Below are 135,880 nucleotides of genomic sequence, written 5' to 3'. Positions count from 1 at the left end.
TTGCAACAATAGGCGAAACTAGAAACCTAAATTATTCTGCTCTGCAACCATTATCAAATCATGTCAAGTTCAAGAGGAAAAATTTGATGAAAGATGCTTTTTATCTGATTGCTTTCCACTGGAGTTATTTTTTTAGGGTATGTGCAGTTTAAGGATTTGCAGACATTTATGCATCAAAAATTTCTCTTAGCAGGAAAAATGCTGCTTAACCCTTTCCCGACCTCCGCCGTACTATTAATGCGGAGGTTGGGTCTTCTGCTTTGATGTGGGCTCCGGCGCTGAGCCTACCTCAAAGCCGGGACATCTCAGCTGTTTTGAACAGCTGACATGTGCCCGCAATAGCGGCGGGTGAAATCGCGATTCACCCGCCGCTATTATTAACCAGTTAAATGCCGCTGACAGCGGCGCTTTCGGCCACGCGGCCAGAAATGATTGCATCGCCGACCCCCGTCACATGATCGGGGGTTGGCGATGCGTCAGGATGATGGTAACCATAGAGGTCCTTAAGACCTCTATGGTTACTGATGCCGGCCTGCTGTGAGCGCCACCCTGTGGTCGGCGCTCATAGCAAGCCTGCAATTCAGCTACATAGCAGCGATCTGATGATCGCTGCTATGTAGCGGAGGCGATCGAGTTGTGCCAGCTTCTAGCCTCCCATTAAGACTATTGAAGCATGGCAAAAGTTAAAAAAAAAAAAAAAAAGTTTTCAAAAATATGAAAAAAATATAAAAAAAAAATAGAAGTTTAAATCACCCCCCTTTCGCCCCATTCAAAGTAAAACAATAAAAAAAATCAAACCTACACATATTTGGTATCGTCGCGTTCAGAATCGCCCGATCTATCAATGAAAAAAAAAGGATTAACCTGATCGCTAAACGGCGTAGCGAGAAAAAAATTTGAAACGCCAGAATTACGTTTTTTTTGGTCGCTGCGACATTGCATTTAAATGTAATAACGGGCGATCAAAAGAACGTATCTGCACCAAAGTGGTATCTTTAAAAACGCCAGCTCGGCACGCAAAAAATGAGCCCTCACCCGACCCCAGATCACGAAAAATGGAGACGCTACAGGTAACGGAAAATGGCACATTTTTTTTATTTATTTTTTTAGCAAAGTTTTGAATTTTTTTTTACTACTTAGATAAAACGTAACCTAGACATGTTTGGTGTCTATGAACTCGTAATGACCTGGAGAATCATAATGGCAGGTTAGTTTTAGCATTTAGTGAACCTAGCAAAAAAGCCAAACAAAAAACAAGTGTGTGGGATTGCACTTTTTTGTGCAATTTCACTGCACTTGGATTTTTTTTCCCGCTTTCTAGTACACAACATGCTAAAACCAATGATGTCGTTGAAAAGTGCTACTTGTCCCGCAAAAAACAAGCCCTCACATGGCCATATTGACGGAAAAATAAAAAAAGTTATGGCTCTGGGAAGGAGGGGAGCGAAAAACGAGAACGCAAAAACAGAAAAGGGCAAGGTCGTGAAGGGGTTAAAAAATATATGCTTTTTTGATGCGTTTTGTTTTTGAATTGACATGCTGCAGATTTGAAACTGCTTTAAATGTGCAACAAAAATTAAGCAACATGTGCATGATATTTCAGAAATCTTTCATTTTTCTGGGATAGTAAAGTGCTGCATATTTTGTGGGAAAAACTCAACATGCACATATTTTTAGTACAGTTTATAGCATAAAAGGTGTTTTCAGTTAAGGGAGCTATTGCCTGTATAGCACTTTTAATTTCCCTTTAAATTGTGGCTGGCAGGTTCTTTATATCCTGACTGATTCCATTTGAAACATGAGTATTGTGTCTGCAGTCACTTGGTGCCTAGAAGGGCAGGTGCAGACAACCGTGTATTTTCCCATCCGAGAGGATTGGGTGAATTATGCAAATCCTACTGTGAACGCAGTGTGATCAGATTCTCTCAGATGAGAAGTTTGAGGAAAGCATTTCTCCATCTGTGTCAGTCTGGTAAATCGGGCTGCACTCATATGTCATCCTAGTGCAGTCTGACTCATTGATTTGCACGACCGGGTGGCAGCACTTTCTTGCCCACCTTCTCATTTTGTACCAAATCCTTCCCTATACTTTGGATGATTATAAGCCATGTACAATGACTGCATTTAAAGCTGAGGGAGGAAGAAATGTGTGAAATTTAAAATGCAAAAACAAAATGGAAGCGTTTTAATCAGCACTATAGTGGCACCCATACGTGACGCATATATAAGATGGTAATGAGGAGAATTCCTTCCTTTGATTAATGTTTAGGCCAGAATGAATCCACAGACTGAAGCCGGACATGAACATTTAGCCCCTTTTGCACGTTCCTGTTTCTGATCATTTTTCCCTATCCTCGGATGCCAGGATACAAGTAATTGATATGAACTCTCAGACTAGATAGTGGGGTGTTTCCCAAACAATAAATACATTTGGGGCAGATTAAAAATTAAAATGTACAGTTTGCTCTGAACATCATGGCCCAAAACTCTGCTGATCGTGAAAAGTTTTATGTATGTGCTAAAGGAATTAGTGGCGTGTGTCTGTTCTCCCTCCACAGGGCTGAAATGATATTGGGCGGACAGTCATTGCACATATAATTAGGTTGGCGTAACTGCAAGGGTTAAACAGTGCGCTTTAGCTTCCCGGCACATCCATGCATTGTTTCATGTCATCAGTCAGTCGGAGCACAACACATGGTGGAATACTCAGACCCCGTTCATTGGGTGCACAGCATTAGCCCATCTGGCTTCCATAATGTTTCTCCAGCTCTCTCCACGGTATTAGCCCAAAATCAGAATACTGTGTGTGAGCCCACAGTAGGGAGCGTATACGGCTCCTCGTCATTGTTCTGATCATTTACATATGAAAGTGTCGCCGGCACTAAGCTGTAGAGGGGAAAAGGTGAACGTTCGCGCTCCTATTGGCTGGCTTTCACTTTGGTTGTTAGGACAACAGCCAATAGTGATGTGGATGTGCTTGTTGTCCCTGGTAACAAGATATCACTGCAAAAATGACTGTATGCATTAGCATGTTATGGTCTGTCCTAGTTGTTATAGAGCACATAATGCCAGTGAGTGAGTGCCGGCCTCCGTTCCCCAAATGTCACACTATTCCCTTTCCGTCACTTCTTCTATATTACTTTCTTTTCATTGTATGTCATGTAGAAATACGCGCAGCTTGGAATCTATATTTCTATTTTAACCTTTTTTTAATGAATTGGCTGCTTCAGTCAACTTCCTTCCGTATCCCGCATATTGTATGAGCACACCAAGAGGCGGTTTGTAGTTTTTTGTTTGTTTTTTTAGCAGTTGTTAGAGCAGAAACTGAGCAGAAACTTTCTAAAACCTCCTCAAAAGCTTCGTTTCCATAATAAAAAAAAAAAGAAAGAAAACTCCGCGTGTGTGCACACAACCTTACAAAGGGCAACTCTCTGTGCCCTGTGTGTCACGGAAGGATGCCAGCCGGTCACACACTGCAGCCATTAGTCACTGGGCATTTCAAGAGCCATTAACAGAGGGAAGGCTGGATGTTGTTTTTCCTTAGAAGGGCATATGTTCATTCATTAGATTGTTTTCTTGGGGCATTATTAGCTATAGATGTTGTGGACATAGACCCTCACACTTCACTAAGTTCTCTTCAGACTGCCAGTGACCGAAGACCCTACATTAGGCTAAGCTGTTGTTTCTAGGCGATCATTAATTAACCCCTTAGCGCATATGCTGTTATCCACAGATACTCGTTGGTTACCCTCTTAGCACATAGGGGTGTAATAGTAGGTCAGTGCTGTGGTCTGCAAGTATAGAGGACTCAGGTGCTGAGCTCCCACCATCTGCTGTGCATGCCCTGTGTGTTACATAGTCGCCTTCTGTCTCCAACAGGAGCAAACAGAACTAGGCTCCGATCGCTACTGTTAACCATTTAGATCTGACAGTGGCATTTAAATTGACCACCGTCTTGCGTGCACATTGGCTCACACGATTCCCCTGCAGTATTGTCGTGTGATACTGTGGGGTTACCTTGGCAGCCAGGGCCTGATGAAGCTTCCCATGGTTGCCGCCTTTGGCAATCCTGTGAAGCCCAGTCACAGGCTGAACTTCATGAGAGACCGTGATTTACTCTACAGTATACAGTGGGTATGGAAAGTATTCAAACCCCTTTACATTTTTCACTGTTTCATTGCAGCCATTTGGTAAATTCAAAAAAAAAGTTCATTTTTTCACAATAATGTACACTCTGCACCCCATCTTGACTTGGAAAAAACAGAAGTGTAGAAATTTTTGCAAATTTAATAAAGAAAAACTGAAATCACATGGTCATAAGTATTCAGACCCTCTGCTCAGACACTCGTATTTTTCACATGCTGACCATTTCCTTGTGATCTTGCATGAGATGGTTCTACTCCTTCATTGGAGGCCAGCTGTGTTTAATTAAACTGATAGGACTTGATTTGGAAAGGCACACGCCTGTCTATATAAGACCTCACAGCGCATGTCCGACCAAATGAGGATCAAGAGGTCAAAGGAACTGGCCAAGGAGCTCCGAGACAGATTTGTGGCAAGGCACAGATCAGGCCAAGGTTACAAAATAATTTCTGCAGTACTCAAGGTTCCTAAGAGCACAGTGGCCTCTAAAATCCTTAAATGAAAGAAGTTTGGGACCACCAGAAGTCTTCCTAGACCTGGCCATCCAGCCAAACTGAGCAATCATGGGAGAAGAGCTTTGGTGAGAGAGTTAAAGAAGAACCCCAAGATCACTGTGGCTGAGCTCCAGAAATGCAGTAGGGAGATGGGAGAAAGTTCCACAAAGTCAACAATCACTGCAGCCCTCCATCAGTCAAGTCTTTATGGCAGAGTGGCTGGACGGAAGCCTCTCCTCAGTGCAAGACATATCAAAGCCCGCATAGCGTTTGCTAAAAAGAAAAAATACATGAAGGGCTCCCAGACTATGAGAAATAAGTTTCTCTGGTCTGATGAGACGAAGATAGACCTTTTTTGGTGATAATTCTAAGTGGTATGTGTGGAGAAAACTAGGCACTGCTCATCACCTGCCCAATACAATCCCAACAGTGAAACGTGGTGGCAGCATCATGCTGTGGGGGTGTTTTTCAGCTGCAGGGACAGGACGACTGGTTGTCATTGAAGGATACATGAATGCGGCCAATTACAGAGATATCCTGGATGAAAACCTCTTCCAGAGTGCTCTGGACCTCAGACGTGGCCGAAGGTTCACCTTCCAACAAGACAATCACCCTAAGCACACAGCTAAAATAACAAAGAAGTAACTTCAGAACAACTCTGTGACCATTCTTGACTGACCCAGCCAGAGCCCTGACCTACACCAAATTGAGCATCTCTGGAGAAACCTGAAAATGGCTGTCCACCAACGTTCACCATCCAACCTGACGGAACTGGAGAGGATCTGCAAGGAAGAATGGCAGAGGATCCCCAAATCCAGGTGTGAAAACTTGTTTCATCAATCCCAAGAAGACTCAAAAGGGTGCTTCTACTCAATACAGAGCAAAGGGTCTGAATACTTATGAGCATGTGATTTTTTTTTTATTTTTTTACTTTTTTTCTTAAGAAATTTGCAAAAATTTCTAAATTTGTTTTTTTCCAGTCAAGATAGGGTGCAGAGTGTACATTAATGAGAAAAAAATGAGCTTTTTTGAATTTATCAAATGGCTGCAATGAAAGTGAAAAATTTAAAGGGAACCTGTCACCTTAAATTGGCGAGATATTAAAATGAGTTTTTACCGGTCCGATGGGCAGTGTTTCCTCTTCATTTATCCACCCCGTCCGTCCCTGTTTTCTGCAATATTTTAGTGAATTAGAGTATGTGTGCGCCATAGTTGGCGCGTGCGCAATGCAATCTTCGGTGGCGCACACGCAGTATGCTTTGCCCAACTGCGGGCAAAGCCAAAAAGCATTACTGCGCATGCGCCCGCGCACTATGTCCCGGAAGTATTTTGCTGTGTTCCAGGACATAGTGCACGGGAGCATGCGCAGTAATGCTTTTCGGCTTTGCCCGCAGGTGGGCAAAGCATACTGTGCGTGCGCCACCGAAGATGGCATTGTGCACGCGCCAACTATGGCGCACACATACTCATACTCTAATTCACTAAAATATTGTGGAAAACAGGGACAGAGGGGGTGGATAAATGAAGAGGAAACACCGCCCATCGGACCGGTAAAAACTCATTTTAATATCCCGCCAATTTGAGGTGACAGTTTCCTTTAAAGGGGTGTGAATACTTTTGTACCCACTGTATACTGCAACATTGTGTTATTGCAGTATATACAACACCGGATCAAATTCTTTAAGGAGATTAAAAACTATAGCAGAAAATAAAAAGGTTTTAAAAAGTATATAATATAAAAATTTTAACCGCCTTCACTAATGGCAAGGAAATAATAAACATATTTACTATTGCCGCATCCGTAAGGGTAGATTCACACTAGGTGTTTTTTTTTCTGCAGCAAAACCTGATCTCTTGGCAGGAAAGAAACTGCAGAAGAAAAGCCTGATTTTCTTGCTTTTTGTGCGGCGGTTTTGGCGTACTAGATTTGTCTCTTGTGCATGTTGATAAAGTTTAGTGTTGGAAAAAAAAAGTCCTATTCCATAGAATCAGGTTTTGGCACAAAAAAATGCAGCAAAACATGATACCTGCATTTTTTTCAACATTTTGTCACCACCCATTCAAGTCAATGGGTATAAAACGCAGAAAGAAGTGACATGCTCTATGTCCAAAAAAAACTTGCAAAGCACAAAATACTGATGATGAAAAAACCAATGTGTGTGCATGAGATTTCTGAAATCTCAGTCTTTGCTGTAAAACGCAGCTGTAAATTGGCATTTAAAAAAAGCAGCAAAAACACAGTGTGAACTTGGCCTAAACGTTTGATCTATAAAATGAACCCATACGGTAAACACGTTTATTCTTCCATGTATCCAAGGAAATCCAAAACCCTTTCATGATTTCATTAGAATGAACCAGTGCATTCTCTGGCGGGTTGCTGCAATGCATCTGTATTGCACCATATTGTGTAGAAGATGTCAGGTACGCAGTGATTCTCGGGGAATCTCTAATATATGGCCACAATGTTATATTTGTCCGCTTCGTTTTTCTTTATATTGGAGGTATATGGAATATGTAAGGGCACATAGCAGCAGTAATATGGCAGTGTGTATGAGGCTTTACCCCAAATATCTACATACAGGTGGCCAAAGCTCCCAGAAGCTGAGATTTCAGCGTTGTTGGATGGGTGTCATCATATTATGACGCTACTTCAATTCTTTGTCCTTTAAAGGGAACCTGTCACCTGAATTTGGCGGGACCGGTTTTGGGTCATATGGGCGGGGTTTTCGGGTGTTTGATTCACCCTTTCCTTACCCGCTGGCTGCATGCTGGCCGCAATATTGGATTGAAGTTCATTCTCTGTCCTCCGGAATACAATATTGCCTTGCGCAGGCGTGTACTCCGGAGGACAGAGAATGAACTTCAATCCAATATTGCGGCCAGCTTGCAGCCAGCGGGTAAGGAAAGGGTGAATCAAACACCCGAAAACCCCGCCCATATGACCCAAAACCGGTCCCGCCAAATTCAGGTGACAGGTTCCCTTTAAGGAAGCATTTTGGTCACTGTTGGATCAAAACTGTTAACCGAATTTACGGTTTCTAGACTCCAGGAAAAGCAATCTCCAGTGATGTTCACACAATGCATTGTAGTACAGAAAAAAAAATTAAAACTGATGTGCACGTACAAATGTCTGAATCCAAGGCTTAGAAGTGATTGATAACTGGATGCGCTGCCATGGATTCTGCCAAGAAAGCCACAATGGATGGGGATTCATATATTTCCTTTTTGAAATGTGTGCAGATATTTTTCTTTAGTGTGTACATTGAAGTTTTTGACCTCCAGCTTTTCAGTTTAATGAGGACTTGCCATCAGAACAATAGTGGCCAGTTTAATTATTGTATTCCCACTGCTCCCTTGAGTATTCAGGGTTGACATTGTGTTTTTTTTTGTTTTTGTTTTTTTTTTTTAAATCCACATATAGTTCCAGAATTATGGGTCTTTTTAGTTAGTCCTAACTTTTATGGTCTTTACCAAGACAGGGTAAAAACTCAGAGCAACTTTCAGACCCACCCCAGAGAACCCTGTGTGCAATGCCCACCCAACATGGAACTGTGGGAATAGAGAGCACAAAGTTACTACATTTGACCTGTGGACAGGTCTTTAGGGGGTTGAAATCAAAACTGATTGCACAATATTTTTCCACTGCATCAAGAGATTACATTGTTTAAATCAGGGTCTTGTGGGTTTTTTATATTTTAATTTTTGGCATTGATTATATTTCAATATCACAATATTTATTAAAACTACAAATTAGAAATCTTGCAATTTTCACACTGGCAACTCTGGCTTTTTTAGACTTTCTTGTTGTTTCAGGAAGTTCACTTGTACATTAGCAGCAATAAACACCCTGATCCTAGCCTTTGAATTGAAGCAACTAATGTGCAAGTGCAAAGGTCAATGTGAAATTGGGAGGACTGTGACATCATCTATTGGAATTGGTGGATCATGTATTAGCTAGGTATATATGTGTCACCGGTCATTGTAACCCTGCCTGGAATGAGAAGGAGACTGCTGTTATCTCTCCCCTAAATGACATGAATCTTAAAAAGCCTCATCATACTGTTACACGCACCAATCCTTAATATTTGGATACATTGTGGAACTGGAACAAGCACCGTAAACCGAATAATTCCACCTTTTCTCGTGCAGGAAATGTGCGCATCAAGTGCTTCTACAAGTGAATAGTGAAATCTGCAGTTTGTGCGCGCTCATATGCCGGGCTTTATGTATAGGGTGGGCAGATTGAATGTTTTCCAGATCATATCCATGCAACTGTGAATTCCGCTGCTTCTGGTGGTCTTTCTTAAATATGCCGTGTTGCGTATACTGGGGATTATGTTTATCCCTCTATTATAAGAAGAGCTTTTAAATATTTTACAAATATTTTTCAACTGATGGAGCCAGATGACTTACATTATGTAATAAAGACTAGTGTTCTCAGTGAGCCAGTGTGTGCAGCTTTATTTCACTGAACGAACAATATCCAGCAGATGGTGACAAAATGGCTGGGTCCTTGTTATGTGGTCAACCTGTTTGTATTAAAATGAATGGCTAAGGCCACGTTCACACGTTCGGTATGTGTAAGCCAAAACCAGGAGTGGGACAATCACACATCACCACTTCTGCATTTATCACCCACTCCTGGTTTTGACTTACAAATACTGAGGTAAAAAAACTCACCAAATACGGATAGTGTGTCCATGGCCTAATAAAGTGTAATAAACAGATTTATTATTCATGTATTTACCATTGGTTATCTAATGCTGATGTAATCTGTTGTGCTGGGTCATAATCACTATTCACATCAATCCCTGTACCCAATGGGGATCACAGTTTACTTTCCCTGTTTTAGAAACACACGCGAGGGTCAATTTCATGGGACTAATAAATTCTTAGTATGTGTTTTTTATGAAAACTACGGAAAAAAGTTAAAGGGAACCTGTCACCAGGGATAGCACTGTTAATCTGCAGGTACGCGGTTACTCTGCAGGTTAAGGCTATGTTCACACGATGCGGTTTTCGCTGCGGATCCGCAGCGGATTTGCAGCTGCGGATCCGCAGATGTTTTCCATGCAGGGTACAGTACAATGTTACCCTATGGAAAACGAAATCCGCTGTGCCCACTATCCTTTTTTCGGCTTGAAAATCAGCGCGGATTTTCAGCGGAAAAAAAAGAAGTAGCATGTCAATTCTTTCTGTGGATTCCGCAGCGGGTTTCCACCTGCACCAATAGGAAAATGCATCTGGAAACCCGCAGTGGAATCCGCAGTAGAAAAAGGACTGAAAACCGCAGTGAAAACCACCGCAGGTTTTGCACTGCGGGTTTCACAAATCGGGACCTGAAAAATCCGCAGCGAAAAAAGGATCGTGTGAACAAGCCCTAACAGCGTTATGATTCTCTCTGGCGCCTGCACGCAGCCAAATGCAGTGAGGAGAAAATTATCTTTATTCCCCAAAGAGTAATATATTCAGTCACAGGACTTGGGTACCGCCTATTCAGTCACCATTCTGAGAGTACAGAGCGGCCGCTGTAACCGCACCCCTGGCGCTGACTGACTTTGGCTCTACATTGGGGCCCTCCTTCTCCGGGACCATCTTCCCCTAAGAAAAGACTCCAAATTGAGGACTCTGACTCAGTTTCTAAAGACTCTTATGGCTCAGCTTCAGAAAAATGGGAAGAATCCTCATCCCATAAAATATCGGAGGCTAAAAAATAACTTTTCTCTACAGAATTAATGGAGGAGTTAATTAGTGCAGTCTGTAACACTATGGGCTTGGAGGAGGAACAGGTTCCCCAAACAATCCAAGATGAAATGTTTGGAGGGTTGAAGGCAGGGAGGCAGATTGGGTTCCCGGTCCATGAAAACACCATGAGCATGATCTCTCGAGTGGGAGTCCCTGAAGACGCGGCTGAGTACTCCCTCGGAACTTAAGCATAGGTTTCCTCTGGAGGGAGAATCAGCTGGGATGTTCCTAAAGTGGATGTGCAGGTGGCAAGAGTAGCCAAGAAAACTGCACACCCCTTTGAGGGCTCATCCCAACCTAAGGACCAAATGGATAGGAAGGTGGAGAGCCTGCTGAAAAAATCCTGGGAGACCTCCACCTCCTCACTTAAGACCAACATAGCTTCCACCTGTGTTGCCAGATCCCTCTCCCGGTGGATGGATCAATTAGAGCAGGGGTGGGGAACCTGCGGCCCTTGGTGACTTTTCATGCGGCCCATGGGCAGGTCCCCAGACTGCAATGCTCAGGCGGCAGCCGTATCCTGCCAGCCCTTTAACACAAAAGTGCATGGCACGCAGCGTTCATTACAGAATGCTGCCTGCCTGCACTTGAATGATGATGTCATCTGGGTGGGCGGGGTTAGCGCCCAATGCGCTTCTGTCCTGGAAGAGGAGCTGCTGCGCTGCTAGAGACTCCAGAGCGATCTCTGTGCATGCAGCTCTGTGTCTTCCCAAGGATCTCTGTGTGTTGGCAGCTCTGTCTTCCCAGGGATCTCTGTGCTGGCAGCTCTGTGCTGGTCTGCTGGTGATCTGTGCCCCCTGTGATCTGTTCCCTCCAGCTATGTGCCCCATGTTATCTCTGTGACCCCCCCAACTATATGCCCCCTGTGATCTCTGTGCCTCCCAGGTATGTGCCCCACTGTGATCTCTGTGGCCCCAGCTATGTGCCCCCTGTGATCTTTGTGGCCCCAGCTATGTGCCCCCCGTGATCTGTGCCCCATGGCTATATGCCCCCTGTGATCTAGGTGCCCTCCAGCTTTGTAGCCCCTGTGATCTGTGCCCCCCAGCTATGTTTCCCCATGTGATCTCTATGCCCCCGTGATCTGTGCCCCCAGCTATTTGCCCCCTGTGATCTGTGCCCCCCAACTATGTGCCTCCCATGTATGTGATCTCTGTGCCCCCCTGTGAACTTTAGCCCCAGCGCTGTGCCCCCCGTGATCTCTGGCCCATAGCTATATGTCCCCCTGTGATCTGTGCCCCCTGTGATCTGCCCCCCAGCTATATGCCCCCCCCCCCATTATTTCTCTGCCTTCCAGCTATATGCCCCCTGTGATCTAGGTGCCCTCCAGCTATGTACCCCCTGTGATCTCAGCACACCAGCTATGTTTCCCCATGTGATCTCTCTGCCCTCTCTGGGATCTGTGTCCCCCTAGCTATATACCCCCTGTGATCTCTCTGACCCCCAGCTATGTGCCCCCTTGTTATCTCTCTGTCATCCAGCTATTGGCACCCCTGTGATCTGTGGCTCCCAGATATATATATATATATATATATATATATATATATGTATACATGTACACACACAGCTGTCTCAGCGTCCTCTGTGATGTATATACAGCTGTTCCAGTGTCTCCCATGTGGTGTATATACAGCAGTCCCATCGTCTCCTATGTGGTGTATATACAGCTGTCTCAGCGTCTCCTATGTGGTGTATATAAAGTAGTCCCAGTGTCTGATGTATATGATTTACAAAACTTATGACAAAGTTGGCTGCTCTCCTGGCTGACATAATACTCAAATATCTCCCTGTAGTTATTAGGATAAATCCTTATGTACAATCCTCCAGAATTTATACAGAGTAGTGGCTAGGAGAGGCTGCACACTGGGAAATATATTGTCTCCCAGTATGGTGTGTCAAGATAAAACTCCCACATCACGGCTATCAATAAAAGGCTTTTACAAATGCTCTGGTAACAGATGTAATGTCTGCCAATTTGCAGACAATAAGAGAAATGTCTTTTATTCCAATCACAACACCATTTATAAAATAAAATGCATTAATTGTGATTCTGATCATGTTATATATTTTATAGAGTGCCAGGCATGCAACATTCGTTACTTAGGTTATATCACAAGGAAAACTAAGAAAATAATTTCAGAACATATAGCGAACATAAATAGCAATAATTCAGGTTATTCTGGAGCCACTAAACATTTTATTTCTGTGCACAAGTGAGGTATATCAAATTTCTCATTTTTCGGCATAGAAAGGGTTGATCAGTCACCAAGCGGTGGTGATTGGAAGAAACAATTAGCACTGCTGGAAGCCTTTTGGATTTTGACCTTAGATACCAAATACCCACACGGCATGAATTATAGAAATGACCTTTTTTATATCTAATATAGATCACAAATTTATGTAATTTTATGCTTTGAAATGAGAGATTTATGCTATGTGTGTCCAGCTGTTGTTTTTCCACTGTCATTACTTGCTATGATTGTGATTGGTTCCTTGCTATATATATACCTGTTATATACCTGTTAATTTATGTTGCATTAGATCCTATGACCGTGATGCGCCAGAAACGCATCAGGCAGAGAGTCTCTCTCTTTTTAAAATTGTTTTTTAAAATGTTCAAATAAAAAAGAAATTTTATTTAAACTGGATGGACATGCTGGAAACTCCCCTCCTCCTTCTTCACTTCGGCTGAAATCACCAGTAGGTACGGCACCCACCAGCTATATTCAATTGCAACAGTTTATGATATATGTCTCAGCGTGTCAAGCTCCAACTTTTCCCTCTCCCCCCCCCCCCCTTACATAGACTATAACTTTTAATAGTACAATTAAAAAGGGAAATAATTCTAAAAATTACACGTGTCAATGTGTATCAATAAGACAATCATATACAGTTTCAAAGCCGAATGTCTTTATGGATAATTCCCAGTCCTATTTCCATTAAATAACAGTATTCAGGGGTATGGAGTATGGTGCAGCCGCTATCTATATCACCTTAATTCCCCCTACACAATCTGGCAAGTGCTATTAAAACTTGCTCCTAAACCTCCCCAACATGTTTCGCCAGCTAGACTGGCTTCGTCAGGGGGGTGAGGCTGCAAAAGCCAGTCAAGCTGGCAAAACATGTTGGTAAAGTCTTGGAGATGGGAGTGGGAGGTTCTGGTTATTGAGCATGTTAACCTCAGGTCATTAGCAGAACGTAGGGCACAGGTAGGGTGCTAGACTGAGACCAGGGAGGAGATGTAGGGTGGTGCTGAGCCATGGAGCGCTTTGTGGGTGAGGGTAATGGATTCTGGAGTGGATGGGTAACCAGTGTAATGACTGGCACAGGGTAGAGGCATCGGTGTAACGGTTGGTGAGAAATATGATCCTGGCTGCAGCATTCAGGACAGATTGGAGCGGGGAGAGTTTGGTAAGAGGGAGGCCGATTAGTAGAGAGTTACAATAGTCCAGACGAGAATGAGTAAGAGAAACTGAAAGTTTTTGCAGAGTCGAAAGTAAGAAAAGGGCGAATTCTAGAAATGTTTTTGAGGTGCAGATAACAAGAGCGAGCCAGTGATCAGATGTAGGCGGTGAATGAAAGCTTGGAATCAGGTATGACCCTAAGGCAGCGGACGTGTTGCTGAGGAGTAAATAAAAATTGAAACCTGAACAGCTCAAGACACAACAAAAGGAACGATTCATAGCGTATCCCCATAGCGTTGAGTTTAACGCTTTCACTCCTGGACTGAGAACTTTTCTCTCTAGGATTCCTAGCTTCTAGTTTTGGGTAACTTTAGAGTAAACAGAAAGCCACTATCTTCTTTCTGCTTGACATTATAAGCTGCCAAGTGTTTTTCACGTTCTTATGATGTTCTTTGGCACAGAACCAGAATTGGAGGTGAACGGAGTTAATAACTTTTGGATTAAAAAAAATAACGGTAAAAGAAACAGTAGAGTTATTCTCCATGGTCTGTGTACATTGGTGAAGATTTGCTATACTCTCTTATATAAGAGTAGGCTGCAGTACCAGATACAGCCATGGAAAAAGAGTGGCGCTGTTTGGGAAGTATCATTATATATAATATTACAATTAGAGCAAAAAAAAAAAGGAACAGCACAATATACTTATCTTCGGGTGCAAGGCCCCCAAACAATCTGTCCACCGATCGTCCAGGCTTCATAGAATTCAAAAAGAGGCAGCATTCCTCTCCTATATTACAATTATATTTTTTTTTACTTCTTTGCAGCTACTGTAAAACTGTGTAATGACGTAATGACAGTGTTGTAGGCACTGGTGGCATTATTTAGGGCATTGGTGAAGGAATTATATCATTTACACAAGAACAGACTTTCACTGTGTGACAGGAGCCCATGGTAGAGAGAAGTGGCTGATTATCTCTTGCTTTATGTATCGATTTTATAAAACACATACTTCAAATATGTTCTATTATTTCCGCATCGCTGCTGCACCAGGGTACAAGACCCTGCGTTCTGTCCACTAAACCCGGGTGCCAGACCCCCAGGAATGCAGTTCTTGTACCAAAGCACTCAGATTATTATACTACTACAGTGGCATAATCACTGGGGCATCATAGCCGCTGTTAGGTTGCAGGGACATTACCATCCCACTGTGAGAACCACGGACAGCATCAGTCAGGATCTGGTTGTGTAATTGCCACCTCGCATGTTCTCTCTGAAACAGATAGTCCCCGGCTGTGGTTCAAAGTATTTCTCTGAAATGTGGTGACATTTAAAAAAAAACCAACAAAAAAAAACCAACAACATACTTGCTGCAATTGTAGTTCAGGGAACATGAAACAGAAGATATGTTTCCTTTAAGAGCAAGATGATAATTGTATCTTATTTTAAATAACACATCAATTTATCTTATTTTTTTTATTGCGTACAACCTTACAATAGGGGAAGAGGTCATTTTCTGTTTCCACCGTTTTATTTTTTATAAACTTATGCAGAATTATTTCAATATATCTCGAATGACTGCTCAAATTAAACCATTTATAGGGTACTTATCCTCTATAAAATCATACACACCTGTGATACAAATTTGTTATTTTGCTTTATGTAAAACTGTCTACCTTCAGCTCGGCTTGGTTGGTGTTCAGGATACCAACTACATCAGCACAGCGCATGCGCTGTTGCTGATAGAAGGATGTGTATGTAATGGTGATGGGGCTGGAGAATCCTAGCGCAGGCGCAGATTGATGTTTACACATCCAGCTGGGATCTCACATGGTGACCGGCTGGATTGACAAGTGCAGACACTGGGGCGGGCTTCCTGTGTGCAGTGTCTGCGGTCATTGGAGTAGCACATGAACGGATGTTGTTCTGGATAGGAGGTACAGGTACCTGTTGATTACATGTTGGCTTAGTGAGAACCGTGGCACTGGATTAGGGCTGTTGCTCATTTGATCATGTTGATCTGACTTGACCCTGACGGACTGTTCCACAGGCTGATGACTGCCGGACACAGGTGCCGGCAACCATCAGCTAAAGAAGTAAGTGCACTTATACTATATATACCCAACATGACTTTTGGTTTAATACTTCCCCTGACGAAGCTACCAGGAGTAGCGATACGCGTTGGGAGCAGCGGGCTCCACCTCTCCTAGTGAGTATCACAGCTTCTTTATTTAACTATGTGTCATGGGCAGTGCATGTTGTAGGTATTCCGGTGGGGGACCCCTCATTAGCTATACACAGGAACATGGGCTTAACTTTAGCTGACAGAAATTTCAACATTATCTTTGTACATCAATTGCTATGAGATATATTGCTTATAATTTTATTCTGTCCCATAGGGTAACTGTGATGGCTTATGTGTCTATCCAGCATTGTTTTTGTCAGACTATATTAATTTAACCTATTGCTGTATATGATAACAGCTTTATCACTGTCTACTTGTGAAATCATATCTAAATATCTGGGACCTATGAGAGGGAAAATATGACACCGGAGCCTAAAACAGATGCGCGTGCGTGTTTTATTATTGCTATTTAAATAATTGTGTATCACTCACTGGGGAACTTCAGGGACTATCTTTCCCTTGGGAGCCTGCTATTTTCATATCCCCATATTAAGAGGATATTGAACATGTATGTTTTACATGCTTTTTAAATGTTTTTATGTTTAGAAGCACTTTTGACTTGGTCTCAATAAAGTATTGTTTACACTCACTATAAAGGCTGTGTGTGCACCACTATTGCGCTTCTTTTTTCTTCTCTTTTCCATATATGCAGTATTAGCGCATTGGTAGCACCTGGCTTGTATGATAAATGACACTGCAGTGGTGCCCGCTCGACTTTCTAGTTCTATCGTGGCTTTATGTAAAACCTAATTTCTTAGATCTGTAAATCAGGCTTGGGTGCACCCTTGGAGTGGTCAGTGCACTGTTCTGCCTTCTGCTCCTCCCCTTGTGGTGATTGACAGCTCTCCAACTAGCACTGCCTGTATAGAATCCTCAGCCCTATACACATTGACGTAACAGGAGTTCTGTCTGCAGCGGCTCCACATGATCCCACAGCAGCAGGTGGCCAATGCTGACGGGAGACGGAGATGAGAGCGTGCTCTAACCCTACAGGAGCCCAGCGCTCAGTGTCAGTGGGGACACGCTCTCTCCTCCCCGGCTGTGTACTACTGCATATAGTGAGCAGCTGCTGCAGACACTGTGAGCACTCGGATCCAGCAATGTCCGTGTGCATCCCCGAGGCAGCGATGCTGGGAGGTCTGTCAGTCATCACAAGGGATGGAGGATAGGGGACAGAACAGTGCACTGAGCAGTTGGCCATGCTGAGGGTGAACTGAAGCCCCCCTACTTACATAACTAATAGAACAAAATAATTAACACTTGTACCACAAGTATGATTTTTTTTTATAGGAGCCAAGTCCCTTTGATATATAAATGGTTTGGTGACAGACTCCTTTTAGGTTTATCTTCTATATTATTAATAGATGTATCCCTTTTAGCAAACTGGTTGCATACCTAGATAAATGCAGAGGGCTCGATATGCAGAAAATATCCCATCTGCCATTGAAGAACGCACCCGCTATTAGAGAATGCTGTTCCTGTTGGAATAGAGGCCGGGCACATTTGCCAAAGTTCTGGCTTTCAGATATGTAGCTCCGATATGTCTAATATAAAATGCGTTGTTATTCATTGATTTTCTAGCTTTAACTGTTCAATGTCCCTCGACCTCTACATCTGAGCTTTCCAATGGTGTGATAAGCCATCTCCAGTGGGAAATCATTGGTATCGCCAAAATAGACAGCCAGAACTGGCAAAGCTGTCTTATCCCGTAAGAAGCCATCATCTGTCCTCCATATATTGTCATTGCTGTCGCAGTTACAGAGCTTATCAGGGGAAGAGCAGGTACCTAAGGAAACACAAAGCAATATATTCTGGTTATTCTGAAAGAGGCAGCCATGAAATCTGTATTTTGTAGTTCATACTGTACCTGTTGTTCCACATGCACAACCTCCGATTGACGGATCAGCACCGCCCCAGTAATCCATCCTCTTTCCATCCCAAGAAACCCACCAGCCCCATCCAGACTGGATAAAACGCAAATGGCGGCAATCAAGCTGGAAGGAAAGAGGTTTTACTAGAAAATGAAAACCTGCAGTATAGAGAGGCGGACATATCATTGGTGCAAACAGTGCGGCCGCACAGGGGCCCAAGAGATAAGGGACCCATTTCTACCTCCAAAGCAGGTGCATTTTTGCATTTTTATGAGCTCTTGGACTGCCACGGGCCCATAAGTTGTTCTTATTTATACTAAAGAAGTCTAGTGAATGCAACTAATAACATCTTCATCCTGTCCTTAGCAAAGATTACAATGACAGTTTATTTTTGTTTTGTGTATTTTTTGCAAGACTATACAGGTGAATAGACTTACATACGCATTAATGAAGTAGAGCGTATTGAACGTCTAGGGCCGACTACGGCAAGCTGGCGGTGAGCGGACGCGCCAAAACTTGCGTGCTTTATTAGGTAGGGGCATTAATGGGGAATAATTACGAGGTCTACTTCCTTACCCCACCTGCCATAAGCCCTGGGTATTTACGTGGCACACTTTCTGTATGTAGGCCTATTTAGAAATTGATGACCATATTCTGTGACTTTTGGTTCTGACCAGGAACACTTATTAGTCTCAGTAGTAGCAATATTTCCATCATATTTCTTTCTCCATTGTGACCACTAGGTGGTGCCAAGACTCCTAATAGAAAAAGGTGTGAGGGTGGAGGTGTTAAGGGATTTGCTTGGGTGGGGACGCTGGGTAATTTGCTTTTCCATTAATGTTAGTATTTGTGAACATTACCGGGCACTAGACAGAAGACAAATGTCTCAATGTTTTAAAGACGACAACTATCATACAAAATATATGGAAAAAAGGCTGTAATTTCACTTGCTGAAAAGAATAAAGATTATTTTTTATTTCTTTACAATTTAAAACAAGTGGAATATTGTTTTGGTTATTTAGATTGCCAGCTCTTTAACCCTTTAATCATTGGGGAATTTTTACATTGTTGAGCTTTTGTTTTATATTCCCCTTATATACAGTTGTGGCCAAAAGTATTGACACCCCTGCAATTCGGTCAGAGAAAACTCAGTTTCTTCCTGAAAATGATTGCAAACACATTCTTTGGTATTATCTTCATTTAATTTGTCTTAAATGAAAAAACACAAAAAGAATTGTCCTAAAGCCAAATTGGATATAATTCCACACCAAACGTAAAAAAGGGGGTGGACAAAAGTATTGGCACTGTTCGAAAAATCATGTGATGCTTCTCTAATTAGTGTAATTAACAGCACCTGTAACTTACCTGTGGCACCTAACAGGTGTTGGAAATAACTGAATCACACTTGCAGCCAGTTGACATGGATTAAAGTTGACTCAACCTCTGTCCTGTGTCCTTGTGTGTACCACATTGAGCATGGAGAAAAGAAAGAAGACCAAAGAACTGTCTGAGGACTTGAGGAACCAAATTGTGAGGAAGCATGAGCAATCTCAAGGCTACAAGTCCATCTCCAAATACCTGAATGTTCCTGTGTCTACCGTGCGCAGTGTCATCAAGAAGTTTAAAGCCCATGGCACTGTGGCTAACCTCCCTAGATGTGGACGGAAAAGAAAAATTGACAAGAGATTTCAATGCAAGATTGTGCGGATGTTGGATAAAGAACCTCGACTAACATCCAAACAAGTTCAAGCTGCCCTGCAGTCCGAGGGTACAACAGTGTCAACCCGTACTATCCATCAGCGTCTGAATGAAAAGGGACTATGGTAGGAGACCCAGGAAGACCCCATTTCTTACCCCGAGACATAAAAAAGCCAGGCTGGAGTTTGCCAAAACTTACCTGAAAAAGCCTAAAACGTTTTGGAAGAATGTTCTCTTGTCAGATCAGACAAAAGTAGAGCTTTTTGGGCAAAGGCATCAACATAGAGTTTACAGGAGAAAAAAAGGCATTCAAAGAAAAGAACACGGTCCCTACAGTCAAACATGGTGGAGGTTCCCTGATGTTTTGGGGTTGCTTTGCTGCCTCTGGCACTGGACTGCTTGACCGTGTGCATGGCAACAAATTTTGCAGCATAATGTAGGGCCCAGTGTGAGAAAGCTGGGTCTCCCTCAGAGGTCATGGGTCTTCCAGCAGGATAATGACCCAAAACACACTTCAAAAAGCACTAGAAAATGGTTTGAGAGAAAGCACTGGAGACTTCTAAGGTGGCCAGCAATGAGTTCAGACCTGAATCCCATAGAACACCTGTGGAGAGATCTAAAAATGGCAGTTTGGAGAAGGCACCCTTCAAATATCAGGGACCTGGAGCAGTTTGCCAAAGAAGAATGGTCTAAAATTCCAGCAGAGCATTGTAAGAAACTCATTGATGGTTACCGGAAGCAGTTGGTCGCAGTTATTTTGGCTAAAGGTTGTGCAACCAAGTATTAGGCTGAGGGTGCCAATACTTTTGTCTGGCCCATTTTTGGAGTTTTGTGTGAAATGATCAATGTTTTGCTTTTTGCTTCATTCTGTTTTGTGTTTTTTCATTTAAGACAAATTAAATGAAGATAATAATACCAAAGAATTTGTGATTGCAATCATTTTCAGGAAGAAACTGAGTATTATCTGACAGAATGGCAGGGGTGTCAATACTTTTGGCCACAACTGTATATATTATATATGATCTATCTTTTTTGTTTTTCCGTCAAAAAAGCCACATGAGGATTTTGTTGTAGATTTGATTGACAAAACATCTTTTACCATTCAATCTACTTTTAAACTGGATACAAATTCCATTCCGATATCTTTGGGGTTTTACTTTCACAGAACTAATTTTGTGGTGTTACTTACCTTTGGGCATGATTTTCAGGTCAGTCTGATTACAGCCATACCAAACGTCTTACGTTTTTTCTATTACTTTGGTGAAAAAACATTCTGAATTTTGTAAAAAAATAAATTGTCAATATTTTATGAGACCCTCACTTTTTATTTGTCCATAGATGGAGCTGTGTGAGGGCTTTTTTGTGGTCTGAGCAGACATTATTACTGATAACATTTTGGGGTACATATGTAATTTTTAGTGCTTTTTATTGCAGTTTTAGAGGAAAGTGCGGTGACTAAAAAATGGCAGTTTTCAACATACTGTTTCTTTTGTGCCTAGCATATGACATTTTGATAGACTTTTTAAGGCACTTTGTTAGATACCTAATATATTATTATTTATTTATTTTTCCATTTTTGAAAACGAAGTAACTTAGCTTTCATATTTTCATTTTTTATATTTTTCAGACTTTTTTTTAAATGTTCTAGTCCCTTTAGGGGATTTGAAGCTGCGATCATTTGATTGCTTATATTATATACTGCAATACCACAGTATTGCAAAATAGAGCAAAATCGTGGTTCTCCTATGAGGACCAGCCTGTGCCTGAGATTTGTATGAGGACCTAACATGGCAGTTACATGGGGCTTCATCAGATCACCACCTGCGGGGGGTAACTCATCTGTTCCCTGGACTTTTTGATGTGTCTATACAAAACAATATTACACAATTTGGCTTTTATTCCCCAAAGTACTTACCCTGACAAATTGTTCACAGCTTTGTGATACAGTAGTCAGAGCATTGATCTGCGAAATAGCTGCAGAATAGATAAGTTCTCGTTTGTAGCATCCTGCCTCTTCACATGGACTCACAGGTATCCGTCTTTCACTGTTATGGCCAATCACTGTTATACCTGCATCAAAGAACAGTTAATAGATAAGAAACAAACTACAAGAAAACAACATTTTTCTCTCACTGCTCCGAACCGCAGACCACTTGTCCTTCATTCTTGAAGTGCATGGAGCCTGCTAGCAAGCCTGGAATTCAGCATCAGCACCTCTTAACCAACATAGTCATGCAATCCAAAGGGATTGTCTACATTTGGCAAGAAAGTCTGCAGTCACTCCATCTATCAACAGACTAGTAAATCCTCACAGTGCGCACAGCACATGCTGTCAGGATTCTTCAGTGCCGGCAGTGAGCCAAAGCGGTAATGTCTTGGCCACATTACAACTAGACATGCGCAGCCTCGCTTATGCATGATATTAAATAAATCAAGATGTTTTCAACATTATATTTCTATTTTATTTTTTGCATATCATTACTATGTCTAACAATCCAGTGATTTCATAATTCCAAGACTTTCCCTTCTTCTTGCTGCAAGGTCAATGATGTGGTGAGTATAATGATTAATTGGTGGCTTAATATATTTGACAGTTTGGAAAGAATTCAGATTGCCCCGCCGAAGGTGAGATGTCTCTTTATTGTCAGGTTTTGTACTGTGCCCTCAAAATATTGCCTACCTGAAAATTGGTACAGGACTTACCACATTTCACATATTAGGGAATATATTGATTATCATTTCAGAGTATTTAGAGAAGGATTACCTGAAAATGATGACATGTCACAGAAAACTTCAAACTGTGGAACACCTTTGTCAACTCCATCTGGGTCAATTATATACCGTCCTGAGTCAGTAATTCCAGCTTCTTTTAGAGCAGCACATGACTCTAGCACTGGAGGGACTGAAACTTTCATGCAAAAATTAGACATTTTAAGGCTAAAGATACTGTAGTACACTGCTCAAAAAAAATAAAAGGAACACTTAAACAACATAATATAACTCCAAGTAAATCAAACTTCTGTGAAATCAAACTGTCCACTTGGGAAGCAACACTGTTTGACAATCAATTTTACATGCTGTTGTGCAAATGGAATAGACAACAGATGGAAATTATTGGTAATTATCAAGACACACTCAATAAAGTAGTGATTCTGCAGGTGGGGACCACAGACCACATCAGTACCAAAGCTTTCTGGTGTCATGATCCGTTCCAGGGTTTTATCCTGTCTGCCCTTTTTCCGGGCAGATCAAGTCAGGGGGGTTAACTTTGCTCTGCCTCGTTCTGGGTTCAGGTTTGCTATTTAGCTCCTATGCATCCTGCTGGTGGTGTCAGCTATAGTTCTGATTTCGGCGTGTGAACCTGACTGGTTGCTCTTGATTTGTCCTGCTGTGATCCCTGACTTGCCCTGTGTCTGTTGACTCCCTCTGTCTGCCCTTTTCCCAGCGTTTCCCTGTTAGTCAGTTTTGATTCTCTGGTTTCTGACTTGGCTTATATTTGGACTCGCTTCTGCCTTCTGACTTTATCTGCTTCTGACCATTGCTGAACCTCATGGCTTGTTCCTGACCACGTTTACTGCTGATCCCTTTTGGCTCTTCTGCCTCTGATTGTATTTTGACTTGACTTGTCTGACCACTCTCTTGCCGCCACTTGGTGGCGCCTGTGCTAATGCTCTGTGGTGCTTCTCTGTGTACGCAGTCTCACTTCCCTCTCAAACTCTCTGTTGGTGGTTCCATTATACTGCACTGCAGCAGCATGACATCTGGCTGATGTTTTGGTCACTTTTGAATGTTGGTTGTGCTTTCACACTCGTGGTAGCATGAGACGAACTCTACAACCCACACAAGTGGTTCAGGTAGTGCAGCTCATCCAGGATGGCACATCAATGCGAGCTGTGGCAAGAAGGTTTGCGGTGTCTGTCATCGTAGTGTCCAGAGGCTGGAGGTGCTACCAGGAGACAGGCCAGTATACCAGGAGATGTGGAGGGGGCTGTAGGAGGGTAACAACCCAGCAACAGGAATGCTACCACAGCCTTTGTGCAAGGAAGAACAGGAGGAGCACTGCCAGAGCCCTGTAAAATGACCTCCAGCAGGCCACAAATGTGCATGTGTCTGCACAAATGGTTAGAAACAGACTCCATGAGGATGGTCTGAGTGCCCGATGTCCACAGATGGGGGTTGTGCTCACAGTCCAACACCGTGCAGGATGGTTGGCATTTGCCACAGAACACCAGGATTGGCAATTTCACCACTAGCACCCTGTGCTCTTTACAGATGAAAGCAGGTTCACACTGAGCACATGTGACAGACGTGACAGAGTCTGGAGACGCTGTGGACAGCGATCTGCTGCCTACAACATCCTTCAGCATGACCGGTTTGGCAGTGGTTCAGTAATGGTGTGGGTGGCATTTCTTTGGAGGGCCGCACAGCCCTCCATGTGTTCACCAGAGGTAGCCTGACTGCCATTAGGTACCGAGATGAGATCCTCAGACCCCTTGGGAGACCATATGCTGGCGCGGTTGGCCCTGGGTTCCATCTAATGCAGGATAATGCCAGACCTCATGTGGCTGGAGTGTCAGCAGTTCCTGCAAGATGAAGGCATTGAAGATATGTACTGGCCCACCTGTTCCCCAGACCTGAATCCGATTGAACACATCTGGGACATCATGTCTCGCACCATCCACCAATGTCACGTTGCACGACAGACTGCCCAGGAGTTGGCAGATACTTTAGTCCAGGTCTGGGAGGAGATCCCTCAGGAGACCATCCGCCGCCTCATCAGGAGCATGTTCAGGCATTGTAGGGAGGTCATACAGGCACATGGAAGCCACACACACTACTGAGCATCATTTCCTTGTCTTGAGGCATTTCCACTAAAGTAGGATCAGCCTGTAACTTCATTTTCCACTTTTGATTTTGAGCATCATTCCAACTCCAGACCTCCATGGGATATTAGTTGTGATTTATGTTGATCATTTTTAGGTTTTATTGTTCTCAACACATTCCACTATGTAATGAATAAAGATTTACAACTGGAATATTTCATTCAGTGATATGTAGGATGTGGGATTTTAGTGTTCCATTAATTTTTTTGAGCAATGTATTTTAGAGGAATTTAAAAAAAAACAATGGCATTGAACAAACTCAGTTGACTTTACTGATGACAATGACTGATACATCAACACCATCATTGTTCAAGGGGAAGGACGTGTTGGAGTTAGACGCTCCTGATTCTTTAAGAGGTGTCACAAACTTTTTCAAGCGATTTAAGCCAAAATTATGGCATTACTGCTTTGATGAATTGGGGTTGATGTCTGTAATCTAGTCGATGAGGAGCATTCTGAACATTGAGAAATTCAGACTGTTTAGCCATACAGGAAGATAAATGTACAATCATGTAAATATGGCATATATATTCATAGCTTTTAATGGGGAATAGGGAATATGTCATTGGATTTCAACTTGTCCTATAGATATGAGCAAATTAAATTTGTGTTGAAGTTTTGGAATTTGCTGAACCTGGCAAATTCAAACAATTGCGACCATTATTTTACACACTGCAGAAGATTGCATGAGTCAGAGATGGTTCACATGTCCTCAGGTGATTGCCAGGAAGGCTTCCCCTTAATGCCTTGGAGCTATCAAGTCACATGGTATAGTAGAGCCAATAAGCCAATCATAGCCAGTGTAAAATCAGTATCAGGAAATGCAGAAGCTATTTTGTAGTGACTTCTCTTTGACAGATCAGGACTTACTGTAGTTTTTATTTTATACATGTCTAAATATTAAACGCTAACAAATAAGAAAGTTCTGTAGTATCAGTTAATGCTAACTTACTTGTTCCCCAACATTTGAGCTTTCCTAGGCGGTGGAATGCCATAGCCATTGGTATATCACTTGTGCCTCCAAACCGGAACTCCAGAATTGGCAGAGAAGACTTATCCGATATAGCTCCTTCATCCATTCTCCACATATCATCATTTATGTCACAGTTACAAGAAGTGATTCCAAAGGCACATTTACCTAAGCAATACATACAGGACCAGTCACTTTATACCATGAGTGCTTACGTGAGGTATGTTGTCAGTCTAAACACTCTTAGACCTATATGAGACTGTCTAATGACACTGCATGTTGTTAAGCATAGTCTTCCTATACTTAAAGGTAACCTGCCATTAGATTCATGCTGGCCGAGCCATGGTCCGCATGGACCAGAGCCTAGATGAACAATTGCATTCAAGTGTGTTTTACTCTGAAATGCTGCAATGTTAAAGAGAAAACATAGCTTGAAGAGCCAAGTGAGGACTATAGGGAGAGACTTAACTAGTCTGATGCTATCCTTAGACAGATCCTTCCCGTCCCTCTCCATTTGATTAGCAGTTTTCTCACTGCATACTCATGGGAGAGACCTGTCAATCAACTGGATGGGGTGGGTGGAAGATGGCCAGGGACAGCATCAGACTAGGAAGGTCTCTCCCATAGTCCATGGCCAGATTTCAATCAATATCTTATCTAAAACACTGGAGCGTTTTACAGTAAACTATTCCTGGCTACAATCCGGGAAACAAGGTCTGATTTATGCTGCGCTATCTAATGACCAGTTTCCTTTACGATGTGCAGAAATATTAAAGGGGCAATCTCATGATATTAAACTGCATTAGTTAGATAGACCGCATTAAAATAAGTTTTGCAGTTGTGGTCCAAACGTTATTTAAAATGTTCCCAATAAAAACTTCAACTCAATCCACAAAAAAAGCAAGTCCCCATTCAGGCCCATCACATAAATATAGGGGGCTTCCACATTACTGGTAGTATAAAGGCCCTGTAAAAGCGATAGGGCTCCTCGACCCCCAAAATAAATCCAGCGAATTCTGCTCTCCTAAATCCAAATGCCCCCCTCCCTTCTGAGGCCCACAGCGTGCCTAAATCACATTTAGTGTCCACATGTTTGCCAGGGGTATAATTTGCAAAATGGGGTCACTTGAGGATGGTATTCTGCTCTTCTAGCACTTAAGAGCTCTGTATATGGAGAGCAAATGGCACTCCATCCCTCCCGAGTCTCGCCATGAGTCTAAGCAGTACTGTACAGCCACATATGGGGTATTTCCATGTTCTAGAGAAACTGTGTGACAAATTTTGGTGCCATTTTTACCCATTTTCCTCTGTGAAAATGTAAAATCTGTGACTAAAACAATTTTTTTGTGGGAAAAATTTAATTATTTTTTATTCATTGCCCAATGGTATAAAGTTCTTTTACACACCTGTGGTGTCAATATGATCACTGCACCCTTAGATGAATTCATTGAGAGGTGTAGTTTGTAAAATATAGTCACTTATGGGGGTTCTGCTGTTCTTGCACCTCAGGGGCTCTTCCAGTGCGTCATGGCACCCGCAAACCATACCAGCAATATCTGCACTCTATAATGCACTCCTTCCCTCCTGAGCTTTCCACTGTGCCTCAAATGTAGGTCCCGATTACATGTAGGGTATTGATGCAATCAGGAGAAACTGCACAACAAAGTGAGAGGTCCATTTTTTCCTATTAGCCCTTGCAAAAATAAAAAAAATTGGGCTAAAACAACATTTAAAGGGAACCTGTCACCCCCAAAATCGAAGTTGAGCTAAGCCCCCAGGCATCAAGGGCTTATCTACAGCATTCTGGAATGCTGTAGATAAGCCCCTGATGTATTCTGAAAGATGAGAAAAGAGGTTAGATTATACTCACCCAGGGGCGGTCCCGCTGCGGTCCGGTCCGATGGGTGTCGCGGTCCGGTCCGGGGCCTCCTATCTTCATAGGATGACATCCTCTTCTTGTCTTCACGCTGTGGCTCTGGTGCAGGCGTGCTTTGTCTGCCCTGTTCAGGGCAGAGCAAAGTACTGCAGTGCGCAGGCGCCGGGCCTCTCTGACCTTTCCCAGCACCTGTGCACTGCGGTACTTTGCTCTGCCCTCAACAGGGCAGACAAAGTACGCCTGCGCCAGAGCCACGGCATGAAGACAAGAAGAGGACGTCATCGTAAGAAGATGGGGGGCCCCGGACCGTGACGCCCATCGGATCGGTCCGCCCTCCCCAGGTGAGTATAATCTAACCTCTTTTTCTCATCTTTCAGGTTACATCGGGGGCTTATCTACAGCATACATCATTATATGTGAATAACATAACACTGTAGGATCAGAACAAACACTGGTAGACTGTTAATGTGAAGTAGCAGACTTAAGCTACTCACCAGAACTGTCACTCAAGCAGGAGAAACCCAACCCACAAGCAACCAGGAAGTAAGAAGAATACAGAGCTATGTCCTGCACCAGACACAACTTGAGAATACCTCTTTAAGATTATGACATAGTTTGTTATGAGTTTTATATGAGTTTTGTGTAGAATAGAATGTCTTACCATTTTCTCCACAAGCACATCTTCCACTGTTTGTGGCTGCTCCACCCCATGAAATTATCTGCTGTCCATCTCTAGATACCCACCATCCCCAATTTCCATCCAAAAAGCGTACATGCCGGCAGTCTAACTGATAAAAAAAAGAAATATTTTCCCAGAATTGATATTGTAGAATAAATTATCACAATCTTCCCCACTCATATTTTCTATGACTATGGCAGTAATGATGCTTTTAAGTGGTTCAACATTGAGTTGTCAAAATCTTATATAAGTGGGAGAGCATCACAACAGCAGAGCGTTGCGACATAAGCTGGTTTCATTGGCTCGTCTATGGGTATAGCTTGTAAAAATTTGGAGCGTCCATCTGCAGATGCTGTGCTGTAAATTCATATACATTCATGGTCAACTACAAAAACCAGCAAGAAAGATGCCCAGAGAAGAATGTCCTTTACCAGTATTTGCTGCAAGTTGTAGTTGTCATCCAGAGCCACCTAGCCACAGGAAAGGCTTTATATCATTTGCCTAACCTGTCCCATATGCCCAGGTAAGCACAACCACAACACTATGAACATAGGGCATCATTCAAGCAAATAACACAGTTCAATACATAAGCACTTATTGATTGTTAAGCCTAAGGCTACTTTCACACTAGTCCGTCGGAACGGGCCATCGCAAACCGTCGGCCCGATGTACCGACGGACAGTGTGTGAATGTAGCACAACGTGGGCAGCAGATGCAGTTTTACAACGCATCCGCTGCCCATTGTGAGTTCCGGGGAGGGGGGGGTCGGAGTTTCAGCCGCGCATGCGTGGTCGAAAATGGCGGACTCGACGCACAAAAAAAGTTACATGGAACTTTTTTTGTGCCGAAGGTCTGCCAAAACACGACGCATCCGTCGCATGACGGATGCGACATGTGGCCATACGTCGCAATGCGTCGCTAATGTAAGTCTATGGGGAAAAAACGCATCCTGCAGACAACTTTGGAAGATGTGTTTTTTCTCCAAAACGAGGCATTGCAACGTGCGTCATAGGTGGTCATGATTCAACTACAGACAAAAATATTTACTTTTTAACATACAAATATTTTTAGCGGCAAGCAAGTGACTAAAAAGTGGCTGCACAAGTTAGTCCCTTGTTGCCACTTTTTTTTGGCTAGTTACACAGCTTTTGGCTGCCTTATTTACATTTTGGCATAATTGGTTTTGAATAGGATTGAGTGGAAGAAAAAAAAGCTATTACATGTTGATGAGATTTTTTTTTTTTTTAAATTTGGGTTTGTATTATTCAGTTGATAGAGCTATTGTGGCACTTCAGAGGTGGAGTAAATCTGTAGATCTTCCACTGGACCATATTTTTAAATCCAAGAGAGGGCTCTAAATGATTAAATCTGGTCAATGTATGAAGCAGACTCATCGGTCAGTGTCCACCACTGGTATGAAGTACTTAAGGATTAGGACGTCACCTAAAGTAAATGAATTTAATTCAGTCAAATGCAGATCCATTGTCTCATTTGAGAAGGAAATTGAATATCTGCTGTCAATGGCAGTAGAGTTACCTTTACTAAGATGTCACCACTACCATCATTTCTATGTGTAATAGGGCTTAGAAGTAAAAGTTTTGCTCAAGCCCCTCCATCTCTAGCATGTCCCAGGTGAACCCTGGCCTTCCTTCTTTAACCCCTATACAGGGATCTGGACTTACACAGGGCTCCCTGATTTGTGTCCTCAGATTAGCTGCTGGATGATGAAGTGGGCTGGTAGAGAACAATCAGAATCAAGAGATCAAGGTAAAGAACAAAATTAAGAGGCAGTCAGTTAGTCAAAACACGAGCAGAGGTCAATGACGGGAAGAAATAGGCTTAGATGAGAATCACACTTGTGAACCAGAGTAAAGGCCCCGTCTCACATAGCGAGATCGCTGCTGAGTCACAAGTTTTGTGACGCAACAGCGACCTCAGTAGCGATCTCGCTATGTGTGACACGTACCAGCGATCAGGCCCCTGCTGCGAGATCGCTGGTCGTGTCAGAATGGCCTGGACCTTTTTTTGGTCGTTGAGGTCCCGCTGACATCGCTGAATCGGTGTGTGTGACACCGATCCAGCGATGTCTTCACTGGTAACCAGGGTAAACATCGGGTTACTAAGCGCAGGGCCGCGCTTAGTAACCCGATGTTTACCCTGGTTACCAGCGTAAATGTAAAAAAAAAAAAACAGTACATACTCACCATCTGTTGCCCGTCAGGTCCCTTGGCGTCTGCTTCCTGCTCTGACTGAGCCGCCGTAAAGTGAGAGCACAGCAGTGACGTCACCGCTGCGCTCTGCTCTCACTGTACGGCGGCTCAGTCAGAGCAGGAAGCAGACGCCAAGGGACCTGACGGGCAACAGATGGTGAGTATGTAGTGTTTTTTTTTTTTTACATTTACGCTGGTAACCAGGGTAAACATCGGGTTACTAAGCGCGGCCCTGCGCTTAGTAACCCGATGTTTACCCTGGTTACCCGGGTGCTGCAGGGGGACTTCGGCATCGTTGAAGACAGTTTCAACAATGCCGAAGTCGTTCCCCTGATCGTTGGTCGCTGGAGAGAGCTGTCTGTGTGACAGCTCCCCAGCGACCACACAGCGACCACACAGCGACGCTGCAGCGATCAGCATCGTTGTCTGTATCGCTGCAGCGTCGCTGTGTGAGACGGGGCCTTAAGTGTAACCTATGACTGGCAGTCATAGACTGACTCCCGGGGGTTTTAATAGAGAGAAGCCTTGTCTGTGACACCCAGCAAAGAGATAATTATATTGATAAATCGCCCTCTGCTACAAAACACAACTGAAGGAAATATTTACTGCAGGGTATTTTCTCATTTTGTTTTTTATCTTAAGTTTTGTCTGTTTAGTGGCCAGTGTGAACATGCATGTACACACGCTGCACGCACACCAACTTATATTCCAGTTCATTCCTTTTGGTTTTAGTCAGCCAAGATGTATAGCAGAAGACCAGCTTTTTAAATGCCACACCATTTAAGAGGAAAACATACTTGGCTGAAATGACTCAGGACGGTTTTTAATTGATGCTGCCCAGGGTTCAGGAAGCATGAATCTGATGACAGCAGGTGAATGTGTAGGAGCAAAACCACAACAATATCATTTAGTACAACATAAAGATTTTACCAACATCATGAAAAGTCTCTCCAGAAGGATGAAACCAAAATTGGGAAAATTCGCCAATGACCACAGTATGTGACAACTGAGTAATAACGTTATTTGGCTGTAGCTGCAGGACATTGTTTAGAGCAGGGGTCGGGAACCTTTTTTCTGCCAAGGGCTATTCGGAATTTGATAATAGCATTCCGGGCCATATAAAATTAGTAACTTAAACATTAGCCGCCTATATTTATTCAAACATTTAAATATCTGCTACCTAATATGATGACTGGAATGACTTCTCTTTGGTGAGGCATGCGATATTGGGAGGTATTGAAGATGTTGCTACTCGCAACTGGTTTTCTAAGTTTGCATCAGTCAGTCTTGAGTGAAGTCGACACATTGCGATGGAAAGTTTTGAAAAGAACTGCTCACAGCAATAAGTTGTTCCGAACACAGATGCATATTTCAATGCAAGTCTCGTCACAGTGGGAAAATCATCATTGTGCACATAACGTTTATAAAACTCAAGCAATGGGAGGTTATTGTACCTAGCTTTCAGCTCATCATTGTTTTGCAGCTGAATGATTTCGTGTTGAAGGTCATCAGGCACATCAGCTGGTTCCACATTGAATGGTGTAGCAAAGATGTTTAATTCCATTTGTTTACTTTTGACATCCTTGAGTCTTTCATCAAATGCTTCAATTAGTTTTGCACATTCACCAGCATATTCAAGTGTCATGGAAGGCTTCTGTCTTTCCAGAGTGGGGAAATCAACTGTGTTATTCCTTTCAAGTTGCACTTTCCACAGCCTTAGTTTAGCTTCAAATGATTTCACGTTTGAAAGCAGAGATCCAAGAAGCTGATTGGGGCCTTCCAGTTTAACGTTCAGCTCTGAGAGGTACTTGGTAATGTCTACCATGAACACTAGATCACACTGCCACTTACTATCATTGAGTTCACTGGTAGGTTTCCCCTTCATCTCCATGAACTGCTTGACTTCTTCCCACAATTCGTAAAACCTCACGCGCATGTTCCCGTGACTCAACCACGGCACTTCACAGTGATAAACAAGATCACCATACTCAGATTTAAGACCATTCAGTAACTCCTTAAACTGGCGACTGTTTAGTGCTCTACTTTTGATAAAGTTTATCCATGACATAACTGTTGACATCGCAATGGCTGTGCACAGAGAATTCCTTGGTGTATAATGCAGTGGTATATAATTAAATCACTTGGATCAAGACTAAGACGATTCATTTCGTCCTTGACAAAGGCAATTAACCCCTTTTGCGAGCCAAACATAGCTGGAGCTCCATCTGAAGTAAGGCCAGTTAACTTTTCAAATGATAGTTGAAGTTTTTGCATTGCTGAAACAAGTCTCTCAAACAAGTCTTCACCTTTAGTACAGCCATGCATGGCTTCCGGTGACAGCAGCTCTTATCATGTGTCAAACTCTGCAGTGATTCCACAAATGAAAATGGCCAGTTGGGCAGTATTTGCTATGTCTGTTGTCTCATCACAAGCCAGAGAGAAAAATTGAAATCTCCTGCTGAATCTTTGAGTGTTTTTTCAAGTTCTTGTGCTAAATCAGTATCCGATCTGAGACAAACTAACATTCTGAAACAATTTTACTTTGGTGCTAACAACTCTGCAGCAGCCACCATGCACTCTTTCACAAACTCTCCCTCTACATGAGGTCTCAGCTTCTTTGCAGCGATCTCCCTCACTACTTAGCTTGTCTGAATAACATTGCCTCTGTCACAACACGACCTAGTAAAAGCAGACTGTTGCATTTCCAAACTCCGTCGAAGAGCATTGATTTTATCTAGACGCAGTTGGCCTTCCAATTTATTGAGCTTTGCATGCTTTGTGCTGTAATGACGCTCCAGGTTGGCTTTTTTCATTACTGCTAATGCATCACCACAAACAAGGCACACAGGTTTGCCCTTGACTTCAACAAAAAAATAATCATTTTTTCACGGTATAAAGTGCATGGCAGTTATACAATGGCAGTTGGACAGGGCAGGAGACAGGTAAGGTGCATAAGTTTAACAAACAATCAGTCTTGGTCAGTCATAATACATTATGCATTGATCATATCAATCTGCTTCTTATTTGTTTTTACTTCTGCCTACTCACAACTCGCCCGCCCTTTAACACATTCTGGGCACTCACTCTATATCCACCCCTCCCTTCTCCCCTCACCCATGTATAACTCTGAGGCTCTACTGACATTTGTTACCCACTCCAAACCAGCCACTACCGCCATGCAGCACTCAAAACGTTCATACAAATCATCCCACCACCTGCTCTTTCTGTTTTCTCTCCTTCTACTAGTTGCAGGTGACATCTCGCCGAACCCTGGCCCCCCCTCCACCAGCATACATTACTCTCCTCCAGCTGCATATAGAAACCCTGCTAATCTCATTAACATTCAGTGCATGCCTTCTCCTATAGCTTTCCAATGTGCACTCTGGAATGCTCGGTCTGTGTGTAACAAACTAACTTACATTCACGATCTTTTCCTCTCTAATTCCCTTAACCTTCTGGCTATTACAGAAACCTGGATCCAGCATTCAGACACCACCGCTGCTGCTGCTCTCTCGTTTGGTGACCTGAAATTTTCACATACCACCAGACCTGAAAACAGACAGGGTGCTTTCCAGGTCATCCCCCGGTTCCCTCACTTACATTTCCTTCCTTTGAAGTCCACACCGTCAGACTCTTTAAGCCCTTCTCCTTGCGGGTGGCGGTTGTTTACCGCCCTCCAAGCTCCTCCCGCCTGTTTCTAGACCACTTTGCCACCTGGCTTACTCACTTTCTATCTTGTGACATCCCCACCCTCATCATGGGAGACTTTAACATCCCCATCAATGATCCCCTCTCCCAATCTGCCTCTCATCTTCTTTCTCTAACTTCTTCATTCGGCCTCTCACAGTTAACTAATTCTCCTACGCATGAGGACGGGAATACTCTGGACCTGGTTTTCTCCCGTCCCGGATCGCTGCACGACTTTACTAACTCCCCTCTCCCGCTTTCGGACCACAACCTTCTTTCCTTCTCTGTCAAGAATTGTCTCCTCACTCGGGACACCCCCACTTACCACACTTATCGGAATACACGTTCCATTAATACCCAGCAGCTTATGGACAATCTCCACACATCTTTAGCCCCCATCTCCTCCCTCTCCTGTCCAGACTTAGCATTGTCACACTTCAATAATACACTGAAGAATGCCCTAGATGAAGCAGCACCTTCTACATGCAGAAAGACCCGACAGAGACAACGGCAGCCCTGGCACACTATGCAAACACGCTTTCTTCAGCGTTGTTCAAGGTGTGCAGAGCGGCAGTGGAGACAGTCTCTCTTAGCAGAAGACTTCATCCACTATAAGTTCATACTCAAAACTCATAACTCTGCCCTTTATGTGGCCAAACAATCCTACTTCACCACCCTCATCACCTCACTATCCAACAACCCAAAACTACTTTTTGAAACCTTAAACTCCCTCCTGAAACCTAAAGTACAGGCCCCCATTACCAATCTCAGTGGTGAGGATCTGGCCACTTACTTCCTAGAAAAAATCAACCACATCCATCAGGATATCTCAGCGCAATCTCCTCAGTGCCTGGATCCCCTTCCCTGCCGCACCTCAAGCTCACTAGACATCTTTGAGCCTGTTTCAGAAGAAGAAGTTTCCAAGCTCCTCACTTCTGCTCGGCCTACAACCTGCAACAGTGACCCCATTCCTTCACCTCTCCTGCAGTCTCTCTCACCAGTGGTCACCACTCACCTGACTAAAATATTTAACCTCTCTCTTTCTTCAGGTATCTTTCCCTCCTCATTTAAACATGCCATCATAACCCCTTTCCTTAAAAAGCCATCCCTGGACCAGAACTGCACTGCTAACTACAGACCTGTATCTAACCTTTCCTTCATCTCTAAACTCCTGGAACGCTTGGTCCACTCCCGTCTAATCCGCTATCTCTCCGAAAACTCTCTTCTCAACCCCTTACAATCTGGTTTCCGCTCTTTACACTCCACTGAAACTGCCCTCACTAAAGTCTCTAATGACCTACTAACAGCTAAATCCAAAGGTCATTGCTCTCTGCTGATTCTCCTGGATCTCTCTGCCGCATTTGACACTGTGGGTCACCAGCTCCTTCTCACTATGCTCCGCTCCATAGGCCTCAAGGACACAGCCCTCTCCTGGTTCTCCTACCTCTCTGACCGCTCCTTCACTGTATCTTTTGCCGGCTCCTCTTCCTCTCCTCGTCCCCTTACTATCGGGGTTCCGCAGGGCTCAGTCCTAGGCCCCCTCCTCTTCTCTCTATACACGGCCCCTATTGGACAAACAATCAGCAGATTTGGGTTCCAGTATCATCTCTATGCTGATGACAACCAATTATACACTTCTTCCCCTGACATCACCCCTACCCTAATTCAAAATACCAAGGATTGTCTGTCTGCTGTCTCTAACATCATGTCCTCCCTCTATCTGAAACTAAATCTCTCCAAAACGGAACTTCTTGTGTTTCTCCCTTCTACTAACCTCTCTCTACCCAACATCGAAATTACCCTGGAGGGTTCAACCATAACTCCAAAGCAGCATACCCGCTGTCTTGGGGTCATATTCGACACCGAACTTTCCTTTACTCCCTATATCCGATCACTCACTCGCTCTTGTCACCTGCATCTTAAAAACATCTCCAGAATCCGACCTTTTCTCACCTTTGAAACTGCTAAGAGTCTTACTGTAGCTCTTATTCATTCTCGTCTGGACTACTGCAACTCTCTTCTGATCGGTCTCCCTCTTACCAAACTTTCTCCTCTCCAATCAATCTTGAATGCGGCAGCCAGGGTCATATTTCTGTCTAACCGCTTCACCGATGCCTCCATCTTGTGCCAGTCATTACACTGGCTACCCATTCGCTAGAGGGTCCAGTATAAACTCATCTCTCTCACCCACAAAGCCCTCCACAGTTCTGCACCACCTTATATCTCCTCTCTCATCTCTATCGCCCTACACGTGCCCTCCGTTCTACAAACGACCTAAGGCTAACATCCCCCGTAATCCGAACCTCGCACCTCCGTCTACAAGACTTCTCCCGTGCTGCGCCAGCTCTCTGGAATGCACTTCCCCAGACGATCAGACTGATACCTAGCCCCGACCTATTCAAGCATGCTCTAAAAACCCATCTCTTCAAACAAGCCTACCACATCAACTACTCAGTAAACTAACTTTGCCCTGTTCCCTCCTTCCAAATATTATTCTAAATCTGCACCCTACTATTCATCTGTCTCCACACCCTCCATGCACACGATAACTGCACTTGATACTTGACTATTGCACTTAAACACACGGGCTGATGACCGAATCATGCAGCTTTGTATGAAAATCCCTATGTATTATAATTGCCAGACCTGAAATAACAAGCACTTTTCACCTATTGTGTCCCCCCATTTCCTTGTAGATTGTAAGCTCGCGAGCAGGGACCTCACTCCTAATGTCACTGTTTAAATTGTCTTAACTTGTATTGAATTTGTCTGTATATGTCCCCGCTTAATTGTAAAGTGCTGCGGAATATGTTGGCGCTATATAAATAAAGATGATTATTTATTATTATTATCATTTGTCCATTTTATCTTGAAAACCTCGACACTCTGCATCAACCTTTCTTTTCTTTGAAGTGGCCATTATTATGATGTCTCACCATTATCTGAATACCGTGTCTGCGAATTGAGATACTGATTTGGCTTTTATCTTAAGTCATATTGCACGACTCGTTGAAGGGTTGATTGTGACTTGTAGGATCGCTACTTCCAACAGGTGGCGCTATAGAGTTCATATCCTCTTTTTCTCAGAAGAGGCAATTTGCATATTTAATTTCGCAGAGGAGCATTGTACGGCAAATAAGCCTCCTTACCTTGACAAGCCAGCTGGTATGTCACTCTCCATAAGGAGAAATGTTACCCCTTAGACCCCAGTCCAGAGCCTCTCACCTAGCCAAATTAGTTCTCATGCTTCTCACTGACGAGGGCCAACAGCCCGAAACACCGTGTCTGCGAATTGAGATACTGATTTGGCTTTTATCCTAAATCATATTGCACAACTCGTTAAAGGGTTGATTGTGACTTGTAGGATTGCTACTTCCAACAGGTGGCGCTATAGAGTTTAAGCCCTCTTTTTCTCAGAAGAGGCAATTTGCATACACTATCTGAATAAACATATTTGAAAAATAAAAAGTTTGACTAAGCAAAATAATTTCAAGGGAAATTCTCACCTGTAAAAATGCTATTAACCTGCAGATATGGGGTTAATCTGCAGGTTAATAGCGTTTGAATCCTGCCCGGTGCCTGCACATTGAACCCCGCTGAACGTTAATTCACCCAGCAGCGTCATGGTTTCCATCATGGAGGTGGCGCCGGTGTGGGTTCAGTCACCGCTCTGTGTATGGAGAGCAGCGGCTCTAACTGGAACGCCCGCCAGGGCCGTGGAGTACTCCATACCAGGTACTTAAAGGGATGTGTCACCATGGCGTTGTCCCGGTCCGTGACCCTGGGCGCCCATGTTAAAGGAAATGTCTTTAAAGGGATTTGTGAAATAATACAAATTTGTGACGCCACCTGTGGTACTTGGTCAGGGGTGACCGACGCTGCTTAAAGGGGTCCTCTGGGGTGATGTTATGGCAGCAGGGATGGTATGGCTTACCACAGGTGAAGCTGGGTCCCCAGTGCTCCCGATTTGGTTTATTGATGGTAGACAGTCACAGTCCAGGGTACCAGATCAGAGGTACTGGTATGGTCCGGCCAGCCTGGAAGTGAATCTGGAATCCCCCTAACCAGGTGGGGTTGGAAGCCTTCCCTCTAGCGCTGTGTTGTAGTCCCTTGCTGCCTTAGGCCTCACGCAAGGTCCTCATGTTCTCTCTGTCCCCCTTTAGGTAGGACACTAACCCGCATGACAGGTAACTCGAGCCTTTTTACACGATCTCTATCACGACCCGGGCTCTATCTGCTACTGTGTCTTTGGGTGTTAATGGTGGACAGGTGACTTGAAATCCAGCTGTCCGCCGGTTTCTGCCATGGGGCATAGAGTTACCCTCACAACCTCGGTCTTCCGGCTGCCGGTATTCTGCACTTCATGGAGAAAGCTCAGTCGCAGCTTCCCTCCAGCTCTTAACTCTTCTTTGCTCCTTTTCCTCTTTCACGCTCTCTACAACTTAGTCCATCCTTTTCTGTCTCCTTTCCAGGAGCTGCAGCACCTCATGTGGCTGCACAGCCCCCTCTTTCTTTTCAGACCCTCTCTGTCTGCTTCCTCTCTCTCTACTCTCCTCAGACAGACTGACTGACACTCTTTCCCTCCAGCTGGAATATATATAGGGGAGCCACCCACAAACTGGATCAGAGCTCCCCCTTCTGGTCTGGAGTAAGAACATGTTGCATGTTTGTGAATACCTGCTAAAGGGATCCTTCCTCGCTTCAAAGCATGACATCACTCTCCCCGTGAGGAAAGCAATGCCACTGTAACGACCAGGAACCTGGGGTGTTACATAACCGCAAGCTCCCACACTGACTGACAAGCTGTTCTGCATTGGAAACCGTGTGGGGGGTGCAGTTACTGAACACTGCCGGGAGGATTAGAGTTAATTTCCTCCCAGCAGTGGGGTTTTATATGCAGGAGCCAGGCAAGTTCAGAACGCTACCAACCTGCAGATGAACCCCATTTCTGGGGTCTGAGGTATACAGCACATGGGTGGTACATGGTGCCTGAGGTATACATCACATGAGGAGCACATGGAATCTGAGGTATACAGCACATGAGGAGTACACGGAACCTGAGGTATGCAGCACATGGGGAGTACACTGGGCCTGAGGTATGCAGCACATGGGGAGTAAACGGGGCCTGAGGTATATAGCACATCGGTGGTACATGGAATCTGAGGTATACAGCACATGGGGAGTACACGGGACCTGAGGTATGCAGCACATGGGGAGTTCACGGGGCCTGAGGTATGCAGCACATGGGGAGTACATGGGGCCTGAGGTATATAGCACATTAGTGGTACATGGAATCTGAGGTATACAGCACATGGGGAGTACACGGGACCTGACGTATGCAGCACATGGGGAGTACACGGGGCCTGAGGTATATAGCACATCTGTGGTACATGGAATCTGAGGTATACAGCACACAGGGCGTACACGGGACCTGAGATATACAGCACATGGGTGGTACACGGGGCCTAAGGTATAGAGCACATGGGTGGTACATGGGGCCTAAGGTATACAGCACATAGGGAGTACACAGGACCTGAGGTATACAGCACATGGGGAGTACAAGGGACCTGAGATATACAGCATATGGGGACAGTGGCGTATCTAGGGGGGGGGCAGCCGGGGCATGTGCCCCGGGCGCAGCCGGCAGGGGGGCGGAGTCGGGCTGCCTAATTCGGCGGTCCGCAGTGTCTCCCCCGGCGGCTGCATTCTGCCGCCCCCGGTCTGGGAGTCAGCTGTTCTGTGTGCCGACTGTCAAGCTGACAGCCGGCACAGAGAAGCTGCTGAGTGCCGGCTCCCCACATACAGCGGGTGAAATAAGTATTGGATACATCTAAGTAAATATATTTCTAAAGGTGCTGTTGACATGAAATTCTCACCAGATGTCGATAACAACCTGTCACGGGTGTGTCAGAGGCTGCAGACCGTCGCTCTGCATCTGACTGCAGAAGGTCTCAGCAGTTTGCTATGCTGACTTCTTCCTGGGCCTTCTGACTTTAGAACCCAGTGGCAACCTCCCCCAGCTCTAGTTGACACACCTGGACCGGGGTGTATATAACTGCATAGATATCATAATAATACAGAATAGCAACTATCATTTTGGCAGATAGACCTACTTTAACAAACTGTTCACAGTTTTCAGAAATAGAAGTCAGGGTTCTAAGTTGAGCCAAGGAAGCAGCTTTATATGTGATAACTCTGGAATAACATCCTGGAGTTTGACAAGGAGTTACTCTCTCTTTGCCTTCTGAATCATGTCCAACAATTGTTATACCTAGAAAAGAAGTGATACACCTTATTTACATGTGGTGTAAAAATGGATACATAAAAAGCAATGTATGAACAGTTTCCAATTTTGCATATGACAGATTATAACACCATTTTTTAAAAACAATAGTACTTGCTTGGCTACGACCTTCTATCAAGATTTCACATAAAAAGGTTACCTTTTATATTAACTGTACCCAAAAAGGAAAGCGTAACACAATGCAAATAGTATGCACTGTCTCTTCTGATCCTTTCAAATTGGTCAAAGTGTAAGACCATCATTGTTACCAAAGTATGAGAGCTCAGCTTTCATTTCTTAAACAGCTGTGAAAAAAACAGCTTTTGATTGATTGGTATTTTACAGTAACAAAAGTTAAGAACCAGATTTTGTGGGGAAAATGGCATTGTCCTTAGTGACCGATATGTCTTTTTACTGACCTGTTATATAAGAGAATAGCACTCCCTGATGGGGGAAAATGCCCATCTATGTACACTATAGCTGACACCCTGCTACATCAGCCACAGTTGGCACCGATAATGGCCATTTAACCCCTTACATGCTGCTGTCAATAGCGAAAATGGCAATTAAATGGTTAACAGAGTGTGGGGGCTCCCTCTTTAACCCCATGAGCACACTGAGATCATAATTGTATGGTCCTGAGGGTTTCCATAACTATTCACGGCCAAATAATGGCCTTTTGTCTGTTGGCTATAGTGGCCTGTTGAGGTTAGCAACATTTACGGTAGATGGCAAAAATAAAATTTTTATTTCCTGTTATGCCACTTTACATGATCTCCTCAAAAGCACCCGAAGGGTTAATAAACTATCTGACAGAAGATTTGAATATGTTGTGGGGTGTGTTTTTTTTTTTTTTAAATTGTATCACTTTGGGGGGTTCCAATATATTGGTCCCCCACAATCACTTTAAAACTGAATAGGTCCCTTGAAAAAAATTTTGGGTAAATTTCCTTGAAAAAAATGAAAAATTGCTGCTACATTTTTAAACATTCTGACATTCTAGCAAAAAAATAACATTTTACAGATGGTGTTGATGTAAGGTAGACATAAGGTCAATGTTATTTATTAACTTTTTGTGTGGTATGACTATCTGGATTAAAGGGATAATCATTCATAGATTGAAAATTGCCAATTTTTCAACTTTCTGATATTTTTATAAATATACGCAAAACATATCAACCTAAATTAAACATTATCATAAATTACCATATGTCATGCAAAAAAAACACAGTCTCAAAATCACTGGAAGCATTCTAAAAGTATTGCCACATAAAGTGACACATATTAGATTTTACAAATTTGGCCTAGTCGTTGAGGGGTTGGGATTTCTTCCTCAGAACTTCTTCGTTTTGATTTTTTTCTTTTGTGAATAGAGGATGGTGCTGGGTTATCACAATACTGCATATTTTTTATATTTTAATTCAGTAAAAAAAAAGGACGTCAAACAAAAAGACGTGATTTTTTTTTTACACTGGTTATTAAAGGGACACTGTCACCCCCTCTAGCCATTATAAACTAAAAGAGCCACCTTGTGCAGCAATAATGCTGCATTCTAACAAGGTGGCTCTTTTAGTTTTTGTTGCTGTTATTCTCAAAATAAAGCGTTTTATAATTTTGCCCAAATACCTATCTTTATACCTGGAGGCAGGTCTTTGAAGCGCCCAACTGTCGTTAGTCATATCTTCTGGGGCGCTGGTCGCCGCCCCCTCAGCGATGTTTTCCTCTGACATCCGGCGCCTGCGCTGTGCTCTTCTGCCTGGGGCAGGCGCATTGAGCATTGGCCGTCATAGCTCAGATGCTGGGTTCCGGACTGCGCCTGTGCGGGCAGTGCGGCCACCCTGCTACTGAATCCCGCCCCGCAGTGTGTTATGCATTATGCACAGTGCGGGGCTGGGATTCCTAGGCACGGCACAGGCACAGTCCGGAACCCAGCATCTGAGCTATGACGGCCAATGCTCAATGTGCCTGCCCCAGGCAGAAGAGCACAGCGCAGGCGCCGGATTTCAGAGGAAAACATCGCTGAGGGGGCGGCGACCAGTGCCGCAGAAGAGATGACTGACGGCAGTTGGGCGCTTCAAAGACCTGCCTCCAGGTATAAAGACAGGTATTTGGGCAAAATTATAAAACGCTTTATTTTGAGAATAACAGCAACAAAAACTAAAAGAGCCACCTTGTTAGAATGCAGCATTACTGCTGCACAAAGTGGCTCTTTTAGTTTATAACGGCTGGAGGGGGGTGACAGTGGCCCTTTAAGGAATGAACGTTTCCAGGAACTTTCGTCTCAGCCTTGTCTAAACTAGCCACCAACCATCTGAAAAATGTGAAAAATGCTTGTTCCCTATGTGAAATGATTTTTAATTGATCATTCTCAGCATGTACTGCCAAAACTAATGGTAAACAATTGTACAGTAAATGCAGCCTTAGGAAATCGGGATATACAGTATGCATATATTTACCTGTCGTACTGTCTGATGCCATATCACACTCCACACGGAAGTGACTTTCTCCTTGATCAGCACCATCTGGATCTATGGTGTAGGAACCAGATTCCATAACTCCAGCATTCTTCAAATTAGCACAGGACTCATACACTATGTAGAAAGCAATAAAAAGAGTCTGGATGAATCGCTGTTTTCAGTAAGAAATACAAAATAATAATCTTGTAGATATTATACCTTTAATAGCTAACAAAAATAAATGTTAAAGTGCTTTGAGAAAGACAGAAGGGCCTGTGGATACAATTTTTAACAGTCTTTGATACTCTTGTTTTGTTTTTCAAATAAACTCATGGATGGTATTGTGTCTCAGGGCTCAATGGATCACTCAAATCAATCTTAAACACATGTGATAATTAGTTTTCCAGGATTCTAATTAAAGGAAAACTACTTAAAAATGATGTTCCACATTATTAAGCAGGTCACAGTTTTCAAGTAACATGGGAAAGAAAAAGGATCTCTCTGCTGCTGAAAAGCATCAAATAGTGCAATGCCTTGGTGAAGGGATGAAAACATTAGATATTTCCCGAAAACTTAACCGTGATCATCGTACTGTTAAGGCTGGGTTCACATTGCGTTATGGCAGTCCATTAGACGGACTGCGTTACACCGTGGCATAATGCGGTGTTACGCAGTCCGTTAACACTGCCATTAACCCCTATTATCTGGGGCATCGCCAACGCATACCATAATGGGCATGCGCTAGCGATGTGCCGTCATTCTGTGACGGACCCTCGGATGTGGGCTGCAGCGTTTCCGGGTCCGTCACCCCGATAGAGCATCTGCGCTAGCGCGATCGCATAACGCTATCTTTTTCAGCAAGGTTCCTGAAGGTGTGAAAATTACCTCTGCAAAGTATATAGAATTTCTGACTGACAACTTTCTTCCATGGTATAAAAAGCAGAAATGTGCCTTCAGGAGCAAAATCATCTTCATGCATGACAAACTCATGGTGTGGCCACCATCTTCCCCTGACCTCAACCCTATAGAGAACCTTTGGAGTATCATCAAGCAAAAGATCTATGAGGGTGGGAGGCAGTTTGCATCAAAACAGCAGCTCTGGGAGGCTATTCTGACTTCATGCAAAGAAATACAAGCAGAAACTCTCCAAAAACTCACAAGTTCAATGGATGCAAGAATTGTGAAGGTGATATCAAAGAAGGGTTCCTATGTTAACATGTACAGTGCCTACAAGTAGTATTCAACCCCCTGCAGATTTAGCAGGTTTAATAAGATGCAAATAAGTTAGAGCCTTCAAACTTCAATCAAGAGCAGGATTTATTAACAGATGCATAAATCTTACAAACCAAAAAGTTTTGTTGCTCAGTTAAATTTTTATAAATTTTAAACATAAAAGTGTGGGTCAATTATTATTCAACCCCTAGGTTTAATATTTTGTGGAATAACCTTTGTTTGCAATTACAGCTAATAATCGTCTTTTCTAAGACCTGATCAGGCCGGCACAGGTCTCTGGAGTTATCTTGGCCCACTCCTCCATGCAGATCTTCTCCAAGTTATCTAGGTTCTTTGGGTGTCTCATGTGGACTTTAATCTTGAGCTCCTTCCACAAGTTTTCAATTGGGTTAAGGTCAGGAGACTGACTAGGCCACTGCAACACCTTGATTTTTTGCCTCTTTAACCAGGCCTTGGTTTTCTTGGCTGTGTGCTTTGGGTCGTTGTCTTGTTGGAAGATGAAATGACAACCCATCTTAAGATCCTTGATGGAGGAGCGGAGGTTCTTGGCCAAAATCTCCAGGTAGGCCATGCTATCCATCTTCCCATGGATGCGGACCAGATGGCCAGGCTCCTTGGCTGAGAAACAGCCCCACAGCATGGTGCTGCCACCACCATGCTTGACTGTAGGGATGGTATTCTTGGGGTCGTATGCAGTGCCATCCAGTCTCCAAACGTCACGTGTGTGGTTGGCACCAAAGATCTCGATCTTGGTCTCATCAGACCAGAGAACCTTGAACCAATCAGTCTCAGAGTCCTCCAAGTGATCATGAGCAAACTGTAGACGAGCCTTGACATGACGCTTTGAAAGTAAAGGTACCTTACGGGCTCGTCTGGAACGGAGACCATTGCGGTGGAGTACGTTACTTATGGTATTGACTGAAACCAATGTCCCCACTGCCATGAGATCTTCCCGGAGCTCCTTCCTTGTTGTCCTTGGGTTAGCCTTGACTCTTCGGACAAGCCTGGCCTCGGCACGGGAGGAAACTTTCAAAGGCTGTCCAGGCCGTGGAAGGCTAACAGTAGTTCCATAAGCCTTCCACTTCCGGATGATGCTCCCAACAGTGGAGACAGGTAGGCCCAACTCCTTGGAAAGGGTTTTGTACCCCTTGCCAGCCTTGTGACCCTCCACGATCTTGTCTCTGATGGCCTTGGAATGCTCCTTTGTCTTTCCCATGTTGACCATGTATGAGTGCTGTTCACAAGTTTGGGGAGGGTCTTAAATAGTCAGAAAAGGCTGGAAAAAGAGATAATTAATCCAAACATGTGAAGCTCATTGTTCTTTGTGCCTGAACTACTTCTTAATACTTTAGGGGAACCAAACAGAATTCTGGTGGGTTGAGGGGTTGAATACTAAATGACCCTCTGAAAAGACTTTTCCTAATTTAAAAAAAAAATAAACAAAGAAATAACATTCTTTTTTGCTGCAGTGCATTTAACACTTCCAGGCTGATCTACAGTCCAAATGTCACAATGCCAAGTTAATTCCAAATGTGTAAACCTGCTAAATCTGCAGGGGGTTGAATACTACTTGTAGGCACTGTAACTTGGCCTGTTGGGATGTTTTGGAGTTAAATAGCTTTTTTGTTCAGTGAATGTGACCTCCTAATGCTGCAAATTCCACAAATGAGCATTTTCAGTTCTTTAAAACATATCAAATGTTTAGAAATTCTACTGTGCCTAATAATTTGGAACAGTGCATTTTGAGTTTTTATTCATTTTGGAGATTATACTGTTATCATTGGGAGGTTTCTTAAAAAAAAATCTATGTATACTCTAATGGGTGATGACTTTTATTAGACTAACTGTCATTTTCACTGACCATTTAGGAAAATCCGAGAAAAATATCATTTGCATAATAATTTGGAACATGGTGTAGCATTCAAGATGCATTCACACTGTACGATTATCAGAACAACTGTTCTTAGGAACCCTCATTTTCCAACAAAAAGGTAGAGTAAACAGGCTGCCAGTCATGCAATGCTTGTTCGTCAGGTGAAATGATCTTTTAGCTAGAATAAAAATCATCATTCTCCTTATCATGTGAGATCTATTAACGATTGTTCTGTGCACATTGGAATCGCAGTAGGCTTGACTAAATGGGCTTTTAAATGACCACCGATCAGCAAAAATGTAGCAGCCATTTTTGGCAGTAGGTTGCGCAATGCAAACAAGCTTTTAATGACCAAGCTCATTGTGTGTTTTCTCTTTTTAAAAGCCATTTATTATACAATGAGTATGCATATATATCTGTACATGGTACTGTGCAAAGTATCAGTCAGAGGTGGAAAAATAGTGCAAAGTAAGAATGCGTTAAATAAAGAGCAGCGTTAAAGGGGTTGTCCGGTATAAAATGAAAGCACTGTGCGCTGCAAGGATCTAGTCTCAGTCTCAGTCACACAGAGTGACTGCAGACTTTTCATTTTAGACCGGAGTACCCCTTTAATTACTCCGGTGAAGAGTCAGGTGCGTACATAGTTACGCCCCTCCAGGCTCTCCCCGGACTGTGGCGCAGTGGTTCCACAACCACGTGCACAGCAAACCTCCACCATGTTTCACTATTACCTGCTGGCACTAATTATTGTACCGCTCTCTAGCTCTTCGGCAAACAAATTGCCTTCTAAGCGCTGCGGAATATGTTGGCGCTATATAAATAAAATTATCATTATTATTATTCTGTTACAGCTAATGATGGGTGAACCCCTGGATGTTCGGGTCTGGCGGGTTAAAAAAAGGTTGGTTTGAGTACCAGTACCCTAACCCAGACCTGATTCACTTGAATGGGGGGCCCATATATTCAGTGTTTGCCACGCTGTCATGTGTGCATAACAGCGTAGCAAACACTGCTTCTGATCATAAAAATAAAATCGTAAAATGATTACTGCTGGTCAGAGAGCTGTGGCTCCCACGCTGTCATATGACTGCGTGAGCCCACAGTTGTTACTGGAGGTAAAACGTTTACCTATGGTCACTGGCGTCAGCTGATGGGACAACTACTCCTGTCAGACTACGCCTGCTGCACTAATAACAGCGAATGAGAGCAGGCAGCGGTTGATGGGAGTATTTATCAGCCGGCACCTGCACTCTAAATAGAAAAAAACAAAACAGCATATGTTCCTTTGTATTTTTAATAACCAGCCAGGCAAAACTGATAGCTGTGGGCTGCAACCCTCAGCTGTCAGCTTTAGCAAGGTTGGTTATCAAGAAATTTCTTCTCACAGTGAACTCAGCACTGCATCGTGAAGCTTTTTCTCACTGTGCTAGCAGTGATCTCACCAAGGTCACTGCAGTTTAGGGGCCCGGCTAGGAATGCAGCCTCAGTGACCTGCGGTAACCTCAATGACGTCAGCACGAGTCACTGAGGCTCCGCTCACAGCAGCTCTTTCCCCAGTGGTTCTCAGCCTCAACAGTCGCATCTTGGCACCATCCAGGTTGAAAACTGTTTATCCACAGACATGGAATACGGCATGGGACAGAACAACGGACAGGTGAGGGATATGGAACCTGTGGTGTTTCCTGATGAAGGAGTCTTGAACTCTGAAACGCGTAGAATAAGACTAGTTTCACATTTGTGTTTAAATCCGCAGCATTTAAAACGCATCCGCAAGTGGTGGAAAAAACACATATAAACGCATACAAACGCGGCATTTTTTAGACGCATGCGGTATCGCATGCGGTTAAAAAAAACGCCGCGTTTGTACGCGTTTATATGCGTTTTTTCCTGCGTCTGTGTTTTTGGTGCGCATGATGTGAAATTTCACAAGAGAAAAATCTAGACAACCAGACACCGCCAATGGGACTACAGAGGGCGTGTATTATGGAATCTCTATATATAGACCCTTGAACAGCTGAAATGTTCAGATTTTGCTCCTGTATGCTGTGTCATAATGGATCTTCGCATGGAGAGCTTTTATTTCAACCTGGATTTAAGCATCAAGCTGTTTCTTGCCTGGGTGTTTGCTTGGGAGCAAGGCAGAAATTGCGAAAGATGGAGAAGGAGACAACGTAGGCGTTTTTTGGAGACACCCCATTATCGAACTAGGTGAGAGCCGTGGAGCCTATCACACGCTGTATGCCGAGCTTAATGCCAACCCGGAGAAATTCCATGAATATACAAGGATGTCGCAAGACTTGTTCCGGGATTTGCTTGCTCGTGTCCAAGGAGCCATACGGAGACAGGACACCCAGCTCCGTAGAGCGATTCCACCAGAGGAACGTCTGCTGGTTACATTAATGTACGTTCCAAATCTAAAACAATGACAGTCCAAATTTTGTGTTTTCTGACATGTATGTTTTGGGTATTTTCCTTTCTTTCTTTAGCGTAACCACACCATAAATAGAATAGTTTGTAATTTATGGGGGGTTTCTTTTTCTTACAGATTTCTGGCAACCGGAGAGAGTTTATCATCCCTCCACTTCCAATACCGGCTTGGAATATCCACCCTGTCCGGAATAGTTGCGGACACCTGCCGGGCTTTGTCGAATGTACTCCGGGATGAGTTTATACCCCTACCCACCTTGGACACGTGGCTTGAAATTGCGGAAAAATTCTGGAGTGTGTGTGATTTCTCCAACTGTTTAGGAGCGGTGGATGGAAAGCACATCCGCATTATCAAACCTGCCAGAACAGGATCGGAGTATTTCAACTACAAAAAATATTTTTCTGTTGTGCTAATGGCAATAGCCGATGCAAACTGTCGCTTCATCGCCGTGGACATTGGAGCTTTTAGCAAAAATTTCAATTTTCCACCACCAAAACCTCTCCCCAACACTCAAGGTCCACCGATGCCATTTGTTATGGTTGGGGATGAGGCCTTTCAGATGTGTGAAAACCTACTGAAGCCCTATTCCAGTCGGGACTTAAACCACACTAGAAGGATCTTTAACTACAGACTGACCAGGGCCCGAAGAACTGTAGAGTGTACCTTTGGCATTCTGGTCTCTAAATGGCGCATTCTTGCATCAGCCATAAATCTAAAAGTGGAAACAGTCGACGAGGTGGTCAAAGCCTGTGTGGTTCTACACAATTATATAATGGCTAAGGAGCAACCCAACATTGAACTGGATGAACCAGATGCACACCCACTGCCCGATTTCCAGCATCACCCGCTGCGGTCAACTGCAGCAGTTGGTCACATGCGGGACCAATTTGCTGCCTTTTTTGATTCAGATATTGGACGTATGTCATGGCAGGACAATGTTGTGTAAATGTCCTGTTGTAATTCGATCTGTACCAGTAATTTTCTGCAATGATAATAATATTTCTCATTAATAAACTTTATTTTTGGTTGTGTTGACTGTGTCTCCTATGTATTTCCTCTACAACCCAAGGCTGTCCTAAAACTAGCAGTATTTGGTCTGTATTTAATATCAGTATTTGTAATCCAAAACCAGGAGTGGGTGATAGAGGCAGAGGTGATAGTTATTATATTAATATCAGAATTTACTTCTAATTGTTCCACTCCTTGTTTTGGCTTACAAATACTGATATAAAACACTGGCCACATACTGCTAGTGTTATGGCAGCCATGTTGCTTTATTGGTAAGCTTGTTGACGTCATTGCGTCCTGATTCTGTTCTGCTTTATCCATTGGACACAGACTGAAGAGACAATGACTGTCACACTAAAGAGATCTATACTCATCAAGTCAGGTGTCAGAAATAATGAATTCATGATGCACATATAACAGCTTCATGAATTCACTACTTCTGACACCTGTGCAGGTGAGCATAGATATGCCGTGTGTGACCACCATCGTCCCTTCAATTTGTGTGTAATAGATTATGTACACAGAAGAGAAAATGGAGGTTATACAAGGCAGTTCTATACTCACCAGGTCAGGTGTCCCAACTAATGAGTTTTTGGACACCTGACCTGTTAAGTATAGTTCTGCATTGTATTTCCACCATTTTCTCTTCAGACTGCCACACTAGTCACAGACTAAGCAGAAAGAAGAGATTATGGAGATAATACATCTAATATTTTTTGGCCCACCTCATATCTGTATACTAAAGACACACAAAACTGCAGTCTTTTTTTTTTATAACTACTGGAGATATGATGTGGCCCAAAAAGTAAGTGTGTGGCGAAGTTTCTTAGTTGGCGCACGGTGTGTGTTGCCGGCGGCGATAGATACAATAAACCAAACCTAATTAGGGCAAATCAAATTGTATTTATTTTTTTACAACCAAAAAACTTTATTTAACTGCGCTGGCTTGGGGTAGAGTGATGTAAACGTGGAGTGTGAAGCACTGAGGCCTGGCTAACCGTGGACGACGCACAGGTGGCAGGAGAAGGGGCAATGAAACTGCTGGGGTCTGGTAGTTTGGGGATGGGGCTTGACACATGAGAGGCTTGAGACGCACTGAAAGGGTGAGACAAACCTAACATTACAGACACATTGGGAGATGAAGGGGGAGGAATGCTAAGAGTCCTCTGTTTTTTTTTGTGTGTTTTTTTTTGTTTGCCTGGTTGTGGGAGGTCTTGGTGGGCTCATATGGCATGGCGTGGTGGTGGGTGACCTTTCAGGGTCCGGCTGCACTGTGTCAGAGTCCATTGTGCTCGTAGATCGTGCAGCCATGCCAGAGTCCATAGTGTTCGTAGAGCATGCAGCCATGCCAGAGTCCATAGTGCTCGTAGAGCGTGCAGCCATGCCAGAGTCCATAGTGCTCGTAGAGCGTGCAGCCATGCCAGAGTCCATAGCGCTCATAGAGCGGGCAGCCATGCCAGAGTCCATAGTGCTCATAGAGTGTGCAGCCATGCCAGAGTCCATAGCGCTCGTAGAGCGGAAGGCCATGCCAGAGTCCATAGCGCTTGTAGAGCGGAAGGCCATGCCAGGGTCCTGCTGCATCGTGGAGGTGGCGGTACGGAAGGCCATGCCAGGGTCCTGCTGCATCGTGGTTGTGGCGTCAAGGAAGGCCATGCCAGGGTCCTGCTGCATCGTGGTGGTGGCAGTACGGAAGGCCATGCCAGGGTCCTGCTGCATCGTGGTGGTGGCGGTACGGAAGGCCATGCCAGGGTCCTGCTGCATCGTGGTGGTGGCGGTACGGAAGGCCATGCCAGGGTCCTGCTGCCTCATGGTGTCAGTGGAGGAGGTCCAAGCAGGAGCAGCGGTTGTCATGGTGGTGGCGGTGGGATGCCCAACTGCACTCGGCATGGTGGTGGTGCTGTAGTGGTGACGCCGTGTTTTGACTTTGGCCACTGTTAAAAAAAAAATTGTGGTCAGAAAAAGGACTTTTGGCCGTGCTCACACATCTCCTGAGAGTTTCTTTCATCGCACACAGTCGAGTGAGCACGGCCAAGGTCTCTGCTGCTTCACACTGCAGTGCAATACTTACCAAATGCATTTTGGACCCGTGTCGGGGCGTTGTCCCAGCCATCCCACATCTCTTTGGCCACCTCATTCCATAAGCGCCGGATCGTGACGTTGTTTGAGTGCAGTGGATCCCGGGTGTCCCACAACGGGACTCGCTCCTGGACCAGCGAGATGAGGAGGTCATTCTCAATAAGATCATCCTCCCATTGTGAAACCTAAAAACTAAATAAAGTCATTAAAGTTTGCTCAATTAACATAAGAAAAAGAAAGAAAAAAGATGCTGAGAAATGGCATGAATAGGAAAGTCAACATACAAAAGGATTCCAGAAGAAAAAAGTTAAGAAATACGAATGGAAAGAAAGGAAGATTCAAGATAACAGTCAGCCTTGTATACGTACCCGCTGCTGTCTTTCCACCGGAACTTGACTCCGCTGCTCCCGCCCTGTCTCTGCCGCAGTAGAAGAAGAGCTCTAAAAAAAAAGAAAAATTCAAATTGTCACATGTGTAGATGTGACAGTGAATACTTACCAATCTGACGAGGCAAGTACTCACCTCACTGACATGCTCGACTTCAGACGGCCCAGGAAGAAACTCCTCATGGGAAGAATCCGAAGAAGACATTCTGATGCATGTAGAAAGAAAGAAATGGCAGAAATTAGGACATGTAGAGAAAGAAAATAGAAAATAAAGGCATTGGCTAGGATATACTCACATTGTTCAGAGGCTTGTTTTCTCCAAGGTGCTGTGGTCTGTCTGCTCTGCTTGGCTGTCTGCTGAGAAGTGACCTGCAACTGTCCACACCCTCCCGTTATCACCTTGTATGTGGTGGGTGGCTTATCAGTGTCTAGACATGTTTTTCTCTTGTGGAACGCATGCGTTCATGAACGCAACCAAACGCATGTGCTTGTAAACGCATGTGTTCATATAGACAGCAATGCATTTTTTTGTCGCAATCCTTGCGCAATCGACCGCATGTGTTTCCAGGCGGCAAATTGATGCCTCTAAAAATTACTACATGTTGCATTTCCACGCCAAGCCGCAAACGACGCATGCGTCGCCAAACGCGGCAAAATGCGAAAAAGCAAAAACGCATGCGTCCCTAATGTTAAATATAGGAATACAAAACGCATGCGGATATATGCGGTACAAACGCTGCGGACACAGCCGCAAATGTGAAACCAGCCTAATAAAGCCACATATACTAATAATTCTGGAATTCTAGTGATTCAGCAGCGCAGAAATTTACCACAATTTTCCCAATATGTATCTTAATCTCTGTCACCTCTCTGCTGTCCAGAATCCCGAAGTGTCTGTCAGCCATATCATCCTTCTTCACCTCTCGCTTCCTAAAACTCAAAACCGAACTCATCATCTTTCCTCCATCTCACGTATCCCCCCCTACCTGATCTATCTATTATGGTAAACGGCATCACGCTCTCTCCCGCACCTGAAATCCGCTGCCTCGGGGTAACTCTCAACTCTGCCCTGTCCTTCAAACTGCACCGCCAAACTCTTGCCACCTCCTGTCGCCTCCAACTCAAAAATATTGCCAGAATCCGTTCCTTCCTCAGCCCCCAATCTACCAAAACTCTTGTGCATGCCCTCATCATCTCCCATCTCGACTACTGCAACACCCTCCTCTGTGGCCTCCCCGCTAACTCTCTTGCACCACTCCAGTCTGTCCTCAACTCTGCTGCCCGGCAAATCCACCTCTCTCCTCGCTACTCCCCTGCTTCTCCCCTCTGCAAATCCCTCCACTGGCTCCCAATTCCCCAACGAATCCAGTTCAAACTACTAACACTGATCTACAAAGCCATCCACAACCTGTCCCCTCCCTATATCTCTGAACTAATCTCCAGATATCTTCCCTCACGTAATCTCCGATCCTCCCAAGACCTCCTACTCTCCTCCACACTTATTCGTTCCTCACACAACTGCCTCCAAGCTTCATCCCCAATATCTCCCATCCTCTGGAATTCCATGCCTCAACACGTCCGGTTATCCACCACCCTCGGATCCTTCAGATGGAACCTGAAAACCCATCTCTTCAAGAAAGTCTACAGCCTGCAATAACCATTCTGCCGCCTCGCCATCGCCAGAACCACCGCCTCGCCATCGCCAGAGCCGCCGCCTCGCCAGAGCCGCTGCCTCGCCATCGCCAGAGCCGCCGCCTCGCCCCCTACCTTCTGCCTCTTCCCCTCTATCCCATAGAATGTAAGTCCGCAAGGACAGGGTCCTATCCCCTCTGTACCAGTCTGTCACTGTAAACTTGTTTACTGTAACGATATCTATAACTCTGTATGTAACCCCTTTCTGATGTACAGCACCATGGAATTAATGGTGCTATATAAATGAATAAGAATAATAATTAATAATAATAATAATAATAATAATAATCTACTCTGCTATACCATGCCCGATGAACAGACCTAACTAAGTATGTAAACATGCTTTGGAACATAATTTAATTTATTTTTGTTAGGCATTTAACAGCATCATATCAACAAAATTATTATCTTGTTTATCTTACTGAAAACAATAAAACTTCAACTGGCTATCTTAGCACCAAAACTTTTTTTTTCCTTTTCATGAATTTGTGAAAATATATTTAATCCACAGCATGCTCATTATTGCACTGAATGCCACATAGAATACCTGGCACTGCCTTCGGCGGTTTGGACCGGAGCGTTAAGCTGCATAGAAATACATGCAGCCGCACACTCCGATGCCAAGTGGCGGTGGCAGTGTCAGGTATTGAGGCAAGAGACTTGTGCAAGTTTCTCACATTGCAGTTGCAAGCGTGACACTGGCCTTAAGGTACCTTCACACTAAGCGACTTTGCAGCGAGAACGACAACGATCCGTGACGTTGCAGCGTCCTGTATAGCGATCTCGTTGTGTTTGACACCCAGCAGCGATCTGGATCCCGCTGTGATATGGCTGGTCGGAGCTGGAAGTCCAGAACTTTATTTCGTCGCTGATCACCCGCTGTCATCGCTGGATCGGTGTGTGTGACACCGATCCAGCGATGTGTTCACTTGTAACCAGGGTAAATATCGGGTTACTAAGCGCAGGGCCGCGCTTAGTAACCCGATATTTACCCTGGTTACCATTGTAAAAGTAAAAAAAAAACACTACATACTCAGCTTCTGATGTCTGTCACGCCCCCCGCCGGCTGCTTCCCTGCACTGACTGTGTCAGCGCCGGCCGGCCGTAAAGCAGAGCACAGCGGTGACGTCACCGCTGCTGCCGGCGCTGACACATTCAGTCAGTGCAGGAAGCTCTCGGCAGCAGCGCGTAACCCTGTGGACGCCGGCGGGGGACGTGACAGACATCAGAATGTGAGTATGTAGTGTTTTTTTTTTTTTACTTTTACAATGGTAACCAGGGTAAATATCGGGTTACTATGCGCGGCCCTGCACTTAGTAACCCGATGTTTACCCTGGTTACCCGGGTGCTGCAGGGGGACTTCGGCATCGTTGAAGACCGTTTCAACGATGCCGAAGTCGTTCCCCTGATCGTTGGTCGCTGGAGAGAGCTGTCTGTGTGACAGCTCCCCAGCGACCACACAACGACTTACCAACGATCGCATCGCTGGTCGTGATCGTTGGTAAGTCGTTTAGTGTAACGGTACCTTTAGTCAGAGATAGGCTGCTAGAGGTTGTTCTGATAAGCACAAAACTCAGAAGAGGAGACTGGTGTTGACCCTTTCACTGCTATCATCTGCACACCATATGATTAGCCTTTGCAAGCAGCGTGGGGAAAAGCAGGAGTTTGGAAGCTACTGGCATGCTATTTTTTTACAGGAGTGAAAACAAGTCTAATAAAGTGATTCCCAAGGTTTTAAAACTTTCCATGCTGGACTAAAGAAAATTAGAATTTAGAAAATTAAATTAAAGTTTAATTACTCTTTATAAAAAAAATTAAACATTATCCAATATATTTAACAAACACAAAATAACATATCTTTAGAAATGTAATGTAAGGTGAGTGACATTACTGAAACTTCCAAAAAAGACGTCACACAGAGCTAATACATTCTGGCCAATGTTCTTTGGACCTGGGCTACATGGTGTCATTTTGTCACACTACCAATTGATTTTAACAAGTGACAATTGCAGTTTACAAGACTGCCTACATAACCGAATGTATTTCTCTGAACTACAGGTTTAGCTCAATAGTTACAATTTGCAGCATTACAAAAAGTCTCTGTGTAGATCTAGGATTGAGAAAACTGTTTTAAAGAAGCATTCCCTTAAAAGTTTTTATCCTCTTAATTCATATTATATAGCACTGTGTACTTACAATTGCTAATTTTGCATTTCTGCCCAGCTAATTCTTCTCTTTTTTTTCTCTGCTCTATGTAGAAGCAGGAAGTCTCTTGTCCCTGCATTTATCATTCCCATCTTGAACTCCTGACCCAGCTGCTCTGCTCCCCCTACCAGGGACTTTTGCTGTGACATATGACTCATGCAGGGAAAATTGACCTCCTGTTTCTATACAGAGTTTAGAAGGATTGAGCTAGTCCGTTTATAATCACGTTATGTCATAGACTGAATGAAAGGAAGAAGAATTAGCTGGTTAGAAGGGCAAAATGAGCAATTTTAAGTACACAGTGCTATATAATATGATGACTGCAATATATTAAGAGAATACAAACTTTGATCGGAGTGCTTCTTTTAGCTGCTATAAATGAAAAAAAAAACACTTTTTAAAATATTTTCTTTATTTCTCTAAATGTATTGCTCCTCATACTGCAATAATACAGCTGCCCAAATATATATATATATATATATATATATATATATATATATAAACAAAATATTATGCTTGTTCACAGTAAAGAGCTATTTACAAGTGGGCAAGTGTATTTATTGGAAGTACTCCTGTAACATCAAACCAGATTCCCAGGTAATATAGAGCAGGCATTAAGCTATAGCAATTAAAGAACAATGCAGACAATTCATCAAAGTGTTTCCACCAGTTTTCTAGGGTAACACTTTGAAAAGTTGTAAAATATTTGCACAACACAGAGTTACTCAAAATTGTTATTACTTTTGCCATTTTCACGCCAGATGTGGTCGGCGCCCTCATAATGGGCAGAGCTTAGGAGGAGACAGGGCAGGACAAGGTGTGGCTATGCCCACCCATCAAATTAATCTAAACTTACAGCGTTTCTTACGCCAGAAATGTTACGTTAGTTCCCGACGAGTAGAATTCCTGGAGGGGGACATGGAGGCGCACACCACAGCGAGGATGTGCCATATTCATTAAATGGTGTACACCTCTTAATGAATTTGGCGCCTTGCACTCAATTGAGCCCTTCAGTAAGTCTTGTTCAATGCCATTCTAAATGAATTGGCCTCAATGTCCCTTTAAGGAAAGATTAGAAAAATCCTCCTCCAAGTTTTAATAAATGCAATATACGATCAGTACAACTATGAAGTATTATAATATTTCTACTTTACCTTGGCAAATAACACCTGCTCTTTCCTGTGTGTCACACAAGCCTGTAGTTTTCAAACTGCAGTTCTCCAAGGCAGACTCGCTTCCATTGCAGCTGACATAGGATATGGCCCATTGGACACTCTCATCCTTTCTAAATCTAAAAAGGTAAAAAAAAATCAAATGCTAATTGACTAAGAACTGGATGGTATAAGAGTTGGCCACAGCTCAATAAATTTCTTGCACAGGAAATACTCTCCACTTTATGAGCAGCTGGATATATGGTTTAAAATATTTCAGCATCTTCAGAAATGGTGGTCTTTTATCACTAGCATCAGTCACCAAACAATTCCAAAATAGATGATCAATCAATTTATACTTTGTAAATTATAGTGAACATGGGGATGTAATATGCTATGGTAATATACAGTATATTTGGTGGCTAATATATCTATAGTATATGTGGTATCCCAGTATCCGGTCTTCTGCGGCTGAGTGAAGTAATTGCTGTGTGGCAATGGATTTGTTCCAGTACTACTTTGGGCACTGAGAGTTAGGAAATATAATACCTTATACATGTGCGCATACTGAGGAGTTGTAAATGTACATTGCTGTTGGAGCGCCCGCCAGGGCCTAGGGGTACTCGGTACCCAGTCTGGTGGTCAATAAATCACGGTGGCAGCAACCCGGTCCATAGCCCTGAAAGTCCAAATTAAAGGGAATGTCTTTATAGGGGTTTTTAGAATGAGAAATGTTTGTGACGCCACCTGTGGTATTTGGTCAGGGTTGACCGACGCTGCTTAAAGGGGTCCTCTGGGGAGTGATGGCGCTGCAGCAAGGATGGTATGGCTTCCCACAGGTGAAGCTGGGCCCCTAGGGCTCCCAGTGTATTTGGCAAAGATGGTTTGGTGCCAGAAGAAATCAGAGGACACAAAGTTGCAGTCTCTTTACCTGGTTTACTGATGGTAGACAGCCACAGTCCAGAGTACCAGCAACAGGTGACTATGGAGTCCAGGCAGCCTGAGGACGAGTAGAATTCCCTTTGCCAGGTCAGATTAGGAGCCTTCCACTATGCGCTGAATAATAGTCCCTTGCTGCCTATGGCTTTCTTCAAGGTCCTCTCTCACTCTCTGTCCTGGAACAGTACCTGCATGGTAGGCAACGTAAGCCATTTTATAGGGGTCTCTATCCACGGTGACTCCGGGCTCTGGATGTTGCTTTACCTCAGGGTGGATATGTGGGCAAGTCACTTTCAATTTCCTTCCCTCTGGTTCTGCTGTTCGGACATGCAGTTCCACACAGTCTCGGGCTCTCGATGCCTGGTTTCTGTGCTTCAGCTTGGAGGGAGCCCAATCGCAGCTCCCCTCCAGCGCCTCACCTCTCCCGTGCTCCTTCCTCTCTCACTGTCTCTACAGACTCCCTAACTCCTCCTCCAAGCCAGAATATATATATATATATATATATATATATATATATATATATATATATATATAGGGAAGCTCCCCTGAAACCAGGTTCAGAGCTCCCCCTTCTGGCCTGGAGTCAGAACATGCTGCATGTACAGGTTACCTGTCAAAGGGATCCTCCTCGTCTCCAGGCATGGCATCACCCTCCCCGAGATGAAGGCAATACCACTGTGGTACCTGAACTCCTGGGGTGCCACATTGTCATCTATTGGTCAATGAAAAACACAACTCCAGAGATATTACTGTAGGTCTCTGTGCATAAAGGCACACAAAGTCAAAAGTATTTTATCAAATAGTAAAAAATTTATTTATAATAGCAATATCAAAAATATTTTCAAAAAATAAGCATGACATGTATCATTATAAGCAGCCTGGGAGAGACAATGAGTAATACCAAGGTATAATATTAATAGTTCAACGGTTATATACAGTGGGAAAATAAGTATTTAGTCAGCCACCAATTGTGCAAGTTCTCCCACTAAAAAAAAATGAGAGAGGCCTGTAATTGACATCATAGGTAGACCACAACTATGAGAGTCAAAAAGAGGAAACAAATCCAGAAAATCACCTTGTCTGATTTGGCAAGATTTATTTTGAAAATTATGGTGGAAAATAAGTATTTGGTCACCTAAAAACATGCAAGATTTCTGGCTCACAGACCTTTAACTTCTTCTTTAAGAGGCTCCTCTGTCCTCCATTCATTACCTGTAGTAATGGTACCTGTTTGAACTTGTTATCAGTATAAAAGACACCTGTCCATAACCTCAAACAGTCGCACTCCAAACTCCACTATGGTGAAGACTAAATAGTTGTCAAAGGACAACAGAAACAAAATTGTAGTCCTGCACCAGGCTGGGAAGACTGAATCTGCAATAGACAAGCAGCTTGGTGTGAAGAAATCAACTGTGGGAGCAATAATAAGAAAATGGAAGACATACAAGATCACTGATAATCTCCCTCAATCTGGTTGCTCCACACAAGATCTCACCCCGTGGAGTCAAAATGATCACAAGAACGTTGAGCAAAAATTCCAGAACCACAAGGGGGGACCTAGTGAATGACCTGCATAGATCTGGGACAACCGTAACAAAGGCTACCATCAGTAGCACACTACGCCGCCAGGGACTCAGATCCTGCAGTGCCAGACGTGTCCTCCTGATTAAGACAGTACATGTCCAGGCCCATATGAAGTTTGCTAGAGAGCATTTGGACTATCCAGAAGAGTATTGGGAGAATGTCATATGGTCTGATGAAACCAAAGTAGCACTGTTTGGTAGAAACAAAACTCGTCGTGTTTGGAGGAGACAAAGAACACCATACCTACTGTGAATCATGGGGGTGGCAACATCATGCTTTGGGGATGTTTCTCTGCAAAGGGACCAGTGCTGGAAGAAGTTTGTTTTTGCTTTTTATTTCTTTTATATTGCTATGATAAATAAATTTTATACTATTTGATAAAGTACTTGATAAAATACTTTCGACTTTGTGTGCCTTCATGTAGAGATCTAATATCTCTGGAGGTGTATTTTTCATGTTATTTTGAAGGTGTTGTTCACCTATATATGATTATATATGAATCAGCCATCATGTGACTCTAATAGTTGAGAGTGAAATGAAGCTTTTACAAATTCAACACACTTGGAATTTTTTTACATTTTCCAGTACACTATGTGGTGGAATAAATTGTGTAATGTAAAAGTTCAACTCACCCTGTATAGAACAAGTGCTCAAACGGCTATATTAAAGGAAAAATAAAAAGGTATGGCTCTTGGAAGAAGGGGAGGAAAAAACGAAACAAAAAAAAAAAGGAAAATTGCAATGCCATGATGGGCTTAATAGTATTTTACCAAAAGCGGACCACATTTAATGATGTACACTGATCAATTAGATCCCTCAGTGCGCATAGGCTGCCATTGTACTTGGCTATGTGAGTCATTTTTTACACAGACCAGTGTGCTGCATTCTGTAATGCTGTAGATAAGCCCCTGCTGTAACCTGAAAGATAAGAAAAACAAGTTAGATTATACTGACCCAGAGGTGGTCCGGTGCGGTCCGGGTCCGGCGCTTCCCTTCTTCATATGATATCGTTATCCTCCTTGCTTCGTGTAGTGGCTCATGCGCAGGCGTACTGATTTGCCCTGTTGAGGGCAGTGTAAAGTACTGCAATGCGCAGGCGCTGGGCCTCTCCGAGCTTTCCCGGCGCCTGCCATTGCAGTACTTCGATCTGCCCTCAACAGGGCAAATCAGTACGCCTGCACATGAGCCGCGACATGAAGCAAGGAGAATGATGACATCGCATGAAGATGGGAGGCGCCGGACCCGGACCGCACCGGACCACCTCTGGGTCAGTATAATCTAACTTGTTTTTCTTATCTCTCAGATTACATCAGGGGCTTATCTACAGCATTACAGAATGCTGTAGATAAGCCCCTAATGACGGTGGCCGCAGCTTATATGCGAAAAATGAGGTGACAGATTCCCTTTAAGAATGCCCGTTGCCAAAATCTTTCATTGTAAATGCAGCTTTAGTCTGAACACAGTGATTTCCACAAATATCAGCATAGTCCTTTAGCTGTGAGAGCTAGCATGGTTAAAAAAACTGAAGATCTAATTTGTGATCCTGTAAAGAAACATTCACAATACCTGGTAGCAATTGCAGGGCCTGAGAAACCCAGTTGCTGGCACACCACTTGAGCATGATTTTTGGTCCACTGCTTGGCACATATGTTTCCTCGTACTCCTTGGTACTCTATTTCAACCACACCTTCTAGTGAATTTTTGCCCTCAGTTAGTGAAACACCTTGTAAAAAAAGTTATATAGTTATATATTATATTATGTTATATTATGTGTAGTGAGATATGAAGATAACTGATGGCACATAAAACCTTATTATTAACTCAGTTTTTGTACTCTATGTTTTTTGTAGGCAATTTTGCAAAATGTGAACTAGGCCTAAAGTTGCCATAATAATGATTTGTCATCCTCACACAACTTAAGCCCTATTCATGTCACATTTTCTTTTTCTTTAGCAAGTACACAAAGAAAGCTTCAGGTGCTAAACTTGTCCATAAGGCACCATTGTAAGATGCAGGCAAAAAGAGTATCTTTTTGGTTTGTGTCTGGTTTATAAATGTTAGTATACTTAAAAGGGTTGGCCACTACTTCTTAATTGATGGCTTAGCCTTAAAAAGTTCTCAGATGCTGCTGGGACACAGCACTCTGTCATTTCTATACTGGCCACAGCAAGGTACCAAAGATCTACCCCTATTCAAATGAACAGGTAACACTGATTATCCTCTCTATAGTCTCCTAAATAAGCTAAGTCACCATAGGTCAGAGAGGAAGAACTGTCATCTTTTACATTATAACTGTAGCTGTCTAGTTATCATCAGTAACTGTGATAGGAGTTTCTGTCTTCTCTTTGGAGAACTTCAATGGTAAAGTCCATGCAATTTCATCATAGAAGAAATTCTGGTTAATGAGACGATGACACTTTTCGGAGATTACACAACTATGACATTTCCAGGGTGTCACCATGAGATCACATAAACCAACAAAGGAGAAACAATATATGAATTTTCAGATTCAAAATAACAACTTAATAAGGTAAATACTAGCTAAATTAGATATATTGAAGGACTAGACTAGTTCCTTAAACTACCGGGGTACTTAAAAAGACCTGTAGATTTTAACCCCTATAAAAATCATACCTGCAGTACAGTATAGGTTTAATTTCTTTGTGCAGAAATTCTGTTTTATCTCATATAATTTCAAATTAGGTCTCCGTATTGCACCAAATACATGGCCAAGGGCTTAGTGTACCACTCAGCCACCTCATTCAGCATACTGTGCACTTCATCAGTGCTTGCTTTCACAGGGTGAGCATATGTTGATTTTCAGTCCAGCACTACACTGACATTGCAGGTGCCCAACGAACATGCATTTTTAAGTGCAGACCCTCATTCTTTTCTCCTATCTGCAGTGTCACTCGCTACATTTCCATTTATCTGTGTAGCGAGTGACAGCTAAATACAGAGGCGAGGGATAAGAGAGTGCATTTGCGGGGCTCCTGCAGGGTTAATGTGGGGATAATCCTCAGTCAGTGTTTAATCTAAGCAACAGAGCGCTGTCAATCACGGTAAAGGGAGGTGTGCAGCATGTTAATGGAGAATGCAGTGCACTGAGGCCTTGGCCATGCCAACGATGCACAGAGAAGCCCTCATGTTCATATTAAATGAAAAGTGTTTTTTTGTTGTTTGTTTCTTTGTACAACTAGTAAAGTGAAATCTATACTGCAAGTATTATTTTTATAGAGGCTAGATTACTAGAATTGTTACTTATTCCTTTCCAATTACCTGATAAAGTCTGTGTCGCTCTGAACTGCACAGAAATTCCATCCAGCTCTACTGATGAATCTGATCTCATGATCACTGTCATCACATTGGATGAAGAACGGATTTGGGAAGGGAGTCGTAAACCACAAAACCTGATGAATGGACAAATTACAGAATTACAAGCTACACTGCTGTGACTATAAAGAAAGAAGATAGCAGCCACTGATAACAAGTAACTCACCAACTGTGGTAGAGGTGGATGATGTACAATACGTGCGGCCACCATTATTTTTTTTTAAACTTTTCTATCTAGATAACATAACTGGCCTGAAATATGGAAATATAATTTTCAACATAGACAATGATTTGCTCCTGAGGGAGGTGTCTGCCACCCTATTCCCTTCTCCATAATGAAAACATGTATGCTCTGCAGCATGTCCATGTGTATGGGGAAGACAGAAGTGATAACTGTTGGAAGACCAAGTGGTTGACAGCTACCTAAAGTCATGGGTAACTTTAACCCCTTCATGACCTTGGGATTTTCCATTTTTCATTGTACGTTTTTCGCTCCCCTCTTTCCCAGAGCCATAACTTTTTTATTTTTCCGTCAATTTGGCCATGTGAGGGCTTACTTTTTGCGGGACAAGTTGTACTTTTGAACTACATCATTGGCTTTTCCATGTCTTGTACTAGAAAACAGGAAAAAAATTCCAAGTGCGGTGAAATTGCAAAAAAAGTGCAATCCCACACTTGTTTTTTGCTTGGCTTTTTTGCTAGGTTCACTAAATGCTAAAACTGACCTGCCATTATGATTCTCCAGGTCAGTACGAGTTCATAGACACCTAACATGACTAGGTTATTTTTTATTTAAGTGGTTAAAAAAATTCCAAACTTTGCTAAAAAATAAAAATAAATTGTGCGTTTTTCCGATACTCGTAGCGTCTCCATTTTTCATGATCTGGGGTCGGTTGAGGGCTTATTTTTTGCGTGCCAAGCTGGCGTTTTTAATGATACCATTTCAGTGCAGATACGATCTTTTGATCGCCCGTTATTGCATTTTAATGCAATGTCGCGGCGACCAAAAAAACGTAATTCTGGCGTTTCAAATTTTTTTCTCGTTACGCCGTTTAGCGATCAGGTTATTGCTTTATTTTATTGATAGATCGGGCGATTCTGAACACGGCGATACCAAATATGTGTAGGTTTGATTATTTTTTTATTGATTTATTTTGAATGGGGCGAAAGGGGGGTGATTTAAACTTTTATATTTTTTTTATTTTTTTCACATTTTTTTTTACTTTTTTTTTTTTTTTTTTACTTTTGCCATGCTTCAATAGCCTCCATGGGAGGCTAGAAGCTGGCACAACACGATCGGCTCTGCTACATAGCAGCGATCTGATGTTCGCTGCTATGTAGCAGAAATGCAGGTGTGCTATGAGCGCCGACCACAGGGTGGCGCTCACAGCTGCCGGGGATCAGTAACCATAGAGGTCTCAAGGACCTCTATGGTTACTATTCATAGGCATCGCCGACCTCTGATCATGTGACGGGGGTCGGCGATGCGCTCATTTCCGGCCGCCCGGCCGGAAGCGCCGGTTAAATGCCGCTGTCTGCGTTTGACAGCGGCATTTAACTAGTTAATAGCGGCGGGTGAATCGCGATTTCACCCGCTGCTATTGCAGGCACATGTCAGCTGTTCAAAACAGCTGACATGTCCCGGCTTTGATGCGGGCTCACCGCGGAGCCCTGCATCAAAGAGGGGGATCTGACCTCGGACGTAGTATCCCAGCCGAGGTCAGAAAGGGGTTAAGGGTCTGGAATTGACTTTTATAAATTGAAAAGTATATTAAAAGGGATTGAAAGAGTACACAGAATAATGGTGAATTAGTCTAGACTCTTATTCAAGTTTTATTTCTCGATACGTGTTCTGTTACAAGGGTTATCCAGGACATTGATGTTCATGGCCCATCCTTAGGACAGGTAATCAAAATCAGTTTGTTGGGGGCCTGACATACAGCACCCCCACTGATCAGCTGTCAGCAGGTCCTTTGGTGGCTGAAAATAAAAATAATAATAATTTCAGTGGAAGCTGATCAACAATAGACGAAAATCTCTACGACATAGTATACAAAAATGTGGCATTTCAGCTCTTTACACTATGTACTTCCGCTTATAGTTTATTGGTGGGGTGCTGATTATCAGGCGCCTAGCCAGGTACTGAGGGCTGAAATTCAGCCCTGGCATTTGAAATCACACAGGCCAATGCTGCCCCATCCCCAAGCACCATATGGGATATATTACTAATATTACCCTGCATGGAGGAAAGCAAGATTTACTACAAAAGACCAATATTTCTAATGATACCTCCGTCACAACTCTTAAAGGGAATCTGTCACCTCATTTTGCCGCTATAAACTGCGGCCACTGCCATTAGGGGCTTATCTATAGAATTCTGTAATGCTGTAGATAAGCCCCTGATGTATCCTGAAAGATAAGAAAACCAAGTTAGGGTACTGTCACACTCTGCAACTTTCCAACAATCACGACCAGCGATACGACCTGGCCGTGATCGTTGGAAAGTCGTTGTGTGGTCGCTGGAGAGCTGTCACACAGACTGCTCTCCAGCGACCAACAATGCCGAGGTCCCGGGTAACCAGGGTAAACATCGGGTTACTAAGCGCAGGGCCGTGCTTAGTAACCCGATATTTACCCTGGTTACCATCGTAAAAGTAAAAAAAAAAAAACAGTACATACTCACATTCCAGTGTCCGTCAGGTCCCTTGCTGTCTGCTTCCCGCTCTGACTGAGTGCCGCCGTAAAGTGAAAGCACAGCACAGCGGTGACATCACCGCTGTGCTCTGCTCTTACTTTCCGGCCGGCAGTCAGTCAGAGCGGGAAGCAGACAGCAAGGGACCTGACGGACACCGGAATGTGAGTATGTACTGTTTGCTTTTTTTTACTTTTACGATGGTAACCAGGGCAAACTTCGGGTTACTAAGCGCGGCCCTGCGCTTAGTAACCCGATGTTTACCCTGGTTACAAGCGAACGCATCGTTGGATCGGTGTCACACACACCGATCCAACGATGACAGCGGGAGATCCAGCGACGAAAGAAAGTTCCAAACTGTCTGCTACGACGTACGATTCTCAGCAGGGTCCCTGATCGCTGCTGCGTGTCAGACACAGCGATATCGTATGGATATCGCTGGAACATCACAGATTGTGCCGTCGTAGCGACCAAAGTGCCACTGTGAGACAGTACCCTTAGATTATACTCACCCAGGGGCATTCCCGGTTCGGTTCAGATGGCCGTTGCAGGTCTGGGTCCGGCGCCTCCCATCTTCATTTGATGTCGTCCTCTTCCTTGCTTCTGTTGTGGCTCCGGCGCAGGCGTACTGATTTGCCCTGTTGAGGGCAACGTAAAGTACTGCAGTACGCAGATGCTGGGCTTCTCGGACCTTTCCCGGCGCCTGTGCACTGCAGTACTTTGCTCTGCCCTCAACAGGACAGATAAAGTACGCCTGCGCCGGAGCCACGACAAGAAGCAAAGAAGAGGCCGTCATTGCATGAAGAAGGGAGGTGCTGGACCGGGACCTGCGACGCCCATTGAACTCGAACCAAACCGGGACCGCCCCTGGGTGAGTATAATCTAACTTGTTTTTCTTATCTTTCAGGTTACATGGGGGGCTTATCTACAGTATTACAGAATGCTGTAGATAAGCCCCTAATGGCGGTGGCCGCAGTTTATAGCGGCAAAATGAGGTGACAGATTCCCTTTAACAGTATGGGTGTCAAGAGAACACTGATTCTGTTAACAATGTAGCAGACAAGGTGGCCCAGGACCAAACAGGCCCTTCTGGCATTTGCCAGAATTGCCAGATGGCCAGCCCGGCCCTGCGCCTAGCTATATAATATTGATGAGTATGACCTATCCCAATGATAGGTTATCGGTATCAAGCACTGGACCACCTCTTCAAGTCTTGTATTTGCTCCCCTACACTAAGTAATGTACAGTATTGCTTAATATATTTCTATATTATATATAGTTACAAAAAACAATGCTGATATATAAACACCAGAAGTTTGATTTGCAGAACATACCTGCCTAACACATGCTGGTCACTCTTCATCCCATCATAAATCATTACATAATCATATTCACAATATCTGTGCTCTTCTATAACAAGTGACACAAAATCCAGTATGACATAATAGTCGAGTGGCACTTCAATAACCCACATACAATTCATATTTTTTTCATATGATTGCGGAAATCCTGGACTGATAAACTGGCCAGAAAGTGCTTTAAGCCGACCACCACAGGAATCTAAAAAGAAAAAATATTTACTGAGATTAAAAAAGAAGAAAAAACCTGGCTAGTTTTATACAATTGTAATACAGTCAGTTTTGTGCCCATATTTCAGAGGTAATTAGTAAAGCACTCCCCCGCAGAGCTCTGCTGAGCATACTCAGGTGCCCATTGGTTTAAACAGTGATCAAACTGTGTTTACTAGAATTGTGGGAATCCTGGGAACTACATCTGTAATATAGATGCAAAGTGAGTCAGTATTACTGATGTCTGAATGACCCACACAAGTATACATTTGTATGTTTTGTTTTCCTCTCCCTTTTATTTTCATTTGAGAAATCAGTTTCTATAATAATTGATAAAAATGTTGGCATTGTTATTTTTATTGTAAAGGAGCTTTTCAATTCAACAAAGTGGACCCCAGTCATGTAAAAAATGAGAAAGTACTCACCCTCCCTGGGTCCAGTTCTCCACTGCGTCTCTGATATTTGTGTTTTGGCTTCAGCAATTATATAATATTAGCAGCAAGCATCACTGCTGCAGCCAATCACTGAGCTCAGCGGCTCTGCCATCTAAATCAGCAGAGCTTAGTGATTGGTTGCAGCATTGATACATGTAATCCCCTTTCTGATGTACAGCACTATGGAATTAATGGTGCTATATAAATAATATTACTAGTAATAATATTATATGATGTCAATGTGCCAAAACACAACGATCAAAGCACCAGCACAGAATAATAGCTGGACTTGGTTAGGGTGAGCATTATATGATTTTGTTACTTTACATTATTATACAAGCATTTGGGGTCCAATATGTTGACATATGTGTCACATGGGATATAATTTTGTGGCCCCTTCTAATATATCAGCCTTACAGGCATTTCAAGTATATCAGTAGCATAACTATCAAACGGGAAGAGGGGTCGTTCGCACCAGGCTTCATGCTCTGAGGGGCCCATCGGGAATTATGCCACTGTTCACAATATGGGTGTGCGCAGCGCACCCACGCAGTTTGTCATGCCCTCAGCTGCAGACCTGGTCTCTGATGGACAGGGTGACCAGCGCCTATCATGCAGCTCCACTGGTACTGCTCACCCTGTCCGTGGCTCCAGACAATCAGCGGCTCCTTTCTCTGCTAGGAACCTGCATCCCCTTGGCAGGTCTCCTGGAAATGTTCTTAGAAGGCGCACCACTCTTCCAGCTCATGCTTAAAGCAGCAGGGCACCTGTTCTCTATTAGGGCTGTCTGTGCTGTGATGCTCTGTGCATAAAAGGCATCCTCCTCTTAAGGGAGGTGCCTGGGCAACGTGTTCATTCTTAGGATTGTTGCCTCCTGTTTAGGCCACACTCTAATAATATCTCTGTCTCCACAGAATCCACTGCTGGCAGTTCCCTATCCTGGATTCCTCTGGGATCTATCCAGATACCACTAACGGCTGGATCAGTCTTTCCAGGATTACACGAACTCCCGGCATTCTCTCCACTGACAGAGCCAGTATTCTACAGTCTCTGCTGTCCAGTCTGTACGGGTTGTCTCTCTTTTCTGGGATTCGCGGCATTAAGGCCTCCTGATGTTGTGACGGGAGAATCCCTGTATAGCAGACTCAATCTCCCTGCACTGCCACACAGGTGCTGTGGGCTCTTGTGCAGGGGAGCCCGGTGCCAGCACTGGGCCCCCCGTCCGTCATCACAAGTTCAACTGTATCGGCTGGATGCTGATACAGTTGAAAGCACTGATGAGCTAGGCAGCATCACACTCCCTTTCCCATCATTCTTCCTCTGCATCTGTTGTCCCCGACGCAGACACTGACAGCAGGCGAGATGACGTCATTACTTGTCTCCCGCTGTCCTGAGATGAGCGGACCCTCAGAGCCGCAGGGGAACGAAGAGAGGTGAGTATTTATTTATGGGGAATGCATTATACTATATAGAGTCTGCCTATAGGGTGTTTTACACTATAGAGCCCTATGGGGGTACATTATACTATATAGAGTTTGCCTATGGAGAGTGCATTATACTATATAGGGTATGCTTATGGGGAGTGAATTATACTACATAAAGGCCTATGGGAAATACATTATACTTTTATAGAGTCTGCCTATATGGAGTGCATTATACTATACAGAGTCTGCCTATGGGGAGTGCATTATACTCTACAGAGTCTGCCTATAGAGAATGCATTATAGACTATACAGTCTGCCTATGGGGTGCTTTATACTAGAGAGGCCTATGGGAGCACATTATACTATATAGAGTCTGCCTTTGGGGAGTGCATTATACTATATATGGTCTGCCTTTGGGAACTGCATTATACTACATAGAAGCCTATGGGGAATGCATTATACTTTTATAGAATCTGCCTATGGGAAGTGTATTATACTATATAGAGTCTGTCTATGGGTGTGCATTATACTACATAGGCCCCTATGGTGAATTCATTATACTGTGTAGGATCAGTTTTTTTAGTGCATTATACTATATAGAGTCTGCCTTTGGGGGTGCATTATACTATGTAGAGTCTGCCTATAGGGAGTGCATTATACTATATGGAGGCCTATGGGGGTGCCTTATGCTATATAGAGGCTTATGGGGAGTGCATTATACTCTATAGAGTTTGCCTATGGGAAGTGCATTATACTGCATAAAGGCCTATGGGGAGTGCATTATAGTATAGAAGCCTATGGGAGTGTTTTACACTACTATATATAGGCATATGGGGAGTGCATTATACTATATAGAGGCTTATGGGGAGTGCATTATACTATATAGAGTCTGCCTATGGGAAGCGCATTATACTGCATAGATGCCTATGGGGACTGCATTGTACAATATAGAGGCCTATGAGGAGTGCAATATACTATATATAGGCATATGGGGAGTGCATTATACTATATAGAGGCCTATGGGGAGTGCATTATACTATATTGAGGACTATCTGGTTCATTATGCTTTAGGAAGGCTATTGAGAGGGCCATAATACAGTGTGGAGATTAGAGTGAGGGGCCGTCATACAGTGTGGGAGCTAATGTGGGATCTTTGTACAGTGTTTCGGACATCATACAGTGTTGGAGCCATCAAACAGTTTGGGGGCTACTAAGGGGTCAGTATACTATGTGGGGGTACTATACAGTGAGGGGGCATTATACTATGAATAAGACAGCATCATACTGTGTAGATGGGAGCTGTGCAGGGGGGAAGACTCAGGACATTATTAAATGTTAAGTGGGCAATTATTGTTATACAGGAACTCAGGTAATTGTGACTGCCAAAGGGGCACACATAGGGCATTATTACTTTCTAGGGGGCAAAATGTGGGCATTGTTTTCTAGGGCACTCGTGTAGGGCATTACTATATTCTAGAGGGTTATTTTAGCATTTAGAGTGCTCACAGTACCACACAGCAGGTGCAGTAATAGGGACATGGCAGCAGCGGCTCAATATTGCAGTAGTTTGTGCAGGTTGAGAATAGGTGGGGGCGGTGCAGGAAATGTGAACAAATGTGACTTATTGTAATCTCTGCAGGCAAGTCGTGTCTGGAGAAGATGGTGTGTTGGTCTGGGCCAGATGGAAAAGGCTGGAGACGTTTACGACTCCACCAGAATTAACGTCACTATGTAAGTCACTATCTGTAACTGTACCTTAATCTCTTACATGTTCTGCAGGACTGGTATCTACCACGACATGGTCACCATTTGGCGGTAATATCAGTGTTGGTTTTAGCATAGAGATTTTTTCCAGTAACAGTGTGGTCATCTGCTGAGGTTCCCCTGACGAAGGAACCTAGTTCCGAAACGTGCGTCAGGCGTGAGTGTGTATGCTGGTCAGGCACGGTACCCCAAGGTAATATAAATCGTATATCTTGTTTTCCTGGGAATTTTCTTATTTTGCACTTAGCACTTTGTGATTTGTTATCACTGTGCAGGGCTGTTATTATACCCAGCCATTTAATAACTTCTTTTTCTAGCACTTTAGCAATTTTTGCACATATTATACTATAAATTGGAGTTTTTTATTAAAAACACATATTTTTTTTATATATATTTTTTTTTATCCTGTCTCACTTTATTCTCAGGAATTAGTATAATCCCATATAAGAGCAATTACCTAGCACTAATATATATGTAATTTTCTACTGTGCATGTGGGTGTCCGCATATTTTTATGTGCCGTCCGCGCTGCACATTTTTTTGTATGATATATTGCAATTTGCTGTATTTTATAATTTTATTTTTTTTTAAATTGTATCACTGCTTAATAAAGGAATATAATTGATCCAATTTGGTCTTCTTGGTATATCCGCACTTTGGTGATTGGGTCTAGCTCTTGGTCTGAGTGGTTCCCACTTTTTGTTTTCTTAAAAGACACCCTGGTGAAATAATAACATCATATTTATCATATTTATACATAGATTGGTTAATATTGGGTTGTTCTTTTATAAGTCTTTTTAATATACCTACAATCATGATGTACCACCATAGTTGTAATCAGGGTTACCTGGTTTGGGGCCCACTCAGAAGCCTTTAACCAAAACCCTAGCTACGCCTCTGAAGTATACATACAGTCGAAACCACTGAAAAGACACATATGCATGTTTTTCTCAATATCTGACATTAAATCAGAATGAACCATTCCCGTTTTAGGTGAATTAGGATTACCATAATTATTAATATTTGCCAAATGCCAGAATAATGAGAGAGAGAAGGTTTTAAGGCATTTGTATTATTTACTGCAAAGTTTACATGCACTAAGATTACTATGCCTTAAACAATTCTGAATTGCCCATATGATGATGTCATGTGTTTGGAAGTTTTTTTGGCAACATTTTAGTTAATCAGAGACACACCTGTGGATGTATTTTAAGGCACACCTGAAACACACTGCTTCTTTGTGTAGCATCATGGGAAAGTCTAAATAATTCAGCCAATATATCAGGAAGAGAATTGTGGACTTGCACAAGTCTGGCTCATCCTTGGGTACAATTTCAAGATACCTGAAGGTGCCTCGTTCATCTGTACAAACAATTATACGCAAGTACAAAGGGGATGGGAATGTCCAGCCATCATACCGCTCAGGAAAGAGATGAGTTCTGTGTCCCAAAGATGAATGTGCTTTGGTCCGACATGTACATATCAACCCAAGGACAAAAGCAAAAGACCTTGTGAAGATGATAGCAGAAGCTGTTAAGATTGTGTCAATATCCACAGTGAAATGAGTACTGTATTAACACGGGCTAAAAGGCCACTCTGCAAGGAAGAAGCCATTACTCCAAAAGAAACATAAAAAAACAAAACTAATGATTGCAAATGCACACAGGAACAAATACATTAATTTTTGGAGACATGTCCTGTGGTCTGGTGAAAATAACATTTAACTTTTTGGGCATAATGACCATCGTTACGTTTGAAGGAAAAAGTGAGAAGCTTGGAACACCATCCCAACTGTGAAACATGGGGGTGGCATCATCATGTTGTGGGGTGGTTTTGCTGCAGGAGGGACTGGTGCACTTCACAAAGTAGATGGCATCACGAGAAAAGAAGATTACGTGGCAATACTGAAGCAACATCTCAACACATCCCAAACGATTGACCTAAGTTATTCAGTTTAAGGGCAATGGTACCAAATACTAATAAAATGTATGTAAACATTTGACTTTGCAGTAAGTAATAAAAATGCCTTAAAACATTCTCTCTCTCATTATTCTGGCATTTGGTAAATATTAATAATTATGGTAATCCTAATTGACCTAAAATGGGAAAGGTTTATTCTGATTTTATGTCAGATATTGAGAAAAACATTGCATATGTGTCTTTTTCTATATTATATATAAACCTCTAGCTTCAACTGTATATATGAGTATTACACGTTTTCCTCACCTGCAGTACAGCACTCCTATTCTGAAAAACAGTTTTCCCAAGTGCAGCAATTTTCATTTGGAGGCAGCTGATGGACCGGTCTGGTTACATACCCCTCAATCATCCACCAGTTTTTTGTGCAGTCTGTGTGAAAGGCTACACTAACACAAGGGAAGCCATTTGGAGATTTAATTTACACACTAAAACTCCTCAATGTATCAATTTATGTACAGATATGTTTCATTCTACCGAACATAATGTATGTGAAAATTAACAAGCGATGGTCTTTGTGAGCATTCTTTCTTGGCTATCAATTTAATTTAAGCATGGGATACTTCCTTAAAGGGACTTTGTCACCTGAATTTGGAGGGAACAATTTTCAGCCATAGAGGCGGGGTTTTCGGGTGGTTGATTCACCCTTTCCTTACCCGCTGGCTGCATGCTGGCTGCAATATTGGATTGAAGTTCATTCTCTGTCCTCCATAGTACACGCCTGCGTAAGGCAAGATTGGCTTGTGCAGGCATGTACTACGGAGGACAGAGAATGAACTTCAATCCAATATTGCAGCCAGCATGCAGCCAGAGGGTAAGGAAAGGGTGAATCAAACACCCGAAAACCCCGCCTCTATGGCTGAAAATTGTTCCCTCCAAATTCAGGTGACAGAGTCCCTTTAAGGAGTTAGTTTCCAAATAGTTAGGTTCATTTAGTTACAGCTTTTTTCTATAGCCCACACTCCTGTAGGTGGCATTTGCAATATTAATGTGTGGGTATATATTTGTTTGTTATAAAGGTGCACATTTTATACCATAATCAAGAGCAAGAAAACTGCTCAAAACATGTAGGTATTTGTGCCTGTTTTTACTATGTCTTTCTGCTGGAATATGTTTTATCACTATTGAAAAATAAAAAAAGATTGTATTGCTTTACTCTCTTGGCTGGACTAAGGATTTAATTTTGAAATTCACATTGGAGTTCTACACAGAAGTGTGATTTTTGCCTGGGAAAATGCATATTCAGTGAGCTGCTTTCTCTGTTTTATGGACTTGGTATGTCTGTATCAACCTTGCACATGGGTTTTGATATACATTTTTCTAACCATGATGTTATTTCCAAAATTCTGATGCTTTTAGAGAAAATACATAGTTAATAGAATTTATTACTACAGAATATATTTAAACTGTCTGAAACACAAGAAGAAGACACAGGTCTTTGATATTTATGACAGTACCAATGAATTAACATGCCTACTTACTGCCAAACTGACCACACCGTAAATGTTGTTGTCAGTGGAAACCTGCATATGGTGGGATATGGCCACATTATAGGCTTACCGTGACAAAGAAATGATCCCAAGTGGGCTGCAATTAAAGAAATTTCCCACTACTATTTATTCAGAGGACGTGTGTGAGTGCGATTGTGTTTTATTGCAAGCATCTTTAAATGTATGCAATTAATTATTTCACATGAGGAAAACACAATTAAGGACATAACGAAACAAAATTATTGAATCTGAAAAAAAAAAATTCTGAAGCTTCCCATAAATAAGGACATTTGAAAAAGCACAGTGAATATGATTCCTCAATCTATTCTCAAAATTAAAGAATAGCACTTGTATAAAAAAAAACCTGGTGTGTGAACAAGCCCTTGCACTGGGCAGCCTATTAAAAGCGTAGCACAAGCATCAACTACCCAAAGAGACACAGCATGTACCTCTTTAGAACTTTGGTTCACAGACAAGGTATGTCAGTAAGTAGTAATACTCACCAAGGCTTAGAGTTGTTACATCAGTGTGAGATGTTGGACTAGCAGTCACTTTCATATGATCATATGGAGTAAAGAATGAAGATGAGGTTGAGGCAATGTTCGTTGAATATTTTATTATCTCTTCTTCAGTAGACATTTTAGCTGTTGGTGATGCAGGTGATGTGCTTGGTTCCTTCAATGTTAATATATCATTGAAAGCTTTTTGGTTCCCAACAGTTACTCTCTCATTGTCTCTTTTTCCATCGATGTTGGTGCCATTTTCCAGATTAGATGTTGGTGTTGCTTCACTGAGAACATTATTATCTACAAATGCCTGAACTTCTTTTTCTAGGTAGCGTAAATGTGAAGATGATGTAGGATATACGTCAAGCAATCTCCTTTGCTGGCTGGTTATTTGATCTGTTGCCAAGTGCAGCACATTTGTTGGATTCTTTGTTGGCTTATATTGATCAGTGAGGCCAGATGAGTTCTTTGAGATACGGTGTACAGTAACTTCATTTTCCGCTTTTTGACCATTAGATGAGGTCTGAACGTCTTTGACAAGTTCACCAAAGGAGAAATCGCTTGGAGGCATTAGTAGGAACAACAAAGTGAATGGAGTTGAAGTTACGGGATTCTCCTTTTCTTGGCTTAGTGTATTGCCAACCATAGTTTGCATGGTCCCAGAATGACTTTGTGAACTATGGATATGAAATTGATTCCCCTGTGTTGTACCTTCATGTTGAGAATTTGCAAAAAAGTCTGTTCTATGCATATCAGTTTTAGTTTGATTCCGATCAGGAAAATAAGTATCATTTTCTGGTATTGAAGTTATGGATAAGTGTGCATTTGTGATTATAGGTTCCCTGGTAATAAAGGTACTTTTTGACTGAACTGTCCTTTCATAAAACACAGGATTTGCTGTTCTTGTAGCTATTGGGCTCAAAGGTAAAATATCAAACTTTTCTTTTCTAACCTTCATTTCATAAGAGTTCATGTTTGACCCAGTCTCGTGTAAAATGCTGTTTTCCACATAATCTAACCTAGGTATAAATGAATTTGCAGTGCTGTCAACATGGGATCTATTGTCACTTGTAGGCAAGTAAGGATTTGTCAGTTTGCTATGCACTGATTCTGGTACATATGTGTTTTTGGGTAAATTAGATACCAATGATATTGTCCTGCCTATACCATTTGTACCATTTTTGTGTGCTTCTGAAGTGGTATTTGGTTCTATGACTGTAATATAAGACATTACTTGTATTTTAAATGATTTATTATGTTCAGAAAAATTCCCTAGTGGAAAGTGTCTCAGAAAACTGTTATCTTCTTGACCATCAGAGTCATTTATTTTTCTGGCATTTGATGGCTTCCCTTCTATTGGGAGGCTAGTTTCTATGTCTTCTCTTTTAGGTACTGCATTAGTTAACAGCAATGTGGAAGATGTTGGTGAAGGATCTGATATTAAACTGAATTTCTGTGTAAAAGGGTTTGGTGTAGGAGACACATTTTTTGAAGAAGGTTCTGTTGTGTCCCATGAGACCTTAAAAAAAGCTCTATCATACGGTGAGCAATCATCATCTTCTTTGTAGCAAAACACATCCCACTTTTCGTGGAGATTCTGTCGAAACCCATAGGATATAATTCCTGTTTTATTTTCTCCACAGTTCCAGTGGTTGTTTATACGAGGGTAAGCCACCTCCGCAGATGATATCCAGCCTGCTCGACATTCTTCAAGCCCTGATTTCAAAGCTTTTTCGAGTTGGTCTCTTGTTGCTATTTTGCCTCCAAAATCCTGGATACAAGCCACTTGAGCATTATGATAATTTAGCTGGTACCTCATGTGGCGGTCATAATGAAATACACCCTCTTTACGACCTGTGGATAGGAAAAAAAGAAAAAAAAACAGTTTGCTGTCTTGCTTAGATTTTGTATCCTCATGACTCTAGTTTTAAACTTCCTTCATAGGGCTGTATACTTGTATAGGTATCAGGGGTAGAATAACAGTTTGCACTGCGCCAAACAGCTGCACTTTTAGTATCCAGATAATCAGTATATGTATATCACTTTATAATCTACACACACATTTACATACAATGATGCACCAAATTCTGTAGTTGTAATGTTACTCGTGATATCATTATTAAAAAATATCAACATAGACAATTACAACATAATGAGCTTAACTTACGACTCAAGTAGTGCTGGCATTGTGGGACAGAGGAGCAAGCTGAGAGAAGAACGATGTGCACTGCACAGATGAACCACCACTCCATCCTAAGAATCAGAAAGGACTATACTATCTACTGTCAGTTCACACAGAAATATATAGTTGAAAGAATGGCAGGAAATGCCCCATTCTGATCTAGGGAATAGTTTCTGAAAATAGGGCAGAGACTGTTTAAAACACGACTTCCTCAAAGGAAATTAGGTTTATGTTAAACATGTTAATGGCCTTGAAGGAGTTTTCTGTTTATATTAGACTTTTTGTTTTAGATTACAATAATCCAATAAATACCTCTATTAGAATCAAAGAAGAGCAACAGGTAAAAGAGAACACTCATCTGCAAACATCTGCTGTTTGTCTGATGTTCAAGGACAAAATAGAATCTGCAGTAAATTACAACCTGCATACTGCTAATGGATTCACATTCAGCAGGTGATACCTATGGAATGACCTACTATGAGCAGTTATTAGATAGCTTTCATTTGTAAAATAAACAATTTTAATTGAATGAGTGCAGTAAAGGTAGAATGCCATGGATGTGAATCCTTAACATCCAATGATGGATATATCCGACATCGGATGCCTCCCCCTGCTTGGTGCGGGCCCCAGAAATGAGCCCACACCTTTTCCAGCACGTGACAGCTGATCTGATCAGTTGTCATGTGCTCCTAACAGACGCGGGTGGAATCGTGATCCACCCGCGGCTGTTAACATATTAAATGCCGCTGTCAAACTCTAACAGCGGTATTTAACATGCACACTCTGGATGCACATCACTAATCCTGCCCATCGGCGCCTGTGTCACATAACCGCGGGTCACCAATGGGCTGGCATGACAGCCCGGGATCTGCAGGAGACCCCTGTGGTTGTCATTGCCAAATCGCTATGAGGGCCGCCCAGTGGTCAGCACTAAATAGCAAGTGAGCATTTCTGCTACTGAGGGCTGAAGCCCTGCTCTGTGTTGCACAAGCGATTGGATGATTGCAGCTTCCTATGGAGACTACTGAAGCGAGTAAAAAAAAAAAAAAAAAAAGTTTTTAAAAATATTTAAAAAAAAAACAAAAAACACATATCTGGCATTGCAGAGTTAATGGGCAAACAGCGTAATGAAAAAAAAAAAAAAAATCAAAGAGCCAGAATTACTTTTTTTGGTCGCCACAACATTGCAATAAAATGCAATAACAGGTGATCAAAATGAATCTATGTGAATCTAATGAAAATGTAGAGTCCCTGTGGGTGGAGCTAAGGGTAGGGGGAAAAAATAATAAATTACTGATAGGGGTTTGTTATAAGTCTCCAAAGTCTGCTCCACCAGGTCTACCTGTCCCCCACTGGGACAACCCAAAAAACGCGGTACTCAGTGAAAGGAGAAGGGTGTCTCAGAGGAACCCTCCGGACACATACAGGTCCTTCTCAAAAAATTAGCATATAGTGTTAAATGTCATTATTTACCATAATGTAATGATTACAATTAAACTTTCATATATTATAGATTCATTATCCACCAACTGAAATTTGTCAGGTCTTTTATTGTTTTAATACTGATGATTTTGGCATACAACTCCTGATAACCCAAAAAACCTGTCTCAATAAATTAGCATATTTCACCCGACCAATCAAATAAAAGTGTTTTTTAATACCAAACAAAAAAACCATCAAATAATAATGTTCAGTTATGCACTCAATACTTGGTCGGGAATCCTTTGGCAGAAATCACTGCTTCAATGCGGCGTGGCATGGAGGCAATCAGCCTGTGACACTGCTGAGATGTTATGGAGGCCCAGGATGCTTCAATAGCGGCCTTAAGCTCATCCAGAGTGTTGGGTCTTGCGTCTCTCAACTTTCTCTTCACAATATCCCACAGATTCTCTATGGGGTTCAGGTCAGGAGAGTTGGCAGGCCAATTGAGCACAGTATTACCATGGTCAGTAAACCATTTACCAGTGGTTTTGGCACTGTGAGCAGGTGCCAGGTCGTGCTGAAAAATGAAATCTTCATCTCCATAAAGCATTTCAGCCGATGGAAGCATGAAGTGCTCCAAAATCTCCTGATAGCTAGCTGCATTGACCCTGCCCTTGATGAAACACAGTGGACCAACACCAGCAGCTGACATGGCACCCCACACCATCACTGACTGTGGGTACTTGACACTGGACTTCAGGCATTTTGGCATTTCCTTCTCCCCAGTCTTCCTCCAGACTCTGGCACCTTGATTTCCGAATGACATGCAAAATTTGCTTTCATCAGAAAAAAGTACTTGGGACCACTTAGCAACAGTCCAGTGCTGCTTCTCTGTAGCCCAGGTCAGGCGCTTCTGCCGCTGTTTATGGTTCAAAAGTGGCTTTACCTGGGGAATGCGGCACCTGTAGCCCATTTCCTGCACATGCCTGTGCACGGTGGCTCTGGATGTTTCCACACCAGACTCAGTCCACTGCTTCCTCAGGGTCCGGTCACCTCTTCTCGTTGTACAGCGTTTTCTGCCACATTGTTTCCTTCCAACAGACTTACCATTGAGGTGCCTTGATACAGCACTCTGGGAACAGCCTATTTGTTGAGAAATTTCTTTCTGGGTCTTACCCTCTTGCTTGAGGGTGTCAATGATGGCCTTCTTGACATCTGTCAGGTCGCTAGTCTTACCCATGATGGGGGTTTTGAGTAATGAACCAGGCAGGGAGTTTTTAAAAGCCTCAGGTATCTTTTGCATGTGTTTAGAGTTAATTAGTTGATTCAGAAGATTAGGGTAATAGGTCATTTAGAGAACCTTTTCTTGATATGCTAATTTATTGAGACAGGTTTTTTGGGTTATCAGGAGTTGTATGCCAAAATCATCAGTATTAAAACAATAAAAGACCTGACAAATTTCAGTTGGTGGATAACGAATCTATAATATATGAAAGTTTAATTGTAATCATTACATTATGGTAAATAATGACATTTAACACTATATGCTAATTTTTTGAGAAGGACCTGTATATCTATATATTCCTGAGTTACACATCCTACCCATCTTCGATCACCTCACCACGCCTGATTCTAACAGTGATCAGGATTTCAGGATATTTTGACTATAAAGAGAATTACATCACTGGTCAATCCGGGGTGTCCGTCCCTTATGAAGTATGGTTCGAGCACTGGGCCCCCAAAGGAACTACACCTCTATATGATTCCACCCAAGAATCACCCCACCATCGGGACAAACCTCAGATCCTCTTTGCAGCAACAAACACTGGAAAACCACACCAAATGGTCAGTCTGAACAGTATAACTGCCAACTTACCGTGGTTGTTGTGGGGGATGATCAGTCCCAATTTTCCAGTGCCTGTGTCCGATCGGAGAGTCTTGTTGTTCTCCGGGGGGCAGAAGTGTTCCTCTTTGGGGCCCCACGTTCGGGTGCCAGGCTGTTGAGGGAGGATCTGAAGTGATCCTTCACGGTTGACACAGTGATTTTCAAATTGATCCACACGGCGTTGCCGGCAACTGAAAATGACCAGACGGAGACATGTGTCTCTGTTTGGGAGGATCAAGCAGATCTTTGGCCGCCGCCGTTTATTGTGTATCACTTTTCATAATCATAGAAGTTATACTTCAACCAATCAGCATAAGAACACAATGTCACGGGAAGCCTAGGTGGGCAAGAGCTAATAACCCGGGCCCCTGCAATTTCCCTCAGACTAGGGAAATCCTGACTGACCCTCTCCTAGAGTTTACACTGATGGTGTGCATGTCTAGGCCTCCACCCTCACCCTATCTCCTGTTTCAACCCTAAGCTGAAACCATCACCCACCACCCAGTGAAGAGATCATACACCAATACCCACAGTTGCCACAGACAAGGATAACTGAAAATATGAACCAAGCCGCAGTCACTCAGGAATCTATATATATAATTGTCTAAGGGTTTTTCTGTCTGTCTGTCCTGGAAATCCCGCGTCTCTGATTGGTCAGCGACGGGCACAGCATGGCGACGATGATGTTATAAAGGTTGCCTCGACCAATCAGCGACGGGCACAGTCTGCTGCGAATTCGCCTCGACCAATCAGCGACGGGCACAGTATCAACGTAGATGTCATAATGGTTGCCATGGCGACGATGATGTCAAAAAGGTTGCCTTGACCAATCAGCGACGGGCACAGTCTGCCGCGAATTCTGGAATCATCATTGTCCATATACTACGGGGACATGCATATTCTAGAATACCCGATGCATTAGAATCGGGCCACAATCTAGTACACTATAAATGCACAGGGCAAAACAAATACAAATATAGGAAGGAGTAAATAAGACAAAGGGAAATACACCACCAGATACGATACTCCAACTCCTAGCTCACCACTCCAGACTGAGATAACCAAGCACTAGACAGAAGCTATAATCGGCGACGCCCAATGTTCAGAAGAACTATTTAAAGGCAGCGGGCTTGGCTTCCAATCCGAGCACCAGCTAAATTAACCCCGGACCAGCTAGACAAAATCTAGCCGACGCCACTGAGCGCATAGTGGACAAAAGCAGAATTACCGCTGTCTGTCGAACGCCCTAGTATGAACAGCGTCGACATGACATTACCCGCGTTCTACGAGGGACCCCAGGGCCCTCACGACTTATAGGACCCGGCTTGTCCGGATGGCGGCGGTGAAACATACTGACCAGCCGATCCGCATGAACGTCCGAGGCTGGTACCCAGGACCTCTCCTCAGGCCCATAACCACACCAGTGTACCAAGTACTGTAAAGTGCGACGCACTACACGAGAGTCAACCACCTTGGAGACTTCAAATTCCAAATTACCATCCACCAAGACTGGAGAAGGCATTGGTATCGCATCCACAAGACCCACCGTCTTTTTTAGCAATGATCTGTGGAACACGTTGTGTATCTTATACACCGTAGGAAGCTCCAATCGGTACGCTACAGGGTTAATGACGGCAGCGACCCTAAATGGACCAATAAACCTTGGACCCAATTTAAGGGATGGTATCTTGAGTCTTATGTTTTTTGTGGATAACCACACCCAGTCATCCACACTCAGGTCCGGACCTGGCACACGCCTACTGTCAGCCACACGTTTGTACCTAGCACCCACACTCAACAGGCGCTGTTTAACTCTCCTCCAGACTGATGACAATTGTGCTCCTAACTGGTCTTCCTCCGGAACGCCGGAAGAGCCCCTCTGACTCAAAGTACAAAATTGAGGATGTAGCCCATAAACACAAAAAAACGGAGACTCCCCAGACGACTCCTGGCGGTGATTATTGATGGCAAACTCAGCCAAAGGAAGGAACGTCGACCACTCCTCCTGGTTATCAGAGACAAAGGAGCGTAAGTACTGTTCCAAATTTTGGTTCATACGCTCGGTCTGACCATTTGACTGAGGATGAAACGCAGAAGAATGAGACAACTTGATCCCCAGCCGTGAGCAAAATGCTTTCCAAAATTTTGCCACAAACTGAGTACCCCTATCAGACACGATGTCTGACGGAACCCCATGAAGTCTGACCACCTCCTGCACAAATACCTGAGCCAGAGTCTTAGCGTTAGGCAACGAAGGCAAAGACACAAAGTGCGACATTTTTGAAAACCGATCAACAATCACCAAGATGACCGTGTTCCCAGCTGAGGAGGGCAAATCAGTGATGAAATCCATGGAGATTTTCGTCCATGGCTTACTAGGTACCTCAAGAGGAAGTAGTGTGCCAATAGCACGGGAGCGGGGTGTCTTAGCCCTAGCGCACGTGGTGCAAGCTGACACATATGAGACCACGTCCTGTCGGATCTTGGGCCACCAAAACCGACGTGACACCAACTCCAAGGTACCTCTAACCCCTGGGTGGCCAGCCAGGACAGCATCATGATGCTCCACCAAAACCATTTAGCGGAGATGAAGCGGTACAAAAGATTTGTTGATGGGAAGCTCAGATGGTACCTCCTCCTGAGCCTCAGCAATCTCAGCCTCAACCTCGGTAGTGAAAGCCGAAACCACAACACCCTTTTGGAGGATGGGTACAGGATCCTCCCGAGGTTCTCCCCCCGGAAAACACCTGGACAGAGCATCCGCCTTAGTGATTTTAGACCCCGGTCTGTAAGTGACAACAAAGTTGAACAGCGTGAAAAACAATGCCCAGCGAGCCTGCCTGGGAGACAGACGCTTGGCAAACTCCAAATAAAGCAAATTCTTATGGTCGGTAATAACAGTAACTTGATGAACCGACCCCTCCAAAAAGTGTCGCCATTCCTCAAAGGCCAACTTGATTGCCAACAACTCCCTGTTGCCGATATCGTAGTTACATTCAGCGGGCGACAGTTTCTTGGAAAAATAGGCGCATGGACGCAAATCACTCAAAGATGAGCCTTATGATAGTACCGCCCCCACACCAACCTCAGACGCATCGACTTCCACAACAAAAGGTTTTGATACGTCTGGCTGCACAAGAATGGGGGCTGAAACAAAACTGTTCTTAAGAAATTCAAATGCGCGCACAGCAGCCTCAGGCCAAACGGAGAAATTGGTACCCTTTTTAGTCATGTCAGTTAGCGGTTTAGCAATGATGGAAAAGTCTTTGATAAACTTCCTATAGTAGTTAGAAAACCCAAGGAACCGCTGAAGTGCTTTCAGGTTATCAGGACGTTCCCAATGCAGCACCGCTTGCACCTTAGCGGCATCCATTTTAAAATCAGAAGTAGACACAATATAACCCAAGAAAGGCAACTCTTGAACAGAAAATACACATTTCTCAAGTTTTGCATACAGCTTATTCTCTCTGAGAAGCTATAATACCTGCCTGACATGATCTAAATGAGTATCACGGTCGCAAGAATATATGAGAATGTCATCTAGGTACACGATAACGAATTTCCCCAAAACATGCGAGAACACATCATTAATGAAATGTTGGAACACTGCAGGTGCGTTAGTCAACCCAAATGGCATCACCAAATTTTCAAAATGACCCTCAGGGGTATTAAAAGCCGTCTTCCACTTATCACCTTGACGGACTCTTATGAGGTTGTACGCCCCCCTGAGGTCAAGCTTGGTAAACCATTTAGCACCTGCCACCTGATTGAACAAATCCGGTATCAATGGTATAGGGTATGGATCACGAACCGTAATCTGGTTCAACTCCCTGAAATCCAGACACGGGCGTAGTCCGCCATCTTTCTTCTTAACGAAGAAGAACCCTGCTGCCACAGGCGAGGATGAAAGCCTGATGTGCCCTTTGCTCAAACTTTAAGCAATGTAATCCTTTAACGCTTTAGGCAATTTGGCCCCTGGTTTAAACCTGATAGTACAGTCATAGGGGCGATGTGGTGGCAACTCTGAACAACCCTTCTCAGAGAACACATCCACAAAATCCAGAAGTGACTCCGGAACGCTTGAAGTCACAGCAGACACACATGTGGCCAGGCAATTCTCCTGGCAGAACTCGCTCCACTGAATTATGTCCTGAGTTTTCCAGTCAATAACCGGGTTGTGCATAGACAACCATGGAAAACCCAAAACCACCTGTGCAGGAAGATTCTTGAGTACCTTACATGTAACCTGCTCGAAATGTAGAACCCCAATGTGGAGTTTCACCTAAGCCACAAACTCAGTAATCTCCCCCTGTGAGAGAGGAGCAGCATTGATGGTGACCAGACGGATAGGATGAGGCAGTTTTTCGATCTTAAAACCAGAAGTGAGCGCAAACCCCTCAATGAGATTTGTGGCAGAACCACTATCCACAAAAACAGTAATTGGCAGCTCACTGCCAGCGATAATAACCTTAGGAGGGAGTATGCATTGAGAAACCACCATGGAGGATATACATAAGCTCAGATTGCCCTCCTCCACACCCTCTGCGCTTAGAAGTTTTCCGCCGTTGCGTTTTTGTTAGACAGCAGAGGACAAATGTTAACAAAATGACCAGATTTACTGCAGTAAAAACAGGCTCCCTGCTTCCTGAGCACAGGGGCTCGACGCTTAACATGTGCCACCCCTGCGATTTGCATAGGCTCCGTGGGCTCTCCTGCAGCAACCTCACGTGAACCTAAACCCTCTCCCGTAGGCAGCGTCTCATGCTCCCCCTGACACAAACGGCATTCAATGCGGACAACCAGACTCATAGCGGAATCTAGAGAAGCAGGAGTCTCGTACATCAGAAGGGCTTTTTTAACCCATCCAGAAACCCCATGAATAAACTGACTCCGCAGCGCTGGATCATTCCACTGTGTGTCGACCGCCCAGCGGCGAAATTCAGAACAGTAATCCTCTGCAACTCGCTCCCCCTGGCGAATAGTGCGTATCTTAGATTCTGCTAGAGCCATTCTGTCTGGCTCATCGTAAATGTTTCCAAGAGAAGAAAAAAAACTCTCCACAGAGTCAAATGCAACAGAATCAGATGGCAAAGAAAACGCCCATGCTTGGGGATCCCCGTTTAATAATGACAACACCAGGCCCACACGCTGAGCCTCATTACCCGAGAAGATCGGGCGCATACGGAAATATAGTCTGCAAGCTTCACGAAAAGAAACAAATTTACTGCGTTCCCCAGCAAACTTTTCAGGCAAAGGAAACTTAGGCTCAGCAACTCTACCTGTCGCTCCAGCTTGCACATTAGATACTGCTAGTCCCTGTTGCTGCACTGCCCCCCTCAACTCAGTGACCTGTAGGGACAGCGCCTCCAACTGGCAGGTTATGGAAGTCATGGGATCCATGACAAACACCCCCCCTTTTTTTTTTTTCCAAGGCCGATTATAATGTCATGGGAAGTCTAGGTGGGCAAGAGCTAATAACCCGGGCCCCTGCAATTTCCCTCAGACTAGGGAAATCCTGACTGACCCTCTCCTAGAGTTTACACTGATGGTGTGCATGTCTAGGCCTCCACCCTCACCCTATCTCCTGTTTCAACCCTAGGCTGAAACCATCACCCACCACCCAGTGAAGAGATCATACACCAATACCCACAGATGGCACAGACAAGGATAACTGAAATTATGAACCAAGCCGGAGTCACTCAGGAATACACTATAAATGCACAGTTTATTTGTTATGACCAGCCGGATTGTTCCTATGGGGCGTGTTGCTTAATACTCTTTTGTATATAATATACATTCTCTTCAGATATGTTCTTGTCTGGGTAATTGTATATATAGGTTATTATTATTTTTTGTAATTTATATGTACAATTTTATTTTATAATTATTAATTTTTTTTTATTTTTTTTTACCATTAAGTATTTTTTGTGCCATTTGTTCATGCCCTTGACCACTCGGGCGTCCATCTACTGGTACTGTCCGGTTTAGCCTTGAGGAACTTAGTTACATAATTTACGGTGTAATTGTTTAAATTCTTTACAATAAATTTATCATGCATTAGGTGGTAACATCCTTTCCTTAGAGGCCTGTATTATGTGTGTAGGATAGACACTTTAATCAGTGTACTATGTGTATCATTAGTAGACTCTCTAGTGGGTTAAGACTATTCAGTATCTTCTCAGGTAGCAAAATGCAGTTTCTCCTGCTGTAAGGGATTTATTGCCCTTTGGCATGAACATGATGGAGCTTATTTTCTTTTCATTTCACTATTTTTACTGCTACTTAGGCGCGAGCGCATTGTGTCCAAAGTTTATATTGTACTGTTTGGTCAGCATCTGATAGTATTGCGCTGCGCATGTGTAGATTTTTTTATTTTTTTTATTAGCATCAGTGCACATTACCTGCCTGTAATATGCCTAATTTGGGGCTCGCGCGTGCGCATTATAGGTTGCGCCATCTTGGTATACCTGGTGCTGACATCTAAAAGCGCCATTGCTTACTACTCGCTTATATCCTAGTTTACTCCTTTGTTTTTCGCCGCTTGAGCATGCGCACCTCTACTTGCGCCGTCCATATTGGTACACCTGGCGTCTATGCATGAATGAGTCACCACACGCTACCCGGTTGTATCTCCTCTACTTCCGGGTCATTTTTGTTAGGGCATGCGCACTTTAGTTAGCGCCGTCCATTTTGGTATACCCGGCGTTCTGCCCTCAGGCTCCTTTCAGGTATGGCGCTCCTCGCTTAAATGCATATCATGTGCTTTACCAGCTGTATACACTTGTGCCACTTTTGTATTTTGTATATAAAGCATCCTTTGAGTCTTCCACTTTCACCTTTACCCCTGATGAAGCCACTTCTGTGGCGACACGCGTTGGGTCTCTGAACCCCCCTTGGTCTTTTCTTTTTTCCACAGACACAGCTGTGAGGCATGCTCCATTGGTGGTTTCTCCTGACATGGGAAATTTTTTCATGGGGTAGATAGTAATGTCTCTCTTCTTTGAGCCTTTTTTGAGCCTTCTTACCTCATCTACTACGATTATTCTGGGGCATGTCGCTACTTGGTTACATTAGGGAGGAAAATCCGGCTGGTCCCCCTATTGTATAGTATTTTACTAGGATTTGCTGCTGTCTTGAATTAGTGCACATAACCGGTATGTTGGTATTTCCATTTCTATTTGTATAGACATGGTATGGGGATTATATTTAGCTATGTTGCTGTGATACAGGTATACTGTGCACCTATTAACAGTGACTGATTTATACATATCAGTATTGTGTGCCCTCAAATATTGTCGTCTCAAAGCTCATTATATGTGGCATGTTTTCTAACATTTGTTCAGCCTTGTTTGCTGATACGGCACTATTACCAGCTGTGTAGGTGTGGTTCCAGGGGGGTTCTACCTCTTATTGGGGTATGTTGTCACATTGTTTTTAAATGGTTTTACTCATGTCTTTCTGTGTTTTTGGACTCATATGAATAATAATAAAATTATATATTTTGCTATCTTTTATCTCTGTTATGTGATATTTATATATATGATGTTCCCCAGTTGGTGCTGTCTCTTTTCTTTTTGTTTTCTTCAGTGCATTATTTGACACACCTTGGGTCGATTGCCCTCCATTATTTGTTTTATTGTGGTTGGTGCCCTCCATTTCTTGTCAGTTCTCCATATTTTTTGGGTGGCTCTTGTTCCTCCCATTTCTGGAGTGTGGCACACCTGATTGACATTTGAAATCGGTATTGTTACATTTATATATATATTTTTTTTCATTGTTTTGTTTGGCTTTATTGCATTTACTTAAGTGGCATGGATCTCTCTACTAGAGAAACGGCTTGGAGCAACAGGGCTTTGGGCCTGTTTGATAATGTATCTAGTACCACATTGGCTGGTCCAAATAAGGAGTCTGATTTTCATATTGTGTCCTCTAAGGTTACGGATCTCCATAAGAATTTAATTAAAATTTGGTGGAACATCAGTAGCCTTGAAGAATACAAAAAAGCGGGATTTGTACCCCGTGGGTTACGTGTACAGATATTCCCTGCTTGGGAGGTAACTCCAGAGTTTCGTAAAATATGGGAATCGGGGCTTGCTAAATGCTCCACCATTCTTATTGACATGCTGATTGAGCATGACCAGATTTTGTTGAGTAAAACCAAAGAGGAGATTAAGATTCTTGAAACTAAACTCAATGAATTTGATAAGGATACCTTGGTCACCCCTTTTCAGCTTAAATTAAAAACTACTATTGATACCTTTGAAAAGGATATAATTTCCCGCAAAAGGAATAAATTTCATAGGGATAAATCGGACTTTCACAGTGGCAGAGCCTATAAGTGGATACATCATGGTAATCGACGACCCTTTTTTGAGAGTTCTGGTGATACCAGGACTCCTGTACCTAGAGAAGAAATTGTGTCCAGTGATTTTTTATCGTCGGACCCCAGCGACGCAGAAGGCGCCAGCGGAGGGGTCACAGAAAAACACCACACAGTACCAAAAGAAGGGCAGAGTCTACAGGAATTGGTCTCCAACATACAGGAGGGAAACCAGGTCCAACAACAGAAAGCGCTAAGCAATGTTTCTGATGGTAAGAGTATGGAAGGTAATTTACAAATTATTAACCTCTCTTCACATGTTTTATCAGCTCCTGAGCAGTCTGTTCTTTCTAGAGGCTTATCTTTTTCCCCCATGAATCCTCTCAACAAATTCATTTTGATTAGGGACCTTTATCTGTTTTGCCGCCAACTTACTTTTAAATTGATTTACCATCAACCATCTCTCATAGATACTCTTCCGGATAATGAGAAACAAACATTCTGTGATCTTTTGGATCTGCTGGAAGAAAATGAGCCACAAGGTAGCAGCGGCAGATTTACTAGGCGACTTCCATCTCAAGCTACCCCGTCCTTCTCCTTATTTCCTGTGGTACAGTTTTTTTTTTTATAAAGGTTGTAACGACATTGAAAGACTCAAGTTGGATCATCTTTGTTGAGTCCTTATCTGTCCCTGGCTTCCAGGATGCAGAGATCCAAGTAATGACACGCAGCACAGAGGTTGTGTGATCATATACAGGGAAAGCCCAGGAGCCCGTCTGACCCACTGAGCTCTACCCCTCCTTTATAAAAAGAGTTAGACATTTTACAGACATGCGTACAAGCGCTCATATTTCACATCCTTAAAAAAACAGTCTATACTAGAGATAAGATTCAATTTCTGGTATGTAGGTAAGAGGTTACATCAGTCAAGAAGGAATGCGTCCATAAAAGGAAATGTCAACTTTGCTTAAGTTATCTTGAAATAAGCCAGCTGTTTCAGGAGAAAGACACAATGGATTCTTTCAGTCTGATCTCCACAATTCCCCCCTTTGACATATTCTTTTATTTATTACCACAGGGCTAAAGACAAAGCCTTTATTTTTGGTATTACACATGTACACACTTATATTATTAATAAGAGAATCAAATCTAGTATTAATTCCTCTATCGCAAATTATTTTCTTCTTTAGCAGTATACTAAAATATAAAAACAAAAATTAGTACGGTAATATTAATTTATACTCTTGCATCTATTACACAAAGTTTATCTGTGCATACTGAGATACCCTTGAGCACAATCTGGAATAGTACGTATATGACTACAATAATCATAACTATATGTATAATGCTCTGCATAATCCCAGCAACCCACCCACCGATTCCTCTGAACCAGTTGGCTGGGTTAAGAAAAGAAAAGGTATCTGACCACCAGTTATCCTTATTCTGGTCATTATCTTTGTCATACTGATCTCTGAGTCGTTGTACGTCCTTTAATTTAAATGTCATACTCATCAGATTCATTACAAACCAGGTTCCCCGGTTTGCTTGTACAATCACTTGCATTACCTTGAGGGAACAACTCAGAATGTTCCCAATTTCTATTGTGTATGTATCTTTCCAATACTACAGGTTTGAAGGCATCAGAGGAAGGGACGGTTGTACTGAAACTGAGCTGTAGATTTTCAGTGGGGACCTGTCCTAGATCAGTTAATCCAGTCTTATTCCTAGGTACCCATTTTCCTCCCCTGAATGCTAAATATTGTAGATGTGTATTACTCCCTGAGAGATTACCCTGCCACCAAGGAAATTCTACCCATCCCACAATTGGTATGGCGATTGTAGTATTCCACAGCCTAGCATTACCAGTTTGGTTGTTGGCCAGTTTGTCTGAACAATTAGGCCAAGCGAATATTTCTTCTGCTGATACGGGAACTGCTAGAAAAGGTATACTTGTGGCTGATACCGGTGAATGGGTACAGATCCAACAATCTGTCAGGGTTTGTGTATTGTTTAACAAGTCATGCACTAATTTTCTATGATGTTGTACGAATCTATTGTTCAAAGGGGTTAGAGAATTTAGTCTTTCCCATGCCTTTGTCGTGGTTAATACTATTAACATCAATATCATGAGTTTTGTCCTGCTTTTTTGCAATGGCTTGCATGTATCCATGATGCCTTTCCTTCAAGCTTGACTGATGTAGGTGTTGTCAACAGGACTTGGAAGGGTCCGTCAAACCTTGGTTCTAGAGCCTTTCTGGTGTGTCTTTTTACATAGACTTGATCACCTGGTTCCAACTTGTGACTTCCTTCAATGTTGTCAGGATCTGGAAGGGAAGCAAAAACTTGTGCATGCACCTTAGTTAATTGTTTCTGAAGATTTTGCACATAAGAAGTCAATGACTCAATATTTAACACAAGTTGTTGTGGAAAATAACATCCTAAATTGGCAGTCCTGCCAAACAAAATTTCATATGGAGACAGTTTAGTCTTACCCCTTGGGGTATTGCGTATTGAGTAAAGGGCCAGTGGAAGGCATTCTGTCCAAGGCTTTCCTGTTTCAGCCATGGCTTTCTGTATTTTTAATTTTAAAGTTCCATTCATGCGTTCCACCTTACCAGAACTTTGAGGATGATACGGAGTGTGTAACTGACTTTCAACACCCAACATTTTCAGTACATTTTGAAATATTTCTCCAGTGAAATGAGTACCCCTATCTGACTCGATCACTTCAGGGAGACCGTAACGGGGTATCAGTTCGGCAACTAGCTTTACAGCAGTGTTTTTAGCTGAAGCCTTCCGAACTGGATAGGCCTCTGGCCACCCTGAGAACATGTCCACACACACCAACACATACTCATACCCATTACTTTTTGGCAGCTGGATAAAGTCTATTTGTAATCGCTGAAACGGATAGAGAGGTCGGACGTGGTGCTTCATAGGGGTCTTTGTCGTCTGTCCGGGATTATGTGCCAGGCATATAACGCATGCAGCACAATAGTCTCTTGCGTAGTTGCCAAAACCTGGAGCCAACCAGACTTGCTTTGCCAGTAGTGTCATTGCATTTGCAGACACATGAGTAGGGTGGTGTAGTCCACCAACTACAATCGGGTACCAGGCTCTAGGTAGACATATTAGTCCATCTTTCTTCCAAATTCCTGCTTGTTCTTCTGCCCCTTCCTTTTTCCACCTGTCCCTCTCCTCTTCTCCTGCATCTTCCTGTGCTTGTCTCAGTCTATCTTCAGTATTTTCTGTGAGGTTTACAGTATGAACCTGTCGTAAGGGTTTGACTGCCGCTGCTTTGGCTGCTTTGTCAGCCCTATCATTTCCCCTAGATTCCCTAGTGTCGAGTCTCACATGTGCAGCTACCTTAATTACTGCTACTTCTTTTGTTTCTTGTGCAGCCTCTAAGATCTGTTTGATCAAAGAAGCATGTTTTACAGGTTGTCCTGATGCTGTCATGTAACCTCTAGCTCTCCAGATTACTCCAAAATCAAACACAATACCATGTGCATACCTAGAATCAGTGTATATATTAGCTGTCTGATTCTCAGCTATTTTTAGCGCTTCAATCAATGCTGTTAGTTCTGCTTCTTGTGCAGACTGTTTTGGTGGAAGTGGTTCTGCTTTGAGAGTTTCAGATTCTGACACAACTGCATACCCTGTATGGAAGTTACCTGTGTCATCTGCAAACCTACTACCATCTATAAACAGCTCTAAATCTGGATTTTGAAGTGGTGTTTCGGATACATTGGGTAAGCCTGCTGTTTCTTGTAAAATGAGCTCTGTACAACCATGTGTGTCTGTAGGGAAAAAATTTGCGTGTGGATCAGTGTCCTTATTCCCCCCTTCAGACTCGAGAGGTAGCAGTGTTGCTAAATTAAGAGTCTGAAGCCTTGCAAATGTGATAGTAGAGGGAAGCAGCAAAGAACACTGTAGCCGCAAATGTCTGGCCATGGAAATGTGTTTTGGTTGGACCTGGTTTAATATCCCATAAACATCATGTGTAGTTTGAACTGTGAGTGGATGCTCTAGGACAATTTCTGATGCTTTGTCCAACAATAGTGAGACAGCAACAACTACACGTACACAGGTTGGCGCTGCTCTAGCTACTGGATCTAACCTTGCTGAAAGATATGCAATTGGTCTTTGTTTCCCTGCATGCTTCTGGGTAAGAACTCCTGTAGCATGGGAATCAACTTCTGCAGCCATAAGCTGAAATGGTTTAGTGTAGTCTGGTAGCCCTAACGCTGGAGCTGAAACAAGGGCATCTTTTAATTGTTGGAACGAAATCTGACCTTCTTTTGTCAACAAATAAGGTTCACTTTTTACACAGTCATACAGTGGTTGCATTAGTTGACTGGCATGTATAATCCATTGTCTACAATGAGACACTATTCCTAAAAATGCTCGTAGCTGTTTATGATTTCTAGGCTCATTCATCTGTCTTATTGCTTCAGTTCTTTGAGGTGTAAGATGCTTTTTACCTTGAGAAATGCAATGACCTAGAAAGACCACTTTGATCTGACAAACTTGTAGCTTTTGTCTATTCACTTTACACCCTTCTTTTTCTAGAAAACATAGTAAACTCACAGTGGACCTTTCTGCAGTTTCTAGATCTGGGCAGCAAAGTAGTAGGTCATCCACATACTGCAAAATTACTACCTGTGATTCAGGTTCAAACCTTTGAAGAACTGTTTGTAGGGCATTTGAATAAAGAGTAGGGGAGTGTATCATTCCCTGTGGAAGGCGTGTCCACGCCAACTGTTTGCCCTTAAATGTAAATGCAAACAAATGCCAACTATCTTGGTGTAAAGGAACCGAGAAAAATGCATTTGAAAGATCTATTACAGTAAACACTTGAGAACTGGCTGGTATCTGTGATAGTAACGTATGAGGATTGGGTACAACTGGGGTGATTGGATCTAGAACTTTGTTTATTTCTCTTAGATCATGTACCATACGATATTTGGGCATAGAACCCTTATCAAGAGTTCTCTTCTTGACTGGATACAGAGGAGTGTTAGCAGGTGATTGTATCTCTACCAAAACTCCTTTCTCTCTATATCCCTCTATCTGTTTTGTAATTGCTAATTCCTGCTGGGCACTCACAGGGTATTGTCTGAGCTGTGGGAGAACAGTTCCTGGTTGCACAGATAATTTTACAGGAGAAATATGCAATAATCCCACATCAGTGTCACCCTGTGCCCACAGTGTTTCTGGGATCATTGAGAGGTCTAGATCTGTGGTGTACTCTTTTTCTTCAGTATAATCCTCAAAAGCCTGAATTCTGACATATTGTTCTAATGATTCTGCATCATCAGGGATAGTCAGCATAACTGTGCCATCTTCCCTAAATTTGATGTTAGCTTCTAATTTCTTTAGTACATCAGTTCCTAACAGACATGTTGGGGCACCTCTGGCATACAAAAATCTGGATGCAAAACATTTAGGTCCTAATGAGACCTCTAGGGGCACAGTATATGGCAGTGTTCGAATTACCCCATCATAACCCTCAGCAAAAGTTGTTTGTTCTGAAATATCTTCCGGATTCGGAAGAAAATCTTGATTCAAAATTGAGGAAGTTGCACCTGTATCTATCAAAAATGGAATCTCTCTCCCCCCCACATTCACCTGTATCATAGGTCTTCTAGCTGGTAGGGAAGTTTGTAACACATCGAGTCAATCTGAATCTGGTATGGAACCATCTATGATGGTAGATTTCTGCTGGTTGTCCATTTGGGGAGGGTTATTTCTGGGAACAAATTTGCCTGACTTTATATCTGCCAACTTCTTCCTGCACTCTCTTTGAAAATGACCTGGCTTTTTACAGTAGTGGCAAGAAAAATTGTGTCTCACTCTTCCTCCTGTATTAGCTTGTGCTATTCTAACAGGCTTACGATTCTCTCTCATATCCATGACTATTCCTAAACATCGTTGTTTCACAATATTTGGTTGTTCAATTGTTCTCCAATCTGGAGTAGAGGATTTAAATTTTTCTCTGATTTTCGGATCTAGCCCCTCTATTAATTGTTTTGTAAAAAGTCTCCTTACTGAAGCATCAGTCAAATCCAATCCTTCATCCCTAAAGCTATTTTCTAGTTCTTGACTATATTCTTCAATACTTTGCCCAAATTTCTGCATAATCACACCTGTAGACCCCCTTTCCCTCTGTTTTCCTCTCATGAAAATTATTAATGCCTCTGTGAACTGGGTACCTGATGCTTCTGTCTGTAAGGCACCCCCTTCTGCCACTGGTCTATTGGGCTGTAGATGTGTCAATAATTCCTGAAAAAGTCCGGGGGACATTTTCATTCTACATAATTCTTCCCCGTCCGCCCAGACCCCAGCATGAGTCTGCATGATTTGTTGTATATACTGCGCAAATCGGATAGGATATTGAGTGGGATCAGGCGCATTATGCAGGAGGGACATACCCTCAGCAGGGGACCAAGGAAAGTATCGTCTGGTCTGGTGATATCTGGTGTTCATTACCCCGTCAGCACCAGGTTCCCTAAAGGGTCTTGGTACTACCCTAACAGGGGCAAGTACAGCGCCATATCTAGGTGTACCACAGGCTAGGCAATCATTTCTCCAATCTGGATTTTGTTGTCCACAGTGTGAACATTCCCATCCTCCTACCCCACCAAGATTGGGATACAAGGCTGGAAATTGTTTTCCTCCTTCTGCTCTTCCAGATGGTACAAATGATTGGGCTTTTGGATCTAGGTAAGGTGGCGGGATTATGTCACAACTTTTTCCCTTCCCCATGATCCATTTGGAAGTGTCTGGATCGTACTTCCAATTCTCCTCTTTAGCTGTTTTTGAGACCTCTATCATACAGTGTATGATTTCTTCCCACCCATTGTCTTTGATAATTCCACCTCGTTCTTTACTCAGTTTTTCCCATTCTGTACTGAACATAAGTGCTTCTGAAATTCCCAATTTTTCTCTTACCCTCCTAATCTGCCTTCTGACTATCTTTCCACATCTTTCCTGTATGATATCTGCTGCTTCCACTTGTCCTAAGATGGTTTTTGTCTGTTTATTTCCCATTTTTCTTTTTCAATATTAGCTATGACTACCCTAGGTGACGTTTGGACAACCACTTCCTCTGTTGGTGGCGTCTCGTTGCCTTCTCTCCTAGGGAGCTAAAATATTGAAAGGCTCGTCTGCTCCATTTCTTCTAATATGCAGGACGTACTTAAGTGCTATTATGCACGCAAACAGACTCAGCAACACCATACAGATCACAAAACTTTCTGTGTCAGTTAGCATACTTGTCCCAGGCTCATGAAACCGCGTCCTGGGCTCATTCTATCAAACCTTATCCAGAAATGAAGGAGGTTAAGCACTTAATTGAGAATCAAGCATGGGCGGAGAAGAAGAACGCAACCACATGACCCAGTTAGGCTGACTTCCATGTATAAGGCTTATACCCCAACTATTTCGGCTTATTTTTCTACGCACTTTTGCTCTTCTTTCACAACATACCACAACCTTCACACTGTTCACACACTGCCAGGGACAGGACTCATAAATCTATACAATATGGTAACCCGAGTTTTATAGGTATCTACTCACTACTAGACTAACCCAGCGTGACACGGCTCACAGAGATCTTTCGGATAATACAGGGCAGATAAAAGAGAACTAATAATGTCTCTTACCTGGCCAGGTTTTTCAGTTCATTTGCCGTCCATTATCCCAGATCTCCGTTGTCCGTATCCGCAGGTAAATCTCGAGCAAATACTCTCGTCTCGGGTCCCTGTTCGGGCGGCCAAGAAATGTTGAGTCCTTATCTGTCCCTGGCTTCCAGGATGCAGAGATCCAAGTAATGACACGCAGCACAGAGGTTGTGTGATCATATACAGGGAAAGCCCAGGAGCCCGTCTGACCCACTGAGCTCTACCCCTCCTTTATAAAAAGAGTTAGACATTTTACAGACATGCGTACAAGCGCTCATATTTCACATCCTTAAAAAAACAGTCTATACTAGAGATAAGATTCAATTTCTGGTATGTAGGTAAGAGGTTACATCAGTCAAGAAGGAATGCGTCCATAAAAGGAAATGTCAACTTTGCTTAAGTTATCTTGAAATAAGCCAGCTGTTTCAGGAGAAAGACACAATGGATTCTTTCAGTCTGATCTCCACAATCTTAGAGGTAATAATCTGGGTAAGGAGGAAAGGGAGGCTTTACATAACTTACAGAGTAATGGGGCATTTGTCATACGTGAAGCAGACAAGGGGGGAATGTTGTGTTACGGCCACATGAGCAATATTGTAAAGAAATTAGTCGCCAACTAAACAATGGCCAATGTTACACAATATTACCCTCGGATCCCACCACTTTCTTTAAGAAACAATTGGATCATGTGATTCAGACAGCTCTACATGATAATGTCATCACCAAAAAAGAAGCTACCTTTCTGACCACCCCTACTCCGGTGGTCCCTACTTTTTATGCACTTCCCAAGGTGCATAAATCCATAACTGAACCACCTGGTAGACCTATAGTCTCCGGTATTGGCAGCATATTCGAACGCCCATGCATTTATGTAGATCATTTCTTGCAGCCATTGCTGACCTCTCTTAAATCTTTTACCAGAGATTCGTCTCATCTCATGCAGCTTGTGGAGGAATTGGAAATCCCAGAAGGATCTTTTCTTGTCTGCATGGACGTCGAATCCTTGTACACAAGTATCTCCCATCAAGCAGGTATGCGGGCTGTCAACTATTTTCTTGACAAATTTTCGGATCAGTCTCAGTCGTTTGACAGCTTCTTTCTGAAGCTGTTATATTTCATACTAGACAAAAACTATTTTGTTTTCGACAGAAACTTTTACCGACAGATCTCTGGTACGGCTATGGGGGCGCGATGTGCGCCCTCGTACGCCAACCTTTTTCTTGGTTGGTGGGAGGAAACTATCGTCTATAATCATTCTGCCTTCAAGTCAAATGTCTTGTCTTGGCAAAGATATATTGACGACGTCTTTTTGCTTTGGACAGGCCCTTTGGAGGACTGTCATCAGTTTATTGAAGATCTTAATTGTAACTCACTCAATATTAAACTGACGTCTACAATTTCAGATTCCTCGATTGAGTTCCTGGATCTCAGACTGTCCATTGAACAGGCGGGCATTGTTTGTACTCTGTTTCGTAAGTGCACGGCAACGAATAGTCTCCTCCACTTTACCAGCTTCCATCCTAATCACCTCAAAAAAGACATACCGAAGGGTCAATTTCTTCGGCTCAGAAGAAATTGCAGCAAGGATATTGACTTCATGCGACAGTCCAAGGACCTCTCGGATCGGTTTAAGAAGAGGGGTCACCCCCGGAGGACCATTTCAGCGGCTTTTCAGAATGCACGTCAACAGAGTAGAAGGGATCTTTTTACTAAAAAGGTACGTGAAGGCTCCCGCCCTATTTCACTGATCACTACCTTTAACAATCAGTGGTCAGACATTCTGGAAATTCTGGACCAAAATTGGGGCATTCTCATGAGTGACAAGAGGACTATTCCATTTGTCTCACACTCTCCTTGTTTAGTTGCTCGAAGGGCCAAAAATCTGAGAGACAACTTATGCCATAGTCACTACCAGCGTCCAACAGTTAGACTTAATTGTGGCAGTAGGATTTTTGGAACATACCCTTGTGGAAATTGCAATGTTTGCCAGTATATGATTGCTCGGGATGGATACTCTATTTCAACTCTTTCATTTCAGATCCGCCCGAGGGAATACTTTAATTGTAGATCGCGAAATGTGGTTTACGCCATTATATGTGATTGCCCAATGGTCTATGTCGGCCAGACGACACAGGAGATAAGAAGGAGGATACAGCAACATCTTTCAAACATCTCGACAGCTCGGAGGGATAAAGAAAAAGATAAGCCTTTAACATCTGTCGCCCAACATTTTTTGGATCAGCATCATGGTAGACCCTCTAGCTTTAGGGTCATGGGACTAGAATCTGCTAAGATGAACATTGAGGGGGGGGGGGTGATTTACATAATTGCCTGCTCCGTTGTGAAACCAAGTGGATCTTCACCTTACAAAGTCTTCCACCCAAAGGCCTCAACGAAGAATTTCTCTTTACTGGATATTATAAGCAACTGTAATGTGGTGTTTGTTTTTCCCACTCTTCTGACTGGTGATTAAAGTTTTTTCAGATATTATCATAATTTCTTTGTTATGACCAGCCAGATTGTTCCTATGGGCCGTGTTGCTTAATACTCTTTTGTATATAATATACATTCTCTTCAGATATGTTCTTGTCTGGGTAATTGTATATATAGATTATTATTATTTTTTGTAATTTATATGTACAATTTTATTTTATAATTATTAATTTTTTTTATTTTATTTTTATCATTAAGCATTTTTTGTGCCATTTGTTCATGCCCTTGACCACTCGGGCGTCCATCTACTGGTACTGTCCGGTTTAGCCTTGAGGTACTTAGTTACATAATTTACGGTATAATTGTTTAAATTCTTTACAATAAATTTATCATGCATTAGGTGGTAACATCCTTTCCTTAGAGGCCTGTATTATGTGTGTAGGATAGACACTTTAATCAGTGTACTATGTGTATCATTAGTAGACTCTCTAGTGGGTTAAGACTATTCAGTATCTTCTCAGGTAGCAAAATGCAGTTTCTCCTGCTGTAAGGGATTTATTGCCCTTTGGCATGAACATGATGGAGCTTATTTTCTTTTCATTTCACTATTTTTACTGCTGCTTAGGCGCGAGCGCATTGTGTCCAAAGTTTATATTGTACTGTTTGGTCAGCATCTGATAGTATTGCGCTGCGCATGTGTAGATTTTTTTTTTTTTTATTAGCATCAGTGCACATTACCTGCCTGTAATATGCCTAATTTGGGGCTCGCGCGTGCGCATTATAGGTTGCGCCATCTTGGTATACCTGGTGCTGACATCTAAAAGCGCCATTGCTTACTACTCGCTTATATCCTAGTTTACTCCTTTGTTTTTCGCTGCTTGCGCATGCGCACCTCTACTTGCGCCGTCCATATTGGTACACCTGGCGTCTATGCATGAATGAGTCACCACACGCTACCCGGTTGTATCTCCTCTACTTCCGGGTCATTTTTGTTAGGGCATGCGCACTTTAGTTAGCGCCGTCCATTTTGGTATACCCGGCGTTCTGCCCTCAGGCTCCTTTCAGGTATGGCGCTCCTCGCTTAAATGCATATCATGTGCTTTACCAGCTGTATACACTTGTGCCACTTTTGTATTTTGTATATAAAGCATCCTTTGAGTCTTCCACTTTCACCTTTACCCCTGATGAAGCCACTTCTGTGGCGACACGCGTTGGGTCTCTGAACCCCCCTTGGTCTTTTCTTTTTTCCACAGACACAGCTGTGAGGCATGCTCCATTGGTGGTTTCTCCTGACATGGGAAATTTTTCCATGGGGTAGATAGTAATGTCTCTCTTCTTTGAGCCTTTTTTGAGCCTTCTTACCTCATCTACTACGATTATTCTGGGGCATGTCGCTACTTGGTTACATTAGGGAGGAAAATCCGGCTGGTCCCCCTATTGTATAGTATTTTACTAGGATTTGCTGCTGTCTTGAATTAGTGCACATAACCGGTATGTTGGTATTTCCATTTCTATTTGTATAGACATGGTATGGGGATTATATTTAGCTATGTTGCTGTGATACAGGTATACTGTGCACCTATTAACAGTGACTGATTTATACATATCGGTATTGTGTGCCCTCAAATATTGTCGTCTCAAAGCTCATTATATGTGGCATGTTTTCTAACATTTGTTCAGCCTTGTTTGCTGATACGGCACTATTACTAGCTGTGTAGGTGTGGTTCCAGGGGGGTTCTACCTCTTATTGGGGTATGTTGTCACATTGTTTTTAAATGGTTTTACTCATGTCTTTGTGTGTTTTTGGACTCATATGAATAATAATAAAATTATATATTTTGCTATCTTTTATCTCTGTTATGTGATATTTATATATAGGATGTTCCCCAGTTGGTGCTGTCTCTTTTCTTTTTGTTTTCTTCAGTGCATTATTTGACACACCTTGGGTCGATTGCCCTCCATTATTTGTTTTATTGTGGTTGGTGCCCTCCATTTCTTGTCAATAAATGCACAGGGCAAAACAAATACAAATATAGGAAGGAGTAAATAAGACAAAGGGAAATACACCACCAGATACGATACTCCAACTCCTAGCTCACCACTCCAGACTGAGATAACCAAGCACTAGACAGAAGCTATAATCGGCGACACCCAATGTTCAGAAGAACTATTTAAAGGCAGTGGGCTTGGCCCAGCTTCCAATCTGAGCACCAGCTAAATTAACCCCGGACCAGCTAGACAAAATCTAGCCGACGCCACTGAGCGCATAGTGGACAAAAGCGGAATTACCGCTGTCTGTCGAACGCCCTAGTATGAACAGCATCCGACATGACGCACGCTCACAGTTCTTAACCTATAAGAATGCAGGAACAGTCTGTACGTCAAGGTCTCGTAGAACAATACACCCTCAGTCTCATGTCCTGTCCAGGTTGAAACAATCAAGGTCTCATAACAGCTGTGAACTTTACCTAGTAACACAATTTATCTCAAAAGAGCAAGATGGAGTGGAAAAGCACAAAATGAAGCCTGCTTTAATTTTTCTTAGTTTAACCCTTCACATGCAAATAATAGGAAACTAAAAAATGATAGTGTTGGTCCCATTAAAAATAGTCTGGGTGAAATGGTGGATGAGGAAAAAGCCAATATGCTAAATGAATTTTTTTCAACAGTATTTACACAAGAAAATCCCATGGCAGACAACATGATCAGTGATAACAAAAATTCCCCATTAAGTGTCACCTGCTTAACCCAGCAGGAAGTACGGCAGCGTCTAAAGATCACTAAAATTGACAAATCTCCGGGCCCAGGTGGGATACACCCCTGAGTATTGCAGGAATTAAGTACAGTCATTGATAGACCATTATTTTTAATCTTTATAGACTCCATAATAACAGGGTCTGTACCTCAGGACTGGCGTATAGCAAATGTGGTGCCAATATTCAAAAAGGGGACAAAAACAGAACTCAGAAATTATGGACCAGTAAGCTTAACCTCTACTGTGGGTAAAATCCTGGAGGGCATTCTAAGAGATGCTATGCTGGAGTATCTGAAGAGGAATAACCTCTAATATCCGCTTGGGTTTACTAGGGACCGTTCCTGTCAGACTAATCTGATACATTTCTATAAAGAGGTAAGTTCTGGACAGGAGCAAGGGAACGCAGTGGACGTACTGTATATGGACTGTATATGGACTTTCAAAAGCTTTTTATACGGTGCCACACAAAAGGTTGATACATAAAATGAGAATAATGGGGATAGGGGAAAATATGTGTAAGTGGGTTAATAGCTGGCTCAGGGATAGGAAACAAAGGGTGGTTATTAATGGAGCACACTCGGACTGGGTGGCGGTTAGCAGTGGGGTACCACAGGGGTCAGTATTAGGCCCTCTTCTTTTTAACATATTTATTAATGACCTTGTAGGGGGCATACAGAGCAGAATTTCAATATTTGCAGATGACATTAAACTCTGCAGGGTAATCAATACAGAGGAGGGCAATTTTATATTACAGGAGGGTTTATGTAAACTAGAACCTTGGGCTGATCAATGGCAAATGAGCTTTAATGGGGATATATGTAAGGTCATGCACTTGGGCAAAAGTAATAAGATGTATAACCCCTTAATCCCATATGACGTACTATCCCGTCGAGGTGGGGTGGGCCTTAATTCCCACCGACGGGATAGTACGTCATATGCGATTGGCCACGCTCACGGGGGGAGCGCGGCCGATCGCGGCCAGATGTCAGCTGACTATTGCAGCTGACATCCGGCACTATGTGCCAGGAGTGGTCACGGGCCGCCCCCGACACATTAACCCCCGGCACACTGCGATCAAACATGATCGCAGTGTTCCGGCGGTATAGAGAAGCATCGCGCAGGGAGGGGGCTCCCTGCGGGCTTCCCTGAGACCCTCGGAGCAACGCAATGTGGTCGCGTTGCTCCAAGCGTCTCTTACCTCCTATCCCTGCAGGCCCCAGGTCCAAAATGGCCGCGGGGCTGCATCCGGGTCTTGCAGGGACTACTTCCGGGTCCAGAGCAGGCGCTGGTAAGCCTGCAGCGCTGTAAGTCAGATCGCTGATCTGACAGAGTGCTGTGCAAACTGTCAGATCAGCGATCTGTGATGTCCCCCCCTGGGACAAAGTAAAAAAGTAAAAAAAAAAAAAAAATTCCACATGTGTAAAAAAAAAAAAAAAAGATTCCTAAATAAATAAAAAAAAAAAATTATTCCCATAAATACATTTCTTTATCTAAATAAAAAAAAACAATAAAAGTACACATATTTAGTATCGCCGCGTCCGTAACGACCCAACCTATAAAACTGTCCCACTAGTTAACCCCTTCAGTGAACACCGTAAGAAAAAAAAAAACGAGGCAAAAAACAACGCTTTATTATCATACCGCCGAACAAAAAGTGGAATAACACGCTATCAAAAAGACGGATATAAATAACCATGGTACCGCTGAAAACATCATCTTGTCCCGCAAAAAACGAGCCACCATACAGCATCATAAGCAAAAAAAAAAAAAAAAGTTATAGTCCTCAGAATAAAGCGATGCCAAAATAATTATTTTTTTCTATAAAATCGCTTTTATCGTATAAAAGCGCCAAAACATAAAAAAGATATAAATGAGATATCACTGTAATCGTACTGACCTGAAGAATAAAACTGCTTTATCAATTTTACCAAATGTGGAACGGTATAAATGCCTCCCCCAAAAGAAATTCATGAATAGCTGGTTTTTGGTCATTCTGCCTCGCAAAAATCGGAATAAAAAGCGATCAAAAACTGTCACGTGTCCGAAAATGTTACGAATAAAATCGTCAACTCGTCCCGCAAAAAACAAGACCTCACATGACTCTGTGGACCAAAATATGGAAAAATTATAGGTCTCAAAATGTGGAGACGTAAAAACTTTTTTGCTATAAAAAGCGTCTTTTAGTGTGTGACAGCTGCCAATCATAAAAATCCACTATAAAAAACACTATAAAAGTAAATCAAACCCCCCTTCATCACCCCCTTAGTTAGGGAAAAATAATAAAATTAAAAAAATGTATTTATTTCCATTTTCCCATTAGGGTTAGGGCTAGGGCTAGGGTTAGGGTCAGGTCTAGGGTTAGGGCTACGGTTAGGGCTAGGGTTAGGGCTAGGGTTAGGGTTGGGGCTAGGGTTGGAGCTAAAGTTAGGGTTAGTGTTGGGGCTAAAGTTAGAGTTGGGGCTAAAGTTAGGGTTAGGGTTGGGGCTAAAGTTAGGGTTAGGGATAAAATTAGGGTTTGGATTACATTTTCAGTTGGGATTAGGGTTGGGATTAGAGTTAGGGTTGTGTCAGGGTTAGGGGTGTGGTTAGGGTTACCATTGGGATTAGGGTTAGGGGTGTGTTTGGATTAGGGTTTCAGGTAGAATTAGGGAGTTTCCACTGTTCAGGCACATCAGGGGCTCTCCAAACGCGACATGGCATCCGATCTCAATTCCAGCCAATTCTGTGTTGAAAAAGTAAAACAGTGCTCCTTCCCTTCCGACTCGGGACAAATTGGACAACAACGTTTGGGGCCCAAGTTCTCTTTGGGGGGCTAAAAATCATTTTTGTGGGGAAAAAAAAGATTTTTTATTTTCACGGCTCTGCGTTGTAAACTGTAGTGAAACACTTGGGGGTTCAAAGTTCTCACAACACATCTAGATAAGTTCCTTGGGAGGTCTAGTTTCCAATATGGGGTCACTTGTGGGGGGTTAGGACTGTTTGGGTACATCAGGGGCTCTGCAAATGCAACGTGATGCCTACAGACCAATCCATCCAAGTCTGCATTCCAAATGGCGCTCCTTCCCTTCCGAGCTCTGCCATGCGCCCAAACAGTGGTTCCCCCCCACATACGGGGTACCAGCGTACTCAGGACAAATTGGACAACAACTTTTGGGGTCCAATTTCTCCTGTTACCCTTGTGAAAATACAAAACTGGGGGCTAAAAAATAATTTTTGTGAAAAAAAAAATATATATATTTTCACGGCTCTGCGTTATAAACTGTAGTGAAACACTTGGGGGTTCAAAGCTCTCAAAACACTTCTAGATAAGTTCCTTAGGGGGTCTACTTTCCAAAATGGTGTCACTTGTGGGTTTTTTTAATGTTTAGGCACATCAGGGGCTCTCCAAACGCGACATGGTGTCCCATCTCAATTCCAGTCAATTTTGCATTGAAAAGTCAAACGGCGCTCCTTCCCTTCCGATCTCTGCCATGCACCCAAACAGTGCTTTACACCCACATATGGGGTATCAGTGTACTCAGGACAAATTGCACAACAATTTTTGGGGTCGAATTTCTTCTCTTACCCTTGGGAAAATAAAAAATTGGGGCGAAAAGATCATTTTTGTGAAAAAATATGATTTTTTATTTTTACGGCTCTGCATTATAAACTTCTGTGAAGCACTTGGTGGGTCAAAGTGCTCACCACTAGCGTTGAGCGAAACGGATCGGTCATTTTCATAAATCGCCGACTTTTAGGCAAAGTCGGGTTTCATGAAACCCGAACCGATCCTAGTGTGGGATCGGCCATGCGGTCGGCGATCAGAGCGCCAAAGTCGCCTTTCGTATGATGCTGTTACCGCCGTTTTTCATCCAATGAAGGAGGACGCAGAGTGAGGGCAGCGTGATGACATAGGTCTCTGTCCCCACCATCTTAGACAAGGGCATGGCAGTGATTGGCTTGCTGTCTGCGGCGTCACAGGGGCTATAAAGGGGCGTGCACGCCGACCGCCATCTTACTTCTGCCGATCTGAGCATAGGGAGAGGTTGCTGCAGTTAGTCAGAAGCAGGGACAGAGTTAGGGAGGAAATATAAACCCCCAAACCGCTTGTGCTGGAGCGATTTTCACTGTCCCACACCACCTTTTTGTGCAGGGACAGTGGAGGTCGTATTTTAGTGCAGCAGCTGCATAGCTGTGTGCACGGTGCTGTGCAAACCAACTGCTTTTTTCAAAGCAAAAATCCTGTTGCTCCTTTCTGCACAGTTACCTGTCTTGTTTATTTGTCTACCAATTTTTTGTTCAGCAGTCCTTTTTATTGCTGCCATACTTGTCCTGAGATCATTGTAGGAAGCTTGTTATTGCAGTATTTTTTTTATTTTTTTTTATAATAATTACAGCCACTTTCTGCCAAGTTCATAGTGTTGTGTTGTACCACTGGGCCAGAGTTGTGGTTCAGTGTCTCCCCCCCAAAAGTGAGATAGTAATTCTCACACAGTTTATATTCTGCAGTACTGCTAGTGTGTCATATATCAGGCAGCCACTTTCTGCTACGTTCATAGTGTTGTGTTATACCACTGGGCCAGAGTTGTGGTTCAGTGTCTCCCCCCAAACGTGAGATAGTAATTCTCACACAGTTTATATTCTGCTGTACTGCTAGTGTGTCGTATATCAGGCAGCCACTTTCTGCCACGTTCATAGTGTTGTGTTATACCACTGGGCCAGAGTTGTGGTTCAGTGTCTCCCCCCAAAAGTGAGCTAGTAATTCTCACAGTTTATATTCTGCTGTACTGCTAGTGTGTCGTATATCAGGCAGCCACTTTCTGCCACGTTCATAGTGTTGTGTTATACCACTGGGACAGAGTTGTGGTTCAGTGTCTCCCCCCAAAAGTGAGATAGTATTTCTCACACAGTTTATATTCTGCTGTACTGCTAGTGTGTCATATATCAGGCAGCCACTTTCTTCCACGTTCATAGTTTTGTGTTATACCACTGGGCCAGAGTTGTGGTTCAGTGTCTCCCCCCAAAAGTGAGATAGTAATTCTCACACAGTTTATATTCTGCTGTACTGCTAGTGTGTCATATATCAGGCAGCCACTTTCTGCCACGTTCATAGTGTTGTGTTATACCACTGGGGCAGAGTTGTGGTTCACTGTCTCCCCCCAAAAGTGAGATAGTAATTCTCACACAGTTTATATTCTGCTGTACTGCTAGTGTGTCGTATATCAGGCAGCCACTTTCTGCCACGTTCATCGTGTTGTGTTATACCACTGGGACAGAGTTGTGGTTCAGTGTCTCCCCCCAAAAAATGAGGAAGTCTGGTGGAAGAGGCCGTGGGCGGGGGTTGCCAGCTAGTACTGATGGAGGTGGTGGTGCTGCATCTGGTGGTAGTGGCAAAAGCACAGTAGCACCTAAGGCTGGAGGTGTTGAGCCTGCGTCATAGTCTGGCTACACAAGGCCTCGAAGGCTCCCTTACCTGGGAGTAGGAAAACAGCTTTTAAAGCCGGAGCAGCAGGAAAAAGTTTTGTCTTTCCTTGCTGGTTTAGCCTCTAGCTCTTTCGCCTCCTCTTCCCAAAGTTCAAAATCTAAGAGCAGCCAGTCGTCAGTGGATGCTTCCGGTCCGGAAAAAGACATTTCCTTGTGTCCTTCTCCCAAACCAAAAGTGAAGGATGCGTCAGGCGACACTACAGTTTACTCCATGGAGCTCTTTACCCATACTGTGCCAGGGTTAGAAAGGGAAATTGTACACTGGCCATTACAAGAAGAATCGGACATGGAGTGCACTGATGCACAGCCACAGCTAGATTATGATGCTGTTCCATTGACTCAGATCACTACATTGACCTCGCAGTTTCCTGAGCCAGAATCTGACCCTGATGAGACTATGGTGCCCTGTCCCGAACGCTATAGCATTGGCTTACACGGTGACACTGAGGAAGGTGCACATGACATTGTGGAGGAGGAGGTGATAGATGACCCAGTTCTTGACCCAATAATCACAAATCACTTGGCACTCAGAAAGTTATTTTTGCAAGATGAGTATTCCGTTTATTTGTGCATCCAGTTTAAAGATTAAACGTTTTCGGTCCATACATCAGACCTTCATCAGAAAATCCCTTTTATCAAACTGGAAAACAATGCACGTAGGTATGTCTAGGCCAGAATGGCCTAAGCTGGGTGACCCGGGATAAAAAAGAGAAAGAAACCCTGAGGCGTCTCTGGGTTCCTGAAGATATGTACTGGGTAAAGGTGAGAGCCCACCGCTATGAATGGCGCTTAAGACGCCAGATACGTGGCGTGAAGACAGGAGTTCCCGGGGACCACGTTCTTGACCCAGATTGGCAGCCAATGGGGGAAGAGGGTGCCGCTGGCACTAGCTCACAAGCGGAGGAGGGTTATCCGCAGCAACACCAATCTACATCACAACAGCTGTCATCAGCCAGGCCCGTATCAGGCCCAAAACGTGTGACAAAAACAGTTTTAGGACAGCGTGGCCAACCGCTGAAAAGTTGCACAGCGTGCAATGCCTGAAAAGGAATTCCATAGTAGGAAGAGTGCAGTGTGGCATTTTTTTGACCAAGATCCCAATGATCAGTCTAAAGTGATCTGTAAGAAATGCTCAAAGACCTTTAGCAGAGGGAAGAATCTTCTAAATTTAAATACAACGTGCATGCGTAGACATTTAACCAGCATGCACTTGCAAGCCTGGACTAATTACCAAACGTCCTGTACCGTTGGTGCACCTGGTCAGAATGAAGGTAGTCAGCAACGCTACATTGCTTCCCTCACTGTAAGCCCACCAATTTGGACACCACCAGCAGCAAATGTGGAGGGATCGTCGAAAGGTGAAAGCAGGCAGGGAATCAGAAGGTTATTGGTAGGAAGCACTGTATGTAGGCCAACATCACCAACTGTCTCTCAATCCGCCATGTCCACCACCACCACCACCGCTAGTTCCACCATCTGCAGGTCTCCTGTCCAGCTCACCCTAGAAGAGACTCTCGTGAGGAAAAGAAAGTACTCATCCTCTCATCCGTGTACACAGGGTTTGAACGCCCACATTGCCAGATTAATCTCGTTAGAGATGATGCCCTACCTGTTGATCGAAAGCAAAGCTTTCAAAGACCTGATGGCCTACGCAGTACCACGCTATGACCTACCCAGTCGCCACTTCTTTGCGAGAAAAGCCATCCCATCCCTCCACCAGCATGTCAAAGACCGCATTGTCCATGCACTGAGGCAGTTTGTCAGTGGAAAGGTGCACCTCACCACAGATGCATGGACCAGTAGGCATGGCCAGGGACGTTACGTGTCCAGCACGGCGCACTGGGTTAATGTGGTGGATGCAGGGTCCACAGGGGGCAGCCATAGTGGGACAGTTCTGCCTAGCCCACGGTCTAGGCTAGGAAACAGTTGGCTGTAGACGTTCGACACCCCTCCTCCTCCTCCAGAAGCGACAGCTCGTCCACAGAGTGCAGTCGCCTGGCAACTCCATCCGCAGCTGCCAGTGTTGCACACGAGGTGTCTCATTATGGAACAGCTAGTGGTAAGCGTCAGCAGGCTGTGCTGGAAATGAAGTGTTTGGGCGACAACAGACACACCGCGGAAGTACTGGCCGAGTTCTTACAGCAAGAAAGTGAGTCATGGCTGGGCAGTGTACATCTTGAGGCAGGCAAGGTAGTCAGTGATTACGGAAGGAATTTTATGGCTGCCATAGCCCTTTCACAACTTAAACACATACCTTGCTTGGCTCACACTTTGAACCTGGTGGTGCAGTGCTTCCTGAAAAATTATCCGGAGTTACCAGCCCTGCTCCTGAAGGTGCGAAAACTTTGTTCGCACATCCGCCGGTCGCCCGTACACTCCAGCCGTATGCTGAACCATCAGCGATCGCTAAATCTTCCACAGCACCGCCTAATTATAGATGTTGCAACAAGGTGGAACTCCACACTGCACATGGTTCAGAGGCTGTGTGAACAGAGGCGTGCTGTCATTTATTTGTGGGACGATACGCATACACGGGCAGGCAGTTGGATGGCAGACATGGAGTTGTCTGGTGTGCAGTGGTCGAAGCTACAAGACCTCTGTCAAGTCCTTCAGTGTTTTGAGGAATGCACACGGCTGGTAAGTGCAGACGACACCATCATAAGCATGAGCATCCCACTTATGCGTCTGCTAATGCAAAGTTTGACGCACATTAAGGAGCAGGCGTCTGCAGCCGAGGAGGGAAGCCTTGATGACAGTCAGCCATTGTCTGGTCAGGGAACTGTCCAGGAAGAGGTGGCGGACGAAGAGGATGAGGAGGAGGATGATGGGGATGAATATGTATGGGAGGAGGGAGCTTCTCAGGGGGCAATAGAAACTGGTGCCGTTGCAAGGTCTGGTACAGGTTTCGTGCGGGACACTTGTGATGTAGATTTGCAAGAAAGTGCTCCTCAACCCAGAAGAAGCAGTGAATTGACACCTGGAACATTGGCCCACATGGCTGAGTATGCCTTGCGTATCCTAAAAAGGGACCACCGCATTGTCAAAATGATGACCGTTGACGATTACTGGTTGGCCTGCCTACTGGATCCACGCTACAAGGGGAAATTGCAAAATATCATGCCACATGAGAACCTAGAGCAAATATTGGCTACCAAACAAGCAACTCTTGTAGACCATTTGTGTTATGATCTGGTGGCCTAAGAGCAGCATGAGACGTACTCTGGAGAAGGTGGCAAATGCCCAATCCTGGGGGTCACCACGCAGCAGAGATATAATAATTTTAACCTGCTGGATGGGATCACCAGAGGAATGGGGTTTCATAGCAAAAAACAGTTTACAGTTATTTTTAAAGCTCAGAAATTTGGACCTATCCCCAAAAAACAAATCAGGAGTTGGAATTCTAGGCTCTAAAACTGGAGTCTGAACGATATAATCGGAAATACCCTGTACTCTAGCAGCAAGTTGATCCACACGAGAAGCCACTCCCTGAACATCCATACCAGCGCCGAACTCCTGAGCCACCCAGAGGTAAAGAGGGAAGAAAAAAAAAAACACAACAGACTACAGAAAAAAAAATGGCTCAGCACTTTCCTTCCCTTCTTCTGAGATGCGGTTAACTCATTGTTGGCCAGTTGTACTGTTATGATCTGGTGGCCTAAGAGCAGCATGAGACGTACTCTGGAGAAGGTGGTACCTGTACTGACCGCAGACCCTGAACTTAACACCGCAACTAGAAGTAGCCGTGGAATGTACCTAGCGCTCCCTAGACATCTCGACACAGCCGGAGGACTAATTACCCCTAGAGATAGAAAAGGGAAAACTATCTTGCCTCAGAGAAAATCCCCAAAGGATAGGCAGCCCCCCACAAATATTGACTGTGAGAGGAGAGGGAAAAAACATACACAGACCGAAATGAGAATTTAGCAAAGGAGGCCACTTCTAGCTAAATAGAAAGGATAGGACAGAGTACTATGCGGTCAGTATTAAAACACTAGAAAATATCCACCACAGAAAATACAAAATCTCCACAGCTAACTAAAGATATGGAGGGTATATCTGCATCTCCAGAGATACCAGCTTGGCTAAACAAATCCTTATACAGACCAAGCTGGACAAGACAAAACATAGAAAAGAACTGAACAATAAGGCCACAGCATGTGGACAGCAAAATCAAGGCCAGAACTTATCTTAGTTGAAATGAACTGCAAAGCAGAAGGGACCAGGCAGGGATGTGAATCCTCTAGGAACAATGGAGAACTGGCACTGACTAAAGGGTGAAGCAAGGCTAAATAGCCCAGTCAAAATTGCAAAAAATGAACACACCTGATAATTGCTGCGATTCAGAGACAGCAGCGCTACCACTTACAACCACCGGAGGGAGCCCAAGAGCAGAATTCACAACAGTACCCCCTCCTTGAGGAAGGGTCACCGAACCCTCACCAGAGCCCCCAGGCCGATCCGGACGAGCCAAATGAAAGGCACGAACCAAATCATCAGCATGAACATCGGAGGCAACAACCCAAGAATTATCCTCCTGGCCATAACCCTTCCATTTGACAAGATACTGAAGCCTCCGCCTCGAAAAACGAGAATCCAAAATCTTCTCAACCACATACTCCAACTCCCCATCAATCAACACCGGGGCAGGAGGATCAACAGAGGGAACAACGGGCACCACATATTTCCGCAACAAAGATCTATGAAAAACATCATGGATGGAAAAAGAGGCTGGAAGGGCCAAACGAAAAGACGATGGATTGATAATCTCAGAAATCCTATAAGGGCCAATAAACCAAGGCTTAAACTTAGGGGAAGAAACCTTCATAGGGACATGACGGGAAGACAACCAGACCAAATCCCCAACCCGAAGCCGGGAACCAACACACCGACGACGGTTAACAAAACGCTGAGCCCCCTCCTGAGACAACACCAAATTGTCAACAACATGAGCCCAAATTTGCTGCAACCTGTCAACCACAAAGTCCGCCCCAGGACAATCAGAAGGCTCAACCTGCCCCGAAAAAAAACAAGGATGATAACCAGAGTTACAAAAGAAGAGTGAAACCAAGGTAGCAGAACTAGCCCGATTATTAAGGGCAAACTCGGCCAATGGCAAGAAAGCCACCCAATCATCCTGATCAGCAGACACAAAGCATCTCAAATAAGTTTCCAAAGTCTGATTAGTTCGCTCGGTTTGGCCATTTGTCTGAGGATGAAATGCGGAAGAAAAAGACAAATCAATGCCCAGCCTAGCACAAAAGGCCCGCCAAAACCTAGAAACAAACTGGGAACCTCTATCGGACACAATGTTCTCCGGAATGCCATGCAAACGAACCACATGCTGAAAAAACAACGGAACCAAATCAGAAGAGGAAGGCAACTTAGGCAAAGGTACCAAATGAACCATCTTAGAAAACCAGTCACAAACCACCCAGATAACTGACATCCTCTGGGAAACCGGAAGATCCGAAATAAAATCCATAGAAATATGCGTCCAAGGCCTCTCAGGGACCGGCAAAGGCAAAAGCAACCCACTAGCGCGGGAACAGCAAGGCGTGGCCCACGCACAAGTCCCACAGGACTGCACAAAAGAACGCACATCCCGTGACAAAGAAGGCCACCAAAAGGACCTACCAACCAAATCTCTGGTACCAAAAATCCCAGGATGACCGGCTAACACAGAACAATGAACCTCCGAAATCACTTTACTAGTCCATCTGTCAGGAACAAACAATTTCCCTACTGGACAGCGGTCAGGTTTATCAGCCTGAAATTTCTGAAGAACCCGTCGTAAATCAGGGGAGATGGCAGAAAGAATCACCCCTTCCTTCAGAATACCGACTGGCTCAAGGACCCCAGGAGAATCAGGCAAAAAGCTCCTAGAGAGGGCATCAGCCTTAACATTCTTAGAACCCGGAAGATACGAGACCACAAAATCAAAACGGGAGAAAAACAGGGACAATCGGGCCTGTCTAGAATTCAACCGTTTGGCAGACTCGAGATAAATCAGATTCTTATGATCTGTCAAGACCACAATACGGTACTTGGCCCCCTCAAGCCAATGTCGCTACTCCTCAAATGCCCACTTCATAGCCAACAACTCACGATTGCCGACATCATAATTGCGTTCCGCAGGCGAAAACTTTCGAGAAAAGAAAGCACACGGTTTCATCAAGGAACCATCAGAATTCCTCTGAGACAAAACGGCCCCTGCCCCAATCTCAGAAGCGTCAACCTCAACCTGAAAAGGAAGAGAAACATCCAGCTGACGCAACACAGGGGCAGAAGTAAATCGGCGTTTAAGCTCCTGAAAGGCAGAAACAGCCGCAAAGGACCAATTCGTCACATCAGCGCCTTTCTTCGTCAAATCGGTCAGGGGTTTAACCACACTGGAGAAGTTGGCAATGAAACGGCGATAAAAATTAGCAAAGCCCAAAAATTTCTGAAGGCTCTTCACGGATGTGGGCTGGATCCAATCATGAATGGCCTGAACCTTAACCGGATCCATTTCTATAGATGAGGGAGAAAAAATGAAGCCCAAAAAAGAAATCTTCTGTACTCCAAAGAGGCACTTAGACCCCTTCACAAACAAGGCATTATCACGAAGGATCTGAAATACCATCCTGACTTGTTTCACATGAGACTCCCAATCATCTGAAAAAATCAAAATATCATCCAAATATACAATCATGAATTTATCAAGATAATTCTGAAATATATCATGCATGAAGGACTGAAACACAGATGGAGCATTAGAGAGTCCGAATGGCATCACAAGGTATTGAAAATGGCCTTCGGGCGTATTAAACGCAGTTTTCCATTCGTCACCCTGCTTAATACGAACAAGATTATATGCCCCTCGAAGGTCAATCTTAGTAAACCAACTAGCCCCCTTAATCCTAGCAAACAGATCAGAAAGCAAAGGCAAAGGGTATTGGAATTTGACCGTGATCTTAGTCAAGAGGCGATAATCAATACAGGGTCTCAAGGAGCCATCTTTTTTGGCAACAAAAAAAAAACCTGCTCCCAATGGTGAAGAAGATGGCCGAATATGCCCCTTCTCCAAGGACTCCTTAACATAGCTCCGCATGGCGGTATGTTCAGGCACAGACAGATTGAAAAGTCGGCCCTTAGGGAACTTACAGCCTGGAATCAAGTCAATAGCACAATCACAGTCCCTATGCGGTGGAAGGGAACTGGACTTGGGCTCATTGAATACATCCTGGAAATCTGACAAAAACTCAGGAATTTCAGAAGAGGGGGAGGAGGCAATCGACATCAAAGGTACGTCACCATGAACCCCCTGACAACCCCAACTAGTCACAGACATAGATTTCCAATCTAATACCGGATTATGCACCTGTAACCATGGGAAACCCAGCACAATAGCATCATGCAAATTATGCAACACCAGAAAACGACAATCTTCCTGATGGGCTGGCGCCATGCACATGGTCAGCTGTGTCCAAAACTGAGGTTTATTTTTAGTCAACGGTGTAGCATCAATGCCCCTCAAAGGAATAGGACTCTGCAAAGGCTGCAAGGGGAAACCACAACGTCTGGCAAATTCTAAGTCCATTAAGTTTAGAGCGGCGCCTGAATCCACAAATGCCATGACAGAAAATGACGATAATGAGCAGATCAGGGTCACAGATAACAGAAATTTAGGTTGTACAGTACTGATGGTAAAAGAACTACCGATTCTCTCGGTACGCTTAGGGCAATCAGAAATAACATGAGCAGAATCGCCGCAGTAAAAACACAACCCATTCTGACGTCTGAATCCTTGTCGTTCAGCTCTAGACACAATCCTATCACACTGCATAGGCTCAGGACTCCGCTCGAAAGACAATGCCATAGTGTGCACAACTCTGCGCTCGCGCAAGCGCCGATCAATCTGAATGGCCAGAGACATAGAATCACTCAGACCAGCAGGCGTGGGGAACCCCACCATAACATCTTTAACGGATTCAGAAAGACCCTTTCTGAAGATTGCCGCCAAGGCATCCTCATTCCATTTAGTCAGTACAGACCATTTTCTAAACTTCTGGCAATATGATTCTGCCGCTTCTTGACCCTGAGACAGGGCCAACAAGGTCTTCTCAGCATGATCCACTGAATTAGGTTCGTCATACAATAACCCAAGCACCTGAAAAAAGGTGTCTACATTAAGCAACGCCAGATTCCCAGGTTCCAGGGCAAATGCCCAATCCTGGGGGTCACCACGCAGCAGAGATATAATAATTTTAACCTGCTGGATGGGATCACCAGAGGAATGGGGTTTCATAGCAAAAAACAGTTTACAGTTATTTTTAAAGCTCAGAAATTTGGACCTATCCCAAAAAAAAAAATCAGGAGTTGGAATTCTAGGCTCTAAAACTGGAGTCTGAACGATATAATCGGAAATACCCTGTACTCTAGCAGCAAGTTGATCCACACGAGAAGCCACTCCCTGAACATCCATACCAGCGCCGAACTCCTGAGCCACCCAGAGGTAAAGAGGGAAGAAAAAAAAAACACAACAGACTACAGAAAAAAAAATGGCTCAGCACTTTCCTTCCCTTCTTCTGAGATGCGGTTAACTCATTGTTGGCCAGTTGTACTGTTATGATCTGGTGGCCTAAGAGCAGCATGAGACGTACTCTGGAGAAGGTGGTACCTGTACTGACCGCAGACCCTGAACTTAACACCGCAACTAGAAGTAGCCGTGGAATGTACCTAGCGCTCCCTAGACATCTCGACACAGCCGGAGGACTAATTACCCCTAGAGATAGAAAAGGGAAAACTATCTTGCCTCAGAGAAAATCCCCAAAGGATAGGCAGCCCCCCACAAATATTGACTGTGAGAGGAGAGGGAAAAAACATACACAGACCGAAATGAGAATTTAGCAAAGGAGGCCACTTCTAGCTAAATAGAAAGGATAGGACAGAGTACTATGCGGTCAGTATTAAAACACTAGAAAATATCCACCACAGAAAATACAAAATCTCCACAGCTAACTAAAGATATGGAGGGTATATCTGCATCTCCAGAGATACCAGCTTGGCTAAACAAATCCTTATACAGACCAAGCTGGACAAGACAAAACATAGAAAAGAACTGAACAATAAGGCCACAGCATGTGGACAGCAAAATCAAGGCCAGAACTTATCTTAGTTGAAATGAACTGCAAAGCAGAAGGGACCAGGCAGGGATGTGAATCCTCCAGGAACAATGGACAACTGGCACTGACTAAAGGGTGAAGCAAGACTAAATAGCCCAGTCAAAATTGCAAAAAGTGAACACACCTGATAATTGCTGCGGTTCAGAGACAGCAGCGCTACCACTTACAACCACCGGAGGGAGCCCAAGAGCAGAATTCACAACACGTTTGGTTCTGGCATTCCCAACACACAGCGGCGGTGATGGTTCTCACACGAGCCATAGGGGGCAACATGGCAGAGGTGCTAGCGGTGCAGAAATCCGAAGTGGCGTTGGACAGAGGGGTTTTATGACAAGGTTGTGGAGTGATTTTTCAATGACCGGTGACACGACAGGGACAGCTGCATCGATTCAAAGTGACAGGAGACAGCATTTGTCCAGTATGGTTACAAACTACTTTTCCTCCCTTATCGATGTTCTCCCTCACAGGTCATTCCCCTTTGATTACTGGGCATCTAAACTAGACACCTGGCCTGAATTGGCAGAATATGCATTACAGGAGCTCGCTTGCCCTGCTGCCAGTGTGCTATCAGAAAGAGTCTTCATTGCTGCTGGTTCAATACTGACCGAAAAAATCTAACCTTCATTAAAATGAACCAATCATAGATTTCAAATTCTTTTGCCCCACCTTCCCCTGCTGACACGTAGCTTTCCTTTAAAAAGGTCTTGCTTTTGGACTCCTCTTACTGACTGCTCCAATTCCTCCATTTGCTGCTGCTGAATGTCCACCATAGGCCATTTTTAACACCTCCCTAAATGGGCTGACTCCCCCCACGGGCCCGTGGTCACTTGGCGCAAGCACCCGTGCGAGTTTGCCTGGACAGGTGGGTGTGCCCACTTTTGGCCGACGGCACTGGCACAGGGTCCCTCATAGTATAATTAAGTGTCTCTGGCGGTGGGGGTGCACACCCAACGTCAGACACACCGTCGTAATATGAGGGGCCCTGGGCCAGTACCACCGCCCACGAGAGAGTGTTCCCCCCCAGCTCAAACAGTGCTCCACCGCTGTTTATTCGGTGCTGTTAAATCCTTCAATGGCACTGCCAATACAAATTGAGAGATGATAGTAAATATATACAGGGACCATGCCCTCCATTTTGACCTGTGAATACTGTGCGCGAACTACCACTATCTGGTACTCAGCAGAGGAACCCACCCCTGTACGTTGCTTTGCCACCTGTTTATTTACAAACATTTTTTTTGCAGACATTTAGCCCGCTTTATTATTTAGGCCAACATACTGTGTCAGCCACTTATTCCAGTTGTCCTCCACCGAACAAAGCAGTGCCACCAGTTTACTCCTGTTACCAGTTTAGAACTGCATTGAGCCAACTTTTTTATTTTAGGCCTAGTAAGTCTGTCTGCGCCACTCCTAGCAATCGTCCTCCGCTGACCAAACCAGTGCTGCCTGTGTACCCGTTACCCATTTTAAACTGCATTGAGCCAACTTTTTTATTTTAGGCCTAGTAAGTCTGTCTGCGCCACTCCTACTAATCGTCCTCCGCTGACCAAAACAATGCTGCCTGTGTGCCCGTTACCCATTTTGAACTGCATTGAGCCTACTTTTTTATTTTAGGCCTAGTAAGTCTGTCTGCGCCACTCCTAGCAATCGTCCTCCGCTGACCCAAAAAGTGCTGTCTGTGTACCCCTGTTACCCATTTTAAACTGCATTGAGCCAACTTTTTTATTTTAGGCCTAGTAAGTCTGTCTGCGCCACTCCTACTAATCGTCCTCCGCTGACCAAAACAATGCTGCCTGTGTACCCGTTACCCATTTTGAACTGCATTGAGCCTACTTTTTTATTTTAGGCCTAGTAAGTCTGTCTGCGCCACTCCTAGCAATCGTCCTCCGCTGACCAAACCAGTGCTGCCTGTGTACCCCTGTTACCCATTTTAAACTGCATTGAGCCAACTTTTTTATTTTAGGCCTAGTAAGTCTGTCTGCGCCACTCCTAGCAATCGTCCTCCGCCTAACAAAACAATGCTGCCTGTGTACCCCTGTTACCCATTTTTAACTGCATTGCACCTACTTTTTTATTTTAGGCCTACTAAGTCTGTCTGGGCCACTCCAGTCCTGACAATCGTCCTCCGCTTAACAACGCTCTGCCGCCTGTGTACCCCTGTAACCAATTTTAAACTGCATTGAGCCAACTTTTTTAATTTAGGCCTACTACCTGTGTCTGTCTGCGCCACTCAATACAGCTGTCCTTCACTGCACAAAGCAGAGCCTCAATTTGCAGCCAATATCACATATTAAAGTGCATTTGGCCTACTAGTTTGGTTGGGCCTACTAACGGTGTCTGCCGCTCCTTGGTATTCTCCTGTGTTTTTCTCCTGAGCTTCAATCTTCAGGCTTTCGGCCTATAGGAATTTTAAAACTGCATTTGGCCTACTGGTTTGGTTGGGCCTACTAACGGTGTCTGCCGCTCCTTGCTGTTCTCCTCCACTGAACAAAGCAGTGCTGCCTGTTTACTCATGTTACCAATTTTGAACTGCATTTAGCCTACTTTATTCTTTGGGCCTATATCTGTGTTTCCTCCTCATCCTGCCCATTGCCCAGCCACTGCTAGATGAGTCTGCCGGTACATTGACCCAGACCACTACATTCCCCTTGCACTCTACATAGCCAGTATCTGACCCTGCAGAAAGTCTGGTTCCCCTTCCCGCATACTATACCACCTTACACGGGGACAAAGAGGAAGGTGCAGATGAAAGTGCAGGTTCCTTCAACAGGTGGGGGGCATACTCGTTGGCGACGTCACTGGCACAGGGCCCCTCATAGTACGCAAAAGTGTCTCTGCCGGTGGGAGGCGCCCCCGCCGTCAATCACAACGCCGTACTTTGAGGGGCCCTGTGACAGTGGCAATGCGAATGAGTGTGCCTCCCCTGCTTGCTCAGGATCACAGCACTTGCAAAGTTGAAATACTTACCTCTCCCTGCTCCACCGCCGTGACGTAGTCCGCGTTTCCTGGGCCCACGAAAAACTTGAGGCAGCCCTACTCCCCCCACAACTGTTGCCAAATGACCCCCAAATTTTCAATGGCTAACTATTATTATAACGTAAATTAAAGGGAACCTGTCACCCCGTTTTTTCCGTATGAGATAAAAATACTGTTAAATAGGGCCTGAGCTGTGCATTACAATAGTGTATTTTGTGGACCCCGATTCCCCACCTATGCTGCCGAAATACGTTACCAAAGTAGTCGTTTTCGCCTGTCAATCAGGCTGATCTGGTCAGATGGGCGTGGTGTCTTCCCCCAGATCTTGCTTATTTTTCCGTTGGTGGCGTAGTGGTGTGCGCATGCCCAAGTCCAGAATCCACTGCACAGGGGAGGGAAAATAGCGCGATCTGCGCTATTACCCTGGTGATCGGTGGGGGCGGCCATCTTCCTGTGGCCGCGCGTGCGCAGATCGAGCGCTCTGCTGCCCGGGGCTTCAGGAAAATGGCCGCGGGATGCCGCGCGTGCGCAGATGGAGATCGCGGCGGCCATTTTCCTGAAGCAGAGATGCGAACTCTGCTTCAGGAAAATGGCCACCGCGATCTCCATCTGCGCACGTGCAGCATCCCACGGCCATTTTCCTGAAGCCCCGGGCAGCAGAGCGCTCGATCTGCGCACGCGCGGCCACAGGAAGATGGCCGCCCCCACCGATCACCAGGGGAATAGCGCAGATCGCGCTATTTTCCCTCCCCTGTGCAGTGGATTCTGGACTTGGGCATGCGCACACCACTACGCCACCAACGGAAAACTAAGCAAGATCTGGGGGAAGACACCACGCCCATCTGACCAGACCAGCCTGATTGACAGGTGAAAACGACTACTTTGGTAACGTATTTCGGCAGCATAGGTGGGGAATCGGGGTCCACAAAATACACTATTGTAATGCACAGCTCAGGCCCTATTTAACAGTATTTTTATCTCATACGGAAAAAACGGGGTGACAGGTTCCCTTTAAGATTGACAAGCTTAAGTAACAAGAATTGATGTTTTTGGCATTAAAATGGGCTCTGTTGGTGTTTTCCTGTCCTCCACTCACTGCCGACTTTGATTCTCCATTGACTTGCATTGGGTTTCGTGTTTCGGTCGGATCCCCGACTTGTCAAAATAATCGGCCGATTTCACCCGACCCGACTTTTGACAAAGTCGGGTTTTGCAAAACCCGACTCGATCCTGAAAAAGTAAAAGTCGCTCAACCCTACTCACTACACATCTAGATAAGTTCCTTAGGGGGTCTACTTTCCAAAATGGTGTCACTTGTGGGGGGTTTCAATGTTTAGGCACATCAGGGGCTCTCCAAACGCAACATGGCGTCCCATCTCAATTCCAGTCAATTTTGCATTGAAAAGTAAAATGGCGCTCCTTTCCTTCCGAGCTCTGCCATGCGCCCAAACAGTGGTTTACCCCCACATATGGGGTATCAGCCTACTCAGGACAAATTGTACAACAACTTTTGGGGTCCATTTTCTCCTGTTACCCTTGGTAAAATAAAACAAATTGGCGTTAAAATAAATTTTGTGTGAAAAAAAGTTAAATGTTCATTTTTATTTAAACATTCCAAAAATTCCTGTGAAACACCTGAAGGGTTAATAAACTTCTTGAATGTGGTTTTGAGCACCTTGAGGGGTGCAGTTTTTAGAATGGTGTCACACTTGGGTATTTTCTATCATATAGACCCCTCAAAATGACTTCAAATGAGATGTGGTTCCTAAAAAAAATTGTGTTGTAAAAATGAGAAATTTCTGGTCAACTTTTAACCCTTATAACTCCCTAACAAAAAAAAATTTTGGTTCCAAAATTGTGCTGGTGTAAAGTAGACATTTGGGAAATGTTACTTATTAAGTATTTTGCGTGACATATCTCTGTGATTTAAGAGCATAAAAATTCAAAGTTGGAAAATTGCAAAATTTTCAAAATTTTCGCCAAATTTTTTTCACAAATAAACGCAAGTTATATCGAAGAAATTTTACCACTATCATGAAGTACAATGTGTCACGAGAAAACAGTGTCAGAATCGCTAAGATCTGTTGAAGCGTACCAGAGTTATAACCTCATAAAAGGACAGTGGTCAGAATTGTAAAAATTGGCCCGGTCATTAAAGTGCAAACCACCCTTGGGGCTTAAGGGGATAATTATGTGCTTAATTGTAAAACACTGGGCAAAACTGTAACTGAAAAAGACCTGGGGTATGGGTGGACGACAAACTCACATTTAGTGGCCAGTGTCAGGCAGCTGCTACAAAGGCAAATAAAATAATGGGATGCATTAAAAGAGGCATAGATGCTCATGAGGAGAACATAATTTTACCTCTATACAAGTCACTAGTTTGACCACACTTAGAATACTGTGCACAGTTCTGGTCTCCGGTGTATAAGAAAGACATGGCTGAACTAGAGCGGGTGCAGAGAAGAGCGACCAAGGTTATCAGAGGACTGGGGGGTTTGCAATACCAAGACAGACAAGACAAGACAGATGCTTGGGGTTATTTAATTTGGAAAAAACAACGGCTTAGGGGTGATCTTATTGAAATGTATAAATAAATGAGGGGACAGTACAAAGACCTTTCTAATGACCTTTTTATTCGTAGACCTGAGATGGGGACAAGGGGGCATCCTCTACGTCTGGAGGAAAGAAGGTTTAGCCATAATAACAGACGCTGATTCTTTACTGTAAGAGCAGTGAGACTATGGAACTCTCTGCCGTATGTTGTAATGAGTGATTAATTACTAAAATTTAAGAGGGGACTGGATTCATTTTTTAAAAGTATAATGTTACAGGGTATATATACTAGATTCCTTGATAGGGCGTTGATCCAGGGAGCTAGTCTGATTGCCATATGATTCGGTAAGGATTTTTTTCCCCAATATGGAGCTTACTGTTTGCCACATGGGATTTTGTTGCCTTCCTCTGGATCAACATGTTAGGGCATGTTAGGTTAGGCTATGGGTTGAACTAGATGTCTTCCTTCAAACTTCAAAACTATGTTACTATGTAACTATGTTACTATGTATCTTCACCAAAATGGTATCAATAAAATCATCAGATTGGCATGCAAAAATTAAGCCCTCACCTAGCCCCAGATCCCGAAAAATGGAGATGCTACAGGTCTGGGAAAATGGCGACTTTTTTTTTTTTTTACAAACTTTGGATTTTTTTCTCACCACTTAAATAAAAAAGAACCTAGACATGTTTGGTGTCTGCGAACTTGTAATGACCTGGATAATCATAATGGCAGGTCATTTTTAGCATTTAGTGAACATGGTTAAAAAAAACAAAACAATTGTGGAATTGCACTTTTTTGCAATTTCACTGCCGTTCAAAAGTACAACTCGTTCCACAAAAAAACAAGCCCTCATATGGCCATATTGATGGAAAAATAACAAAGTTTTGGCTCTGGGAAGTGGAGAATGGAAATGCAAAATTGAAAATACCTCTGGTCCTTAAGTGGTTAAACAAGCCACACTGTGCTTGTGTTACGAGGCTTTGTCAGTGTTTGGCTGGCAGCTCTAAATATGGCTACCATGGACAAACTTAGCGCAGGCCACAGGGATCTGGAATTCCACAGTGGGTTGCGCCACAGAGTCAGGTGCTGGCTGATGGAGCAGGCTGGCAGAAATGGTCAGGTAGCTGTGTAAGAACTAGACTCTACACATTTGCTATCAAAATCTTTTGCCACTTCATCCCGTGTTGTTGATGGAATGGAATCACCCCAAACTGCATAGGTAATAGGTACGCAAGTCTGAGGTGGAGAGTTTGCAGTGTGTTTCTGTCTACGTTCATGGTCAAGGGAGACAGGAAAAGGGAACTGTACTAAAATGTTCTTGATTTGGTCAGAGTCCATTAGGAAACTACACACGTGGTCAAAATTGTTGGTATCCCTCGTTTAATGACAGGAAAACCCACAATGGTCACAGAAATAACTTGAATATGACAAAAGTAATCTACTATATAATTGTCTAAGGGTCACTTCCGTCTTTCTGTCCTTCTGTCTTTCTTTCTGTCACGGATATTCATTGGTCGCGGCCTCTGTCTGTCATGGAATCCAAGTCGCTGATTGGTCGTGGCAAAACGCCCACGACCATTGCCACGACCAATCAGCGACGGGCGCAGTCCGACGGCAACATGGCCGCTCCTTCCTCCCCGCAGTCAGTGCCCCCTCCATACTCCCCTCCAGTCAGCGCTCACAGAGGGTTAATGGCAGCGCTAATGGACCGCGTTATGCCGCGGTGTAACGCACTCCATTACCGCTGCTATTAACCCTGTGTGACCAACTTTTTTACTATTGAGGCTGCCTATGCAGCTTCAATAGTAAAAAAATCTAATGTTAAAAATAATAAAAAAATAAAAAATCTTCATATACTCACCTTCCAGCGCCTTTCCCGCTCCTCGCAACGCTCCGGTAACCGCTCCATGCATTGCAATCTCGCGAGATGATGACGTAGCTACGTCATCATCTCGTGAGACCGCAATGCATTCTTCAGACCGGAGCGCACGAGGAGCATCGGTAACCGCTTCCTGGATCCAGGGGCCAACAGAAGGTGAGTATATAACTATTTTTTATTTTAATTCTTTTTTTTTAACAGGGATATCATGCCCACATTGCTATATACGTGGGCTGTGCAATATACTACATGGGCTGTGCAATATACTACGTGGGCTGGGCAATATACTACGTGGGCTGTGCAATATAATGCGTTGGCTCTGCAATATAATTCGTGGGCTGTGCAATATACTACGTGGGCTGCGCAATATACTACGTGGGCTGCACAATGTACTACATGGGCTGCGCAATATACAACGTGGGCTGCGCAATATACAACGTGGGCTGCGCACTGTACTACATGGGCTGTGCAATATACAACGTGGGCTGCGCACTGTACTACGTGGGCTGTGCAATATACAACATGGGCTGCGCAATATACAACGTGGGCTGCGCAATGTACTACGTGGGCTGCGCAATGTACAACGTGGGCTGCGCAATATACAACTTGGGCTGCGCAATGTACGACGTGGGCTGCGCAATGTACGACGTGGGCTGCGCAATATACAACGTGGGCTGCGCACTATACAACGTGGGCTGCGCACTATACAACGTGGGCTGCGCAATGTACTACGTGGGCTGCGCAATATACTACGTGGGCTGCGCAATATACAACGTGGACTGCGCAATGTACGTGGGCTGCGCAATGTACTGCGTGGGCTGCGCAATGTACTGCGAGGGCTGCGCAATGCACTGCGTGGGCTGCGCAATGTACTGCGTGGGCTGTGCAATGTACTTCGTGGGCTGCGCAATGTACTGCGTGGGCTGCGCAATATACTATGTGGGCTGTGCTATACACTACGCATACATATTCTAGAATACCCGATGCGTTAGAATCGGGCCACCATCTAGTAACAAATAAAAGACCTATGAAAATGAACAAATGAAAGTCAGACATTGCTTTTCAACCATGTTTCCACAGAATTTAAAAAAAAATAAAATAAAACTCATGAAATATACCTGGACAGAAATTATGGTACCCTTAACTTAATATTTTGCTGCACAATTTTTTGAGACAATCCCTGCAATCAAACGATTCCTGTCACTGTCAATGAGACTTCTGCGCTTTTCGACAGGTATTTTGGCCCACTCCTCAAGAGCAAACTACTCCAGTTGTCTCGTGTTTGAAGGTTGTCTTTTCCAGACTGCATGTTTCACCTCTTTCCAAAGATGTTCAATAGGATTTAGGTCAGGGCTCATAGAAGGCCACTTCAGAATAGTCCAATGTTTTCCTCTTAGCTTTTCTTGGGTGTTTTTAGCTGTGTGTTTTGGGTCATTATCCTGTTGCAAGACCCATGACCTGTGACTGAGACCAAGCTTTCTGACACTGGGCAGCACATTTCTCTCTAGAATACCTTGATAGTCTTGAGATTTCATTGTACCCTGCACATATTCTAGACACCCTGTGGTGTTATGACCCCAATGGCGAGGGTCTCAGAGGTACGTGGAAGTCTGCAGAATACAAAAATCCAGCTCATAGGGCAGTGGTAACTGGGTTGACCACATATCTACTCCTAACGCCAACACTAGAAGTAGCCGGGGATCATTCCTACGTTGATTCTAGATGACACGCTCCAGCCGGAGAATCTAGCTACCCCTAGTAGAGGAAAACAAAAGACCTTTCTTGCCTCCAGAGAAGGGGACCCCAAAGCTGGATAGAAGCCCCCCACAAATAATAACGGTGGGGTAAGAGGAAATGACAAACACAGAAATGAACCAGGTTTAGCACAGAGAGGCCCGCTTACTGATAGCAGAATAAAGAAAGGTAACTTATATGGTCAACAAAAACCCTATCAAAATCCACACTGGAAATTCAAGAACCCCCGAACCGTCTAACGGTCCGGGGGGAGAACACCAGCCCCCTAGAGCTTCCAGCAAAGGTCAGGATATAGATTTGGAACAAGCTGGACAAAAATACAAAACCAAAACAAATAGCAAAAAGCAAAAGGCAGACTTAGCTGATATAACTGGAACCAGGATCAGTAGACAAGAGCACAGCAGACTAGCTCTGATAACTACGTTGCCAGGCATTGAACTGAAGGTCTAGGGAGCTTATATAGCAACACCCCTAACTAACGACCCAGGTGCGGATAAAAGGAATGACAGAAAAACCAGAGTCAAAAAACTAGTAACCACTAGAGGGAGCAAAAAGCAAATTCACAACAGTACCCCCCCCTTAGTGAGGGGTCACCGAACCCTCACCACGACCACCAGGGCGATCAGGATGAGCGGCATGAAAGGCACGAACTAAATCGGCCGCATGAACATCAGAGGCGACCACCCAGGAATTATCCTCCTGACCATAGCCCTTCCACTTGACCAGGTACTGAAGCCTCCGCCTGGAGAGGCGAGAATCCAAGATCTTCTCCACCACGTACTCCAACTCGCCCTCAACCAACACCGGAGCAGGAGGCTCAGCAGAAGGAACTACAGGCACAATGTACCGCCGCAACAAGGACCTATGAAATACATTGTGAATAGCAAACGACACAGGAAGATCCAGACGAAAAGATACAGGATTAAGGATTTCCAATATCTTGTAAGGCCCAATAAAACGAGGTTTAAATTTGGGAGAGGAGACCTTCATAGGAACAAAGCGGGAAGAAAGCCATACCAAATCCCCAACGCGTAGTCGGGGACCCACACCGCGGCGGCGGTTGGCAAAGCGCTGAGCCCTCTCCTGTGACAACTTCAAGTTGTCCACCACATGATTCCAGATCCGCTGCAACCTATCTACCACAGAATCCACCCCAGGACAGTCAGAAGGCTCCACATGACCCGAAGAAAAGCGAGGATGGAAACCAGAGTTGCAGAAAAAAGGCGAAACCAAGGTGGCGGAACTAGCCCGATTATTAAGGGCAAACTCAGCCAACGGCAAGAATGTCACCCAATCGTCCTGATCAGCAGAGACAAAACACCTCAAATAAGCCTCCAAAGTCTGATTGGTTCGCTCCGTCTGTCCATTAGTCTGAGGATGGAAAGCAGACGAAAACGACAAATCAATGCCCATCCTACTACAAAAGGATCGCCAGAACCTAGAAACGAACTGGGATCCTCTGTCTGACACAATATTCTCAGGGATGCCGTGCAAACGAACCACGTTCTGGAAAAACACAGGAACCAGATCGGAAGAGGAAGGCAGCTTAGGCAAAGGAACCAAATGGACCATCTTGGAGAAGCGATCACATATCACCCAGATAACGGACATGCCCTGAGATAGCGGAAGATCAGAAATGAAATCCATGGAGATATGTGTCCAAGGTCTCTTCGGGACAGGCAAGGGCAAGAGCAAACCGCTGGCACGAGAACAGCAAGGCTTAGCTCGAGCACAAGTCCCACAGGACTGCACAAATGACCGCACATCCCTTGACAAGGAAGGCCACCAAAAGGACCTGGCCACCAGATCTCTGGTGCCAAAAATTCCCGGGTGACCTGCCAACACCGAGGAATGAACCTCGGAAATGACTCTGCTGGTCCATTTATCCGGGACAAACAGTCTGTCAGGTGGACAAGACTCAGGCCTATCAGCCTGAAATCTCTGCAACACACGTCGCAGATCCGGAGAAATAGCTGACAAGATAACTCCATCTTTAAGAATACCAACAGGATCAGCGACTCCAGGAGCATCAGGCACAAAGCTCCTAGAAAGAGCATCGGCCTTCACATTCTTTGAACCTGGTAAATATGAGACAACAAAATCAAAGCGGGAGAAAAACAATGACCAGCGGGCCTGTCTCGGATTAAGGCGTTTAGCAGACTCGAGATACATCAGATTTTTGTGATCAGTCAAGACCACCACACGATGCTTAGCACCCTCGAGCCAATGACGCCACTCCTCAAATGCCCATTTCATGGCCAACAACTCCCGATTGCCCACATCATAATTTCGCTCGGCAGGCGAAAACTTCCTGGAGAAAAAGGCACAAGGTTTCATAACAGAGCAACCAGGGCCTCTCTGCGACAAAACGGCCCCTGCTCCAATCTCTGAAGCATCCACCTCAACCTGAAAGGGAAGTGAGACATCGGGCTGGCACAAAACAGGCGCCGAAGTAAACCGGCGCTTCAACTCCTGGAAAGCCTCCACGGCAGCAGGAGCCCAGTTAGCTACATCGGAGCCCTTCTTGGTCATATCCGTCAACGGTTTCACAATGCTAGAAAAATTAGCGATAAAACGACGGTAGAAGTTAGCGAAACCCAAGAACTTCTGAAGACTCTTAACCGACGAGGGCTGAGTCCAATCAAGAATAGCTCGGACCTTGACTGGGTCCATCTCCACAGCAGAAGGGGAAAAAATGAACCCCAAAAAGGGAACCTTCTGTACACCAAAGAGACACTTTGAGCCCTTGACAAACAAAGAATTTTCACGCAAAATTTTAAAGACCAACCTGACCTGCTCCACATGCGAATCCCAATCATCAGAAAAAAACAAAATATCATCCAGATAAACAATCAAAAATTTATCCAGATACTTCCGGAAAATGTCATGCATAAAGGACTGAAAAACTGAAGGCGCATTGGAGAGCCCAAAAGGCATCACCAAGTACTCAAAATGACCTTCGGGCGTATTGAATGCGGTTTTCCATTCATCACCTTGCTTAATGCGCACAAGGTTGTACGCACCACGAAGGTCTATCTTGGTGAACCACTTGGCACCTTTAATCCGGGCAAACAAGTCAGACAACAGCGGTAAAGGATACTGAAATTTGACAGTGATCTTATTTAAAAGCCGATAATCAATACAAGGTCTCAAAGATCCGTCCTTTTTTGCCACAAAAAAGAATCCCGCACCAAGGGGGGAAGAAGACGGACGAATATGTCCTTTCTCCAGAGACTCCCTGATATATGAACGCATAGCGGTATGTTCAGGTACCGACAGATTAAACAGTCTTCCCTTAGGAAACTTACTGCCTGGGATCAAATCTATAGCACAGTCACAGTCCCTATGAGGAGGCAGTGCACTGGACTCAGACTCACTGAAGACATCCTGATAATCAGACAAATACTCCGGAACTTCCGAAGGCGTAGAAGAAGCAATAGACACAGGCAGGGAATCCCCATGAATACCACGACAGCCCCAACTTGAGACTGACATAGCCTTCCAGTCCAGGACTGGATTATGGGTCTGTAACCATGGCAGCCCTAAAACAACCAAATCATGCATTTTATGTAAAACCAGGAAACGTATCACCTCGCGGTGTTCAGGAGTCATGCACATGATAACCTGTGTCCAATACTGCGGTTTATTTGCTGCCAATGGCGTAGCATCAATACCCTTAAGAGGAATAGGATTTTCTAATGGTTCAAGAGTAAAACCACAGTGCTTAGCAAATGACAGATCCATAAGACTCAGGGCAGCACCTGAATCTACAAACGCCATGACAGGATAAGACGACAGTGAGCAAATCAAAGTTACAGACAGAATAAATTTAGGTTGCAAATTACCAACGGTGACAGGACTAACAACCTTAGCTATACGTTTAGAGCATGCTGAGATAACATGTGTAGAATCACCACAGTAGTAGCACAAGCCATTCCGGCGTCTATGAATTTTCCGCTCATTTCTAGTCAGGATTCTATCACATTGCATTAAATCAGGTGTCTCTTCAGACAACACCATGAGGGAATTTGCGGTTTTTCTATCACATTGCACCGAATTAGGTGTCTGTTCAGACAACACCATGAGGGAATTTGCGGTTTTGCGCTCCCGCAACCGCCGGTCAATTTGAATAGCCAGTGCCATAGTATCATTGAGACCTGTGGGAATGGGAAAACCCACCATAACATTCTTAATGGCTTCAGATAGGCCATTTCTAAAATTAGCGGCCAGTGCACACTCGTTCCAATGTGTCAGCACGGACCATTTCCGAAATTTTTGGCAATACACTTCAGCCTCGTCCTGCCCCTGAGACATAGCCAGCAAGGCCTTTTCTGCCTGAATCTCAAGATTGGGTTCCTCATAAAGTAAACCGAGCGCCAGAAAAAACGCATCAATATCAGCCAATGCCGGATCTCCTGGCGCCAGCGAAAAAGCCCAATCCTGAGGGTCGCCCCGTAAGAACGAAATAACTATTTTTACTTGCTGAGCAGAGACTCCAGATGAACAGGGTCTCAGGGACAAAAACAATTTACAATTATTCACAAAATTCCTAAACTTAAACCTGTCTCCGGAAAACAGTTCAGGAATCGGTATTTTAGGTTCTGACCTAGGATTTCTGATAACATAGTCTTGTATGCCCTGCACACGAGCAGCCAGCTGGTCCACACCTGTAATCAAGGTCTGGACATTCATGTCTGCAGCAAGCATAGCCACTCTGAGGTAAAGGGGAAGAAGAAAGAAAAAAAAAAAAAAAAAAACTCAGAATCTTCTTTCTTATAATCCCTCTTCTGCAACGCATTAAACATTTAATACTGGCCTGGCAAACTGTTATGACCCCAATGGCGAGGGTCTCAGAGGTACGTGGAAGTCTGCAGAATACAAAAATCCAGCTCATAGGGCAGTGGTAACTGGGTTGACCACATATCTACTCCTAACGCCAACACTAGAAGTAGCCGGGGATCATTCCTACGTTGATTCTAGATGACACGCTCCAGCCGGAGAATCTAGCTACCCCTAGTAGAGGAAAACAAAAGACCTTTCTTGCCTCCAGAGAAGGGGACCCCAAAGCTGGATAGAAGCCCCCCACAAATAATAACGGTGAGGTAAGAGGAAATGACAAACACAGAAATGAACCAGGTTTAGCACAGAGAGGCCCGCTTACTGATAGCAGAATAAAGAAAGGTAACTTATATGGTCAACAAAAACCCTATCAAAATCCACACTGGAAATTCAAGAACCCCCGAACCGTCTAACGGTCCGGGGGGAGAACACCAGCCCCCTAGAGCTTCCAGCAAAGGTCAGGATATAGATTTGGAACAAGCTGGACAAAAATACAAAACCAAAACAAATAGCAAAAAGCAAAAGGCAGACTTAGCTGATATAACTGGAACCAGGATCAGTAGACAAGAGCACAGCAGACTAGCTCTGATAACTACGTTGCCAGGCATTGAACTGAAGGTCTAGGGAGCTTATATAGCAACACCCCTAACTAACGACTCAGGTGCGGATAAAAGGAATGACAGAAAAACCAGAGTCAAAAAACTAGTAACCACTAGAGGGAGCAAAAAGCAAATTCACAACACTGTGGCATACACAGCAAAGCAGCCCCTGAACATAAGAGCCTCCTCCATGTTTCACAGTAGGGACAGTGTTCTTTTCTTGATATGCTTCATTTTTCCATCTATGAATATAGAGCTGATGTGCCTTCCCAAAAAGTTCCATTTTTGTTTCATTTGTCCATAGGACATTCTCCCAGAAGCTTTGTGGCTTGTCAACATGTAGTTTGGCAAATTCTAGTCTGGCTTTTTTATGATTTTTTTTAAAACAATGGTGTCCTCTTTGGTCGTCTCCCATGAAGTCCATTTTAGCTCGTACAAGGACGGATGGTGCGATCTGACACTAATGTTCCTTGAGCTTGAAGTTCACCTTTAATCTGTTTAGAAGGTTTTCTGGTCTCTTTTGTCCGTATTATTCGTCTCTTTGATTTGTCATCAATTTTCCTCCTACACCACGTCCAGGGAGATTGGCTACAGGTTGGCAAAACGCGCGGTAATATCCGAAACGCACGTTGGGGAGGGCAGGAGCTGGCGTGTGCACACTGAGTTCTCTTTCACACTAGCGACGGGCCGACGTTCCCGACGCTAGCGTTGTCTCCGCCGCACAAAAGGGGGGCAGCGGATGCATTTTTCCAGCGCATCCGCTGCCCCATTGTGAGGTGCAGGGAAGTTCGGGGAGGTGGGGGCGGAGTTCCGGCCGCACATGCGCGATCGGAAAAAGCGGACCGTCGTGAGCAAAAAACGTTACATGTAGCGTTTTTTGCTCCCGACGGTCCGCCACTGCACGACGCATCCGTCGCACGACGGGTGCGACGTGTGGCAATCCGTCACAATGCGTCGCTTAATGTTAATCAATGGTGAAAAATAGTTGACCGATGCACAGTGACACCATCTGCAGCAAGTTGATGCTGCAGATCTCTGGAGGTGGCCTGAGGATTGTCCTTGACTAATCTCACCATTCTTCTTCTCTGCCTTTCTGATGTTTTTCTTGGCCTGCCACTTCTGGCCTTAACAAGAACTGTACATGTGTTCTTCCATTTCCTTACAATGTTCCTCACAGTGGAAATTGACAGGTTAAACCTCTGAGACAGCTTTTTGTATCCTTCCCCTGAACAACTATGTTGAATAATCTTTGTTTTCAGATCATTTGACAGTTGTTTTGAGGAGCCCATGATGCCACTCTTCAGAGGAGATTCAAACAGGAGAACAACGTGCAAGTGGCCACTTTAAGTAGCTTTTCTCATGATTGCATACACCTAGCTATGAAGTTCAAAGCTCAATGAGGTTACAAAACCAAAAAAGTGCTTTAGTAAGTCAGTACAAAGTAGGTAGGAGTATTTAAAACAAGAAAATGATAAGGGTGCCCATACTTATGCACCTGTCAAATTTTGTTTGAATGCAGATTGCACATTTTCTGTTATTACAATAAACCTCATTTAAAGGCAGAAACATTACTGTGTCCAACAGTTATTAGATATATGAAACTGAAATAGCTGTTGCAAAAAAAAACAACTGTTATAAAACATTAAGCTTAAGATTAATAGAGGTGCCCAAACTTTTTCATATGACTGTATATATTATTCTGATAGGAAGACAAGCCACGACATAACCACAAATCCGCCTGGGTCCTCACCTTGTGTCTTGTTTGTGTCTGGCATTGAGGTGAGGAATAATGATAACTGTCAATCTGTCACTGTGGGCAATAAGGTTACTGTTGGCCTCAGAGACACGGGAGCAGAGGTAACCCTGGTGCCCTCAGAGATGGTGATCTTTGAGGATATTATTCCAGGAAAGACAATGTTTGTATCCATTGTTGGCGGAGTCAACCGGGCCGTACCTATGGCCTTTGTGTATCTGACCTAGGGAGCAGGGAACGGAATGAGGGAAGTGGAAGTGTCAGACACTATCCCTACCAATCTGTTGCTAGGCACTCACCTGGGTACGATGACATACCAATATATCCATGCCTTGCAAGTGAATACCACAGAGAATGTGGTGGTAAGCGACCCACCTTTGGTTCTGTGGGATGTGGGGAAATGTACAGATGTGTAGGGAGACCGGAGAATGGATGTCCAGATAGAGGGTGTACTGGGCCTGCATAGAACAGATGTACAGGAATGTACTTATGTTACAGCTGTGACTTGTAGTAAGGATGCTGCTAAGACTCAACCCCGGATAATAGTGGATAAATCCCAGACAGGACCGCCAGAACTGGAGGGTGCTAATACTGCCCAGGAGTCTCCCACATGGCCGATCTACTGAGTTAGCAGACCCAGCATCTGACGAGGGTTTGGTATTCTCACTAGGCCATGAGCTGCAGGCCAACATTCAGAGCTTATAGAGAGCCTTGCTAATATTACTGCTTGTGTCCCTTCCCCTGATGGCGCCACATATACGGTGAAACATGTTGGGGGGACTCACTATTTTAATATAAATGCCCTGTTTTGGCTACTAATGATGGCACCCCGGGATGCTATTAATAATAGAGGTAATGGCTCAATTTGCATGTAATATATTATCAAATTAGAGACATATTTTTAAGAATTAAATATAAAAATATTTGCGCTAAAAATTCCAGCAAAATGAAATGAATAGGGACATAACACCGTATAGAACTTAAAAAAATCTTTAAAAAATCCTGCCATAGGTGCAGAAAAAGTATTACCTCCGTCTTTAGTGCTGTACATGGGTGATATCTCCTGAATCCTAGAAGGTCCTCCAAAGGGCGTCGGTTTGATCTCACGTCACAGTTCAAATGAGTGTCCCAAGAAGGGATGAATAATAAGGTGCTGGGCAACTAGAAAAACTAAAGTGTGGGGGGCGCCGTCCCGGCCGGTGACAGTTTATATTAATATTTTTAAGAATTCACTTTCTATACCCTCATTTAATCTGACACTAATTAAAAGTTAAGTTTTATGGCCTGTTAGAGAGAGACACTTAGTTGGGGTCTCCCCTTTTGTATTCTATTTATGTATATATCTCTCCCAGGTCATTTGTACCCCATTATTTTTCTTGCTAACAGATGCCAATCTGAAAAAGCTAAGACACATTGCAGACCCATCCACTGATGAATCTGACAATAAAAGAATATGCCGGGAGCAGGGAAAGTTGTATATGGAGACTCTGACCACCAACACAGCAGAGTACTGGGACTGTGAGAAGCATCTGGTTGTTCCCTATCAATTCAGGAAACAATTGTTAAGAATCGCTCATGAAACTCCTCTTGACGGGTACCTTGGAATACAAAAGACTAAAGTCTGTTTGACACATAACTTGTATTGGCCCAATTTGGAGACTGACATAGGCAATTTTTGTTGAACTTGCGCAATTTATCAAAGAGATGAAAAGAATGGGAACATGGATAGAGCCCCATTGATGCCACTACCAGTGTTTGATGAATCTTTCCAGTGAGTGGCTGTTGATATCATAGGGCCTCTTGCAAAACCGAGCAGCTCTGGAAAACGCGTTATTCTCACAGTTGTCGACTATGCTACAAAATCTGTAAGGAATTCCCATGTTTGGGTGAGTTTCCTCTGGGTTCCCCGGTTTCCTCGCACATTCCAAAGACATCCTGATAGGGAATTTAGATTGCAAGCTCCAATGGGGACAGTGATGATACTGTCTGTCTCAGCCAGGTTTCCTGGACAATCCACTCAACTATGCACAGATAAAGCTTGGGAGGTATCGAGAAGTTTGTGAAAAGAGGTTTTTCAATCCAGCAAAGCAAATTAAAAGTAAAAATACTTTATTATGACTTCATTAAAATAGTAGCATAGGCATAAAAAATATCTGATGTGTTTCAAGTCATGGTGACTCTTAATCATAGATATCTGTGACTAAGAGTCAGCTAGATTTGAAACCCCTGATTTATTTATTTTTTTATTCCCAATCTAATATTTTAACGCCTTAGTAACTACCAATACATCTTTTTACTGACCTCATATATCAGACAATAGCATCCACCCACTGGTGAAAATGCAGCAGCTGCTCACTGTATACTATAGCTGACACCTTGCTGTATCAGCCTTGATTGCTTTTGGCACCAACCATGGCTTTTTAACCTCTTAGATGCTGCTGTCAGTAGTGAATATGGCAACTCAATGGTTAACAGAGTGTTAACCCCATCGGCACCCTGAAATCATGATTGTGTGGTCCTGATGTCTGCCATGGCAATTCACGGCCACATAACGGCCTTAGAGTCTGATGGCTATAGCGACCTGTTCAGAAGTTAGCGATTATTAGGAGGTAAAAATAATTTTATTCCTTCCTGTCTTGTCACTTTGCATTAATTCCCAAAAAGCACCTGAAGGGTTAAACTACCTGACAGCAGTTTTGAATACCTTGAGGGGCGCTGTTTTTAAAGTGGATTACCTTTTGGGGATTTTATGACATATAGTCTGCTAAAATCACTTCAAAACTGAATAGGTCCCTAAAAAAGTAAGTTTTGTAAATTTCCTTGAAAAATTGCTGCTACAGTTCTAAACCTTCGAACATCCTAACAAAAAAAAGGATATTTTAAAAATATTGCTGATGTAAAGCCAACGCGAGGGAAATGTTATTTAATGACTATTTTATGTAGTATGCCTCTGAGTTAAAGGGATAATCATTCATTTGAAAAGTGCTAATTTTTTTAAATTTTTTGGACAAATTTCTGATATTTTTATAAACACAGAAAATATCTACATAAATTTATCATTAACATAAAGTACAATGTGTCATGAAAAAACAAAATCAATGAGACCCGGTAAAGCGTTCTAGAGTTATTACCACATAAAGTGACGCTGGTCAGATTTGAACAATTTGGCCCGGTCACTAAGGGGTTAATGAAGTCACAATAAAGTATTTTTGCCTTTAATTCGCTTTGCTGGATTCAAAAACCTCTTTTCACATCTAGAATTGGCAATCTTTGCCCACTCTTGGTTACAATAGTGCTAGAAATCTGTATTCAGGCCTAAACTCGGGCTGGGCTTTAACCCCTTTCTGACCTCGGACGGGATAGTACGTCCGAGGTCAGATCCCCTGCTTTGATGTGGGCTCCGGCGGTGAGCCCACATCAAAGCCAGGACACGTCAGCTGTTTTGAACAGCTGACATGTGCGCGCAATACCGGCGAGTGGAATCGTGATTCATCCGCCGCTATTAACTAGTTAAATGCCGCTGTCAAACGCTGACAGCGGCATTTAACTACCACTTCCGGCCGCGCGGCTTGAAATGCGCTCATCGCCGACTCCCGTCACATGATCGGGGGTCAGCGATGTGTCGGCATAGCAACCAGAGGTCTCCATGAGACCTCTATGGTTGCTGATGCCGGCTTGCTGTGAGCGCCATCCTGTGGTCGGCGCTCATAGCCAGCCTGTAATTAAGCTACATAGGAGCGATCTGATGATCGCTGCTATGTAGCAGAGCCGATCAGGCTATGCCAGCTTCTAGCCTCCCATGGAGGCTATTGAAGCATGGCAAAAGCAAAAAAAAAATGTTTAAAAAAATATGAAATAAATTAAAAAAAT

The 135,880-nt window shown here is 43.7% G+C and overlaps 1 protein-coding gene and 1 long non-coding RNA gene across 2 annotated transcripts; both read right to left on the bottom strand.

Annotated features, from left to right (window-relative positions):
• Window positions 1-14,559: 14,559 nt before the first annotated feature.
• LOC143782323 (uncharacterized) lies at window positions 14,560-76,593 on the bottom strand. The gene is made up of 14 exons (XM_077269678.1): window positions 76,508-76,593; window positions 74,338-76,194; window positions 66,513-66,738; window positions 62,433-62,563; window positions 60,720-60,876; window positions 56,634-56,770; window positions 42,579-42,713; window positions 39,953-40,110; window positions 27,925-28,051; window positions 25,370-25,555; window positions 22,299-22,442; window positions 21,450-21,604; window positions 17,833-17,959; window positions 14,560-17,751 (listed from the first exon to the last, which is right to left on the bottom strand). The coding sequence occupies exons 1-14, from the start codon at window positions 76,590-76,592 to the stop codon at window positions 17,549-17,551; spliced, it is 3,828 nt and encodes a 1,275-aa protein (XP_077125793.1). The 5' UTR covers window position 76,593; the 3' UTR covers window positions 14,560-17,548.
• On the bottom strand, window positions 51,608-51,931 carry LOC143781099 (uncharacterized). Its single transcript, XR_013216553.1, has 3 exons — window positions 51,879-51,931; window positions 51,719-51,788; window positions 51,608-51,636 (listed from the first exon to the last, which is right to left on the bottom strand). It is a non-coding gene; the product is annotated as an uncharacterized LOC143781099 (long non-coding RNA).
• Window positions 76,594-135,880: the final 59,287 nt, after the last annotated feature.

Source organism: Ranitomeya variabilis, chromosome 6, assembly GCF_051348905.1.
Source record: "Ranitomeya variabilis isolate aRanVar5 chromosome 6, aRanVar5.hap1, whole genome shotgun sequence".
NCBI lineage: Eukaryota > Metazoa > Chordata > Amphibia > Anura > Dendrobatidae > Ranitomeya > Ranitomeya variabilis.
The sequence above is the reverse complement of the archived record's forward strand: the minus strand, read 5'-3'. Positions and strand labels throughout refer to the sequence as shown.

What these genes read in the sequence shown, in the direction of transcription:
- LOC143782323 (XM_077269678.1), bottom strand. Translation starts at nt 76,592, where the DNA reads ATGGAGTGGTGGTTCATCTGTGCAGTGCACATCGTTCTTCTCTCAGCT. An exon ending in TGACATGTCATCATTTTCAG is followed by an intron (nt 21,605 to 22,298) that starts GTAATCCTTCTC and finishes TCTTTGATGCAG; the next exon opens with GTATAACAGTGATTGGCCAT. An exon ending in GCTGTGAACAATTTGTCAGG is followed by an intron (nt 17,960 to 21,449) that starts GTAAGTACTTTG and finishes CTTTCCTTCCAG; the next exon opens with CTTGATTGCCGCCATTTGCG.